The sequence below is a fragment of the Gorilla gorilla genome, chromosome 8, assembly GCF_029281585.2.
Source record: "Gorilla gorilla gorilla isolate KB3781 chromosome 8, NHGRI_mGorGor1-v2.1_pri, whole genome shotgun sequence".
NCBI lineage: Eukaryota > Metazoa > Chordata > Mammalia > Primates > Hominidae > Gorilla > Gorilla gorilla.
This window is the reverse complement of record NC_073232.2, coordinates 87824535-87935262: the sequence shown is the minus strand read 5'-3', so window position 1 is coordinate 87935262 and position 110728 is coordinate 87824535. Positions and strand designations below refer to the sequence as shown.

General features: G+C 39.4%; 1 long non-coding RNA gene across 1 annotated transcript; it reads left to right on the top strand.

Moving 5' to 3' along the window:
• The first annotated feature begins 25573 nt into the window (after positions 1 to 25573).
• LOC109028511 (uncharacterized) lies at positions 25574 to 99359 on the top strand. Its single transcript, XR_002007521.1, has 3 exons — positions 25574 to 25891; positions 97797 to 97850; positions 98802 to 99359. It is a non-coding gene; the product is annotated as an uncharacterized lncRNA (long non-coding RNA).
• Positions 99360 to 110728: the final 11369 nt, after the last annotated feature.

The following is a 110728-nucleotide window of genomic DNA, read 5'->3' as shown; positions in this document are numbered from 1 at the left end:
CCTGTCACACTTTGTTTTCTTGTAGTCAGAGTTTACTTCTTTTCATATTGGGTGGCCATTGACAAAATTTTATGATTCTGGTTATTCTTTTTTTTCTTTTTCTTTTCTTTTCTTTTTTGAGACAGTGTTTCACTCTGTCGCCAGGCTGGAGTGCAGTGGCATGATCTCAGCTCACTGCAGACTCTGACTCCCTGGTTTAAGCGATTCTCCTGCCTCAGCCTCCCGAGTAGCTGAGAATACAGGCACGCGCCACCATGCCCAGCTAATTTTTTATTTATTTATTTAAAAAAAAATTTTTTTTTTTTAGTAGAGATGGGGTTTCACCATGTTAGCCAGGATGGTCTTGATCTCCTGACCTCATGATCCGCCCACCTCAGCCTCCCAAAGTGCTGGAATTACAGGCATGAGCCACTGTGACCAGTCGATTCTGGTTATTCTTAATATATTTCTTAACTTTTATATTAGGGTTAAAGGAAATTTACACATTGCTATTACAGTATTACATTATTCTATATTTGACTCTATATTTACCTTCATTTATAAGATTTATGCTTTCATATGCTTTTACACTGCTGTTTAGCATAATTTCTTTTCAACAAATAACTCCCTTAAGTATTTCTTCTAAGGTAGGTCCAGTGATTATGAACTTCCTCAGTTTTTGTTTGTCTAGGGAAGTGTATTAATCAGAGTTCTCTTACAGGGACAGAACTAATAGGATACATATATTATATATATATCTATAATAGGATATATATTATATATATCTATAATAGGATATATATTATATATATCTATAATAGGATATATATTATATATATCTATAATAGGATATATATTATATATATCTATAATAGGATATATATTATATATCTATAATAGGATATATATTATATATATCTATAATAGGATATATATTATATATATCTATAATAGGATATATATTATATATATCTATAATAGGATATATATTATATATATCTATAATAGGATATATATTATATATATCTATAATAGGATATATATTATATATATCTATAATAGGATATATATTATATATATCTATAATAGGATATATATTATATATATCTATAATAGGATATATATTATATATATCTATAATAGGATATATATTATATATATCTATAATAGGATATATATTATATATATCTATAATAGGATATATATTATATATATCTATAATAGGATATATATTATATATATCTATAATAGGATATATATTATATATATATCTATAATAGGATATATATTATATATATCTATAATAGGATATATATATTATATATATCTATAATAGGATATATATATTATATATATCTATAATAGGATATATATTATATATATCTATAATAGGATATATATATTATATATATCTATAATAGGATATATATTATATATATCTATAATAGGATATATATATTATATATATCTATAATAGGATATATATATATTATATATATCTATAATAGGATATATATATTATATATCTATAATAGGATATATAATATATATATCTATAATAGGATATATAATATATATATCTATAATAGGATATATATTATATATATAATAGGATATATAATATATAATTTATAATATATATTTATAATAGGAGATATATATATATATATATAAAGGGGAGTTTAAATATTAGCTTACGCGATCACAAGGTCCCACAATAGGCTGTCTACAAGCTGATGAGCAAAGAGAGCCAGTCCAAGTCCCAAAACTGAAGAACTTGGAGTCCGATGTTTGAGGGCAGATAGCATCCAGCATGGGAGAAAGATGGAGGCTGGGAAGCTAGGCCCGTCTCACCTCTTCATGTTTTTCTGCCTGCTTTATATTCGCTGGAAGCTGATTGTGCCCACCAGATTAAGGTGGATCTGCCTTCCCAAACCCACTGACTCAAATGTTAATCTCTTTTGGCAACATCCACACAGACACACCCAGGATCAATACTTTGTATTCTTCAATCCAATCAAATTGACACTCAGTATTAACCATCACAGGAAGAATTTATCTTTCCTTCATTCACAGAAGATAATTTTACCAGGTGTAGAATTCTTGGCTGACAGTTTTTTTTTTTTCTTTCAGAAGTTTAACTATATCATCCCACTCTCACCTGGCTTGAAAAGTTTCTGGTTAGGAATCTACTGGTAGCTTTATTGAGGTTCTCTTACATGAGATAAGCCACTTTTCTGTTGCTGCTTGCAAAATTCTCCCCTTGTCCTTGGCTTTGATAATTTGATTGTAATATGTTTCATTATATGATGCACTTATAATTGTATATCTTAAAATGAGGTCCTCTTTTGGTTTATCCTATTTGGGAACTTTTGAGCTTTATGAATCTGGATGTTGATTTCCCTCTCAAGATTTTGGAAGTTTTCAGCCATTATTTCTTTATGTAAGCTTTTTGCCTCTTTTCTCTCTCCTCTTCTGAAAATTCTGTGACTATATTGGTTCTCATGGTGGTGTCCCTTAAATTCCATAAGATTTGTTCATTCTTTTCTCCTCTGTCTGCACAATTTCAAATGATGTGTGCTCCAGTCCACTTATTCTTTCTTTTCCTTGACTACATCTACTGATGGAACTCTATTTTTCATTTCATTGTATTCTTTAGCATCAGAATTTCTGGCTCTTTTTTGATTTCTATCTTTTTGTTGAAATTTTCACTTTGTTCATGCATTATTTTCTGATTTAGTTGAGTTGTTTAGAGATCTGTGTTTAGAGATATGAGCTTCGTTAAACCAATTATTTTGAATTCTTTGTCTGGCAATACATAGATCTCTCTTTGGGATTGGTTACTGGAAAGTTATTGTGTTCTTTTGGTGGTGTCATGTTTCCCTCTTTGTGTGTGTGTGTTTCTTATAGCTTTTGTGTTGTTGTCTTTGCATTTAAAGAGGCAGTCACCCATTCCAAACTTGAGGGACTGGCCTAGGTAGAGAAAGAGCTCCTTCTATGGGAAGGCACAAGGGCACCAACTGGGTAAGATGTGCAGTAGCTTCTGATCTGGGTCTATGTCTGGGTATGCTGGTTCCAGGAGTGCACCCAGGGCTTGAGTGTGTTGGACACATGGGCATACACTCAGATACCCGGTCCATTAGATGTGGTGTGCATGCACTGTGGCAACAGTGAGCACGTAGGAGCCCAGGCTAATGTGCAGTGGGTACAGCTTCAGGGGCACCTGGTCCCAAGGTTGCGAGTGTGCAGCTGAAGTGGGTGCCTGTTCTCATGTACATATGGATGCATATTCAGTGGCACCAGCAGGCACTGGGATTGCTGTGCAGCCATGTGCTTTGCAGCTGCTGCTGGTTCCCAGGCATGGGCACACATGGACTTACCAGGGTTAGGGTTGGGGATGAGTGGCAGTTCTGACTCTGTCAAGGGAGGAGCAGCACATGGTGGCTCCAGCTCCAGGAGGTAAAGTGGCTCTGGCTCCAGGCAGTGCCGGCAGCTGGAATCTGCATCAAAAATGATCACTGGAGTCCTCTGTAACTAGGGCTGTTGGGATCCTCAGTGGCAAAATTGTTGAGATTCCCTACTCTCACTCTCCTCCCATAAGGGGAACTCATGGGCAAAAGGATTCTTTCTGGCCCTGTGCCAGCCTGGAGGATGGAGTGATGCAGGCAGAATGTTTTCTACCCGTTTCTATGCATCCATCCACTGTCTCTGAACTCCCCTGCATCACTTTAGGATTCTAGGATTCACACCCTAAATACACTTTGGGATTCTCCCCATCCTATCTTCATCCATACAAAGTTGACTTTATTATTGTTTTTGTGTGCAGGTGAGGTCTGGGATCTCCTATTCTGCCATCTTGCTGACATTACTACCCAAATTTATATGTTGAGTCCCTAACCCCAAGTGTGATGGTATCAGAAAGCAGGGCCATTGGGAGGTAATTAGGTCATGAGGGTGGTGCCCTCAGGAGTGGGATTTGTGCCCTTTTAAAACGGCACCCGAGAAAGCATTCTCACTCTCTATCATGTGAAGATAAAATGAGAATTCAGCAGTCTGCAACTTGGAAGAGGACCTTCACTAGAACCTGACCATGCTAGCACCCTGATCTCAGACTTCCAGCCTCTATAAATTTCTCTTGTTTATAAGTCCCCGCACTCCAGCTCCCTGCAATGTGCGATACTTTGTTATAGCAGTCTGAACTGACTAAGACAGTAGTATTCACAGATTCCAGAGATTGGGACCCAGATATCTTTGGGGGCCATTTAGCCTCCCACAGGAGCTAATTCACATGGGAGTGGAATGCTGCTGTGAGGGGAACAGGCTATGGAAGCAGGAGACATTGGTGGCTGGTTAAATGTGGAGTGAAGGGATGAGGGAGGAAGAAAATTATTGAAAGGTTTCACGGTACAGGGCAATGTTCTCAGAATTAGGACTCTGAGTGCCAGAGAAGCCCAGAAAAAAACATGGGTTTGCATAAAGGTGACTCATTGGCGACAAAACATGATGTAGACAGGCAGATCCAGATTTTGTAAGGACTGTAGCTTAGATTACCTTGAGAATGTTGTTAAGAACAGTAGTTGCAAAGTTAATATACAAAATTGAGTAGGAATGTCAATTTTTTTAAAGAACAGAAAATCACAATATATCAAAAATTGTGCTGCCGGGGCAACTTGGCAAAATGCTGCCTCCACAAAAAAATATAAATACAAAAAATTAGCTGGGCGTGGTGGCACATCCTGTAGTTCCAGCTACTCAGGAGGCTGAGGTGGGAGGATTGCTTGATCCAGGAAGGTGGAGGTTGCAGTGAACCAAGATTGTACGACTGCACTCCAGCCGGGGTGACAGAGTGAGATCCCATCTAAAAAAAAAAAAAAGAAAAGAAATCATAAATTGTGAAAAGCTGACAGATACCACAAACATATATGCTCTAAAAAAACCATTATTTTATTAACTGCCTGATGTCACTTTACGACGCTGTCATTCTAATTTCATGTCTGTATACTTTTTGAACACCTCTTTGTAAAACAATTTTATAGTATTTTCTACAGCATGAAGAGATGGCTAATTCAGACATGTCCTCTAGCATGATGGATGAAAATGTGGTTTCCTAATTGATAGTTTAGAGAGGTTTCTTTCATCTACGCAACTACTATTGGCAACATAGGCAATAATGCTATGTACATTTTTAGGATAGGTGTCAAATTTGACAAAAATCCTCTTTCAAGTCTCTTTCATATATGGACTATGAAAACTGTATTTTCTCCCTACTTACAGCACCATGATACTAAAACTAAAACTAGCCCTGAAACTACAGGAATTTTGATCATTTCTATTTTGTGCAATTCTCATTAAAAAAGAACAAAATGCATGATGCACTTATCATTGTATATGCTTCATTATCAAGCATAAATCCTGACAGGAGAGACTTTCCATTTGGGTTTGGCAATTAGGAAAAGCAAATTTTTCACTGACAGTTTTATATATCTGATGTTTGAAATAATTTACCCGCGCATGGCTCAGAACATTTCAAACCTTATTTATCCTGCTAGATAGTGTGGGACTCAGTTATATCTCCTTCATGTCATGATGTTGGTGAGTTTCTACATTGGGTGGTAGAAGTATTCCCTGCAGTACTCTCATATGGGGATGACTAGTAGTAACTTAGCTATACTCAAAAGACCACAATCTACATATATAAGCCCCTAAACCAAAATGAAATGTATCCCCAGTTCAACTTCCCCTTAACCAGATGGCCAAAATGTCCATGAGCTCTTTAAAGCCATCCAAAACAAGGGGAAGCATGATAGTAGAAAGAGGCAGTTGCCTTGACAGATTTTAGTTACAATATCTTACTTTTGAAAAAAAAGTATGACCACAGTGTGCGGGTCCTTCTCAGGGCCTTGGAAGGAGCCAGGGTAAGTGAGGAGGAGCCAGGGTAAGTGAGGAGGAGCCAGGGTAAGCTCAAGGTTCATTAGCTTCTTGGTCAATTCACCCCTGAATCTAGGAGTCACTCAGATGTGAACCCTTTAATGAGACTGCTCAGGAGAGAGAGCTGAGGGAAAAGAGAGACATGCTCTGGGCTAATGAGGTTTCCAGATCCAGAGCAAACTCTTATCACTCAGTCCTTGCTATTGCATGGCAAAAGCCCTCTTTCACATTTTTAATTTCACCTGTTTTTTTAAAAAAATCTTAACAGTTTGGCCAAGCACGTTGGCTCATGCCTGTAATCCCAGCACTTTTGGAGGCCAAGGCAGGTGGATCACCTGCGGTCGGGAGTTCAAGACCAGCCTGGCCAACATGGTGAAATCCCGTCTCTACTAAAAAAATACAAAAAATTAAGCAGACGTGGTGGCGAATGCCTCTAGTCCCAGCTACTAGGGAGGCTGAGGCAGGAGAATGGCTTGAACTCAGGAGGCGGAGGTTGCAGAGAGCCGAGATCATGCCACTGTACTCCAGCCTGGGCAAAAAGAGCAAAACTCTGTCTCAAAAAAAAAAAAAAAAAAGGAAGAAAGAAAAGAAAAAAAAATCCTGCAGGTTTGCAATGGGAAACAGTTTGGTAGTTTCTCAAAAAGCTAAACAGAGAATTACTGTATGGTCTGGCAATTTCACTCTTAGGTATATATACCCAAAAGAATTCAGAGCAGAGACTCAACAGATACTTGTAAGTCAATATTCATAGCTGTGTTATTCAGCATAGCCAAAAGGTAAAAACAACCCACATGTCCATCAACAGAGGAATATATGAGCAAACTCTGGTATATGCATGCCAAGGAATATTATTCAGCCATAAACAGAAAAGAGTTCTAAAACATGATACGATATGGGTGAACATTAAAAATATTACACTAAGTAAAATAAGCCAAATAGAAGAGGACAAATAGTTTATGATTCTACTCACGTGAAATATCCGTAATAGGCAAATTTATAGAGATAAAAAGTAGATTAGAGGTTACCAGGAGCTGGGGAAAGGGAGGGGGGATGAGGAATTATTGCTTAATGATATTCAAGTTTCTATCTGGGATGATGAAACAGCTTTGGACATAAATACTGGTAATGGTTGTACAACATTGTGAATATAATTCATGCCACTGAATTGTACACTTAAAAATTGTTAAAATGGTAAGTTTATGTTCTGTATATTTTACCACAATCAAATAATAGAAAAAAAGAGCAAGGTAAGATTTGAGCATCAGAAATGAATTTGTCCAGATCAGGTTATTCATGCATAAAAATTTCTGACAGAAATTTTTACATGAAAATATTTACTAAAATGATCATAACAGCTGAGGGGTAGTGGCACGTGCCTGCAATCTCAGCTACTCAGGAGGCTGAGATGGGAGGACTGCTTAAGTCCAGGAGTTCAAGATCAGCCTGGGCAACACAGTGAGAACCTATCTCTAAATTTAAAAACAGATATAAAATGATCACAATCTCTTGAATAAGAATTCTATAGATCTTACTTCACACCAACCACATGTATATCCAAAAAAATCTCGCAGATTACTGAGCCAATGAAAATGAGAATTAGGCCGGGCACAGTGGCTCATGCCTGTAATCCCAGCACTTTGGGAGGCCGAGATGGGTGAATCACCTGAGGTCAGGAGTTCGAGACCAGCCTGACGAACACGGAGAAACCCCGTCTCTACTTAAAAAAAAAACAAAATTAGCTGGGCTTGGTGGTGCATGCCTGTAATCCCAGCTACTTTGGAGGCTGAGGCAGGAGAATCCCTTGAACCTGGGAGGCAGAGGTTGCAGTGAGCCAAGATCGTGTCATTGCACTCCAGCCCGGACAACAAGAGCAAAACTCTGTCTCCAAAAAAAAAAAAAAAAAGAAAAGAAAAGAAAAAAGAAAAAAGAAAGAAAGAAAATGAGTATTCATCTGGCGTACATTCACCAAACCTCCCTACACTTGTCAACAATCTATTACGGGTGGATTACATGGCAGTGAACATGTAGTTTGGAGAGATGGTGTGGGTTGTATTTACCACTGTTTGCTTTCTAAAAAAGAACAAACTTACTTGATGGTGATTCAGCTGGCCTGATTTCCTTCAGACCCTGAGGTGCCTAAGGTCTGTTTAATGTGCCTCAATGTCTGTCTGTTTAGACACCGACAGCCAGCTGGAAAAGCAGGGAGGCCCCCAGCCCCTCATACCGAGGCCCAGGCAAGCTTGCAGTTTCACCCTGAGCATGAAAGCACTGATGATGAGAATCCTTAAGTGGATGGGAGATACGTGTGCTGCTATGACATTTTGAGTCATCTCTCTAAATGTATATTCATTTGCCATTCCTGCCTCCCATTCCTCCTTTCCCCCAGATCCCAGCTACCTCTCAGTTCCTTTATCTAAGACTCAGCAGTGTCCAAGGAAGAGAATATAGTCATGAGTTCTATATTAGTCCATTTTCACACTGCTATAAAGACATACCCAAGACTGGGTAATTTATAAAGAAAAGAGGTTTAATTGACTCACTGTTTCACATGGCTGGGGAGGCCTCAGGAAACTTATAATCATGGCAGAAGGGGGAACAAAGACCTTCCTCACATGGTGGCAGGAAAGAGAGAGCTAGCAGGAGCAGGGAAAACTGCCTTATAACATCAGCAGATCTTGTGAGAACTCACTCACTGTCACGAGAACAGCATGGGGGAAACCATCCCCTTACTCCAATGCTTCCCACCAGGTCACTCCCTAAGCACCTGCAGATTACAATTCAAGATGAGATTTGGGTTGGGACACAAAGCCTAACCATATCAGGTTCTTAGTTTCTGTTTCTGGTTGGGTCAGTAAAGCCCCTTCCTCGTCCCTCTTTTCCACTCATCACTAGAGACAGAAACTAAAACCATGGATTCAGGCTGCTAAAAGCCTAAAACAAAACAGAACAGAACAACAACAACAAAATGAGGTGAGATGGACAAGCTTAATAGAGACTATATTGGGTAGGGTGAGTTAAGTAATGTTTGATTCTGAAACAAATTCCAGAATGGCTTAGCACAATAAAAGTTTTATTTTCATTCAAGTGAAATCTGATGTGCTTGTTCCTCTTAGGCAGGTGGCTTTCCATGTAGTCACTCAGGCATCCGCACTCCTTCAATCTTGTGGCTCCACCATCTTGTAGGGCTTTCAGGTTCTCTGTTAGATTCAGTGTACATGACCAGTAGGCAGGAGAGACAGATGGTGGAAAATGGCTGAGGTTGTTTCCTGGAGCCAGGCCTGGAAGGGATGCACATCACTTTTGCCTACATCTCATTGGCTGAGACCCAGTCACATGACCCCCACCTAGCTGCAAAGGAGTCTGGGAAATAGGTTCTGGTGAGTGCATAACAATGTCTCTGCACAGGGACTTTAAAAGTCACATAACCAAATGCCTTTTCCCACCTTCTGTGCTATTTTATCCTCACTCCACCATCATAAGACAGGAATAGTCCTCCCTTACAAGAGGAGGAAATGGAATCACAGAAACCTCGAATGCAGGACTGAAGCCTGGATAAGGAAGCCTGGGATGTCTTGACTCTGTGTGCCCCTCCACCTTTCTGGCTGGGTGCCTGTGGTGTCTTCTTTCGTGCTCTGAGTTTCAGGGCAGGCTAGGACAACCTCTTCCCAGAGGGAGATCAGCTTGGAACATCTGGGAGCCATATGCTCCTGGCTTCCTTAATAGCTCTGAATGCAATGCAAGGTATTGGTCTTAAGCCCTGAAATCCTGCCTGGTCTGCTTTTTGTCTCTGAGAGATCTTCTCTCCCCTTTTGCACTATTTGAAGGTGGATTTCAATGGACACTGCCTTCTATAACAGCTGCAGAGAATTCTCAGTGGAGGCCAGTTGATTTTGGAGCAATTCCTGCTGTCAGTCCTGCAAAGCCCAAGTTTCCTGACCTATGGGGCATAATGACAAACCCGTCTGCTTTTGCAGTTAGTCATTTGAGGGGCTTAATTGTAAAACGTTTGTCTAACATTAAGCTGAGATGGTGCACAGAAAAGGATACATTTATTTGACCAATCATCCCACTCCCTGCCCTCTTGTGAGTCTGCTCCAGGACCAAGCAATGCAGGTTGCCAGGATATCCAAGACACGTTTAGCAATAAACGCCTTTTGCCCTCTCCCTGTGTAGATCTCCATCCAGCCATCTGTCTTGGTATTTTATTTTTCATGAAAGTGATCTTAGAGATGAAGTTGGCCTCCACCATGTGATCATAATTCATAAAGTGAAGAGCCATATTAAGAGTTGGGGAGATTAATAAATGGTCAATTCATAGTGGATTTCTATGGGAAACCAAAGTGTATGGCGTGCAACTTTAACTTTCTGAGGTTGCAACCAAGAACTGCATGCCTCTGAATGTTCTTCCCAAGGTATCCTTTAGTCGCACATAGTCCTGACGTAGACGGATTGTGTGCTGACTCCCAGAAAGATTCTTTATGTTTTTACATGTTCTATTGCTAAAGTTGCCTTACAAATAACTGTGAGAAAGTAAATGTTACATCAACACAGTGTATAAAAGCAACAAAGCTAAAACATACAATTGCTTTAAGGTTAGGGAATGTAGATTTCAAATGTTCTACGAAGGGGATAAGATCTGTATTCCTGTTTTCTATTTCACTATTTCTGAACATATGTGCATTCAGATTTGCTTTCTCTGTACCACAATGAAGAAGGAAGGGAGGTGCTTTGGGGGGGATGCTTTCAAATGTGCACATCTGACCAAAAATGGGGTTTATCTCCTCACATAGCCAGACATCCTGGAGGTAAGGTGGTGCCAAGGTTAGTTCGTTCAGTGGTGCAAAGGCATGATTTTTTTACTTGACAGTCCTCAGGCATTCCCCCCTCATAGCCACAAGATAGCTGCTGCAGCTCCAGACATCACATCTTCACACAACTATTGCTAAAAGCTGCAATGTCGTTTCTCCTCTTATCAGAGAGAAAGATCTTTGTCAGAATCTCCCAGTAGACTTCCACTTGTATCTCATTGGCCTGAACAAGATCAATTCTTATCCTAACAAAATCATTGACTAGGGGGGAATGAAATTATCATAACTGGTTTAGACGAGTGATTTTCAAACTTCAGCACGAATTGGAATATACTTGTGGGGTAGCTTGCTAAAATATAGACTGCAATGCTCCACCACCAGGGTTTCTGAGTCAGTAGATTCTAGTAAGTTGTCCAGCAATTCTGCTGTGGCTAGTCTGGGAATTATACTTTGGGAACCACTGGTTTAGATTGATTTGATTCATTTTCTAGTGCTGGGGAAAAGTCACCTTTACTGAAATCTGCTCTGAAAGCAGAGTCAAGGTTGGGGGAACTAGGAAAAAGCATTAGGATAAATGAGTTAGTGAGAGAAAGCTTATTAGGCAGGCACCCAGCTTCATCTACAATATATATGTTTAAATTTTTTCCTCCATTTTTTTGCCTTCTCTTCAAGACCACTGCAGATTAGAGGGTTTTCATGAAATATTTTCATTAATTTGATTCCTACAGCAAGTCCTTTTCCTTTGGGACTAACATAAATCCTAAATCCATCACTGTGTACTGCACACACTAAATTATGTAGAGCTTAAATTATTTCTCTCAATATCTATTACCTTTTGCCCTTCTCTGTAAAATGTTATCAGTCTTAGTGTTTGTTCAGTCAGCCAGCTTTATTAGATCCATCTTAGGTTTCTCACCATCCTCCTTAGCTCTCCCCAACCTAAACACTTCTGTGTCATCAGCAAATTTTTCCACACGGCCATTCACTGCATCCTCTAAGTCATTAGCAAGTATATTGTGCTAAATCACCGGAACTGCTAACTTGAACTTCGTGTATTAGCAGCATCTGAAACAACTGTACCAAGACTGGCAGCACGCTTAGATCAGTGATTCAGTTTCTTGGGTGAAAAATAAAAAATATATAGCTCATATTTGATTCCATTCTTTCCTGTGCAGAGTTTGCAGTAGATTTATATATTGTGTTTGTGTTATTGTGATTGTAGTGTTATATGTAAGAAATCTTTGCCTAACCCAAGGCCAGAACGATTTTCTCTTCTTTTAGAAGAGAAATTTTCTTTTAGAAATTTTCTAGTTTTTGTTTTTATATTTAGATCTCTGATCCATTTTGATTTAATTTTTGTATACGGTGCAAGGATTGAACCAGAATTAATTCTTTTGCCTCTGGATATCTTATTTTTCTATCTCCACTAGTTCAAAACATTATACTTTCTTCCTTGAATGGTCCTCATACTTGCATGGGTTTATTTCTGGATTCTCTCCTTTTTCCTCTGTTGATCTTGTTGTCTGTCTTGACACCAGTATTGTACTTATTTCAATTACTCTGTTCTTAATTACTCTACTCTGTTCTGTTAATCTATTTATCTCTCTTGATGCAATACTATGGTATCTTAATTACTGTAGCTTTATAATAAATATTAAAGTAAGATAATGTAAAATATTTCTTCCCATTTTTTTCCAAGTTGTTTTGGTTTTCCTAGTTCCTTTACATTTTCAAATGAATTTTAGAATCAGCTTGTCAACTTCAACAAAAAAATTTCTACAAAATGGATTTTGATTGTGAATTTATGTTTCTGTAGATTAATTTGGGGGAAATTGGACATGTCAGCTAGACTGGGCATCTGACACATCAAACTGGTAAATCTGTTTATTTAGATGTTTCACTTCTCTCAGCATTGTTTTGTGTTTTTAAGTGTACAGGTCTTCTACGTATTTTGTCAGATTTATCTCTAAGTATTTCACATTTTTATTCTATTGTAAATTAAATGTTTAAAAATTTAATTGGTAGTATACAGAAATAACTGATTTTTGTATATTCATTTTATATCCTGTGATATTTCTAAAGCTGCTCATTAGTTTGAGTAACTTTTTATAGCCTCCATGAGAGGTTTTACATAGTGTCATCAGGAAATAAAGACAGATTTACTTCTTTTTCTATCTGAATGCCCTTATTTCTTTTTCTTGCTTCATTTATCTGGTTAGAACCTCCAATAAAATACTGAAGAGAAGTGGTGAGAGTGAACATCCTTGTCTTGTTCCTGATCTTCAAGGGAAAGTATTCATTCCTTCACCATAAATGTTAGCTATAGGCTTTTCATTGATAACCTCTTTCAGTTGAGGGCATTCTCTCTGATTCCCAGTTTGCTGAGACTAGGGACTACAATTATACATATATTAGGCCACTTAAAGATGCACTACAACTCATGGATGCTGGTGGAAGGGTTGTATTTTGGTTTTTGTTTGTTTTTTAGTGTTATTCCTCTCTATTTACTTTTGTTTTGTTCCTATTGCTGTGTCCTTACTAATCTTTTCCTGCATAATGTCTCATCTGTTTTAATCCCATTCAGTGCATTTTAAAAAATCTCAGATGTTGTAATCTTCATAGAATTTCACTTTTTGTGTTCTGTTTTCCATGTCTTTACTTATCACACATGATCTTTCCTCCGATTTCTTCAACATAGCAAAACAGATGATGGTTTAAATGCCTTTGTCTACTAATTCTGTTATCAGTGTCATTTGTGGGTCACTTTCACTTGGTTGATTTCTTCTTCTGATTGTGGGTCATATTTTCCTGTTTCTTTGCGTGCCTAGTAATACTGATTGGATGCCAGACATTGTGAATTCTACCTTTTTGGGTGCTATATATTTTTGTATGACTGGAACTACTCTTAAACTTTATTCTGAAGCACAGTGACATTACCTGGAAACAGTTTGAGCCTTTCAGGTTTGCTTCTAAGGTTTGTTAGGCAGAACCAGAGCAATGTAGTCTGGGTCTAATTTTTCCATACCACTGAGGCAAAATACTTCTGAGTGTTCTACCTAGCACTTCATGAATTATGACATGTTTTGTTCTAGCTGGTGGGAACAGGAACTGTTTCTGGTCCTGTGTGATCTCTGGAAAGTGTTCATTTTAATCCTTTTGGGTAGTTCTTTCACTGAACTTGGACATTTCCTCACATCCACGTGCTGATCAGTTGTCAGCTGAAGCCTCATGGGAGACCCTCCACATGTTTCCGGAATTCTCTCTCCATATAGATCCCTTCTTTTCTGCCAAGTTAATCACCTTGGCCTCCCCAGACTCTCATCTCTGGCTCTTCAACTTGGAGAGAATACTAGGATCTGCCTAGGTACCCCGATTATAATGCTCAGTTGTTTGGGCAAACATTAGTCTAGATGTTGCTACAAAGGTATTTCAGAAATATGAATAACATTTATAATCAGTTGACCTGAAAGAGATTACATTTGGTATTATAGGTGGGTCTCATCCAATCAGTTGAGGCCTTTACACAAAAACAGGTTTCTCAGAGAAGGAATTCTGCCTCAAGACTGTAACTTGGAAATTCTGTCTGAGTTTCCATCCTGCCAGCCGGTCCTATGAATTTTGGACTTGCCAACCTGTCAACCCCCATAATCATTTGAATCAATTCCTGAAATGTATCTCCATGTGGATAAATCTAGATGTATCTTATAGATAAATAATTCTTACAAATATGTTGGCAGTTCATCCTACTATAAACTTGTAAGTTCTCCAAGGAAAAAGACTATGCCCGTTCTACTCACTCCTCTAACTCCAGCATCTAAGCAGAGCTGGATGCGTAGTAGGGGGTCAATAAATAATTTTAAAATATCCAGACATGGACAAGTTAAATGTGTGACAGCAGATTCCCTGCACTAAGCAGGACAATTGCTATTAACAGTTCTTTTGTTCTCTCTCAATTACTTTCCTATACTCCCTACCATGTATTTAGTTTACAAATAAGTGTTGCAAACTATGTATGTATGTATGATTTCATTTAATTGCTTCCAGAAAGTTATCATTCATAAGCTGCAATGTACAAGTCCATCTTTTAAAATGAAACACATCTTCTAAAGTATGTCGGTGTTTATATTAAACAAATACGTGCATGCAGCTTCAACAGTGGAGACCATATGGACAAGTGACAGATATTATTTTCTCACTCACTTCAAGTTTGCATACTTCCTTTCTAAATAGGACTGCCCCTAAACCTTCTTCCCCTCCACCTTCTCCCTTCACTGAAGCAGACATTGGGCCTGGTGAAAAATTTAGGCGTCTGGGCCGGGAAAGCAAAGTTGGGAGACCAAAGCAAGGGTGGCATGAGGTTGGACTGATAATGAAGGAAAAATAAAGTCCCAATTTTTGGAGGTGGTTTTTGCTGGGTCTTTTTAGAGACAAGGTCTCACTTTGTCACCCAGGCTGGAATGCAGTCATGTGATCATAGCTTACTGCAGCCTCAATCTCCTGGGCTCAAGCTATCCTCCTGCCTCAGCCTCTCCTGAGTACCTGGGACCACAAGCGTGTGCCACCATTCCTGGCTAATCTTATTTTTTAAATGTTTTGTACAGATGAGTTCTTGCTGTATTGTTCAGGCTGGTCTCAAACTCCTGGCCTCAAGCAGTTCTCCTGGCTCGGCCTCAAAAAGAGCTGAGATTACAGGCATGAGCCACTGCACTCAGTCACAGATTTTTTAGACTGAAAATCCAGGGCAGTCTATACCCACCAGCCTGATTTACACTTCGCAAAGTGGGATTTAATAGCTATGCCTTTTCACTCCAGGGCCTAGAAAATTAAGAGAGTAAGAAAGGAATCTTTTCAACAAGGAGAATAATCTTTTGCTAAAAAATATTTGAGTTTTTCTTTCTTACAGTACTATTTACACTATCACCATTAACAAACCCTGGTATTTGTGGCAATGTGTTTTCACTATTAAGCATCTAAACAGAAATTATGAAGTGGGACTTTAAGCAGAAAATCTGTGTTCACCTTCATTCTACCAACCTATTTGCTTGGGTAGATGTATGTATTAATTCAGTTAGAGAAATAGTAACTTAAATAATGGATGAGCTCTTATCACTTTCTGTAGACAAAGAGATTTAAGCAACAGGAGAAAAGGCAATTGTATTCATTCTAGTAAACATGTATAATTTATAGTGAAGAGAAAGAAATTGAGAATAACAATAGGAAAATATTAGATATTTTAATTTATCCACTGTTCTGTTTCTTTTCATAGTGGATTTAGGAAATTGAAATGTGTAAGCCAAAGCAGCTGAAATTTTAAGTCCTCAGGTATTCTGACATATGATTATTTCAGTCACATAAAAATTTAAATTTCCTGCTTTGGAAAGAGGCAAGATAATGGGAATAAGAAAAAAGATACTCTTATAATCCAAGGATGAATTTTAATATGGTGCTTGATTTACTCACCTAACCATCATGATTTGATTCATGCTATGAAACTGGCACAAATAAACACTAAATGAGGCATTTTAGAATAAATTTAAGATTGAAAGCTTTGGTACAGAGGGAACTATACTGTGTATCATTTGGTAAATCTCATTTCCCTGAAACTTTTTACTTTCTTTACAGTTTTATTGGCTTTTTCTGGCCAGTTTTTATTCTCCATAGTTGAATCATTATGACTGTTAAAAAGAAAGCCAAAATTCATGAAAAAACATATAAAAGAAGACTAGATTAATTTTGAAATTATGGACACTCCAGAAAGCAGTAAAGTTAGCACACCTGGTATAAAACATACTTGGACTATTTTCATATTTAATGAAAAATATGTTCCACTGAGTATTAACACTAAACAACACTACCTAGAAATCCATTAATAGTTTTCCAGTTTATTGGAAGATTGAGGTTTTACTATTCCCAGTATTCAGAGCATTATATAAAAATGCCTTTAAATTTCAACAACTAACCCTGAAGTCATGCCAAATTACTTCTTGCCCCCAATTAGTGGAGTGTACCATTAAATGAAAATATGAGAATTTCAAGAATATCCACAGAGACACTACAAATTACATAGATATTCAATCATCTAATGTAAGATGGATCTATGACCAGAACAGGAAGATTCTCTAAAGAAAGTGAAATATTTATTTAAAGGGCCAGTGGATCATGGGACACATGATGAGTTTGTAATGTTCAGTGAAATGTTGTGTTCTCACTTCAGGGAGTGTGAACTGTCCAATTTCCTCTAAATAGAATTGTCATTGTTCGACAAAACCAACTATTACACTATACCAAGAAATAACAACCTAATAAATAGCGATAAAGATGGATTTTCCCTCCTCCCTGTGAAACTTCGCTGGAATTTCCTGCTTCTCTTTTATGTAAGGGATTTCTTTTTTCCACCGTTCTTCTTCTTACTCTGATCGGTTTGTATCATTTTTGAACATGCATTTTTTAAAGAAATATCAGATTAAAAAATTCTCAGCCATACATTGTCTCATAAAGATTGCACTATGATGAAAACCAGACCCAGATTGTAGGTCTGCTTTCTTTTTTTTTTTTTTTCCTGAAACACAAACAAGAACAATTTCAATAAAAACATTCCACTTCCCACCAGGGACACTGACGATGGTAATTCAGGTATTACCCTATCTGCAAATATGCATCTAACACACGGGGACTGCATGGAAGTATTTTAAAAGCTTAACCTAAGATTTTCATATTAAGAATGGAATGTCGTATCTTTTGATTCCATAAAACCCTAATTTTGAAGAAAGGCACCTTTTAAAATGGTCTGGGTAATGACCTGGGACTGCTAACAGGTATCCTATTGAATAATAAGCTCGCTTGTTCCCTGTTTAGCAGTAGGGAGATGGTACTCAAAGATAAATGGAAAAGGCTGATCACGGCAGCATTGCTTATAATAGCCACCAACTGCATGCAGCTTAACTGTCCATTGGGGGGAAACTGATGAAATAAGTTGCAGGATGAGGGGAGGCTGGTGGAGGGGTTAAGAGCACAGAGGGTGGAAACCAGCTGCCTCGTGATGGATCCTGGTCCCACCACTTACAAGTCACACCTTAGGCAAGTTACTTGAACATCAGTTTTCTCATCTGTAAAATAGGGATAACAATAGTGGCAAACTTGGCCAGGTGTGATGGCTCACGCCTGTTATCCCAGCACTTTGGGAGGCCAAGGTGGGTGGATCATGATGTCAGGAGTTCAAGACCAGCCTGACCAATGTGGTGACACCCTGTCACCTACTAAAATACAAAAATTAGCTGGGCATGGTGGCATGAGCCTGTAGTCACAGCTATTTGGGGGGCTGAGGCAGGAGAATTGCTTGAACCTGGGAGGTGGAGGTTGTAGTGAGCCAAGATCACGCCACTGCACTCCAGCCTGGGCAACAGAGCGAGACTCTGTCTCAAAAAAAAAAAAAATAGTGGCAAAGTCTTAACGTTGAAGTGAAGTGTGAGATACAGTTCTAGCGTCACTAGTGTTCAGAACAGTGCCTGGCATATAATAGATACACAATAGATATGTGGAACAGGTGCAGTGGCTCACGCCTGTAATCCCAGCACTTTGGGAGGCTGAGGCGGGCGGATCACGAGGTCAAGAGATCGAGACTATCCTGGCCAACATGGTTAAACCCCATCTCTACTAAAAATACAAAAATTAGCTGGGCATGGCGGCAGATACCTGTAGTCCCAGCTACTCAGGAGGCTGAGGCAGGAGAATCACTTGAACCCGGGAGGCGGAGGTTGCAATGAGCAGAGATTGTACCACTGCATTCCAGCCTGGCAACAGAATGAGACTCTGTCTCAGAAAAAAAACAAAACAAAACAAAACAAAAGATATGTGTTGAATAAATGTAAAGAGCTGGCTAGTGTGTCCAGCCAATAGATGTCATGCAGATGGTAGCTATTATTATGGTACATCCATGCAAAATGGAATATTAGACAGTAATTGTAAAACTTTATGTATCACTATGTAAAAATAGGTTAAAATGAAAAATAAGATAGAAAAAAGCATGTATAAGGTGCTACAAACTTTATACGAAAATGGCCAAAATGGGTATAAAATGTACAAATATTTTAATATACATGTATACACACACACACACACACACACACACACAGCCTGGAAGCATCCATAGGTGCTGGTATGCCTATTTTCCTTTGCACACTCTTTTTACTGTTTGAATTTTGACCACTCGAATATGTGGGAGGATCGTTTTCTAGGAAGCAGATTCTGAGTTGAGACTAGTGTGTCAGAAAATTATTTGCTCTTGAAATCAAAACCTGTAGAGGGGAAGAAAAGGAAGCAGGATTGGGCAGATGGAGAAGCTGATCTACTATGGATTCCCAGCCAAGGCCTCAGGGAGGTCTGAAGCTGGGATAGCCCCTCGGAGTTGTCCCAAGATGGGACAAGGGGCCAAGCCCTCCTACCTCCAATTGATCAGTCACTGGCTGCAAGCTGTCCCTGGAAGGGGGCAAATCCTGAGAGAGATTTTCTTCAGTTAAGGCAATGCCCAAAGAGGGTTGACTGTCCAGAGCCTGTTCCAGCCACACCCCCAGGAAGTAGCAGGTAAACTCTTCCTTCCTAAAGGGAGACCATGTGGCACATTACAGAATCTACTACATCATTCATTCTTTCAATAAATGAACAACATAGCTGTCAATTTATTTATTTATTTATTTATTTATTTATTTTATTTTTTTGACACAGAGTCTCGCTCTGTCGCCAGGCTGGAGTGCAGTGGCATGATCTTGGCTCACTGCAACCTCTGCTTCCCAGGTTCAAATGATTCTCCCGCCTCAGCCTCCTGAGTAGCTGGGATTACAGGCATGTGCCACAACACCCAGCTAATTTTTGTATTTTTAATAGAGACAGGGTTTCACCATGTTGGCCAGGCTGGTCTCGAACTCCTGACCTCAGGTGATCCACCTGCCTCGACTTCCCAAAGTGCTAAGATTACAGGTATGAGCCTCCACTCCCGGCGCTATCAAATATTTGATTTTCAGTGTCAATGGTGAAAACACAGAGCTAGCCCAATTATGGGGAGCAGGTAGCCTCTGTGATGTGATTTAAGGGGTGCCATTGGGCTATCTGCCCTTCCCCCAAGTTTTTTCTGCACTACCCTGCCAAAAGCACATGAAGTTTTAACAGTTTGTTAAGGGATGATTTAAGGCAGTGCTTCCTGGAGAAATTTATTTGTGTTCATTAACTGCCTTAATAGGTTACTCAATAATTGTTTCTTATCTATCAATAATTCAGAAAAACACGGACTTGGCTAGTAGAGAACAAAACATTGAAATTGTCCAGTTTTTCCAGCTTAGACATTACTACTATTAGTAAGAGTTTAGGGTCGATTCTCTGGACAACCAAAGGAGCATGAATAGAATACAGAGAAATGTTCTACAAAATGGGTTGTGTGCACTTGATGGGGCGCAAAAGACATCCGCTGGCCCTTTCTTCCCTTTCTTGGTAGTATAGACGTTTGCAATGGAAAAGAAATTTGAGACCCTCTACACATCACATTTTTGCCTTTAAAAAAAGAAAAGCAAGGAAGAAATAGATTTTCTAGTATCATATTTAATAAACATATGGAGGCTCCCTTATTTGGTCTGTAAGCCAGACAGTCTTATTTCAAGGACAGTACAGGAGAGCTGCAGTGAAAAGCCCTAATACCACAACAGAGATAGAGGGGACAAAGACAGCTTCACTTTTAGCTTCTTGTAGTATTTTGCCCTTCACTCATTCCTGGAGAACTACATTGCCAAAATTATTTAGTTTTTTAGATTTTAGATTTTTTTTTTTTGAGACAGAGTCTTGCTCTGTTGCCCAGGCTGGAGTACAGTGCTGCCATTTCAGTTCACTGCAACCTCCACTTCTCGGGTTCAAGCGATCCTCATGACTCAGCCACCCTAGTAGCTGGGATTACAGGTGCCCGCCACCACACCCAGCCAGTTTTTGTATTTTTAGTAGAGACGGGGTTTCACCATGTTGGCCAGGCTGGTCTCAAACTCCTGACCTCAGGTGATCTGCCCATCTTAGCCTCCCAAAGTGCTGGGATTACAGGTGTGAGCCACTGCGCCTGCCCCCTAATTTTTTTTTTTTTTTTTGAGATGAAATCTCACTCTGTCACACAGGCTGGAGTGCAGTGGCGCGATTTTGGCTCACTGCAGTCTCTGCCTCCTGGGTTCAAGTGATTCTCCTGCCTCAGTCTCCCGAGTAGCCGGGGCTACAGGTTTAGTCCCACCACGCCCGGCTAATTTTTTGTATTTTTAGTAGAGACAGGGTTTCTCCATGTTAGCCAGGATGGTCTCGATCTCTGGACCTCAGATGATCTGCCCGAATTAGCCTTCCAAAGTGCTGGGATTACAGGCGTGAGCCACCTCACCTGGCCTATTTAGTTTTAGCTAGACAAAATTATTGTGTGGCATCGACTATTTAGTGACATGGTGTCTTGGATTGGATCCTGGAACAGAAAAAATGTATTGATGGAAGAACTGGAGAGATACAAATTAAATCTGTGGTTTAGTTAATAGTACTGTACTGGTGTCAATTTCTTAGTTTTGATAAATATACTATGGTTATGTAAGATGTTAGTATTCGAGGAAGCTGGGTGAAGGGTGTATGGGAATTCTGTTCTATCTTTGCAATCCTCTGGTAAACCTAAAATTCTTTTGAATTAAAGTTTCTTTTAAAAGTATATTTGAAATATAGCTTTTTAACATGCATTATTGTTACCAACAAACATTGAGCCATGGATAGTGTTGCTTTGCAATATTATAAACTAATTTGAAATGAAGAACCCACAATATTAAAATGAGCCTCTGGTTTTGTTTCAAGTGTAAAGTCGTGTGAGTCTCAGGCCGGTATTTTAAAACTTCTTATGAAATATTTATACATATTTAGCAACCACTTTTGAGATTTCTTATCTAATAGCAAAGCTAGTGCTGAAGAAACTGCTGCAGTATAAACCAGTGAAATCATTTACATAAAAGGATAGTAAAAAATTAAAGTTCCCTCTTTAGTTAGAAAAATCTTTTGGAAGACACAAAGCACAAAATGTTAGTAAAAATGATAAACCACAGGGTGGTTGCTGAATGGGTTGTTGCTGAATGAATAAAAGTTGAGATGCTTCCAACATGATTCCATAATTGAGCTGCTAGATTCTGTTTGAATAATGAAGTACACGAAGAAATGCTTTTATATGGCTTGCCACAGAAAAGATGTACCAGAAAAAGATATTCTCAACAGTAAATGACTTCTTTAATTTAAAAAATGGGGAAATGGGGAGTGGGGGTTTACTCATGTGAGTCTAACCACTCAGGGAGTAGCTGCTTTGATGAAATTACAAAAGAAGAGACATCAGCTGGGCGTGGTGGCTCACGCCTGTAATCCCAGCACTTTGGGAGGCCCAGGCGGGCAGATCATGAGGTCAGGAGATCGAGACCATCTTGGCTAACATGGTGAAACCCCATCTCTACTAAAAATACAAAAAATTAGCCAGGCGTGGTGGAGGGCGCCTGTAGTCCCAGCTACTTGGGAGGCTAAGGCAGGAGAATGGTGTGAACCCGGGAGGCAGAGCTTGCAGTGAGCTGAGATCCTGCCACTGCACTCCAGCCTGGGCGACAGAGCAAGACTCCGTCTCAAAAAAAAAAAAAAAAAAAGAAGAGACATCAAGGGGAAATCCACAGGCATGGCCCCTCCTGAAACATCTGTTCGCTGCATCATCAGCCATATGGATATCATTGCTGTAAAAAGTTGAACCAGAAATCCACAAAATGTTACAGGGTGTCATCGGTGTGGTTACTTGATTGAAAAATAGAAGTAGAATCTTAATGAGATGGGGAATAATGGTGAAAATCTTTTGTGCCCTTGGAGGGTTAAAAGTTATTTCATGGCAAAGCACTTAAAAGTATTGTTAAACTTAAGACAGATACGCGTTATTCTTTTATAAATACAAAGGCTCCAATTTGGCTGACTCTTTCTGAGGCCAATACACTATTCATCAGATATTTCCAAAACTATGTTTGATCTGTCCATTTGAGATAAAGGCGAGGAGAAAATAGTGTTACAATGAGGGAGAAAGTAATAATTGTTGAAAGAAATTCATGCTATGGAAAGAGCTCTTTGGAAATGGATGCTTGGAAATATTCTCAAATATATGTGGGTTTTGTTGCCAAAAACAATATAAAAACTCATATCTGTACACATTAAAAACCCTGGAAATATAATTTTCTAACCTGCCCCAGTTTTTTTTCCATGTGAAGAATTTTATCATGTTTTGAAAATGTTTGTTGGAAATATTAAAAATGCCAAATCTTCCAATTAGTTTGCAACAACCACTATTTGATATCTAGAAAAGCAGAAATGTACCAGCTCATAAGACACTTTGGCATAATTAGTGGATGGAATTTAGAAATCAGTATTATAAGTTAGTAAGGAGAGTCTTCTAAAAAGATACTTCTTGTACGTGAATCTACATACAGTATTTTTGTGAAGCATATTTGAATCTATTATAACTATTAAAATATACTGAACTTGGCCAGATGCCTCATGCCTGAAATCCCAGCACTTTGGGAGGCCGAGGTGGGCAGATGACTTGTGCCCAGGAATTTGAGATCAGCCTGGGCAACATGGTGAGACCCAGTCTCTACAAAAAATACAAAAATTAGCCAGGCGCCGGGGCGTGCGCTTGTGGTCCCAGCTACTTGGGAAGTGGAGACGGGAGGAGGCAGAGGTTGCAGTGAGCCAAGATCCTTCCACTGTACTCCAGCTTGGGTGACAGAGTGAGACCCTGTACCCCCCCAAAAAAAAAGAAAGAAAAAAATATATATAGAGAGAGATAACTCAAAATCAATATCACAAATTGTGTTTGATCTTGCTGTGCCACAAAGTACTACACCAAGATTTTCACTAATCAAAATTTTTAAATCTTATTTCAACTTTTTCTTTAAAAATATTTATTTTTTACATTTTATAATCTTCATAATATGTTAATATTTAATATTTAACATAAAATAGTAGGTATTAAAGCCTGGTGACATAGGTAAATAAATATAGATGTTAGATAAGAAATATTTTAAAAGTAAATATATTAGAAACACATGCTCAAAAGTTTTTTCTGATGGGGCATGGGATATGTAGTCTTTTATAGAGAATAGCCAATCAGAAACAGCAAAGAAAATGGGTTAGTTTAGTTCTTTATAAAATCTATCAGAGAAAATACACATAACATACCAACCCTAAAGTATGCATTGATCCTCTATTGCCAAGCAAGCCAAACTGGGAAGCTAATTACATAAACGTTTTTAGAACTGTTCAACAAAGTCGTCCATTTACCTTTGGTTAAAAGTCAAATTGTTGGAGCACAGCCCTAGAGACGCTGATTCAGCAAGATGAGTATAGACCCAAAAATCTGGATTTTTCACAGCACTGAAATAACTCCTCATTCTGAAGATGAGGAGAGTAAGATCTACAGAGTTAACATGACTTGGCCAATGGTATGTGGGGAGTTCACCAACCAGAGCCAGGGCTAGAGCCACCCCAGCCCTGTTATTTCCCTGTGCAGCGCCCCCCTTTGGCACATCCTGCTCCTCAAATGAAACTCTGGTGCCTGCCTACTTAGATATTAGCAGATTGGAGGAAAGCAATCAAGGGGCTCCAATTTCAGTGCTTCAGCTAGAAACCACTCGTCACTTGCAAAATTATCCTTTGAATTTTCTGGTGAGACTAATGGCCACAGCACTTTATAGAGCTAAAAACAAAAAGCTATTGTTAGGTTTGTTATTGTTGCCATGTTGCTAGGAGAGCCTCTGCGATGGAATGTGCCATTCAATACAAGCTTTGCTTCTCTGGTACAACCCTACCATGTTCAAGGGACATGGCCCAGGTGCAAGGGGAGTGAGACCATACATTGCAAGGCCAAGGCCAGAACAGCAAGAGAAAGGGGAGATTTCCTCTCGGGCTTTGTGGGAGAAGAATCAAAGACTAGCACACAAGTCCTGAAATAACAACAGAGTTCTTCAAATTTAAGAAATAAGCATACATGAAAATTCCAAATGTTATGCTGCTTTGCTTTTGTGGTCCCTAAACCTGCCCATTGCTCATTTGGTTATAGCAAACAGCAGTAAAATGGTCCTGAAATGTATAAGACTGTATTTTGTTGGAAATAGGCCATGCCCTGGCCCCAAGTTTGATTCACTGCTCTTGGAAATACTCCAAGCATGGTGGTGGTATGAGAGTGGGATATTCACCCAAACACCTAGTTGATCAGATCAGCAAATACAGGCAAGGAGGGTGGCAGATGAACAGAACTGGATACACGTGTGTAAGACAAGTGACAATGTCCTCAATTATATGCTGGAATGAAAAGCACATGTCCACCTCTTCAAGCACCTGAATTCCAAATGCCATCACTTTCCTTTGTTATTTGCATCCTAGAAAATACACCTCCAAGGATAATGTGTGCATATATATACATATATTTCCAGGGTGAGAGAAAGCATGAAGAATAAAGGGAGAATTGACGTACCATTTAACATTTTTGAAATGTTTGAAAACTGCCATTGGGAAAATGGTATACCTCTTGCTTAAAAAATGACACATTTTATTTAAAAATATTCCTGCATTTTTTATTTCAGGGGAAGGGGAGATAAGGGCTGTTGTTTTGTAAAACCTCCCAAGGCTGAGCATGGCTGTCATTTCTGGAGTCTTTCTGCTGAGGCCATTTCTCCTGTGACCATGGGCTAAAGGGCACAGCCACGTGCCCCCACAGCTGCTTCTGAATTCTGAGCACAGGCCAGAGGAGGGGAAGGGCAGGATGTTTGCAGAAGCAGAGCCGACCCTTGGGTAAAAATGGGAAAACAAAAAGTGGTCAGGATAGATTCCAGAGTAGTTGGAGTTATAGGGAAATCTTCACTGCCAATGTTCTCTAGATCCTCAGCACTACGCCCTGGCCAGCCCCGAAGTCGTGGAGCCCCCTCTCCTGCCCTGGGCTGGCCACCTCTCTCACTGGATGAGTGATGTGCTCTGGCTCAAAGGCTGAGGGGGCAGGTGGAGGATGCCTGCCGTGGAACGTGGGTGCTCCCTCCATCAGAATCTTCTCACTGGGAGAGGATCTGCGGCTGTCACCTGCAGCCCCGGTCCTGGCAGAGCTTTTGGAGAAAATGGTAATGTTTTCATGGTCACTGGGACCACAACTCAAGGGTGGAGGGGACTGGAACGGGATGGGCTGAGGGGTTCCAGGTTCCACTCAGCTGCCCAAGGGCTGGAGGGATCTATGGCCCTATCCCTAAGGGAGGAAAGAAAGCCTTTGCCCTCCATGAAAGGATTCAAGGGGTCTTAGGGCCTTCTTAGTGGCCCTGAGGTCATGATGCTAGTTTGTGCTGTGCTGTGTAGGCTGCCATTGTATTTTGCTATTGTGGGAAAACAGAGGCAGTGCAAGGACTGAGGAAGAAGAATGTAATTCTGTTGGGGGCTTGGAAATCCCCAGCAGGGGCCACCCATGGAAGAGGACACCCCAAGTGCCTGCCCTGGGCCAGGGGAGAAGAAAACAGAGTGCCCAAGGCCTCAGCTTCTCCACTAAGCACCTGTTCCCTCTGCAAGGGGAGAGGGCCACCAGCTGAACCAGTGTCACCTTGCTCAGATCCCAGAACTTGGGCTCCAGAAGCAGCAGTCAGAAGCTTCTGGAGCAGCTCATAGACCCTTGGCCCAGGCCTCCTGCACTCTCTGGTGGTCCTGTAGCAGCCTCCCACTGAAAATGTCCTCTCACTGCTTCTGTAGAATTATGCCACAAGGGAGAAGCAGCTGGCAATACATGTGATTGGATTTTTCTTTTGTTTTGTTATTATGAGAAAGAGAAGGAATACTCATGGGCCAATTTGTAGACAGAGAGAGAACATATGAAATATGCTATAAGGAAGGTGGTCTCTCATTTCACTGCACATTGTTTGGCAAAGATGATGTCATTTCATTCACGTGTCGCAAGTAATTGGTCCCTTACCAACCACCTATGAAATTAAGAGCATTTCACATAGATAGCTGGAAGATTCAGGGAGCATGGTTTTCATTTATGATTATTTTCAAAGTGAAATGTTTGCCAGACTAAACAACAAAGTTCTTTGCTTGTTTCAAGAGTCCTTTGAGTATGAATCATGCCTTGATCGACTATGTTTTTTCATTTGTAGTCTTTACTGAGTCTCCGAATGATGGTGCACCTAATTAGTCATCACCAGCACGTTATTACTGGAGATAGACAACCCAAATCCAAAGACTTCATGCAGAGTTTTCTGATGGAGTTCCTCAGACGCTCTTTATTTTTCCAGTTCAGCTCACAGTCTTGGGCATCAGATGCTTTTTCCCACCCTCTAACTTTGTCCCCATCTTTTCTAACAAAAACACAATTACTTTTTGCTCTCAATTCGAGATTCCGGGACTAGTAAGATGATACCAGGGTTGGGTATCCACTGAACAGGAATAGCCAGAAAGATCCAGGAACTGAAATTGGGTTAGCAGATTACAGCTTCGGTGACCCTGAGAAGTTGAGCCCCCAAGCCATGGCTGTACCCTAGGAGAGGCAGAGCCAAGGGGTTTGGCATCAGCCAGATATTGCAAACCCGAGAAGGCAATACCCACAATCCAGGAGCTCAGAAATCAGAGATGCAGCTAGGTAGCAAACACAGGTTGTGGGAGCCAGGAATAAGCCAGGAAGAGGATGGGGAAAGGCCCCATGGCTGTCACATGCCTCCCGCCAGGGCCAACTGGAATTCTACCTGTGGAGGCTGGGCCCATTGGGGACCCCAAGCAGCACCCACAGCCTGGAGTGTAAAAGTGGGTGGAAGCAGCAGGCACCTGACAGCAATTGCAAGGGAGCAACTATTCCATGTTTTTTGATGCATGCAGCAGTTCCGAGGTGATGCGCGTAAGCATTCTCAGCCTCATTGGGTTCTTCTGTACATCAACTGTAGTGATGCCTGCATTTCACAAAATGTGAAACTCAACGGTGGCTGTGTACAAACATGAAGAAGAAGGGATGCAATATTCAGCTCATGTAGACGAAGTATCGTTTCATGTGGTGACAGGGTAGCTGGCAGTGGTAAAGAGTGGTGAACTTTCGGAGAGGCATGACAAAAACTTATTGTACATAGAGCAGAAAGTCAGAAAGCAAAATGCAAAGGTCCCAGGAGCTATTTTAGAGCAATGCTTCCCAGCCTTTTGCTAACCCATGGCATTCAGAGAAATTATCATTTTTCTTTTTTTCTTTGACATTTATTTTAAATTCCAGGGTACATGTGCAGGATGTGCAGGTTTGTTATATAGGTAACTGTGTGCCAAGGTGGTTTGCTGCACAGATCATCCCATCACCTAGGTATTAAGCCCAGCACCCATTAACTGTTCTTCCTGATGCTCTCTGTCCTCTCGTCCCCACTCACAGGCCCCAGTGTGTGTCCCCACCATATGTCAGTGTGTTCACATCATTCAGCTCCTCCTTATAAGTGAGAACATGCCATGTTTGGCTTTCTGTTCCTGGGTTAGTTTGCTGAGGACAAAATGTGGCATGAGGATAACATGTAACAGGAGCATAACATGAGGCTTCTTGCTTCATCCATGTCTCTGCAAAGGACATGATCTTATTCCTTTTTATGGCTGCATAGTATTCCATGATGTATGTGTACCACATTTTCTTTATCCAGTCTATCATTGATAAACTTGGCATTTGGGTTGATTCCATGGAGAAATGATCATTTTTCTAAAGCCCTCTTGGATAAAGATTTGCTTGCAGCCAAAGGCAAGAGGTTCTGGGTTTCAGCCCTTGGGTGCCTGGATGCCCTAAGGGTTAAGTTGGGGGCTAAGGGTAGTCACTCTCTCCTCACACTTGGAATTCATTCAAGGCTCTAAGTTGAAGAGCTCAATTTTAGAAGACTGGGAAGGAATAAACAGAAATGAAGCATGTCACAGCGGACTTTGGATCAATCTGCAAAAACCCATACCTGCTGTGGGCCAAACTACGCTTACACTAGGTGTAAGTTCCTGCTCTCAAGGAGCTCCCAGAAGAGGGAAAGAATGGAGACAGAAAAGCACTTGTTATGATGAACTAACCATGACCCACGGGGTGCGATGAGAAGGCGAGTTTATTCTTACCTCCACCTCCTTTCAGAGTTATTTGCTAAGGCCCACCCTTTTGCAGTCCTGGGGGAAAACTCAGGGGCCCATAGCTTTCCTGGTCACCTTTAGACATTAAAAGTGTCCCAGTTGCTTAAATCTCAAAACATCAGCTCTTTCCAGTAATTAATACATTGAATCAAGTGTAATAATCAAAAGCGTCATGCTTCATTTAAGGGTAAAACTTCTCCTGGCCCCCACCCCCATTGCATTGAGGCTGGAGTGCAGTGGTACAGTCATGGCTCACTGCAACCTCAAAATCCCAGGCTCAAGAGATTCTCCTGCCTCAGCCTCCACAGGGCTAATGGCTGCCGCAGCCAGGTGCTCACTCCAGCTGGTTTCTGAGTTCCCCAGCATCAGATCGGGGAGGAGAGAAGGAGGATGAGCAAAGGCCTGGAGGCCAGGGTCGCAGCAGCTAGAGGCCAGGGTTGCAGCAGCCCTTCTCTTATGCGGTGCCTTCACAGGTTCTTCTGAGACCCTCCAACTCTCCATTCCCTACTGGGCCACGATCCTGGGGCTGTCTCCCCTGGAGCCCCTTGGGGCCCTGAATGCATCTCTTCTGGCTGCTTGCTTATGGCTCTTCCTCAGCCCCGGGGAATCTGAAGTCACTTCCTACTGGGGCTGCCTCACTTTCTATTTGGCCCCTCTTACTCCCTCCTTCCCCCGAACGGCCCTCACCATTCATGGGAAGCATGACGAGTCCTTTGTACCCAATTCTGAGTGCAAGCTGACCCCAACACCACAGAGCAACCAACAAGCCAGGCTCCCCACTTCTCCGCCAGATACCAGCCCACTGTGTCCCCCGAGCGTCAGGAGGCACCCCTACACCTTGGCTTGAGGTAGGGCAAGTGACCTCATTCTTTCTTCCAGGTGAGGCCCACAGCAGAGCTTTCCTCCAAAAATTCCCTACTGTAAATTTCAATTCTTTTCTTGGCTTCCCTCTCATCTTTTATAGTCTGGAGGTGGGTGGTTGGCTGAGACTACAAAACTGGTTTCCATAAGCACTTTTTGCAAATCTTGCATCTCACTTTGGAATGTTCTAGCTATTTCTTTGGGGCCTCACTTGAAACTGAGACTAAAATAATTCCAGTTTAACACCTAGTACAGATAGAGCATCCCCCTTTTTTGTTTCAGGACATAGCACATATAGAAAATGATGATATTTGTGTGGTGCTCTTGGGTAAATGGATGTGCTGTTCATGGTGAGAGCTAACTGGCCAGGAGCTCCACCTGCTCCAGTTGCCCAACGTGGGCAACTCAAGGCCTAGGGGTGCAAGCACAACCTATTTGCAACATGCCAAGTGCAGGGTCTTCACAGGTTCTTTTGAGACCTTCCTATTCCCCCTCCCCACTGGGCTATAATCTGGACCCACGGCTGTGTTGCTTGTTGTTGGTTGGGAAGCTGTGTGGCTAGGCTGTGGACGAGGCTGGAAGTGATGCAGAAGAATAAACGATTCATTCGAGCTGTAGCATCAGGCTGCCTGGAGGTGGTGATGCCTGAGCTGGGTCTGGGTTTTGAAGTATGAATAGGAGTTCTCTAAGCAGCTGCCTTAGTCTGTTTTTTCTGTTACTTAAAACAGAATACCTGAAGCTGGGTAATTTATAAAGTAGAGAAATTCCTTTCTTCCTTCCTTCCTTCCTTCCTTCTTTCCTTCCTTCCTTCTTTCCCTCCTTCCTTCCTTCCTTCTTTCCTTCCTTCCTTCTTTCCCTCCTTCCTTCCTTCCTTTTCTTTTTTCGAGATAGGGTCTCACCCTGTTGCCCAGGCCAGAGTGCAGTGGTGCAATCATGGCTCACTGCAACCTCAAACTTGCAGGCTTAAGCAATCCTCCTGCCTCAGCCTCACAAGTAGCTAGGACTACAGGTGTGTGCTACAATGCCAAGCTAATTTTTAATTTTTTGGCAGAGATGGGGTCTGCCTCTATTATCCAGGCTAGCCTTGAACTCAAAGCCTCAAGCAATCCTCCTGTCATGGCCTCCCAAAGTGCTGGGATTACAAGTGTGAGCCACCATACCCGGGCAGAAATATATTTCTTACAGTTACGGAAGCTGAGAAGTCCAAGGTTGAGGGGCCGCCCCTGGCGAGAGTCTTCTTGACGCTAGGGTCTCTGCAGAGTCCTGAGGTGGCACGGGACATCATGGCATGCTAGCTCAGGTCTCTTCCTCAGGGACCAAGGTCCCACATGAGTTTCGGAGGGCACAAACATTCAAACCATAGCAGCAGCCACCCAGAGCAAGGACATTCTAGGGAACACAGTGTTTGGTGCAGGGTGAGCACTCAAGCATGTGATGGGAAGGAGGGAAGTGGCTGGATGGGAGGCTGGAGGCTCCATCCTGGGCAGCCCTTTCTTTCAAGACCTCCTCACAGCTGTGCCCTGCAGCAATTTCACCTCAGCCTCATTCACAATTCTTTCTTATTCTTCTCACATCTAATTAATTACCAGGTTCTTGTTTTCGTCTTTTAACTATTTTCCCATCATCCCATTCCTTCCAGTCCCACACTCACTGCCATGGTCTTCATTGTCTTACTACTGTGAAGGCAAACATCACACACATGATCCACCTTGCCCCTGTTCCCCTCCGCCAATCCAATTTCTATGCTGCAGCAGCAGTGATGTTAAAATATCAGGCCAGGATTAACCACCCCCTCCAATCATTTTACTTCTCACTCAGTGAACTCTTCTTCCTTCCCGTAACCTGCCCAGGCCCACGCACTTTCCCCAATGACTTCATCGGATCTCCACTCCAATAGCACTCTATCAGAGACCCTCCTATAAATGACAGCACCCTAACTCCAAGACCCCATTTCCTTACCTGGCAGCATTGATTGTCACTTGACATGTTGCATGTTTATTTCATCGTTTGCCCCAGCAGAATGTGAGCTCCTGCTGGAGGGAGCAGGGATTTGATCTTGTCACTTGATGCCTCTCCCATGCCTAGTTGGTAGGAGGACCTCAGTGATAGTTGTTAAATAAATGGGTGCGTAATCCCAGCAGTGAGGCTGAGGCAGGAGGATTGCTTGAGGTCAGAAGTTCAAAACCTGCCTGGGCAACATGGCAAGACTCCCGGCTCTACAAATGATTTTTAAATTAGCCAAGCATGGTGGCTCACACCTGTAGTCTCAAGTACTTGGGAGGCTGAGGCAGGAGAATCACTTGAGCCCAGGAGATTGAGGCTGCAGTGAACCATGATCACGCCACTGCACTCCAGCCTGGGTGACAGATTGAGACCCTGAGTCTATAAACAAACAAATAAATAAGTGAATAGAGTGAGGTGTGAGGAGACAATCAAACTCTGGCTCACTTTATACTTAGTTTCTTCGTGACATATAAAGCCATCCTTTTTTTTTTTTTTGAGATGGAGTAAAGCCATCATTTTTAACAGCAACCATTCATTGAAGATTCACTCTATGAGCAGTGCAGTGCTAGCTATTTTACGTGTATTATCTCAGTCTCCACAATAACCTATGAAATAGGTACTATTTCTAGCACCCTTTTTCATGCAATGTGGGTCCTTATAGTAAATGAAAATATGTAATAATACATTAAAACATCAGTAATGTACACTTTACATTGCACACACTCTGGCAACTTGTTTATTTTTTCAGAACTTTTGCCGTGTACACATACACATACATATAGTTGACCTGGAGTTTGTGTATGTTTTTATTTGCTTCTTTCTTGTTTTTGCTATTTTACAAAAATGAGGTCTCATGATATATATTGTTCCACAAGGTGATGTGTCTCAGAGATTTTTTTTTCATGAAATTTACTAAGATGGACCTCACTGTTTTTCTTGACTTGCATATGCAGGATACATCATGGTGCATTTAATCTCTTCCTACTGATTGACATTCACATTGGTTTTTTGGTTTTGTTTTGGCTGTACTGTGTTACAAACAATTTTGCAATCAATCTATCTTTCTATATTGTTGATTGGGGCCCAGGTATGTAAGGACGTCAGGAGGGAGATTCCTAAATGTGAAATTGCTAGGTCAGCAAACATGCACGTTCTATTTATTTATTATAATCTGATACTAGGGTTGTGGTCTCTGTAGCAGACATGCCTTGCAGCCAACCCACATCCCCTCCCAGCTCCCATCTCCTGCGTCTGTCCCAGCTCTTTGCCTGAGGCTTTCTCTGGCCGCAGAGTTTGTTCTGTCTGTGTCTGAGCCATGGAGTTAAGGCCCCCCGAGCAGCCTTCAGTCAATGACCCACAGGAATTGATGGCTAAATACCTCCTTGGCTGGGTGGGTTAATGGGTTAACTCAGGTGCATGTTTTATGCTGGATCACAGTTTCCAGTTGCCCACAGTGGTAACTTGATTGACAGCACGCTCTTCATTCACTCCCTCCCCTGCCCGGTCTCCCTTCCTTAATACCCCACCGATATTTCTTAGGATGACCCCTCAAACAAACGCTTGCACTTAAATCCTTGTTTCAAGGTCTGTTTCTGGGGAACCAAAACTAAGAAACTCTTATTTATGAAAAAAAGTAAATTTTGTTCTTTACATAAAATTGATGCATATACTTTGTTTTTTTAAGTTTATACTTAAAAAAGTCTTCTTTTTATAAAGAAAGAAAATTAAAAGTAAACATCATCTTCTAACCCAAAGGTAATAACAGTTAACAGTGTCCTTCATTTCTTCCCAGAAAGAGACATGATTATACAAATATATATACACACATCCTTTTACATTTACATAAATGGAATAATGCTAAACACGATGCAGCTGGGCGAGGTGGCTTACGCCTGTAATCCCAGCACTTTGGGAGGCCGAGGCAGGCGGATCATGAGGTCAAGAGATCAAGACCATCCTAGCCAACATGGTGAAACCCCTGTCTCTACTAAAAATACAAAAATTAGCTGGGTGTGGTGGCGCTTGCCTGTAATCTCAGCTACTTGGGAGGCTGAGGCAGGAGAATCGCTTGAACCCAGGAGGCCGAGGTTTCAGTGAGCCAAGATCCAGCTACTGCACTGCAGCCTGGCAACAGAGCGAGACTCCATCCCAACAACAACAACAACAACAAAAACATACACGATGTTTAGCACCTTTACCCACTTAATGATTCATCTTGGAGAACATTGATACTTACATAGAGCTTTTAGTGGCCTTGCATTTTAGGGGCACACCACGCGTTTTTTAATCAGTCCCCTATTAGAGAACATTCAGTTGTTTCTAATATTATGCAGTTACCACCATGCTGTGACAAATATTTTTGCACATATATTTTAGGTCATTTAAAAAAATTTTAAATCATAACAGAATTGCTGGGTCAAGGTGTATGTGCATTTTATTTTTGTCTTTTAGACACTACTGTCTTTTCCTCTTCAAATAGGCTGCACTGACTTATACTTCTACCAACAGTGTCTGAATGCCTGGTTCCCCATACCTCCTCAACAATGGATTTACCAAACATCTTAATATTTACTAATCTGTTAGGTGAAATAAATGTTTAATTATTTTATTGTGTGTTTCTTTGAGCATCTATTCATAGAGTTATAGTCATTTATGGTTCATCCATGAATTACCTGTTTCTATCCTGGACCAATTTTTCTACGGGATTTTTTGGTCTTCTTCCTTTTGGTTTCCAAGAGCTTTTATATAGGGTATGGCTATTAACCTGTTAGGTGTGGTTCTTATATGTCCTCCCATTCTGTGACTTTTCTTTAACTTTGTTTACTAATAATGAAATATTCTCTTATACAAGTGTTTTACATTATTAAATCAAGTGTATTCATTTATTTTCTTGGTTTCTGAATTTTATGTGATGCTTGGGAAGTCTATTTTCCAATTTTATAAAAATATCCATCTGTATTTCTCTTAGTTCTTTCATTTTTACATTTATATCATTAATTCATTTGGAGTTTATTGGTGTTTGTTGTGTTTGAAGAAACTACAAAGAAATGAGAGTGAAGAAAAGAAGACAAGCCTGGCTTAAAAGTGCTGAACACCAGTCAGTGGCTTATGCCTGTAATCCCAGTGTTTTGGGAGGCCAAGTCAGGAGGATCATTTGAGGCCGAATCCAAGACCAGCCTGGACAATAAACCAAGACCTCATTTCTTCAAAAAATTACAAAATTAGCTGGGTGTGGCTGAGGTGAGAGGATCCCTTAAGCCCAGGAGATTGAGGCTGCAGATTGAGGCTGCAGTGAGCTGTGATTGCGCCACTGCACTACAGCCTGGGCAACACAGAGAGACCATGTCTCTTAAAAGAAAAAAAAATGTGCTGAATGCTTGGGTAGTGATATTGGGGAGTTTCCATTGATCAGGACCTACTAAGGGGTTTTCTTTCATGGGGAAGGTGGTCCAGGGTCATTTTCCAGGGCTATTATCAGTGTGTGCCAGAGCTAGCATGTACTGGCTCATGAGTGCCAATTTATTATGTGTTATATGTTATACAGCCTCCTTATAAGTTAAATCCCATTACATTATAATTAAATAAATAATATTTTCCAAAAAGGTAAAAACATTTAAAATCTACCACTTCCAAATCATTTTACTATGTTGTCTTCTTATATATGCCTCTGAGGTTATTTACTGCCATCGTATCTATGCAGTGGAAATAGTACATAATGTTGATATAACATTAGTTGCTTGAATTGGCCACGGTGGGAGTATTTACACCTCGGATCTTGGCAAATGCTACCAGTCAGGGTCCTTTTCTTTCTTTGGAGATTAGCTGATAAGCATTTACCAGCACACCCCTGACTTTGCCTGTCTCCAGATATGCTTATTCAGGGAAGAGGCAGGTGTGCTGGAGAGGAAACTCCAGCATCCGTTAGAGAGTCAGACTTGAGAACTGTTAGGTTCTGCCCAGTCCTACCACTCTACGATTCCAGGATACTCCTGATTATTCTGCATGTCTACATTGCCAAGGGGAATATAGCTCAGAAAAACCTGCTTTAGGGGATTTCTCCAGGGTCTCCAAATTCTTAACCTGGATCTCATTTTGGTGTAATTCAGCCCTCCGATGAGTCGTGCACAGGATTTTCCCTGCAATGTCTCAGATTTAGATTCCAACATGGCAACTCAGACCTATAGATAGAATTATTTATCATCATTCATCTCTTTTCCATTTAATATTAAGTGTTCTTAAAACATTTGACTCTCTCTAAATGCTGTCCAAGTAGCTGCAATGTATTGACATTTTTACTTACTCTCTTCCACATGGCAGCTTACATTTTGTAGACAGAAAAAGAAGGTTGAGAAAAACAGGGTTTGGGATCTCACACCCGCTCTTGAAATAAGGGAAGCATTATTTATCCCAGTTATAAAGAAGAGCCTTTGTTTTATCTTCGTAAGTCAGTTTTTTTAAAGAGCTAAAAACATGTAAAATACATAAAAATCACAGGAAAAAATGTATGGTTCAAGTACCTGTTATATAATTGTATGAGAACCTTCTGACTGAGAATATGAGAAAGTTACTTTTTCTGCTTCAGTATTTTATTTTAAAGATAGAGAGACCTTGTAAGTGTTAGCACAAATTTAGAAATTCCTGCTAAATCAATTATAATAATAATTTTATGCCTTGCTCATTCTGAAACAGACCCATGTACCATATTAATAATGGTTTGAGGGACACATTTCATCAAGCGCTTTAATTATTTTTTACAAATATACCTTGGAAGTCATTTTTGCCCACATTTCACAGATGGTTAAATTGGTCTATTCACTGGCTCTGAAACATTCCAACCTAATTTCCAGCTTCTCTCCATCTTCCTACCTTAAATGCCATTCCTCCTCTTTTCCATGGAATCATCTCCTGTCTTCAAGATTCTACAGTTTTTCCATAATTATTCCCAAGTTGAGTGATGCATTGCTTTTCTGGACTTATAACAATTTTCCATATCACCCATTTGGCACCTGATTATACTTTCTCTTGTAACTTACACTGTTAGGCAATTTCTGCTGTCTTTACAGTTGACCCTTGAACAACATGGGTTTTAACTGCATGGATCCTATTATATGTAGATTTTCTTACATCTCTGGCACCCCTGAGACAGAAAGACCAACGCTTCCTCTTTCTCCTCCTTCTCAGCCTGCTCAACGTGAAGACCAAGAAGATACAGACCTTCATGATAATCCACTTCCACTTCATGAATAGTAAACATATTATCTTCTCCTTATGATTTTCTTAATAACAATTTATTTTCTCTGGCTTCTATTATTGTAAGAATATAGTCTAGAATACATATAACCTATAAAATATGTGTTAACTGACTGTTTATGTTATCAGTAAGCCTTCCTGTCAACAGTAGGCTATTAGTGATTAAGTTTTTGAAGAGTCAAAAGTTATACATGGATTTTTTATTGCAGCGGGACTCAGTGCCCCTAACCCCAGTGTTATTCAAGGGTCAACTGTAGTTTTACCTCAACATTCAGACAAGAGGTTCTGATTCTGAGATGTGTAGACTCCCTTGGGACTTTAGGGAAATTGGTGATATCATAAAATTATATGTAAAATTTTGTGTATGCGCCAATGTGCCTTTTTAGGGGCAAAATTCATTACTGTTATCAGATTCTCAAAGGGATTTTTGACCCAAGAGTCTAGTCTCCTGGAGGAATGTAATTATATGATATGTTTCATTATATTCTTCACAATATCTTCAATAACTCAGCTGAGTAATTAAATGGGCACAGGACAGATCTAATGTTTTCACTTATTTGCCATCAATTAACATCTTATTTTCCAAACCATGGAAGAGGGACAAAAACTTTTCTATTTCCATCTCACAGGTGTAATGAACATATATGAAGATAATAGATGTGTCAAAGTTTTGAAAAGTTAAAAACAATACCTTATGGATATGATAGCCCATGTTGAGAGATGCGATAAGGAAATTCTGCACTTCCAGAATTCCCCATCATTTTTATTACCTTTTCTGAATCTTCTTCTAGAGCAGCAGAACTTGGAAAACGTCTTCTCCCTTGACTGACTTCAGCAGCACTGATCTCCAATGCCACCTCTCACCCAATAGCTTGTTAATAAAAATGTCTTTATCCTCTGTTCATTACTCTCCATTCTTTGACAACTTTAAGTCCTGATTAATTACCATTGTCCCCAGTACTCTTCCTATTAAAATTCTTGGCAGCTGCAATATTCTTGCAGCTGCTGCTTCTAATATCCCGGCTCCTTATTCCTGGACCTTCACTTTTCCAGTGATCTTGTCCTCCACTCCACTTTAGCCACCACCTCCCATGGTCAAACTTAGACCTTGTCTTTACCAATAACTACAATCCTTCTGTTGCAGGCAGAATAACGGACCCCCCCCAGCCCAACCCTCACCAAAGATGTCTACTTTCTAATCCCCAGAATCTGTGAAAATGTTACGTTACATGGCAAAGGGAAATTGAGGTTGCAGGTGGAATTAAGGTTGCTAATCAGCTGACCTTAAGTAAGGAGACTATGCTGGATTATTCAGGTGGCCCCAGTGTAATCACAAAGGTCCTTAAATATGGAAGGCAGAAATGGAGGAGGTCAGAAGGCTGTTCTGGATAACTCTACCCGCTATCACTGGATTTGCAGATGGAGGAAGAAAGAATGTGGTTGGCTTCTATGTCCTGGAAAGGACCAGGAAATGGATTCTCCCTAGAATATCTAGAAAGGAACAAAGCCATGTCAACACCTTCATTACAGCCCAGTGAAATCCATTTCAGAATTCTGATCTCTAGAACTACAAATCACACATTTGTGTTGTTTTAAGCCAATAAATTATGATAATCCATTACAGCAGCAGGAGGAAACACATACACCTTCCTTTCATTAGCAGATGAGGCCAAGGTTGCCTTCATGCAACCCACTCTATTTTTGCAATTTACTTCCTCTAGGACCCAACTCTGATAACATTTTGATCCCGCTAAATCCTGCAATCCATTGATCCTATAACCTTTTTACTGCCTCTCATTCAACTCCCCTCTGTTTTTCCTACTTGAGCAGCTCAGATTCGATGACCAAGTGCTGGAATCAGTCACCTGCAGCTCTCAACTGCAGAGTAATTCAGTTAAATCCAACCCTCTTCCTATCTTGTACTTGAATCTGCTAGTTGAATATGGTTGGAAAACAACACACAGCCAATCTGATTGGTCTCACTTTCAGTCCATGACTCTAATATCACTTGGGACCTTAGTGTGCCGGGAAGTTCTTGCTGGGATTTCATGATCCTTCCCTCTCTAACTTTCCTAGAAGACTATTTCACAAATTGTCTTCTCTCTGGAAATATCCAAATTCTTTTTCTCTATCTTCACTCTCTGCTGATTTTGTGTGTATGTAACCTTATTTCTTATTCCATTGAGAAAATAGATCATCAGAAGAAGACTTCCTTAAATCCCCACCACCCTACACACCCGCTCATCCACCTACACGTCTTCCCTCCCATAGCTGTGAACCACTGGTGAGGGCATCTATGGAAGCTCCGCCCCCCTCCCCCCGTTGCAGGGAAGACTCACCAGTCACATCTCCTGCTTCTGTCTCCTTTGGTCCCATGAAATCGCTTTTCTCACTCTCCACTGGATCACTCTCATTGGCATACAGACATCCTGCTATTTCTCCTGTCTTAGAAGAACCCTCTCTGGGCCCCACATCCCCCTCTGTCCCTGCCCTACTCCTCTGCCCCCCGAGAGATGTCTGCACCCCTCTCCTCCTCCCATGTTCTCTTGAACTCACTCCAGTACGGTTTTTGTCCTCTCCTCTCCCCTGAAACTGCTGTTTTCCAAGTCACCAAGGCTCCCCCAAGGCTAAATCCAGTCATCAGTTTCCAGCCCTCATCTTACCTGACCTGTCGGTAGCACCAGATACCATCTTTGGTCTGGATTTTTGCAAAACATCTCTAACTGGGTTCCCATCTCCTGCCTTTGGGAACGTGCAGTCTATTTTCTACTGGGCAGTGGAGGATTTCTATTTCATTTTGGTTTTAGTGAGTCAGATTAAGTTGCTCCTCAGCTAATCACACTCTAATCACCTCTCAGCTCACTCAGGTAAAAGCCAGACTTCTCTCAGGGGCCTTCAAGTGCTGTATAAAATGGCCTGAGGCCCCTGCCCTCGTCTGCAGACATGCCCTGGGCTCACTCTGCTCTAGCCTCGGACCTCCTGGCAGCTTCTTAAACTCACCAAGCACCTTTCTCCTTCAGAGCCTCTGTCCACTGACTGTGCCCTCTGCCTAGAACAGTCTTCCCCAGAGGCTGGTGTGGCTTGTTCCCTTCTCCTTCCAGATTTCTGATCAAGGTGGTGTTCCTGAAACCCTCCAACATGAAGAAAAAGCACCTCCTGCTCTGCCCCACCCCTGCTTCTTCGCTTTACCTTGTATTTTTTCCATGGCATGTATCATTATCTGAGTTTTATATATATAATATTATTCAGTTACATATAATACATTATATACTAGTACAGTCCTATGCCCCATAATGACATTCTGGTCAAGGACGGACACATATAGGACATTAGTTCCATAAGATTCTTATATCATTATTTTCCTGTACCTTGTCTATGTTTAGATATGCCTAGATACACAAATATTTACCATCGTGTTCCAGTTGCCTAATGGCGTTTAGGACAGCTACATGCTGTACAGGTGTGCAGCCTGGAAGCTATGGGCTACACCACACAGCCTAGATGTGTAGTAAGCTAGACCATCTAGGTTTGTGTGCACTCTGTGATGTTCGCACAATGACAAAATGGCCTAATGATGCATTTCTCAGAACATATCTTCATCATTAAGTGAGCCGTGGCTGTATATATTGATGTAATATATAATAATTATGTAATATATTATATATGTATATTAAATGTATGCATGGATACATACAGTATATATATATGCATGTGTGTATTTATATGCGTGTCTGTCTACATATGCATGCATAATTATTTCCCTCACCAACTAAAATATAAATGCCATTGAGGCAGGGAGTTTTTTTGTTGCTGGTTATACCTCCAGCACCTAGGAAAGTGCCCTGTGTAGCATTTAATAAGTTTGTTGAATCAATAAAAGAAAGAATAAATGAATGAATGAATTTAAGTAAAGTTGAACACACACTCAAATGGATCATAGCTTGACTGTAGATCTTTGCTGTCATTGTTTTGCAGCCAGGAAGGCAAGATGAGCTTCTCTAACTTTGTGTGTGTCAGCTTCAGCACTTATCAAATATTGATAAGTTTGATCTTGGGAGTTAGTCTACCTAACTAATGTGTTTCAAACCTCAAGAGGCATCTTCTCTAGGGAAGTCCTAGAGTCCTGTGATGTCACCACTACCTAGATTTCTTTTCTGTCTTTTGACAATCTTCCCTTAAATGCACCCTTCTCAGGGGATAAAAATAAGGAATAGAAGTTAATTATTGATGTTGTCAGTGAATGTTTTCTTGGATATATGTGAAAATCATTGCCTTTTTTCAGGAGAAGCTTACCAGGGTAAAGAAGCACTATGTTCTCCACAGTGAAAGCGAGAATCTCAATTCTAAAACACCATTTGAAAATCATGTCTGTCCAATAAACAGTGTATAATGATTGGGATACCCTAATACCATTCTTATATTTACTAATGGATGTGCGGAAATACATACTCCTAGAAAAATTAATCCAGTTAAATTTTTCTCTTTCATTTTTAACTTCTTTAAGCCTCAAAAACCCAAGAGTGTAGGATACATTTATAGCTGGGTTATTATAGCTATTTTCAGTTTTAACTATTCCATGTTTCCATCCTCTCACAAGGAAATGTTAGCAATTCATGGTTAATCTGGGCCATGAGCAGAAAGAATTTTTTCCCTTTCTCTTATTTTGAGGTAAAGGAAAAATTTCTGTAGAAACATATGTTTTTGGAAACACTGGACTTAGAGAACACTTTGTGGTGCAGAACTATGGAATCTTGAACAGACCAAACACTGCACTACTTATATCCATCCCCCAGAATGAAAGAGTAGATACAGCACACGTAATAGTGGGAAACTGAGGTTTGCCAGGGCTTAGACAATGTGTTTATGACCAATTCAAGGGATCTTAAATGGTGGATAAGTTATTTTCAATGTTTCTGTAACTCTAAAGTGCAGGAATGATGCTGCATGATAGTTGACCAACAATGGCGGGTGTTAAGAATTCCATTCATTGGGTATTAATAGCATCAGGATTATAACTGTCTTACACCCTTGCTTATTTCATAATCTATTTCTGGAACTGGAGATTTGGAGGTTCGCCAGGTCTGCAATCCTGTCAGCTCTGACTTGATCAGTGGGAGCCAAGCTCATTAACCCAAAAGATTCAACTGAGAGGCGGGGGTGGAAAAGGAAAACTTTAAGTCTAAGTTTGTTGGAACCCTGCACAAAAGGAATTGTACAGTCTAGATAACTATCCGGGAGAGTTGCTAACAACTGGAGAATAGCTGAATGGCCTGATATGGGAATTCAGAGAAGTTTATGGCAAAGTGAGTGTTAACTAAAAAATATATCATTCATTCATTTATTCATTCACTAACAAAGCTATAATTAAGCACCTACCTTGTGTTTGGCAAATGGCAGAGAGCAGGTGTGTATGCCAAAATTATTTTGGGGGATAGAGATTTAAGAAGGCCACAAGTGTGATGAAAATGTTATCCAAAAGGGCCTGGTTCCACTTCTTAGCTGCTTGACCTTGGATAAGTTGCTTAACTTTTCTGAGTTTATAGAATGGGAATAATAACTCCCAGGTTAAAAGACTTCTGAGGATTTAGTGAGACAATTCTGTGAACAGTAAGACAATGACTTGGAGAGCATCTCACATGGTTCATGGTCCATGAAAGGCATTCAACAATGTAGGTTTCTGTCCTCTTCTCCCAGGAAAGGTGTGTTAGTCTGTTCTGCATTGCTATAAAGGAATATTTGAGACTGGGTAGTTTATTTTTAAAAAGAGGTTTATTTGGCTCACAGTTCTGCAGACTGTACAAGAAGCATGGTGCCGGCATCTACTTCTGATGAGGGCCTCAGGAAGCTTCCAATTATGGCAGAAGGTGAAGGGGGAGCAGGTACATCACCTGGTAAGAGAAGGAGCAAGAGAGATGCTATGTGCTTTTAAACAACTAGCTCCTGCATGAACTAACTCATTACCATGGGGAGGGCACCAAGCCATTCATGAGGGATCCGCCCCCCATAACCCAAATACCTCCCACTAGGCCTCATCTCCAAAACTGGAGGTCATATTTCAACATGGGATTTGGGGGCAGGACAAAACATCCAAACTGTATGAAAAGGAAATGGCTCTGAGCGATTCCCGAGGGAGGTAGGAAGGAGTCCTGGGAAGCAGGTCTGGCTCTGAGAGATGGCACTCCTGGATTCTGTGTAGTCTATGTAGAGAAACACCCCATGCTCCCCATGAAATGCATGACTCAGTGTTTGAGTTGAGTTCCTCGGACCTTATAGGTTGGCAGTGGTGCCCAAATGCTTCCCTTTGCTCACAGCTGAAGAGGAAAAATTTGAATTATGACTGAAGAAAATGTCAACTGTAAATGCAGCCTTTAAAATTGAGTCATATGAAAGAAGTCATTATTTGAAAAAGATACTTGCACACGTGTGTTTATAGCAGCACAATTCACAATAGCAAAATCGTGGAACCAACCCAAATGCCCATCAGTCAATGAGTGGATAAAGATTATATATATATATATATATGATGGAATACTACTCAGCTATAAAAAGGAATGGATTAACAGCATTTGCAATGACCTGGATGAGATTAGAGACTATTATCCTAAGTGAAGTAACTCAGGAATGGAAAACCAAGCATCATATGCTTGTTATGCATCGTATGATATATGGCAGCTAAGCCATGAGGATGCAAAAGCTAAGCTACGAGGACGCAAAAGCGTAAGAATGATACAATGGACTTTGGGGACTTGGGGGAAGAGTGGGAGGGGGGTGAGAGATAAAAGATAACAAATATGGTCCAGTGTATACTGCTCACATGATAGGTGCACCAGGTTCTCACAAATCTCCACTAAAGAACTTACTCATGTAACTAAATACCACTTGTACCCCCAATAACTTATGGAAAAATAAAATTTAAAAAAATTGTGTCGTATGTAAAGTGACATGCTGGAGAAGGATGTGCTTTGGTCATTTCTGAAAGTCTCCACCAACTGCAGGTTCAGGAAACATTTTTTATTGGCATCAGGCAACTCCCGGTCTCAATAGGATGACATTACCAAAGCTGGAGTCTCTGTTTGGTCCTGCAGTATAGCACAAAAGGCGCTAGGAACAGCAGGCGGGGCCGCCAGCAGCACTATCAGCAAAGCAGGTGTCTATACTGCCCTCTTGCCCAGTTCCATAAGCAGCTTCCCAGTGGCTTCTGGGGCTGGATCAAGTAGATTCTCTTTCAAGTCCCTGCCAGAAAGAACCAGGGCCTCAAAAAATAACCAAAAAATAAAAAAATAAAAATAAATCCAAATAGCGTCTTGTTTCTAAACTGCTATGTATTTTTTTTTCTCTTTTTGGAGACAGGGTCTTGCTCTGTTGCCCAGGCTGGAGTGCAGTGGCACAATCATAGCTCACTGCAGCCTCAAATCCCTGGGCTCAATCCATCCTCCTACCTCAGCCTCTCAAGTAGCTAGGCCTACAGGTGCACACCATCACATTTGGCTAATTTAAAAATTTTTCTTTTAGCTGCAGAGTCTTGCTATGTTTCCCAGACTGATCTTGGACCCCTGATCTCAAGTGATCCTCCCACCTTGGCCTTCCAAAGTGCTGGTATTATAGGCATGAGCCACTACGCTTGGACCCAAACAGGTATCTGTTAAACTGGCTTTACCTTCATTCACCTTTTGAGCCTGAGAGTGAAAGGAGAACTGTTACCTGCCAAGTCTGCAGCAGAAGGAGTGAGTGTGGTAGCTGGATCACCAGCTCTGGGCTCCAGCCCACCCTTGTGGCTGGTACACTGGGGCAGGTTACACAGACTCTGCAGGTAACGAGGCTGAACCCGAGGCTGAGGCTGAGCCCGAGGCTGTCTGCCTATATGATGGGGGAGAAATGATAATCGCTCATGGTTCATTGAGCTGTTGAGGGCTAAATGAGCTAATATGTGAAAGGGATCAGGACAGTCCTCAGCGCCTCATTGGACTTCCTAAGTTAACTCTCACTGCTCCATTGGCTGAGGACTTCACTTATCACAGCCTGAGAAGAGGTGGCTGCCTGTGTGGAGCAAGTTAGATGCCCAAGGCCCTTTATGCCATGAATGGGACACAGCAAAGAGTGGGGTGAGAAGTGCCCTGGTGAGGTTGGCCACATTTTGGCTTTGGGACCTTGGGCTTGGTAATTAACCAGGTCTTAGCTTTTGTATCTGTGAATGGGGATGATGATATTACTTAAATCATAAGATTGTTGAAAGGCTTTGAAAAAGTGCTTACAACTTGCTTATCTTTGTAACTTGGCACATGCTCAGTGAGTATGCACTCTTTGCACTCTTCATCATCTTATCATCATCATCACCATCTTTCCCATCTGGAAATCACTCCGCACATTAGAACCACTTTGGATAAGACAACCTACATAGGGACAAGTGAGGGGAAACACCCTTCCTTTTCCTATTGATATGTGATGATGGGTTTGTACTTTAAGATAGTTGTTTCTCAGACGACCCCATGAAAAACTGGGCAAAGGATATAAACAGACACTTCCCAAAAGAAAAAATACAAGTGGTCAATAAACACATGAAAAAATGCTCAACATCACTAGTCATCACAGAAATGCAAATTAAAACCACAACCAGATATCCTCTTACACCAGTCAGAATGGCTATTATCAAAAAGTCAAAAAGCAACAGAGGCTGGCATGGATGTAAAGAAAAGGGAACGTTTACACACTGTTGATAGGAATGCAAAGTAGTTCAATCTCTTTGGAAAACAGTATGGAGATTTCTCATGGAATTTAAAAAACAGAGCTACCATTTGACCCAGCAATCCCACTGCTGGGTATCTACCCACAGGAAAATAAATCATTATATAAAAAAGACGCCTGTACTCATGTGTTCATTACAGCACTATTCATAATAGCAAAGTCATGATGCCAACCTAAGTGTCTATCAATGGATGGCTGGATGAAGAAAATGTGGTCTATATACACATGGGATACGATACAGCAGTAAAAAAAAAAATGAAATATGGACTGGGCACGGTGGCTCATGCCTGTAATCCCAGCACTTTGGGAGGCCAAGGGGAGTGGATCATGAGGTCAAGAGATCGAGACCATTCCGGCCAACACGGTGAAACACCGTCTCTACTAAAAATACAAAAATTAGCTGGGCATGGTGGCACGTGCCTGTGGTACTCAGGAGGCTGAGGCAGGAGAATGGCTTGGACCCGGGAGGCAGAGGTTGCAGTGAGCCGAGATTGCACCACTGCACTCCAGCTTGGTTACAGAGTGAGACTCCATCTCAAAAAAGAAAGAAAGAAAGAAAAGAAAGAAAGAAAGAAAGAAAGAAAGAAAGAAAGAAAGAAAGAAAGGAAGAAAGAAAAAAGAGAAATCTTGTCCTTTGGAACAACATGGATGGCACTGGAGGCCATTGTCCTAAGAGAACTAACTCTGAAACAGAAAATTAAATACCACATGTGCTTACTTATAAGTGGGAGCTAAACGTTGGGTAAACATGGACATAAAAATAAAATAATGGAGAGTGGGAACTCCAAAGCCAGGGAGAGTAGGAGGAAGGCGACGGTTGAAAAATTAACTATCATGTACAGTGTTCACTGTTTGGGTGATGGGTGCACCAGAAGCCCAATCCCCACCACTATGCAATATATCCATGTAACAAACACACACACGTACTTACTGAATCTAAAATTAAATTAATTTTAGAAATATAAACAGACACAAAAATAAACATAGAAATACAGTGGTTTCTGTGGAAGACCTGGAGCAGGGTGCTAGAGTGAAATGGGAAGAGCCCTAGGTTTGGAGACAAAAGCCCTGACCTCGAATCTTGGCCTTGCCCCTCCCCGCCCGCCTTCCCCTGAACAGCTCACAGCCTGTCACCAGCGAGATGTCTGAATGCACGGGAAAGGAGAAGGAGCAGGCAAGCTTCCACGATGGGGCAATAACAAGGCCCAAGACATCAGCAGAGGTGGGAAAGCCCATCCCAGGCCAAGAGGTGCCCTGGGTGTGGCTGCCTGGAGGGAAAGTGCCTCCGGAACGCCCTGAACCCCGGCCTAGGAAGGGGTGCTGAGGCGACTGTCCTCAGCAGTGGCATCCCTTTGCCATTCTTTTTGGGGAAACCCCATTTTGTTCCAGCATCAGCTGTGGAAGGAGTGGAGTGGCTTCTGGGTAGCTCCAGATACAGGACTCTGCAGACAGGAGGGCAATTCCCGGGCAGAGCCTCACAGAGGGTCCAAGAGAAAGACAAAAAATGTTGCTCTTCCTTTCTCCCTCTCTGCTGCCAGATTAAGTAAATGGTCCTAATTATCAACTCATTCACTGAATTCCTAAACAAGGACCACAGAGAATCCCTTTACACACCACTCTCTTGAAAGGTTAGAGGGGCAAAACTAAACTCTATGGTAACAGCCCCAAGACAATTAAAATGTGCTGCCCGCCCCGCCCCCGCCCCCGCCCCCGCCCCAGCAGCTGTTGAAATGCCTCAGCCTCCCACTTCCCCAGCCTGGCTGGCTTCCCCTGCCCCGCATTCCTGGCAGGTCTAGGAGTTGAGAGAAAAATCCACCAGAACAAGAAGTGCCTGGGTGTTCTCCAGTTCCTAGCAGGTGGAAGGTGGGGCTGTTCGGATGAAAATGGTTTTTACAGACGTGCAGAATTCAAGGGTGTTTCCCACTCAGCAGGCAGGGCTCTGCCAGGCAGTTCCTCAGAAACCCTGTGTTATGTTCTTGTGGGGACGTGTTTCCCTTTTTTTATGAAGTCCTCAGTCTTTTCACCTGTGTTGGCCTCTGCCAATACCCTTGGCCGCCATGATGGAAGAAAGCCTTGTGTGTAGCCCTCTCTTTTAATTTGCTCTGGAATGATTCCATAGAGAAGCCCTGAGTCAAGGGCATTTCTCTCCCCATGTAATGCTATTCGAGGCCTTGGGAGCTTACTTACGTCGTCTCCAAAATGTATTGTGAGGCACGAGGCACATGGCTTTTGCTTCACATTTTTACCCAGAAATTATGGCAACGAATTTAGATACTAAATGACAAGTGTCATTTACCCTTGTAAATGAATTGGGCCATGGCTTATGCTTTGCTTTTTCGCCCCGCATTCAGTCTCCATGGGGGAGAAAATTTTTTAAAGGCTTGATGGTACTGATACTGAGTTGTAGAGTCTTTCGCAGGAACGATTGGTAAGTGACTCAACTACAATGGCGGCGATCAGCGGCTTCCATGAGTCCACTTTACTAGATGTGACAACTGTCTTCATGTCTTTACAAAGTATTACAAGAATTAGGAAGTAGGTTTTGTAGGAATTCTAAATTGGGCAAAGCATTGTGGTGGTGCAAAAAGAGTTCTTACTCCCCTCTATTAAAAAAAAAAAAATCATGCTTATGGTTTCCACAGCTTAACCTTTCTACTTGCTATAAAATGCATGAACTGCAGGGTGCCGATGCTTTGGTGCTGGCCTTCAGCCTCTAGATGCTTGCTGTTCCTAATCACACCTGAGGTCCCTCCTTGTCACCTGCAGCTGTCGGTCCCATGGCTGTCTCTTGGGCCCTGCACGGGGCAGGCTAGAGATAAGAGGGAGCTGATGCCCCATAGCTCAGCAGCTCTTTGCAAATGATAATGGAGTTCAGGGAGACAACTCTGAGGTTGTTCCACGCCATTTCCTGCAGGCCCCTGCCAGACTAGCCCAGTGCCTGCAGTGTTTTCCCCCTCATTTATGCACCAATGTCAGCTTTCTCCCCTTCCCTGTCTCATTTCCCACCCCCTGCTGCTCCCAGGGATGATCCCAATGTGTCATCAGCCTCAAATCCTTGGTCTCAGGTGTGCTCCCTGGGGATGCAAACTAAGACATGAAGCTCCGCCTAGGACAAGTAGGGGAGGCCCTTGAGAGCCAGCAAACCCTCCACTGCTTGACCCACCCATGCTTTGAGACCCTGCTCCAGAGCTCCCCAGGGCCTCCCTCAACTGTCTCTGGAGGAAGCACTCTCGGCACTGGCTCCTTCTGTCTCCCCACTGCCCAACCAAGCCAGCCCCCTCTCCTCCTCCAGAATGCCCTCCCAGACTACTACTGGGAACACTTCCTTTCTGGAACTTACATTGCATTTACAGAAGGTACCAAGAATTTAGCACCCGATGCTACGGTAATCCCCTCTATGTTGGTTCTACTTCCCTAACTAAACTGTCAGGTTCTGAAGGGCTGGGGATCATGGCAAATACTTTTTAATTCCGTTTAGTTTTGGGGCTTGTATTATCCCATTCCATGCCTAGCATAGTTCTCATGACAGAATAGGTACTTAATTAGTATATAGATTCACTCAACATTCAGCAAATATGTATTGAGTACCTGCTATGTGCTAGAGGCTAGGGATATATTTCTCCCAGATTAACTGCTAGTTGGAATACAGACAATTAGCAAAAATAAATGACTAATCACATGGTATGTTACGAAGTGTTAGCAAATACCAAGAAAATACAGTAGGAAGACTAAAGAGATCCTCGGCTTGGAGGCATAGGGACGTTGTGATTTTATTTTTATGTATGTATCTATTAACAAAAATTGTTTATATTTCAGGTGTACAATTTGGTATGTCTATACATAGCGAAATAATTACTACAATCATGTAAATTAACATATTCATGTCCTCACAGTTTCCTTTTTGTGTGTAGGCAAGAATGCCTAAAATCTCTCTTTGCAAATTTCCAGTATATGATATAGTATAATTAACTATCATCATCACAATGAACATTAGGTCTTTAGACTTATTCATCCTATATAACTGCAACTTTGTACCCTTTAAACAACTTCTCCCCATTTTCCCCACTCCACCACCTCTGATTGCCACCATTCTACTCGTTGTTTCTCTTTGTTTCTATGTATTAGACTTTTAAAGATTCCACATATAACTGAGATCACGCAGTATTTTTTTTTCCTGTGTCTGGTGTATTTCACTTAGCATAATATCCTTCCTGTTCATCCATGTTGTCAAAAATGGCTGAATCTCCTTTTTAAAGGTGTAACAACATTCCATTATGCGTGTTTATATATATAATCACAATTCTGTTATAATATAAAGGATAACAAGTGTTGGCGAGAACGTGGAGAAAAGGGGAGTCTTGTGTACTGTTGGTGGGAATGTAAATTGGTACAGCTATTACGGAAAACATTATGGATGTTCCTCAAAAAATTAAAAATAGAACGACCATATGATCCAGCAATCCCACTTCTCGGTATATATCCAAAGGAAATGAAATCAGTATGTGGGAGAGATATCTGCATTCCCATGTTTATTACAGCATTCACAATAGCCAAGATATGGAAACGACTGAAGTTGTGATTTTAAACAGTTTCTGCAGAAAGCTGCATTGAAGAGATTACCTCTGAACAAAGACTCAAAGGAGAAGAGAGAACCAGCTCTACAAATATCTGGAGGGGCCAGGCAGCATGAACGGCAAGTACCAAGACCCTGAGATGCGAGCATGTCAGATACATTAAGGGGACAGCAAGGAGGGCAATGTAGAGTCCAAAAGGGCCACAGTAATGGGAGGCTGGAGATGCAGGAGCCAGACCCTGAGGGCCTGAGACCATTGCAAGGACTTGGGCTTTGCCTCTCGGTGAGATGGGGCAGAAGCAGGTTTTGCTGAGAAGTGACACCACCTGACTCACATATTAACAAGATCTCTCTGGCTGCTGTGCTGACAATAGATTCTAGATCCACAAGGGGAAGCAGGGACACCCTTGACGGGGGTGAACTGCGACCTCTTCTTGAGACGTGAGGGCAGTTTGGCTGGATATGTTTTGAAGATGGAGCCTACAGCATTTTCTATCGAATTGACGTGGAGTGCGTTAACTTAAATGCCTTGGTTTTAGGTGGTATCTGTCAGGTTTTTCCATGGTAAATGATTGCTTTTCCTTCTGTAATTAATAAGTAATTTGGGGGGAGGCATGTTTAGATGATATAGATATCCTTTTCCTCATCAAACTTTTACTTGCTATCCTAAGCATACATGGAAACTTTTGCTTGAATCAATTATTACTATGATAGTTGTAAAACGGGGATTTTACGAACCCTGTCACTCATTCCACATTCATTAATTGGTACTCCATTGTAAGGAAGCTTTTTCTTCTCCCTTGAGATTTATTTATATGAATGTGGACTCATGTGTTCCTGTTTTGCTCACCAGGCTATCATCTGTTAATGTCATTGTATATTTTGAAGCTCAAAAATGTCCCAGATTTTTGGTCAGTGGGACCCATTTCAAGCCGGCTCCTGTGTCCTTTTTGACATACCTCCATCATTCTTTAAACACAATACTATGTTCCAGGCTCATGATGGGCTCTTTTTGTCCTATACCTGGAATCAACTGTTTCTCCAAGGAGCCCTAGTTCCTTTTAGTGGGGAATGGTGTTTAGAAACCAAGATCTGGGCATATTATGTATTTTTAAATTATGGAGTCTTTTTAGTCCTCCTTGCTACTGCCAAAATAAGAATTCTTATATCTTCATTTTAACAGTTAAACTTTACCTGAGCCCAAAAGAAGAAACATGAAATGTTAGAAGCTGTCAGCTTTAAGATGTGCTTCATATTGAGACACAAAGTGAGGACCATTGTAAAATCCGAAGTGAAGCGTCTTGCCACACCTGAACACATTTTGTGATATTTAACTATGGCAAGACACCGTGGTGTTAACACTCTGTACTTATCCTAGGGTCATTCACTATCTAGAAATAATAGAATATGTTTAAAATCTTCTCCACAAAGGGGATCTAACTGTTCTTGGTTTTATTTTCTCTTTGCATACATTACCTTTTATACTTCCACTGGTGTGCAAAAATGGAAGAAAGAGGCCTGAACAACTCCATTTTTGCTCCATGATACCCTTTTTCATCACAATGATTACTTAACTTCATTTGTTCTTTTCTCTCTCTGTTTATAGGTACTAAGAAATACATAAACATTATAATAATAGCATGATGCAATCCACGAATGACTTTGACTTACGCTATCTCAGCTGACCTCATGACAAAACCTTTTAAAATAGGCAAGGTCATTGTTCTTATTCAATTTACCAATGGAGAAAGTAACAGAAAGCCTCATTGACTTTCCTAAAGTTGCATACATGGCAAATATGATCTGGACCACTTTTTCCGACTAACACCCAGCTTGCTTTCCTCTGTGTCTCCAACCCTGACGGCATATTCGAATTAAAAGACTGGGGCCCAGTCCCCACCTTGAGAGGTTCTGTGTCAACGTGTGGGGTGGCAGGCCAGCCTCGGCAGTTTTCACAAGCTTGCCGCCGTGCCCATGGGCAGCCGGAGGTAAGTAGAGGTGAACTGTGTGGTGCACAGGTCCCCCACTGGGTCACAGAACAGGCAAGTCCAAAACCTCACACGTGTGACAGGTCGAACAAAGGGAGTGACTGTGACAGGGCCAAGGCTGGGCAGGTCTCAGAAAGAAAAGGCTCCAAGCCTGGAGAGGCATAAAAAGGGTTCTGGGAACCTGGTTGTGGCCCAGGCCCATGTGCTAGGGGCCTTCTCACCTGCTTCACTCATCCTCAGACACCACCCAGGTGCCTGGTTAGAGCAGAGCGTGGAGGTGGGTGCCACACTGCAACTCTTGTGCTCCCGGAAAAAGGAGCCATTGCTGAGTGGGGGCTTGCTATGTCCTTTCCTATTTTAGGCCTCATCCTGCTTGACGATGTGGGATTCTATTTCTCCACACTAGATGTGGAGAATATCCTCCTAAGTGTAAAGAGGGAAGTAAAACAGGAATGGGCACTTCCATCTGTATCTGCTTTCTGTATCTTCTGTTACTCTTACTCCTAGCCACAAGCAAAGAATCTGTTCGTTATTTTTCTTGCTGTTACGGCTTTAAATGCCTTTGTCATACCTTTGGGATCTTTGCAGGTCTGAATTCAGACCGAACCTTTGCCCTTCTTTGACTTTTGTAGGTTTAGGCCACTCTGTCATATTCATTCTTGGTCAGGTTCCCTTGCTTCCCTCCTTTTCGCCTGCCCACTGAAACTATGAACTTGTAGATGAGCTACGTCTCTAATCACATGGTTTCTTTAGATCTCTTCCCTCTTTTGTCCTTTACAGGTTCATTTGTGGTTATATTGTTGGCTAAGTCCTTCCACTTCTCCTTTTAGAACTTCTAATCTTGGCATGGAGCATCTTTGTATTCAATCTTTGAACTTTCTTTTCCTAAATCTTGGGCCCAGTGGAAACTAGGCATTGTGAACTGTGGCCCACAGCCCCAGTCTGGGCCCAGCTTACACACATTTGATTTGGCGGATGTGTTATTTACAAAAGTTTGAATCTGAGCTCCCTGTTTGCTCCCACCTCTTCCTACCATCGCATACATCTGCATGCTTCACGCATTTTCTGTACCTGCCTGGCCGTTGTAGACATTTGAGTTTCTGATCTCTGCCTTAGGTAGTGACTGGTGTTCTTCCCTCTGTAATGATGTGCCTGATTTTCTGACCCTACTGAAGGCCCACTTCAGCAGCGAAGGTTGCAGAGGTCACACTGAGCCTTTGCAACAATGGCAGGGAGCATTTCAGACAACAGCACAACATGGCACAAGCCTCTACCCCAAGGCAGGCCTGACTCTTCACTGTCCTGGAAACCGACTATAGTATTTATGATCACTCGTTCATCTGCTCCCACTGGGCACCTTCTTAGGAATGTACTCACTCCCTGGCACTTCGTATCAAGCTGGTTGACCCCGGCAGTGCCCCTTCCACCAACCGTACTCCTTTCCCAGGGTTGCCTCATGCCTGCATCTGTGTCCCAAAACCTGACCAAGTGTCTCTGCTCCTGTCCTCCCCTCTCCTGTCCGGGAGGCTGCAGCCTCCAGGGTCTGGAGCCTGGCTCTTAGATGGGCCCCACTAAACATCCAAATTTCCACGTTTCTCCTTGTAGGATGGCCCTGGGGCCCTGACTGCTCTTCCACTTCTTCCACAGCCTTTCCCTGGGAGCCCCCTGGCATTCCTGCTCCCCTCCTGTTGTGCAGCTTCCAGGCTCTGACTTCCCATCCCACTCTCTGGAATGGCTTGTTCCTTTGCAAACTGCTTCCTGTTCTTGCTATTATGAAATCTAAGATGACTAGATGACTGACTGCTTTTCTCCAAGATTCCCAAAATGTCTCCCTCATCAAATGATAGTTTCTTGATGACCTCACTAAGTTCTGAACAGTCATGTACCTTCTTGCATTGGCTGACTCCCCACCTATTCTCATGTGCAATGACAGCTGCTTTTCACAGCAAGCTCCTCAAACACTCCCTGATTTTATCCACAAATGGTTGCATGGTTTTTGACACAATTTTGCTATGTCTGGAACCCCGATTCTTTGAAAATTGGTTCAAACGACGTTGCCAAACATTTTCCGGAATGCTCAGTTGACTAAACCATGTCTATCAGCTTTTCCCAAACCATTGCTTGTTGCCAAATCCTTGTGTTATTATCTTCAGCAAATAATTTACAAATTAGGGTATCCCAAAGAAAAACTCTGGCACCTTTTCCTAAATGGAAGGTAAAGCTATCATCAAGGGACACCATCGTGTGCAGACAGAACTTAATTAATAAACCTGGGATAATGATACTGGCAAATGGAAAGAGAACATTCTATGGAACTCCTAGCCTTAGCACATCTCAGCAGCAGAGCTTTGCTCAGTGGTGAGAGAAGCTTTCTAGAGGTACAACTTCCAGTTTACATTTCAGAGAGAACCCACGCACCATGCCAAAAGCAGTAAACTTGACATATTCAAAATGTTACATCCTTTAAGGTAAACCAGTTCTAAGTGGAGATCTTGGCCTCCTGGCTCCTGGTTGCTACAGGAAATCTTATTCACAGTGGAAAATGATGATACCTAAAGGACTAATAAAAAGAGGAATGAAAGTGGAGAGTTTTTTCATGCCTTTAATCAAGGTTATTTTCATTTTCTTCTTCATGATTATTGCCTTTCAGTAAATCTGCTCAGTGCCCAAGCCCTCAAAATGACACAGCATATCTGAGAGCACCTGGGTGACAGCGCCTGAGAAAAATCAAACACAGAGAGGACTGCAGCTCCCTGCAGGGTGCTCACGGGCCGCTATGCAGCTTCTGTGCAGGATCCACTGCATTTCAGGGGCTGCTTCACTCCCCATGGACCCCAACCAGGGGGAAGGGTGAACAATGAGGTGGCCAGGGCCAGCCCCTCTTGGCCAGGTGGTTATTAATTCTTGGCCAGGTGGTCAGGCTGAGAGGAGGCAGGGAAAGGGCTCAGGCAATCAGTGCTTCAGAAAATGTTGCAGTGAATCAGTGCCAATTCCAGACTGATTGCTGTTACCCAAAACTTTTCTTCCCTGCCCAATCATTATGTCCTCCCTGGGGGTGAGCTCATAAGGCTCAGAGTTCTTTCAGTGCCTGGTTGAATGGAGCTTAAAACAAATAAACAAACAAGCAACAATATTTGGTCCATGACACCAAATTTTCATCTTTGGAGGGGTGGATGAGGGTGGGTGGGACGTAGGGAGTCAGGAAATTGGGGCTTCATCCTGTCCTCAGGGGCCCCTGAGCCTGCCCGCTGGTGTATTAAGACACCCACTGCCCAAAGCAGCACCCAGCTGGGATGCCATCACTTGCCCCCATGATATTCCTACACCTGTCAAAGCTCCTCGTCTCTAAAGGTTTTCAGGCTGAGTCCAAAGGCTTGTCAGGGAGATTGTAAAATGACTTCCTTCAATGGGAATGGGGATCCCTTCCACATTTTCTTTTTTTGGAGACAGGGTCTCTCTCTGTTGCCCAGGCTGCAGTGCAGTGGTGCAATCACAGTTCACTGCACCCTCAAACTCCTGGGCTCAAGAAATCCTCCCACCTCAGCCTCCTGAGTAGCTGGGACTACAGACACATGCCACCAAGCCCGACTAATTCTTAGTATGTTTTGTAGAGACAGGGTCTTGTTATGTTGCCCAGGCTGGTCTCAAACTCATGTCCTTGAGTGATCCGATCTGCCAGCCTCGGCCTCCCAAAGTGCTGGGATTACAGGTGTGAGCCACCATGCCCCGCCCCCGCCCTCCAACCTTAAGATTACAAACTGAACAACCTGAACCTCTCTGGCCTCAGCTCCTCCTTTGTAAGATAAGGATAATAGCAGCTGCCTTTTCTGGTTGTTGCGAATAGAAAGAGGGAACACTTAGGAAGAGAGGTAAATGCTCAGCAAGTGTCGATCATTAGTATGATTCTCACTCAGCAGAGAGCCAGGCATTGCTATTTACTTCTAAACTGTTAGGAAATCAAGCCAAATGTGGAAAATTCACTGATACCCAGGATCCCTAAAGGGCATTGTCTTTTAGTTGCAAGAGTGGATATTCAAATGGCAAACGCTAAGAGGCCATTTCTCCTACAGAATAACTTTGTGATCATTTCCAAAGGAAAAAGAAATTCTAAGATTCCTCGTCTTCCAGGCCCAGAATTTAGGTCATAAGTTTATCTCATTGAAGTGTGGGAAGGCACATTTTCAACAGGGAGGAAGAAGTCCGATCCCAGAGACTTCACGAAGCTTGTCTGTGGGAGTGCAACAATAAAGGTGCTTATGTGAGACTTTTCATCATCAGTTGGAGAATTTTCAGCAGCCAAACACTGAAGCCATACTCAGAGTATTAGGCTGAATTTATTGAAGATTATTTGTTTTCTTTTTTGATGTTGCCCATGCAGCATTGCAAATAATAGAATCTCATTGTTAAACACAGCTCATTATTTTCTTCAATGAGCTAGAATCCAAGTTATGAGTAATGGGTTAGTAGTGAGTTCACAGGCATGCAGAATAATAAAAAAGAAAAAAGGATCTAAAAGAATACTATTAGCATTAATTATGTCTGTGCATTTCCCATTTGCAGAGACTTACTATAAAATATTTCTTTTTTTCATTTTTCCTAATCGGATTGCCTACTAGATTTATAATCATAGAAGAGCTGTTTAGAAACCAATTCCTTATACAAGAGAAAATTCTAATTCTGAAAAATAACTATCTGGGATGTGTTATTTTATCTTTCTTGACTTATGAATGTGGTTATTGATCTCTAAATGGAATTTCCAAATCAGTGACTTTTATAAAAATATGATATACTGTGGAAAGAGGTAGAAATAAGAAGCAGGAGGGAGGGAAAGGAAAGACAATTTGCAGAATAAACTCGAACGATAACTTTAATGGTCTTCATCCATCCCTATAAATCAACAAATCATTTTCCCACAGGTCAGACTGTTACAGTAGAATTTGGACTCATTCTGCTCATTTTGGAGATGGTTACAAGTGCTCGGACTGGTGCCATGTTATGCATTTGGAAGAATGATTGCATTATAAAACCCATTCCAAGCTTCCCACTGTTTCAGCAATGGAAATAGTGAAGAATGTTTGGACTGATTTAAAATGTGAAATCTAATTCCAGTATTGTAGAAGCTTTCTGCCACTCAAACATTCCCCCAAATAAGTCTCAGTTGTGTGCCTAATTAAATTCTGATGTTAGGTAAAAAAAAAAAAAAAGGAATCATTTTTTCTAATTTTAAGTAGCAACTTGCATATAGCTCATAGAACTAGTCAATATTTAAATTACACCATTATTAAAATGCTAGGCTTAGCACCTAGCAGAAACTAACCAACTTCTATGGAATAGATTTGGGGACTCCATTTCCAGAAGTGTGGCTGATTAGATACCCTAAGTGACCCTCATGACTAAAAATAAAAAAAAAAACAGATTAAATGTTGAAAGAACATTAATTTAAATGCATTACTGAGCTGGCACCAAATTAAGAAATGTGCAGAGCCCCAAAGGGAATGAACACATGAATCTTGGAAGGTAGGCTAGTGTAAGAGTCCACTTATGTCCCCAAAGTGTGGCTGAACCCTGGAGATGCTAAGTGTCTTCTTTGATAACTACATAGAGTTCAGAGGACAAAAGATTAACCTTAGGGTCTGCCCAAAGGGGGATCTCATAGTAGACCCCATAATTATCTGGACTGCTAAAGGCCATAGTCCTAAAGCAAGGATGAACGAGCAGTAAACCCTGATATTCAGAAGGAGGCAGAAAGAAAACTTGCTTGTCTCTACGCTGAACTGGAGGTGGGGAAAAATAAATCCCTTTCCTCCTTCTGAGAATTCGAAAGCACAAGCCAGCAGTCTAAATTCACGCTTCCTGAGTGGCACAGAAAAACTCAACCTGGAAGGCTCACACCTGTAATCCCAGCACTTTGGGAGGTGAAGGCAGGAGGATCGCTTGAGACCAGGAGTTTGAGACCAGCCTGGACAAGATAGCAAAACTCGTCTCTACAAAAATAAAAAGTAAAATAAAATAAAATGGTTCCAGGTTGGTGACTGCGAAGGAGGGGCAGATACTCTCTAGAAGAACACCACTTCAACTTAGGCCTCAACGAATACCCACATAGAAAATCTTCCAGAACAATCAGGCAAAATTCACTAACATTCAAGGAAAGCAGACATCACTGATGAAATTCATCAGGAAAAAAAACAGGAAACAAACTCACAAATACCTTATATATTGGACATATCAGGCACAGAATAACTTGTTTAATATGTTTAAAGTTGATATAATAATTGAAATTGAAAATTCAGTGGACTTTCTTTATAACAGATAAGACATGACTGATAAGAAAAAAGGTAATGGGAGATAAATCCAAAGGAATGAATAAAATCTGGAGAATAAAGGATGGGAAACATGAAAGAGAGGCTAAGGTGCAAGAGGGATAAAGTTAGAAGGTTCAGGCCAGGCGCGGTGGCTCACGCCTGTAATCCTAGCACTTTGGGAGGCCAAGGCCAGTGGATCACTTGAGGTCAGGAGTTTGAGACCAGCCTGGCCAACACGGTGAAACCCTGCCTCTACTAAAAATATAAAAAATTAGCCAGGTGTGGTGGCAAGCACCTGTAATCCCACCTACTTGGGAGGCTGAGGCAAGAGAATTGTTTGAACCCCGGAAGCAGAGGTTGCAGTGAGCAGAGATCGCGCCATTGCACTCCAACCTGGGCAACAAGAGCGAAACCCTGTCTCAAAAAAAAAAAAAAAGTTAGAAGGTTTACTATAAACCTAATTTCAGTTCCAGAGTGAGAGAATACAGAGAATGTGAACTCTTCAAGGATAGACTTTTTTGGGTTGTTGAAAGACAACCCAATGAAGCCCAATGAATTCCAACTAGGGTACATTTTTGTAAAATCACACTAAAACCAAAGAAAAACAGAAGATCCTAATGGCAGCCAGAGAAAAAGACAGATCACTTACAAAGAAGTGCAATTACATTAGCTGATGATTTCTAAACAGTGATAGCTGGAGGAAAGGTGGAAGTCCATGACTTTCATCAGTATAAATTGTTTTTGCCTGTGATTGAACTCCATGTAAATGAGATCACACACTATGTAATTTTTTCTGTTTATTTCTCTCAACATTGTGTCTGTGAAATTCATCCCTGTGGTTACATCTAACAGTAGTTGGTATTTTCTTTTCTTTCTATGGAGTATCCCATTTCATGAATATACTATAATTTATGTATTTTTATCATACTGCTGATGGTATTTGAGTTACTTCCAGAATTTTGCCATTATGAATACTATTATTCTATGACTCTGTTTTTTTTCTTTTTTTTTTTAAAGTGTGTCTTACACATCCTGCAATGTCGTGAACTTTTTCCCCATAGAAAACTAATAAAGAGGGCAGCCGAGGCAGTCAGATCACCTGAGGTCAGGAGTTCGAGACCAGCCTGACCAACACGGAGAAACCCCGTCTCTACTAAAAATACAAAATTATCCCAGCATGGTGGCACATGCTTGTAATCCCAGCTACTCGGGAGGCTGAGGCAGGAGAATCGCTTGAACCCGGGAGGCAGAGGTTGCGGTGAGCCGAGATTGCACTATTGTACTCCAGCCTGGGCAACAAGAGTGAAACTCCGTCAGAAAGAAAAGAGAAAAGAAAAAAGAAAAGAAAAGATTAGATTTAAATGTTAACAAAACACCATTCTTATTACATTGACTTGATTTCACATCCAGGAAGTTCAAACCCTTAATAACATACCTCACTGCATTCTTGCTGTGGTTTAATGATTACTTTTTTCAACTCTTATTCCCTTGAAATTTTTTAGCAAAAGCTAATGTAGGGTTTTGTGTGTGATTCCCGCTCCAGTTTACTAGAGTGCGTGAAAAACCACACCTTGTCCACATTAAGAAAGTAAAAGGCAGTCAACTTTAGACCCTAATCGAAGCAAACTTAAAAGCATACAACAATGCATGGAAAGCAAGTAGTGAGTACCTGCTGATTAAGAGAAGACAAAGAAGAAAAAACATGTGCACAATACCTCTACGTTTAGGTCTTTTCTCAATAGCCACAGTTTTGTACAATCCCTATGTATGTTTTGCTACATTTGCAAATCCCTTCTGGCTGCATGACGCGTTTTCCCATCATGATCTCAAAACCAGCATTATCGTTCTTGCCTGCCCTTTCCATAGCCTTCAGTGCTGGGCTGTGCTTGACCTGCTTGCAGCTGGAGTGTTTCATACTGTCCTATCACCTTTCTTCAGTTGTTGTCTGCATGTGTACTAACTCCCTAACTAGAGTGTAAATGTAATGATTATCCCTATGGACTCTTGAGTCCCTCCCAAAGTACCTATCGTTTCTCACAATAACCAGATAACCTCCATGTGATAAGGTAAAAGGTAAAGGAACGTTGATCAGAGTCAAGAATTTCCAGGCTGAGACATAATCCACATCATTAAGTTCTCATGATAAGCAAAAGTCTCAAGGAACTAGCTGAGGTAGAGAGGAGAGTGATTCTACTTCATATATGTTATATATACAAGCAATCTCAAGGCAATAGTCTAACTAATCATTGAAATTTAGGAAAGGCCCCCACCTATGGCATGTTTAATGGCAAGTTTCTGCCAAGCATGTGATTTTATGGTTGCTTAATAGAGCATTAAAAATTGAGGTTTATGTATCAAGTCTGACATAGTATTGTCTACACTATAGAAAGAATAGCACCATAAGTAAAAGTAGCCTGGAAAATGGCAGTGATATACCCATGCCATTAAAGATCAGCATACCTCCTGGCTTTTATTTAGGAGGCTAAAGCTGGAGATTTTTAGCATTAATAAAGACAGTGTAGTAACCATAGAAACATAGCATTTATTAATTTCCATAGTAAAGAAAGCAATTCCTTCCATGGAATGATTTGAGGTGCTCTAGCAAGTACTTCTGCCTAAAGAGCTCTCCTATAGGTCTGAACTATTTAAAGCAAAGGGAATTCTCTAAAATAATACACAACCCATTTAATAAGAAGCATGGCAATTTTGATTGAAAGTTAAATATACCTACTATAAATAAATGTAGAAATATGATGGCAATGGGCTAAACAATCCACAGTAAAAAGGGAAAACAGCAAAGGACAAAATCAATCTTCAGATTGCAAGGAAAAGGAAAACTGACATTTATTGAAAGTCTACTCTTTGTCAGACACTTGTTATACTTCATTTCATTTAATCCTCATGACCATCCTTTAAGTATATATACATTTATTTCCATCCTTTTCTAATTGCTAAAGTAATACATGCACATGGTGGAAAAATTGGAAAATACTAAAGAAGTACCAGCAATAAACACTACACATCTTAGCATGTAAAGTGACACTGGTAACAGTTTGATGTATTTCTCTTCTCTTTGTGAAAGAGTATTCTTTCACATAATTGAGATTGTAACAGATTCCTGTTTAGCTTATTGTTAAATATTCTTAGCACGTAAGCTGAATAAAGGCATAATTTTTTGTTTTTGCTCATTGTTTAATCATCATTGCTTCACACATAGTAAAACTCAATAAATACTTGTTGAATGTGTAAATGTGATGGTTATGTCATACTAACCATCCCTCTCTTATTCTAAACATTTTGATTTTTTTTTTAAAAAGTATAAATCTTTATCAGAATTTCTGATTTTTTCCTTAAGACTGACTTTCAGACATGAAATTCATAGGTTAAAAATTATAGATCTTCTTGAGTTCAAAACACATATTGACAATTTGCTTTCTTAAAAGTTTCTAGCTGAGCTTACCAACATTATATGAAAGTCTCTATTTTATTCAATCCTCATAGGCACTGCATAGTTTCTATTTTAAATATTCTCTTAAATTTTACAGACAAAGTAATTTCTTTATATATTTTTATTATTAATACACATTAGTATATTATCAAGGTAGTAAACTTTTTCCTTATTATTGCAACTGTTTCTGCACAATTACTTATTTCCTTTAATCCAATTTAGGCTTATTTTTCCAATAGCAAGGCTTTCAAACTGTATGTCATCAATTATTTCCCTTGAATTATTTTTCATTGCTTCTATGCTTGGAAATTCCTTCTCCAAGAAGGAGAAAATAATCACTTTGTTTTCATCTAGCTTTTCATGGTTTCATTGTCACCTTTGTTTCATTAATCACCTGAAATTGTTTGGGATCATGGTGTGAACTGAGCATATTCAGTTGATAAAAATTGTTCCAGCCTCATTTACTTAAAAACTCCTTCTCTTCTTCTTTGTGATTTTTCTTCATATACTAGATTTTGACATAAACTAGGGTTATTTTAGTGTACTTATCCATTTATTCTCATGCAAGTCTAGCTGTGTTTTTTAATTAAAAACACTTTTTTGTAATATAGGTGCACATTTTTAAAAATCAAACAGTAGAGACTATGTTTATAATAAAAATTGATTCCCCTCTCCCTCCAATATTTCCTTTCCTACCCATAGTCCTGTTCACTGGAAACAATTTTAACCATTTCTGTTTTTATTTTTTTCTGATATTAACTCTATGTAGTTAAATAATAAGACATGGCCTTAGTCATTATCTATTGAATTCCTGCCAATGAATTCAATAGATAAATTCAATTTATGACTAGTAAAGACTTAGCACATTTGTACTATTTTATCTCCTTTTCTTCATCCCTCAATATTTGATAGTTTTATTGCTGTTTTTGTTCCTCTTTTGGTTATCTTTGTGATTTAAAACACTATACAGTATCTGAACTTCCTTTTCCTGTTCCATCAGTTTTTAACTGTATCTTGATGCCCTATTTTGCAATATGAGAATATTACTGCCACTACCCTTTGCTATGAATATTAACCTTCTACCTTTTATAGATCTTATTTCATATTGTCAAAACATGTTATGTACATTTTGCCTCTATGCACAGTTAAGTATTTCAAGGCTTGCCTATAGATTGATTCTAATATAGGAAGTCAGTGAACAATGTTAGTATTATCATGGCTATATAATTCTTCTTCATTCTAGGGTTAAATTTCTTCTCTCTTGTACCAAAAACACAATACCATTTTCCTTAAAAGAGAATGTGCTAGGACCAAGTAAGATCAAGTGGATTCTTTCTTAATCTATTAATTGTTCAAAATAATAATAAATCCTTGATTGAATATAGTGTTGATGCCATATGGACATGGTTTTGTTTATGAGAAAAATTTAAATTACTGTTTCAATATCTTTAGAAACTACAAGACTATTCTAATTTTCTGTTTCTTCTCAGGTGAGTTTTTGAAAAGTTGTGGTTTTCTAGAAATCTTTTTTTTTTTTTTTTTTTTGAGACAGAGCCTTGCTCTGTTGCCCGGGCTGGAGTGCAATGGTGCGATCTCAGCTCACTGCAACCTCCTCCTCCTGGGTTCAAGCAATTCTCCCTTCTCAGCCTCCCGAGTAGCTGGGATTACAGGCATGTGCCACCACGCCCAGCTAATTTTTGTATTTTTAGTACAGACGGGGTTTCACCATGTTGGCCGGGCTGGTCTCGAACCCCTGACCTCAGGTGATCTGCCTGCCTCGGCCTCCCAAAGTGCTGAGATATCTCTATTATCAAAATTTTGGGGACAAGTTTTTTCACAATGAAATACTAATTTTAATGTCTGGAATATCTGTAGCGATGTCTCCTTTTTCATATGGCAATGGCTAATGTCTAATTTTTTAAATCAATCTTGCTGGATATTTATCAATTTAATTAATCTTTTCAAGAGGTAAAATGCTGGTGGATATATAATGGTATCTTATGATTTAAATTTGCATTTACCTGATAACTAATAATTTGGGGCATCTGTTCACATATTTACTTGACATTTGGATCTCTTTTTTGAAGCCTGTGTTTACATATTTTGTCCATTTCTTTATTGGTTATGTCTCTTTTATTGTGCGAGTTCTTTACACATTTTAGTTATGTGTCCATGATAGGTTATAGTATTACAAAAATTATCTTCTGCCTTCTTGGCTTGCCTTTTCATTCTCTTCATGTTGTCATTAGATAAAATTTCTTAATTTTTTATAGTCTTATTTATTGATGATGATTTGTTTGTATGTTTGTTTGCTTGCTTGTGCTCTATTTATCACTACATTTAGAGCTTTTAAAGTCTTTACATATCCCAAAAACATGAGGGCTTTTCTTCTGTTTTATTCCAGAAGTTTATTGGTTTTGCCTTTTATGTTTAGATATATAATCTGCCTGTAATTCATTTTGAGTATAATTTCTTTTTACAATATGGATATTCAATTGATCCAGTACCACTAAATGAAAAGATCTTTTCCTCATTGCACTTCAGTGTCATCTTTGTCATAAATCAAATTACGGTATGTTTGTTTGGGTCTGTTTCTGGACTTTCTATTATGCTTCATTGATCAGTATGTCTCTCCTTGTGCAAATAGCACACCAACTTCATTAGTATAGTCTTATAATTAGTCTTGACATATGGTAGTGTAAATATTTCAAATGAGCTTTTCTTCAAGATCATCTTGAGCATTTCTGGAATTTTATATCCCATAAAAATTTTAGAATCAGCTTATTGATTTTCACATCCTCCCCAAAAAATGTTTGTTGAGATCTTAATTGAGATGCATTTACTCTATAGATCAACTTGTGGAGATGTCACATCTTAATAATATTAGTCTTTCAATCTAGAGTGTGGCAAACTTTATTTAGTTCTCTTTAATTTGCTTCCATAGTATTTTTAAATTTTCTCCATAGAAGTCTTGCATATTTTTTGTTAGATGTATTCCTTGATATTTGATTTTTTTGATGCCATTATAAGCAGTATACTTAAATTTTTATTTTAAGATTCTTTGTCACCAGTATATAGAAATACAAAAAAATTCATATTGATTTTTTAATCTAATGTCCTTACTATGTTCACAACAAATAACAGTGTGTAGATTATTTTGAATATTCTAAGTCTAATGGCAGTTTTATTTCTTCCATTCTAGTCATTCTATCTTTTTGCTTTATTGTGCTAGCTAAGACCCCCATTACAATGTTAAATAAAAGTAGAAATATTAAGTATCTTTGTCTCATTTTTGATCTGAAAAGGAAAACTTTTGATATGCCAAACTTAGGTATAATGCTTGCTCTAAGTTTTTTGTACATGCTTGTACATCCAACTAAGGAACTTCCCTTCTATATCTACTTTGCTAAATTATTTCCCTTTTTAACCATTATTGAGGTTTAAATTTTATCCAATGCTTTTACTGCATCTATTGAGATGATAGTAATTTTTCTCTTATATTCAATTACAATGATGAATTGCATTTTACTGATTTTTATAATGTTAAATCAACCTTGCATTTCTAGAATAAATCCAACTTTTACTATAATGTAACATGCAGGGGTGGAATGGGGTTGGGGGATGGGTGGGTAAATGTTTATCCTACTTAAAGCTTTTAGTATTTCTTAAATTTGTGGCTTGTTTTGTTGGCTTTGGAAACATGTTTATTTCAATACTGCATTTATCTCATTTCCCCGCCCCCTGTCATTCTGGAAGGACCTTCTGAACATGCCCCATATGGTTTTTACACTGCATTTCTACTCTTCTTGTTCTCTGTGCTCAAATCTGGTTATTTTCTGCTAATACGACTTCCAATTTACTAATTCCTTCTTCAGTTGTATTTATGATAAAGTACATCTAGTTACAGCTTATCACATTTTTTAGTTTTTGAATTTTTATTTGATTTTCTTTAGATTTAATAGTCCAATAAATTTTTCCATATTGATTTTAATTTGTTTTTTTTTGAGAAGGAGTCTGGCTTTTGTCACCCAGGCTGGAGTGCCGTGGTGCGATCTCGGCTCACTGCAACCTCCGCCTCTCTTGTTCAAGTGATTCTCCTGCCTCAGCCTCCCAAGTAGCTGGGATTACAGGCACCCACCACCATGCCTGGCTAATTTTTGTATTTTTAGCACAGACACGGTTTCACCATGTTGCCCAGGCTGGTCTGGAACTCCTGACCTCAGGCGATCTGCCCGCCTTGGCCTCCCAAAGTGCTGGGATTACAGGTGTGAGCCACCATGCCTGGCCAATTTCATAATACATTATTTTAAAGTACATGTCTGATAACCCTGATATCTAAGTCATGAATGTGTCCTATTTTTTGGTATGCCTGGTATTATTATTATTATCTTTATTTTTAGCTATTCCTTTTTTACTTATTCTTATTTCATTTTATTTTAAATTCTGGCATACATGTGCAGAATATGCAGCTTTGTTACATAGGTATACATGTGCCTTGGTGGTTTGCTGCATCTATTGACCCATCCTCTAAGTTACCTCCCCTCACCCCCCTACCCCACAATGGGCCCTGGTGTGTGATGTTCCCTTCCCTGTGTCCCTATGTTCTCATTGTTCGACTACCACCTATGAGTAAGAACATGCAGTGTTTGGTTTTCTGTTTCTGTGTTAGTTTGCTGAGGATGATGGCCTCTAGCTACATCCATGTCCCTTCAAAGGACATGATCTCATTCCTTTTCATGGCTGCATAGTATTCCATGGTGTATATTTACCACATTTTCTTTATCCAGTCTGTCATTGATGGGCATTTAGGTTGGTTCCATGTCTTTGCTATTGTAAATAGTGCCACAATAAACATACGTGTTCATGTGTCTTTATAGTAGAATGATTTATATTCCTTTGGGTATATACCCAGTAATAGGATTGTTGGGAGAAATGGTGTTTCTGTTTCTAGATCCTTAAGGAATCACCATACTATCTTCCACAACAGTTGAACTAATTTACATTCCCACCAACGGTGTAAAAGCATTCCTGTTTCTCTACAGACTTGCCAGCATCTATTGTTTCTTGACTTTTTAATAATTGCCATTCTGTATGGCATGGTATTCTCATGGTATCTCATGGCATCTCATTCTGATGGTATCTCATGGTGGTTTTGATCTGCATTTCTCTAATGATCAGTGATGTTGAGCATTTTTTCATATATTTGTTGGCCATGTGAATGTCTTCTTTTGAGGAATGTCTATTCATATACTTTGCCCACTTTTTGATGAGGTTGTTTATTTTTTTCTGGTAAATTTGTTTAAGTTCCTTGTAGATTCTGGATATTAGACCTTTGTCAGATGGGTAGATTGCAAAAGTTTTCTCCCATTCTGTAGGTTACCTGATCACTCTGATGATAGTTTCTTTTGCTGTGCAGAAGCTCTTTAGTTTAATTAGATCCCATTTGTCAATTTTGGCTTTTGTTGCAATTGCTTTTGGTGTTTTCGTGAGGTCTTTGCCCATGCCTATGTCCTGAATAGTATTGCCTAGGTTTTCTTCTGGAGTTTTTATGGTTTTGGGTTTTACATTTAAGACTTTAATCCATCTTGAGTTAATTTTTGTATAAGGTATAAGGAAGGGGTCCAGTTTCAGTTTTCTGCATATGGCTAACCAGTTTTCCCAGCACCACTTATTGAATAGGAGATCCTTTCCCCATTGCTTGTTTTTGTCAGGTTTGTCAAGGATCAGATGGTTGTAGATGTGTGGTGCTATTTCTGTGGTCTCTGTTCTGTTCCATTGGTCTGTATGTCTGTTTTGGTATCAGTACTATGCTGTTTTGGTTACTGTAGCCTTGTAGTATAGTTTGAAGTCAGGTAGCATGATGTCTCCAACTTTGTTCTTTTTGCTTAGGATTGTCTTGGCTATACGGGGTCGTCTTTGATTCCACATGAAATTTCAAGTATTTTTTTCTAATTCTGTCGAGAATGTCAATGGCAGTTTGGTGAGAATAGCATTGAATCTATAAACTACTTTGGGCAGTATGGCCATTTTTATGATATTGAGTCCTCCTATCCATGAGGATAGAATGTTTTTTCATTTGTTTGTGTCCTCTCTTATTTCCTTTAGCAGTGGTTTGTAGTTCTCCTTGAAGAGGTCCTTCACATCTTTTGTTAGCTGAATTCCTAGGTATTTTATTCTCTTTGTAGCAATTGCGAATGGGAGTTCATGCATAATTTGGCTCTCTGCTTGTTTATTGTTTGTGTAAAGGAATGCTTGTGATTTTTGCACATTGATTTTGTATCCTGAGACTTTGCTGAAGTTGCTTCCCAGCTTAAGGAGTTTCTGGGCTGAAAGGATGGGGTTTTCTAAATATAGAATCATGTCATCTGCAAACAGAGACAATTTTACTTCCTCTCTTCCTATTTGAATACTTTTTATTTCTTTCTCTTGCCTGATTGCCCTGGCCAGAACTTCCAATACTATGTTGAATAGGAGTGGTGAGAGAGAGCATCCTTGTCTTGTACTGGTTTTCAAAGGGAATGCTTCCAGAAATCAAGAAGTTCTTTGAAGCAATGAGAACAAAGAGACAATGTACCAGAATCTCTGGGACACAGTGAAAGCAGCGTTAAGAGGGAAATTTATTGCACTAAATGCCCACATAAAGCTAGAAAGATTTCAAACTGATGCCCTAACATCACAATTAAACGAGCCAGAGAAGCAAGAGCAAACTAATCCAAAAGCTAACAGAAGGCGAGAAACAACTAAGATCAGAGCAGAATTGAAGCAGATAGAGACATGAAAAACCCTCAAAAAATGAATGAATCCACGAGCTGGTTTTTTGAAAAAATTAACAAAATAGATAGACTTCTAGCTAGACTAATAAAGAAGAAAAGAGAGAAGAGTCAAATAGACACAATAAAAAATGATAAAGGGGATATTACCTCTGACCCCAAAGAAATATAAACTACCATCAGAGAACACTTTAAACACGTCTACGCAAATAAACTAGAAAATCTAGAAGAAACAGATAAATTCCTAGACACATACACCCTCCCGAGACTAAACCAGGAAGAAATCAAATCCCTCAATAGACCAATAACAAGTTCTGAAATTGAGGCAGTAATTAATAGCCTACTAATAAAAACTGCCCAGGACCAAATGGATTCACAGCCAAATTCTACCAGAGATACAAAGAAGAGCTGGTACCATTCCTTCTGAAACTATTCCAAACAATTGGAAAGAAGGGACTCCTTCCTAACTCATTTTATGAAGCCAGCATCATCCTGATACCAAAACCCAGCAGAAACACAACAAAAAAGAAAACTTCAGGCCAATATCCCTGATGAACATAGATATGAAAATCCTCAATAAATTACTGGCAAACTGAATCCAGCAGCACATCAAAAAACTTATCCACCATGATCAAGTCAGATTCATCCATGGGGTGCAGGTCTGGTTCAACATATGCAAATCAATAAGTATAATCCATCGCTTAAACAAAACCACATGATTATCTCAATAAATGCTGAAAAGGCCTTTGACAAAATTCAATGTCCCTTCATGTTAAAACACTCAATAAACTAGGTATTGATTGAATATATCTCAAAATAATAAGAGCTATTTATGACAAACCCACAGCCAATATCATATTGAATGGACAAAAGCTGGAAGCATTCCTGTTGAAAAATGGCATTATTTTTTAATGAGGACATCTTGATGTTAAAAACTGATGGCTTTGGATGCTGTCATTATTCTCTAGTGAGAATTTATTGATCTTCTGTGAGGCATCTAGAATGGAGTCGGATTGGTTGGAGCCAATAACAAATTCAGTTAACTTAAAGTAGAGTTGTAATCTTTTTGTAAATTGACATATAGTAACTGTGCATATTTATGGGGTACAGTGTGATGTTTTGGTACACGTATACACTGGTAATAATCAAGTCATGGTAATTAGCATATCCATAAAAAAGGACAAAATCTTGCTATTTGTCACAACATGGTGAGCGTGGAGGACATTATGTTAAGTGAAATAAGCCAGGCAGAGAAAGACAAATATCACATGATCTCACTCATACACGGAATCTTAAAAAATTGATCTCACAGAAGTAGAGAGTAGAACAGTAGTTACCAGGGTCATAATGTTTATAAAGATTAGTTTGTCTCCATGGTGATGTAGCCTCCAGGGTGTTATAGCCTCCAGGGATCTCAACTGACAGCTTGGGTATTCACTACCTCCCCTGACTCCTTTGAGGGTTTCTGAAACCCAACTTTTGTCCCCCAAGGACCAAGAGACTGCTGAAAATTCCACTCTGCATTTCAGTTGCCTCTGCTTAGTTTCCTAAATTTGCTCTGTATTCCTTAAGATTCATTAAATGACTTACAGGAAGCAGATAACCACATGTTGAATAGAATATATAAGGATGAACACTGGAATTCAGAAGAGAAATAAGAGAGACCCTCTGAGGCACAGAAACTCAAGATGGCAGCACAGAGAGGGAAGTGAAGCTGGCTAGGATCAGCTTGGAGCATCAGAGCATGGACAGATTCCCCATTGTGGGGAAACAATAAGCCAGAGATCCCCCACAGTCCACATTCCCACCACAGATACCTGCAATCCTAGCTACAGGAGAGCCCCTAGGCCCTCACAGGCCCTAAGCCTAGTATGGCGAGTTTCCTGGAGTTCACACAACTACAATTTCCCAGAGAGGGAATTGATGCTGGGTCCCACCCACCCACTAGGATTCAAGCTGCTGCTGCACAGCATCATTTTGATAATAGAGCCAACATCATACTGCATCTCATCCTGATGCAAAAATCCCTACACTTCCACATCCCTGGGATCCCACTGACATCACCCTACAATCACTCAGAGGGCTGCAGTGTCATAAAGCTAGCTAGAACCAGTGATGCGGCCATACCCCCAGTACCCAAGCACATGCAGTACTCCATACATGGAGGAACAGGCAGTTCAGCACATAAGGCAGCCTGTCCCCAGGACATAGAGAACTGAAGCATGCACTCTCTGGAGCCTGAGAGTCACTGTCCCTGGACTGCCACCAGTGACAGTGACCCCTCCCTTTCCAGTAACAGGGCCACTATATGCCTGCATGTGCTACCCAGGAAGTCAAAATTTAATTTGCTCAGGCTATGACCACTAACGCAGGTGCCTCCAACCACTTGGGGCCCCAAGTATTAGCCCTACTAGCTCAGCGAGCCTGCTGCCAATACCAACACATGCCACCCAGGGACTTATGGATTGGCCACCCAGACTGCGGAGGCTGTTGTTGCCACCAGCAGTGCTGGTGTGTACCATCCAAAGTCCCAAGGATCATCCTTCACAGACAGCCATCACCATAGATGAAGCCCATGTACCCTACACAGGAAAAAGAGGACTGGCTGATGCAGGGCACACTGCCGCCACCACTGAGGTCCATGTGAGCCACTTAGGGCCCAGAGGACTGGTCCACCTAGCATCCCAGTCCCTGGTAAAGCTACACTGCAGCCTGCACAAAATACTGCAGCCTAAGCCACTGAGAAACTTGCAGACACTACTGATGTTGATTATAGCTGAAGAAATCACATGCATGGAGGTTACACTACAGTGCCACTCAAAACCAGAGATGGTACCCTACCCAGCCAACACTATAGATACATCTATGGGAAATTCTTTATGAAAGCTGCTCTATAAAATTCAGTCAATCAATTGTTATACCAGATGCACAGATATCAACATAAGGACACAAGAAACATGAAAAAGGAGAGAAACACAACACCTCCAAATAAACACAATAATTCTCCAGTAACAGATCCCAAAGTAAAGGAAATCTACGTGGTATGTGAAAAGGAATTCAAAATGATGATTTTAATGAAATTCAGTGAGATACAAAGAATGTACGTAGACAATACAAACAAATAAAGAAGCCAATTCCTGATCTGAATGAGAAATTCAACAAAGCAATAGATATCATAAAAAAGAACCAAACAGAAATGTGGCAACTAAAGGATTTAATGAATGAAGTAAAAACTACAATTGAGAGCTTTAGCAATAGACTTGATCAAGCACAAGAAAGAATTTCTGAAGTTGAAGACATATCTTTTGAAATAACCCAATCAGAAAGACACAAAAAGAAAAAAGAATAAAAAAGAATGGAAAAAGTCTATGTGACATATGGGACACCATAAGTGAATACATACTCAAATTTGGGGAGTTCCAGAAGAAAAAGAGATGGAAAAAGTCACAGAAACCCCATTTAACAAAATAATAGCTGAAAACTTGCCAAGTCTTGGAAAAAATATGGATATCCAGATGCAGGAAGCCCAAAGATCCCCAAATAGATTCAACTCCCAAAACGTCATCTCTGAGGGACGTTGCATTCCAATTATCAAGAGTCAAAAACAAAGACAGAATTTTAAGAACAGCTGAAGAAAAGTGTCATGTCACACATAAGGGAATCTCCATCAGACTAACAACAGACTTCTCAGCAGAAACCTTAGAGGCCAGGAGAGATTAGAATGATACACTCAGAGTGCTGAAAGAAAAAAAACCTGCCAGCCAAGAATGCTACAACCAACAAAACTATCCTTCAGAAATAAAAGAAATATAGTCTTTACCAGACAAACAAAAACTGATGAGTTACATCATCACTAGACCAACCCTACAAGAAATGCTCAAGGGATTTCTACATCTAGAAGCAAAAGAATAATATCTACCATTGTGAAAATACTCAAAAGTGTAAAACTCACAGATAGAGCAGACACACAAATGGGAAAAGAGAAAAGAATCAAATTTCATCACTACAGAAAACCACCAAATTGCAAAGATAAACAATAAAAGAGGAAGAAAAGAAACACAAAACAATCACAAACCAATTGACAAAATGACAGGAGTGAGTTCTCATCTATCAATAAAAATCTTGAATGTAAATAATTTAAATTCTTCAATTAAAATATATAGACTGGTTGAATGGCTGAAGAACAAGGCCCAACTATATTCCGCCTAAAGAAACCATTTAACCAGTAAGAACACAAATAGATTGAAAGTAAAGAGATAGAAAAGGAAAATCCACACAAATAAAAACTATGAAAGAGCAGCCGTACTTATATCAGCCAAAATAAACTTTAAGTCAGTAAGCATAAAAAGAGGTAAAGATTATTATAATTATAAATTATTATAAAAGGATCAATTTAGCAAGAGGATATAACAATTTTAAATATGTATGCACCCAACACCAGAGCACATAGATATATAAAGCAAATGTTTTAGAGCTAAAGAGAGAGATCGATCCCAATACAATAATAGTTGGGGACTTTAGTACCACACTTTCAGTATTAAACAGAATCATCTAGACAGAAAATCAACAAAGAAGCATCAAACTTAAACTGCATTATAGACCTAACAGACATTTGCAGAACATTTTATTAAACAGCTGCAGAATGCACATTGAAACTATAGTCTTCTTTTTTCTTGTCAGCTCATGGAACATTCTCCATGACAGACCATATATTGGGCCACAAAAGAAATATCGGCAAATATTTAAAAATTGAAATCATATCCAGTATCTTCTCAGACCACAATGGAATGAAACTAGATTTCAATAACAAAAGAAACATTTAGAAACTTTACAAATACAAAAAAAATTGAATAACATGCTCCTGAATGATCACTGAGTCAGTGGATAAATTAAAAAGGAAATATAAAAAGTCTTAAAACAAGTGAAAATGGAAACGCAACAAACAAAAACCTGTGAACAGCAAAAACAGTACCAAGAGGGAAGTTTATAGCCATAAATGTCTATATCAAAAAAAGAAAATATTATTTTTAAAAACAACCTAATGATATAACTCAAGGAACTAGAAAAGCAAGAACAAAACAAATCCAAAATTAGTAGATGAAAATAAATGATAAAGATCAGAGCAGAGCTAAATGAAATAGAGACTAAAAAATATAAAACATCAATGAAAATTTGGTTTCTTGAAAAGATGAACAAAATTGACAAACCATTAGCTAGACTAAGAAAAAGAGAGAAGATTTAAATAAATAAAATCAGCAATGAAAAAAGGAGATATTACAATGGACACCACAGAAATACAAAGAATCATTAGAGACTATTATGACTACCTATGCACCAACAAATTAGAAAACCTAGAGGAAATGGATTAATTCCTGAACACATATAACCTACCAAGATTGAACCCTGAAGAAACAGAAAACCTGAACAGACCAATAGTAAGGAATGAGATTAAATCAGCAATAAAAATTTCCCAACCGAAAAAAAAAAGCCCAAGAGCAGATGGCTTTACTGTCAAATTCTACCAAACATTTAAAGAATAAACTCCAATTATTTTTAAACTATTCCCAAAAATTGAAGAGAAAAGAATTTTTTCTAACTCATTCTATGAGGCCAGCCTTATACAAAAAAAGGACAAGGACAAAACAAAAAAAGAAAACTGTAGGTCAGTATCTCTTTTGAACATAGATGCAAATATTGTCAACAAAATAATAGCAAACTAAATCCAACAACACATCAATGAGAAATACATGATAATAAAGTGAGATGTACTTCAGAAATGTAAGGATGATTCAAAATATGCAAATCAATAAAGGAGATACATCATATCAACGAATAGACACAGAAAAAAACATTTGATAAAATTCAACATCTCTTTATGATAAAAACTCTCAACAAGTTAGGTATAGAAAGAAAATATCTGAACATAATAAAGGCCGTATATGACAAACTCACAGCTAACATCATACTGAATGGAGGAAAGCTGAAAGTCTTTCTTCTAAGAACTGGAATATGACAAGAATACCCATTTTCACCAGTCTTATTTTCAACATAGTAATGGGAGTTTTTACCAGAGCAATGAAGGACATCCAGTTTGGAAAAGAATAAGTCAAGTTCTCCCTCTTTGCAAATGGCATGATCTTGTAGATAGAAAAACCTAAAGACTGCACAAAAGAAAAAAAAAACCTCTTAGAACTAATAAGTGAATTCAGTAAATTTGCAGGATACAAAATCGATATGCAAAAATGGGTAGTGTCTCTATATAACAATAACAAACTAGCTGAAAAAGAAATCAAGAAAACAATCCCATTTACATTATCTATAAAAATGAAACAAGGCCAGGCGCAGTGGCTCACACCTGTAATCCCAGCACTTTGGGAGGTCAAGGAGGGTGGATCACAAGGTCAAGAGATCAAGAGCATCCTGGCCAACACAGTGAAACCCTGTCTCTACTAAAAATACAAAAATTAGCTGGGTGTGGTGGCACATGCCTGTAGTCCCAGCTACTCGGGAGGCTGAGGCAGGAGAATCGCTTGAACCCGGGAGGCAGAGGTTGCAGTGAGCCGAGATCGTGCCACTGCACTCCAGCCTGGCAACAGAGAGAGACTCCATCTCAAAAATAAAAATAAAATAAAATAAAATACTTAAAAATAAATTTAACCAAAAAGATGTAAGATCACTACAATGAAAACTACAAAACAACTGATGAAAAAATTGAAGAGGACAAATAAAATGGAAAGACATTCCATGTACATGAATTGGAAGAATTAGTATTGTTAAAATGACCATACTACTCAAAGAAATCTACAAATTCAATACAATTTCTATCAAAATACCAATGATATTCTTCATAGAAATAGGAAAAACAATTCTAAATTCTTCATTAAACCAGAAAAGTCTCCAAATAGCCAAAGCCATACTGAGCAAAAAGAATAAAGCCAAAAGCATTACACCACCTGATTTCAAAATACACTACAAAGCTCTAGTAACCCAAACAACATGGTATTGGAATAAAACACAGGCCAACGGAACAGAAGAGAGAACCAGAAATAAGTTCATGTATTTATAGCCAACTGATTGTTGACAAAGGTGCCAAGAATATACACTGGGGAAAGGACACCCTCATCAATAAATGGTGTTGAGAAAACTGGATATTCATATGATGTAGAATGAAACTTGACCTCTATCTCTCACCATATACAAAAATCAACTCAAGATGGATTGAAGACTTAAATGTAAGACCTGAAACTACAAAACTATTAAAAGAAAACCTAGCCAAAACACTTCAGAATGTAGGTCTAGGCAAAGATGTTATGGGTAAGACTTAAAGGCACAGGTAAGAAAAACAAAAATAGAATATACCAAACTAAAAAGGTGCAGAGCAAAGTAAGCAATCAACAGAATAAAGAAATAACCTGTGGAATTGGAGAAGATATTTGCATAGTATTCATCCAATAAGGGAGTAATATCCAGAATGTAAAAGAAACTCTAAAAACTCAACAGCAAAAAAACCAAATATTTCAATTAATAAATAAGCAAAGGATCTGAATAGACATTTTTCAAAAGAATGTATATAAATGGCCAATAAATGTATGAGAAAATGATCAACATCACTAATCATAAGGGGAATGCAAATCAAAACCACAATAAGATAACACCCCATCCTAGTCAGAATGGCTATCATCAAAAAGACACACACACACACAAAAACAAATATTGATGAAGATGTAGAGAAAAGGGAACTCTTATACACTCTTGTTTGGAATATAAATTAGTACAGCCATTATGGAAAACAGCATGGAGATTTCTCAAGAAACTAAAAACAGAACTACTGTTCCTGCAATCTCGCTACTGGGTATTTATCCAAAGAAAAGAAAATCGGTATATCAAAGTGATACCTACACCTCATATTTATTGCAGCTGTATTAACAATAGTCAAGGTATGGAATCAACTTAAATGTCCATCAACATATGAATACATAATGAAAATGTGGTCTATACACAATAGAATACTATTCAGCAATAAAAATGAAATCCTGTCATTCACAGCAACACAGATGAGCCTGGAGGACATTCTATTAAGTGAAATAAGTCAGACGCAGAAAGATAAATACTGAATATTCCCACTCATATGTTTGAATTTTTAAAAATCCTGAGCTCATAGAAGTGAGGAATAGAATTGTGGTTATTAGAGGCTGGGAAGGGTAGGGGTAGGAGAGTATAGGGAGAGGTTGGTTAATAGACACAAAATTATAGCTAGATTGGAGGAATGAGTTCTAGTGTTCTGTAACACTGAAAGGTGAATTTGATTGATAATAGTTTACTGTACATTTTTCAGAAAGCTAGAACAGAAGACTGATTATTCACAACACAAAGAAATGATAAATATTTGAGGTAGAGGATGTGCTGATTACCCTGATTTGATTGCTACATGTTGTATACATGTATTGAAATATCACTCTGAATCCCATAAATACGTACCATTACTGCACATCAACTAAATGAAAATAAGTAAAGTCAATCAGAGGTTGTGACTCTCCACCTAAAGAGTTGATGGTATTTGTTAAAAATTGGTGTATGTATATATAAGATTCATATTTTTAAAAAACCAACACATTCTGAAACGTAGATCAGCAGGGAGAAAATACACATAAGAATCCAAGCTAGGATTTTTTTAAACCTTCAAGGTATGAATTTTAAAGTTTATACAAAGCCCCTTTTAAAAAGGTAAGATTTCATCAACACTCTCTTTTAGTAAATTTCAATGTATTATTTATCAATTGATAAGTCATGGGCTATTTTGTTCTTCTGTGTCCTATCATATAAGATTGTTTTAGAAGGATATTTGATAAAAATAAAATGTGGCTGGGCAACAAATGAATTCATTATATTGAAGGTGAATACATGTCTATATTTTAGAATAGATGATTTAAACCAAACATGACAGTATGGAAATTAACATTTGTTTTTTTTTCTCACTACAGAGAATACTGTACAGTGGTATTCTCAAGTCTTATTTCCCAGCTACAATAACATGAATAGATATTGATATAGCCTATTATCTCAGCAATAATGCATATTACAACAAGCGATTACTTATTAGCAGGAAAATGTTTCTCCAGGGCTTAATTTAGAATGCCTGAAATGAAATAACAAAATCTCAGTCTTGGAAGTATCCTCTGTATAGTTATTGTTTAGGGAAACTTTTATTGCTTCACAACAGTTTAAGATCCTTAATTGGCCAGGTCTTTGAAATGAAAGCATGTGGTGAAGTACCAAGGTCTTGGACAGCTAATGTGAATGAACATATGCAATACTGTAAACGAGGCTTCTTGGAATTATTGGCAGGTTTTGATTCAGATGTAGAAGAAGATGTAGCTATCTCTTTCATGCTCAGTGATTGCCCTAAGACTTCTGGATAGCCTGCTGCCTTAGCAACTTTCACCCATGCCTCAGGATTCTATGTGCAGATAGAATTTGGACATGGATGGGTTAATCCACTAAACTCTACTCTTGCATGATCAGGATGCAGTCAAACATCAATTTAGGCAGACTGAGTTGAGGCTGGGTTGAGATGCAAAACCTGGCTGATTCAATGCCTGAGAGCAAGTTGTCCTAGAAAATTTCAGTACTGGGGGAGCTAAATCTACTTTACATATTTGACAAGCACCAGAGGAGTGTGATTCTACAAGTTCTTGTGATACAAAGGTAAGCTTCCAATTTTGAAAATACAGAGGCAAGGAGGAGTTCAGGTGTTCAGGAGTAAGATAAGGATGCAGGTCTGGAACTTCTGAGTCCCAAGGGAAAACCTGATCAAAAAGCATAAGGTAAGAATACATTTACCAGATACAGGCATGCTAGGTCAGAGTAGGTGCTAGCACAGGGATGACTTGATGCTAAGCCCCCAAACTGATACCTAAAGGTTTTCTATATTTTCCCTGACCAGAAATGCAATTGATCATGGAGTCTGGGACGGAGCTGAATCTCCAGATAGTCACTATATGGTTCCAGCTGTGGGACAGGAGAGCTTTAGGAGCAGGGAATTTCCAGGTCATTATACCCTTCTATACTTTAGGGCCTTTTTCGTGGACTTATTTATCCTTTTCCAAGCAGCTTAATTTTTATAAATTGATCATAATCTGGAGGCAGTTTTTGCCTTGATTACCAGGTATCTTTTTTGTGATCACTAATGGATGCCCAGAGCTGGAGCGGAGACCTAGGTATCCTCTTCCTGGAACGGCTGCAGCTGTGCTTAGGTCTTACAGATGGCCCAGGGCCCTGGGTTTTTCCTTCTGAGCTTCCTTTAAATCTGCTGACTGAGGACTGAGTAATGGCTGGATATGTCCATGACTGAACTAAAATCTCCACCCTTCCAAAACACGAAAATAAATTTCCTTAATGGAACTGCTGGCTAGAGGAAAAGCATCTATAGACTTTTGACTTGTACTTCTCTCCAAAGCTTTTTTCTATGATTCCAAACTCCAGGCTCTCAGTAAATTGCTTAATTATTTGGAAAGGTGCTGAGCCAGCAGCAGGTAGCCTTACTCAGCCCAGATCTAACCACACTGCAGTAGTATGTTGCCCCCATTCCCTAAGCAAGTCTACTGAAATGTAGACCACTCACTCAGATAAACACATCTCTTGTGTTCAGCCTCCTTAGTGCAGAATATCAGGATTTTGCTTAGAAAGTAAAGGTACAGGCAAGTGAGGAGAGCCTGGAACTCAATGACTAGACACATGAAACACAAAAAGCATGATCTTGTGGGCAGGTGAGGATAAGCATCTTCCACTGCAGGTGAAGAGAAGTCCAGCAAAAGAGTGGATCTGATGTTCAGTTGATAGACGCAAACAGCAGGAAGTCAAGAGTAGCACAGTGTAGGGGGAAAAGAGTGATCTTTAGGTTTTTACAAACTCTAAATAAAATTTTAATACTTCCATTGATTATCCATTCATTCATCTATCATATATATATGTGTATGTGTGTGTGTATATATATATACGTATATATATACACACACACATACACATATATATGTATATACACATACCACCATGCCCAACTAATTTCATTCATCCAATATTTATTACAACCTACCATGTGTTCCAGTGCTGTCCCAGACATATACCAAGTTCAAGGTCTGTCAGAAGAGCCTGGTTTTCTAGGCAGAGGTCAGAAAAGGATGAAATAAAGAAACTGCCATTTGTTAAGTATCTCTTATGTGCTAGGCACTTTCATATTGATGATTTAATTTAACCATCAAAACAATCCTGTGGATATTATTATCTCCAGTTCCGAAGAATGACAAGGAAAACATGTTTCATGAATGCAGAATAAAGAGGAATCAAACCAGAGAAAAGACAGGCATTCATGTGACCTACACAAGGAACAACTTCTCAGTCTCTGTTTACTTATCTGTGAAACCTGTCTGGAGGATTAGTTGTAAAGAGGAGATTGCATTAACGAGCAAATATGCCAGTCTTTCCATGGGCTTTCACACCTGGGGAGGGTTGCTAAGTGTGTGTATTCCAAATGCCCATCAGAAATCTTACAGGAGGATGCCTAGGGAGGTTGGCAGAGGGCCCGAATGACAGCCTTGGCAGGATGACAAACAGCAATCCTGGCTGGGAAGTGCTGATACTGGACACCCTAGCCATAGGTAACATGGCTTAAGAAATCTAGAGCTCAGCCCCCATTCCGGAGGGACCTGGAAAACCAAGGCCGGAGTGAATGGAAACTGGGAGATTAGTCATAAGCACAAAGCAGAAGCCGGTCACTCTATCTGAGGTTAGGGAAGAACTGGTCAGATGACAAGAGCACTGCTGCATTTCAGCAGGGCCTGTAGCATCAGCCCCCTGCATGGAGAAAGTCATTGTCAGAAGTCATTGCTCCCCCATTCCCATCTCTAGGAGTTATGACTCTCAGTTCTTCCTTCCATGACTCAGCAACTACTCAGTTCTTTCCACCTGTCTCAGACTTGCTTCTCAGATCCCAAGGGCTGACCCTCTGTGTCCCTGATGCTGTCTTCTCCCAGCTGATGTCAGCTTGGTTCATAGTAAGCTCACTGGGTGCTGAGTCATCCAATGTCAAGGGCCCTTTGATCTGCCCACCAGACCTGGGGAAGGCTGAGTCACCAGACCTGGGGAAGGCTGAGTCTGCCAGTGGACTAAGTGGTCCCAGATGGGGAAGGAAATGACTGCAGACACAGAGCACCAGGCACTTCCTTCGGGGATCTCCACCCTTCACAGAACATGGTCAATCCCTGTTGCTGTCGTCTCTCTCTCTCTCTCTCTCACACACACACACACACACACACACACACGCACACAGATACCATTCTCTCTTTCCAAATAAGTTATGGATATGGTATAAAGGTACCTTGACAATATTGCTCCATAGGAGAAACCATGCTTGGCTTCTGAATATTATGACTGTTTCCTTCTCATGAGTGAATGAAGGTGAGCGCAGCATAGAACTTAAAAATAGGACTTTCTCCGACTCTTGCTCACCAATTATACGATAATTGAAGAGCAGAGAAGAAAGTTTGTTTTGTTGCCACATAATTCATGTAATAGGGTCTGGATTACATGACAGAATTGTTACATTTCTCCTGGTTTGAACCCCTACCCAGAATCCATCCTGGGAAATTCTCTTCCTTGAACACGCAGCAGGTTTGCACTAATTTGTTGCTTGAACCCATGGCCACAAAACTTCAGCAGAAAAGGTTTTTATCTATGAGAACAGAAAGAAATATGCATGTAGAGATGAGAATGTGTCAATAATAGAGTATCTGAGTGCGTAGATTTGGGGATAGAAATTATTAAAATGTTATGAAGAATTCCATTTTTCATTGAGAGCATCATTTGCCATATCTCTGAATTCAAGTTCTTCCACTCAATCATAACTTAGATAAACCTTTCCCTGATCATCTCTGTAACTAATAATTTCTTCCTTCTCAGAACTCCCAAAAGCTCTCTTACATTTCTCTTGTATCATAGTCATTACCTCGTACTGGGGTAAATCCAAGTTATGTGGGGCTTGAAGCTTAAACAATTTGGGGGGACCTCTTTAGGGAAAATAATTGGAAGTGATTAATACAAAATTAGGCATGAAAATGAATATTTATTTAGAATTGGAAAAGTATCTGTAGTTCTAGCTTGTAAGGAGGTTGGGGTGGGAGGATCACTTGAGCCCAGGAGTTCAAGGCTGAAGTGAGTTGTGATTGCACCACTGCAGTTTAGCCTGGGCGACAGAGCGAGACTCTGCTTCTGAACAACAACAACAACAACAACAACAACAACAACAACAACAACGAAGAAATTACAATGAAGTTTTGAAAAAGTTAACAGATACAACAGACATTCCACAATCTAGACAAATAACATTTGTATTAGTCAACTACCTACCACAGTTACTTAACTAATATTTTCTGTACAGGACATGGAAAGATAGTTCAGTCTTCCATAATGGTCATAATTTTTTACCGTCGATAATTGGAATGAATAAAAGATACAACTTCACATACAGATGCACTTATTCTTTGAAATACTGCTACAGGTTTGTGCCCTAGAAATCCACACATTCTATTATTTTGTGTAATTACCAACAAAAAGAAAACAAACGGATAGTGCATGTACAATTGGAACTGCTTATGCTGTGTTATTGAAAGTATTCCTGAAGTCAGAGAATTCTGGGGTTTTTTCAGAGAATTGTTTTGACCAGGCACTGATGGGAACGAAATCCACTGTTCAGTTTTATATATCTGATTAGCAGCATTGTTCCACAGACTAGCTCCTGGCTCCATGCACTTCAAACCTTGTGTCTCCTCCAGCACTCACCTACTTCCTGTGCTGGGTGCAATAACTTTTTAGTTGACAGCAAAATATCTGTGAGCCCCAGACATGTATTTCAATAAACTCAACTGAATGTGTCTTCAATACTTTGCCTTTTTTGGACCTCAAAAATGTCCTTGGCCATTCTAACAGTAGGGAAAGTCAGAGGAAAAAGAGACAGCAGTTTAATTGAAGATTTTTTTAAAAAATTACACTTTTGCAAATTTTACCAGAATGCATGACCACATAAGTATATGTATAGGGTCTCTCCCAGAGTGTTGGAAGGGGCCCATGTAAGTGAGGGGCACCGATGCTCGAGTTTCATTTGCTTCATGGAAAATCTGCCTCTGCATTTACTTTCTATTATAATAATTTATGTACTCATATAATTATGCCTACTATATTTGAGAGCATTTTTACATTTCCAGTTCCAGATAGAGTTCTTTTTACGTGGAAGCTGCTCAGTAAATTTTGTTGCGTTAACTAAGAAATTCATATACATTAAGGGGCAAGTGCAGTTACACGATCTCTCTCCCCACATGACTAAGTGTGCAGAGGAATTCCATGCTGTCCACCTCAAGGAAAATTACAGTTGTGTTTCTCCTTAGAAAGGGCACCAGTCAGTAGCTTTGGTCTTGAGTTTTTCTGGAATCCCAGGAGTTTTTCCCCACCAGTCTCAATATGGTCAGAGACTTCTTGGTGAGGATTTCTGAAAGGATCATAAATTTATTAGTTGAAATAAAACTAACAGTATTTTGTCACTATGATTTAAAATAATAATTATAGGAAGAGATTGGTTAAATTGTTACATCTATAAAATGGAATACATTATTAAAATGCATGCAGTGGAATATTTCTTTTGAAATGGAAAAGCATTCGTAGTATCCCATCAAGTGGATAATAATGCTCCACTTCAAAACCCTCACCGGTTCAAACCTCTACAATCAGTTTTTTGTGGTTGTTGTTCCAGCGTGCCTGCTCAAGAACCCCATGGCACTCTCTTCTGCAATTTCAGTGGTACTTCCACTCATCTCCCCGCTTTCTACTTCCCTCCTATCCAGGTTGGATTCCATGGTCCATTACCCCAACTACTCTCGGATTCCGTGGTCCATTACTCCAACTACTCTCTTGCAAATACTCTAAACTCCCTTGGCCCCTCCGTGTACCTTTCCTCTTTTGAAAATATTTACTTTAGGCCGGGCGCGGTGGCTCACGCCTGTAATTCCAGCGCTTTGGAAGGCCGAGGCAGGAGGATCTGGAGGTCAGGAGATTGAGACCATCCTGGCAAACACAGTGAAACCCCGTCTTTACTAAAAATACAAAAAAATTAGCCAGGCTTGGTGGTGAGCGCCTGTAGTCCCGGATACTGAGGAGGCTGAGGCAGGAGAATGGTGTGAACCCAGGAGGCGGAGCTTGCAGTGAGCCGAAATCGCGCCACCACACTCCAGCCTGGACAACAGAACGAGACTCCGCCTCAAAAAAAAAAAAAGAAAGAAGAAGAAGAAGGAGAGAGAGAGAGAGAGAGAGAAGGAAAAATATTTATTTTATTGCGGTAAAATACACATATAAAATTTGCCATCATAACCATTTTCTAGTGCACAGTTTAGTGGTATGAAGTACATCCATGTTGTACTTGGTGGCAATCATCACTACCATCTACCTCCCGACTCTTTGCATCTTGCAAAACTGAAACTCTATACCTATTATTTATTTAAAATTTCAATTTGTATTTTAGATTCAGGGAGTACACGTGCAGGATTGTTACAAGGGTATATTTCATAATGATGAGGTTTGGTGTAGGACTAAACCCATCACCCAGGTAATGAGCACAGTACCCAATAAGTAGTTTGGCCTCCCTTGCCTCCCTCCTTCCTCCTCTCTCCTGTAGTGACCAATATCTATCGTTCCCACCTTTATGTCCATGTGCACCCAATGCAGTGTTCAGCTCCCACTTATAAGTGAGAACATGTGGTATTTGGTTTTCTGTTTGCGTTTTAATTTGCTTAGGATAATGGCCTCTGGCTGCACCCACGTTGCTGGAAAGGATATGATTTCATTCTTTTTTATGGCTGTGTAGTATCCCATGATGTATATGTAACTTTATGTAAATATGTCAACTTATGTAAATTTGTAAATTTTCTTTATTGAAGTCACCATTGATGGGCACCTAGGTTGATTTCATGCCTTTGCTATTGTGAATATGCCTCAATAAACATAGGAGTGCATTTGCCTTTTTGGTAGAACAATTTATTTTCCTTTGGGTATATACCCAGTAATGGGATTGCTGGTGTGAAATGGTATCTTATTGTAGTTTTGATTTGCATATTTCTGATGATTAGTGATGTTGATCATTTTTTTGTGTTTGTTGGCTGCTTGTGTGTCTTTTGAGAAGTGTCTGTTCATGTGCTTTGCCCAGTTTTTAATGGGGTTTTATTTTTTGCTTAATTGTTTAAGTTCCTTATCATTTCTGGATATTAGACCTTTGTTGGATGTGTAGTTTGCAAATATTTTCTTCCTTTCTGTAGGTTGTCTGTTTACTCTGTTGATAGTTTATTTTGCTGTTCAGAAGCTCTTTAGTTTAATTTGGTCCCATTTGTCAAATTTTGTTTTTATTGCAATTTTTTTTTGAGGACTTAATCATTAATTCTTGCAAAGGCTGATGCCCAGAAGGATATTTCCTAGGTTTTCTTCTAGTATTTTATAGTTTTAGGTCTTAAATTTAAGTCTCTAATCCATCTTGAGTTAATTTTTGCATATAGTGATAGGTAGGAGTCCAGTGAAACTCTGTACCTGTTACACAATAACTCCTCATTCCTTTCTCCTGCTAGCCCCTGACAACCACTATTCTTCTTTCTGTGTTTATAATTTTGACTACTGTAGGTACCTCATATAAGTAGAATCATGCAGTATTTGTCTTTTTTGTGACTGCCTTATTTCACATAGTATAATAACCTCAAAATGTACCTGTGCTGTAGAATGTGTCAGAGCTTTCTAACTTTTTAAGGTTCTGTGATATTCCACTGTAAGTACATATATACCACATTTTGCTTATTCATTCATTCATTGTTGGACATGTGGTTTGTTTCCATGTTTTAGCCATTGCAAATAATGCTGCAATGAAAATGGATATACAAATATCTCTTTGAGACCCTGGTTTCTTTTTTAAAAAATCTTTTAAGTTCAGGGGTACATATGCAGGTTTGTTATATAGGTAAACTTGTTTCATGGGGGTTTGTTGTACAGATTATTTCATCACCAGGGTATTAAGCCTAGTACCCATTAGCTATTTATACAGATCCTCTCCTTCCTCCCTCCATTCTCAGATAGGTCCTACTGCTGTTGTTTCTCTGTATGTGTCCATGTGTTCTCATCATTTAACTCCCACTTGTAAGTGAAAACATGCAGTATTTGCTTTTATGTTACTGTATTAGTTTGCTAAGGATAATAGCCTCCAGCTCCATCCATGTTCCTGCAAAGGACATGATCTCATTCTTTTTTATGTCTGCATAGTATTCCATGGTGTATATATACCACATTTTATTTATCCATTCTACAATTGATGGGCATTTAGGTTTATTCTATGTCTCTGCTATTGTGAATAGTGCTGCAATGAACATACACACACATGTGTCTTTATGATAGAATGACTTATATTCCTTTGTGTATATACCCAGTAATGGGATTGCTGGGTCAAACGGTATTTCTTTTTTCAGGTCTTTGAGGAATCACCACACTGTTTTCAACAATGGCTGAACTAATTTGCACTCCCACCAACAGTGTGTAAGCATTCTTTTTTCTCCACAACCTCACCAGCATCTGTTATTTTTTTGCCTTTTTAGTAATAGCCATTCCGACAGGTGTGAGATGATATATCGTTGTGGTTTTGATTTGCATTTCTCTAATGATCAATGATGTTGAGCTTTTTTTCTTATGGGTGTTGACCACATGTATGTCATCTTTTGAAAAGTGTCTGTTCATGCCCTTTGCCCACTTTTTAATGGAGACCTTGCCTTCAGTTCTTTGGGGTATATACTAACAGGTGGAATTTCTGAATCATATGGTAACTCTTTTCATTTTTTTAGAAACAATCTTTTTTTTACAGTGACTATAGTATTTTGCATTCTCATCAACAGTGCACAGGGTTCCAATTTCTCCAAATCCTTACCAACACTTGATATCTTTGGGGTTTTTATACTTTTAAGTTCAGGGATACGAGTGCAGGTTTATTACACAGGTAAACTTGTGTCACGGGGATTTGTTGTGCAGATTATTTAATCATCAAGGCATTAAGCCTATTTTTAATAGATGTCATCCAAATGAGTGTGAGGTGGCACCTCATTGTGGTTTTGATTTGCATTTCCCTAATGATGAGTATGTTGAGCATCTTTTCATGTGCTTATTGATCACTTGTATATCTTCATGGGAGTAATGTCTATTTAAGTCTTTTGCCCTTTTGGAATCAGGTTATTTTTTAGATTGCGTTTCAGAAGTTCTTTGTATGTTCTGAATATTAATCCTTTATCAGATATATGATTTGAAAATATTTTCTCCAATTGCCTGTGTTGCCTTGTCGCTCTGTTGATAGTGTCCTTTGATGCACAAAAGTTTTTAGTTTTTATGAAGTCCAATTGGTTTTCATTTTATTGCCTTGCCTTTGATGTCATATGCAAGAAATTCTTGCCAAATCCAAGATTGTGGAGCTTTTACCCAATGTTTTCTTCTAAGAGTTTCACAGATTTATCTCTTAGCTTTAAGTCTTTGATCCATTTTGATTTAATTTTTGTATAAGGTAGATAAGGGTCTAACTTCATTCTTTTGCATATGCATATTCAGTTTTCAAAAATTTGTTGAAAAAATTCTTCTTTCTCTGTTGAATGCTCTTGACAACCTTATTGAAATCATTTGACCATATAAGCAAGAGGTTATTTCTGGGCTCTCTGTTATGTTTAATTGGTCTATGTGTCTGTTTTCAGGCCAGTATCATGCTATTTTGATTGCTATAGCTTTGTACTAAGTTTTGAAATCAGGAAGTGTGAATCCTTCAGGGTTTTTTTCCTTTTTTAAGATTGTTTTGGCTATTTTGGGTCCCTTGAGATTCCATATGAATTTTAGGATGGATTTTCTATTGCAGACAAAATGATCATTGGAATTTTTACAAGGATTGCATGAATCTTTAGATGACTTTGGATAATATTGACATTTTAATAAAATTTTCTTCTTATCCATGAACATGGAATGTGTTCCATTTATTTATGTCTTTTTAAACTTCTTTTGGCAATATTTTGCAGTCTTCATCATACAAGTCTTTCATTTCCTTTGTTAAGTTAATCTCTAAGTATTTTATTGTTTTTCATGCTATTATAAACGGAATTGTTTCCTGACTTTTTAATAATTGCCATTCTAACTGGTGTGAGATGGTATCTCATTGTGGTTTGGATTTGCATTTCTCTGATGGCCAGTGATGATGAGCATTTTTTCACGTGTCTTTTGGCTACATAAATGTCTTCTTTTGAGAAGTGTCTGTTCATATCCTTTGCCCACTTGTTGATGGGGTTGTTTTTTTCTTGTAAATTTGTTGGAGTTCATTGTAGATTCTGGATATTAGCCCTTTGTCAGATGAGTAGATTGCAAAAATTCTCTCCCATTCTGTAGGTTGCCTGTTCACTCTGATGGTAGTTTCTTTGGCTGCGCAGAAGCTCTTTAGTTTAATTAGATCCCATTTGTCAATTTTGGCTCTTGTTGCCATTGCTTTTGGTGTTTTAGACATGAAGTCCTTGTCAATGCCTATGTCCTGAATGGTATTGCCTAGGTTTTCTTCTAGGGTTTTTACGGTTTTAGGTCTAACAAACATTTAAGTCTTTAATCCATCTTGAATTAATTTTTGTATAAGGTGTAAGGAAGGGATCCAGTTTCAGCTTTGTACATATGGCTAGCCAGTTTTCCCAGCACCATTTATTAAATAGGGAATCTTTTCCCCATTTCTTGTTTTTGTCAGGTTTGTCAAAGATCAGATGGTTGTAGTTATGCGGCATTATTTCTGAGGGCTCTATTCTGTTCCATTGATCTATATCTCTGTTTTGGTACCAGTACCATGCTGTTTTGGTTACTGTAGCCTTGTAGTATAGTTTGAAGTCAGGTAGCATGATGCCTCCAGCTTTGTTCTTTTGGCTTAGGATTGACTTGGTGATGTGGGCTCTTTTCTGGTTCCATATGAACTTTAAAGTAGTTTTTTCCAATTCTAGGAACACTTTTACACGGTTGATGGGACTGTAAACTAGTTCAACCATTGTGGAAGTCAATGTGGCGATTCCTCAGGGATCTAGAACTAGAATTACCATTTGACCCAGCCATCCCATTACTGGGTATATACCCAAAGGATTATAAATCATGCTGCTGTAAAGACGCATGCACATGTATGTTTATTGCGGCACTATTCACAATAGCAAAGACTTGGAACCAACCCAAATGTCCAACAATGATAGACTGGATTAAGAAAATGTGGCACATATACACCATGGAATACTATGCAGCCATAAAAATGATGAGTTCATGTCCTTTGTAGGGACATGGATGAAGCTGGAAACCATCATTCTCAGCAAACTATCGCAAGGACAAAAAACCAAACACCACATGTTCTCACTCATAGGTGGGAATTGAACAATGAGAACACATGGACACAGGAAGGGGAACATCACACACTGGGGCCTGTTATGGGGTGGGGGGAGGGGGGAGGGATAGCATTTGGAGATATACCTAATGTTCAATGAGGAGTTACTAGGTGCAGCACACCAACATGGCACATGTATACATATGTAACTAAACTGCCTGTTGTGCACATGTACCCTAAAACTTAAAGTATAATAAAAAAAAGATAAACAAAAAATTTTATTCGGATTTAAAAAAATAAATAAATAAATGGAATTGTTTTCAAAATTTCCCTTTCAGATTGTTCATTTTTAGTGTATAAAGATGAAATTTATGTTTGTATGGTGACTTTGTATCCTACTTTGTATTATGCTACTTTGCAGAATTCCTTTATTAGTCCTAACAGTTTTTTTTTTGTGGTGTGGAATCTTTAGAGTTTTCTACATATAAGAGCATATTACCTGCAAACAGAGGTAATTTTACTTCTTCCTTCCCAATTTAGATGCTTTTGATATTTTTTCCTGCCTAATTGTTTTGGCTGTGGCTCCCAGTACTATATTGAATTATTGAATAAAAGTGGTGAAAGTGGGCATCCTTGTCTTGTCTTTGATCTTAGAGAAACAGCTTTCAGTCTTTCACCATTGAGTATGATGTTTTCAGTGGGGTTTTCATATATGGTCTTTGTTAGGCTGAGGTAGTTTTCTTCTATTTTTTGTTTCTTGGGTGTTTTCATCATATAATTGTGTATAATCTTGTCAAATGCTTATTCTGTTTTAATTAAAATATCCATGTTTTCCCCCTTCGTTTTGTTAATATGGTATATTACAATGATTGATTTTTATATGTAGAGACATCCTAGCATTCCAGGAATAAATCCCACATAGTTATGATATATAATCCTTTTAATATGCTGCCAAATTCAATTTGCTAATATCTTGTTGAGGATTTTTGCATCAATGTTCATAAGGGGTATTGTTCTGTAGTTTTGTTTTCTTGTAGTGCCTTTTTCTGTCATTGGTGTCAGAGTAATGCTGGTGCCAGAATGAGTTATGAAGTGTTTTCTCCTCTTCAATTTTCTGGAAGAGTTTGAGAAGGATTGGTATTAGTTCTTTAAATGTTTGGTAGAATTCACCAGTGAAGCCATCATGTCAAGAACATTTCTTTGTTGAGAGATTTGGATTACTGATTCAATTTCCTTAATAACCATAAGTGTTTTTTGATTGTCTAACTCTCTGTGATACAGTCTTGGTAAGTTTTGTGTTTCTAGGCTTTTTTATATAGGTTTTTATCTAGGAATTTTATCTAGGTTGTCTAATTTGTTGGCATGTATTGCTCATAGAATTCTCTTATAATCTTTTTTATTTTCACAGAATCAGTAATAATCTTCCTATTTTCTTTCTGATTTGAGCAAACTGAGTCTTCTCTCTCTTTTTTTCTTAGACTGGCTAAAGGTTTGTCAATTTTGTTGATCTTCTTAAACATTTTTTGGTTTCACTGATTTTCTCTATTATTTTTCTATTTACTTATTATTACTATTTTCTATTCATTTATCTCTGCTCTAATCTTTATTATTTTATTCCTTCTGATAGCTCTGAATTTAATTTGTTCTTTTTTTGCTAGTTACTTAAGTTGCAAAGTTAGGTTGTTTATTTGGGATCATTCTTGCTTTTTAATGTAAGCATTTATAGTTATAAATTTCTCCCATAGCACTGCCTTCCCTGTATCCCATATGTTTTGGAATGTTGTGTTTTGTTTTCATTTGTCTCTAAGTATTTTCTTGTTTTTCTTGTGATTTCTTCTTTGATCCATTGATTGTTTAATAGTGTATTAATTTTTACAAATTGGTGAACTTTCCAGTTTTCTTTCTCTAATTGATTTCTATCTTCATCCTGTTTTGGTCAGAAAAAATACTTTGTATGATATCATCTTTTAAACATCTGTTAATACTTAATTTGTGACCTAACTAACCTATGGTCTGTCCTGGAGAATGTCCCGTGTGCACTTGAGAAGAATGTGTATTCTGTGATTATTGAGTAGAGTGTTCTGTATATGTCTGTCATAACCCTTTGCTTTATTGTGTTGTTCAAATTCTCTATTTCTTTACTTCATCTTCTATCTGATTCTATCCATTATTGATGATGCTAAAGTCTCTTTATTGTGGAACTGATGTATTTCCTTGTGTCCACTTGTCTTTCTTTTATTCTTTTTTCCCTTTTCAAAAAGTGTGAAGTTTTAAAAATACCCACTAGAATATAAACTCCATGTAGCTGAAGATTTTTGTCTATTGTTCAGTGCTCTATTTGTAGTTCAGTGCTCTATCTTTGGTTCTAGTAGTTTGGGATATACTAGATACTCATTTTGAATGAATGGACATGGGAAAGTACAAAATTAATATAGAAAACACATTGTACCCCCATGCTTTATCAGAATTTGAGATATTACCATATTTGCCCCAGATTTGTCTTTTAAGAAATTAAATATTACAGATAAAGTTGAAGCCCCCTAGATACCTTTCCTGGATCTTATTCACCTCTCTCCATCCCCAGTGATAGTTGCTGTCAGTAATTTGGTGTTTATCTTTATCATGTAAATTTTTTTACTTTGCTACATATTTAGAAATCTCCATAATAATGTATAGCATTGTTTTGATGGATTATAAACTTTATATAAATAAATGACATATTTTACATATTATGATTTTCTATATTATGTTTTATGAAATTTTTCCTTCTATATTTATGAAATTAATCCATGTTGATACATGTGGCTCCAGTTCATTCATTTAAATGGTATTTGTTTTTTGGGGTTTTTTACTTGCTTGTATCAAAATTTGTTTATCTATTCTCCTACTGATGGACATTTAAGTGGTTTCCTGATTTTTGCCATTTCTAGCACTGCTACAATGAACATTCACATAAAAGTGTCCTTGCACAGCAATCTTCAAATGTTCCTCTGTGAAGGATCTTTGTTTAGGGCTGGAAAGCTGGTCACAGGGTATACGGAGTTTCATCTCTAGTAGATATTGTCAAATTATTCTCCAAATACTTTGTGCAAATTAACATTCCCAACAGAAATATTTGAGAGTTCACCTTGCTTCACATCCAAGCCACCATTTGGTATCATCAGGCTTTACGTAATTTTTTTCATCTTATGATGTGAAGTGGCAACTTACTTTTATTTTGCATTTCTCTGTTTACTAGAAAAAGTTTAACAATGTTTTATAAGTTCACTGGTCATTAGGTAATCCTCTTCTATAGACTGCTATCTTATGTAACTGTCTATTTTTTATTGAGCGATTTCTCTCTCTCTCTCTCTTTTTAATTTGCAGGCAATCATTATACATGCTGGCAACTAATCCTTTGTCAGCCATATGCATTGTAAATACCTCCTTTTGGTCTATGTTTTATCTTAACATTATTTATAGTATCTTTTTTATAAAGAAGTTTTATATTTTAATGGAGCTAAATTTATCAGTTTTTTTTCTTAATTGCTTAGTATATTGTTCAAGAACTCTCTTTCCACCCTCAGGTCTTAAAGATATTCTTGTATGCTACTATCTAAATTTTTAAAATGCTGCTCTACACATTTAGTTTTTAATTCGGTCTGGGGAATGAGGTAAGAATTAAATTTTATCTTTTTCCATATGGACAATTAATTGCTCCACCACCATTTTATTACCCCACTGATCTGTAATGCAGCTCCTGACATATTACATTTCCCTGTATGCATGGGACTGAGCTCTGTATTCTATTCCACTTGTCATCTTGTCTGTCTCTGTGCCAGAATCACATTGTAGTAATCACTATAATTTTACAAAAATTATTCATCTCTTTCTCACCTTGTTCGTCTTCAATTTTTTTTTTTTTTGGCTATTGTTGTCCTTTTCTCTACCATTTAAATATTAGGGACACTTGTCAAGTTAAATATAAAACTCTGATGGAATTGCATTGGATTTATAAATAAATTTGGAGAGAACTGCCATCTTTATTATAGTGAATCTTCCTATCCAAAAACATGGTTTTTACTCGGGACTTCTCCATTTATTTAGGACTTCCTTTACTTCAATAATGCTAAATATTTTTTCATTATCTTGTACATCTTTATTATATTGCTTCTTAGGTAAATTATAGTCTTTGTTGTCGTTGTGAAAAGTATGTTTTTGTGTTGCTTTTCTGGTTACTAGAGTGTTATTGATTATGCTATGCTTTGTATCCAAAAATCTAGATCAACTCTCTACTTTTAGAATCGTATATTGGTTAATCATTAGAAATAATACCTCTTAGATTGTATGAAAGAAATATGCTTCATATTTCTTTCCAATTCTATACCCTTATGTTTTTATTTGTCTTACTGGATCGACTATAACCTTTAGTACATTACTGAATAGAAGTGGTGACATAAAATATCTTTATCTTGTCCCTGACTTTAATGGTAATGCTTCTAAAGTCTCATCAATATGCAGGATTATGTAGATTTTGAATATTAGGTAAATAAAATTCACTTCTATTCCTAGTTTAATTTTTTTTAATTATGATGAATATTAATTTTTCATCAAATGCTTTTTCTGGAGTTACTGAGATAATCATAAGGCTTTTCTTAACGTCTAAATATGGTATACCATATCAAAAGATTTTGGAATCTCTTCTTGAAACCACCCTTCCATTCCTGATATGAACCCAACTGGAACATAAACACTGCTGATTTTGGTTTGCTACCATTTGAATTAGAATGTTTCATCTCTCTGCTGATAAATGAAATGAATCTACAGTTTTCTTCTCTTAAATTTTTTTCTGATCTCAAGATTACACTAGGTTTGAAAATGAGCTCTGTGGCTTTTCCTCCTTTCCAGCTCCCTGAAATAATGTACGTAAGTTAGAGACTATCCATACCTCCAAGATCTAACACCTAGCTGTAAAATCATCAGTACCCGGTGGCTTTTTGGTGGGGAAGAGTTTTGGTTGCTGACTTCACTTCTTTAACAGCGATTAGACTATTCATATTGTCAAATTTTTCATTCAATTAATTTTTGTAATTTATTTTTAAAGAAATTATTTCATCTAAAATTTTAAATTTGTTACTAGTAGTATTTTGTGGTTTAAAAAAAATCTCTATCTGGAAAAACAGTGGTTCCCATGGTGGGGTGGGGAGAGGAAGTGAGAGATGTAGGTCAAAGGATATAAAATAGCAAATATGTAGGATGGACAAGTCTAGAGATTTAATGTGCAACATGAGCACTAGAGTTAATAAAATTGTACTGTATTAGGAATTTTTGTTAAGTAGATTTTAGTAGCTATGTAAGATGACAAGTATGTTAATCTGCTTCACTATAGTAACCACTTGACTATATGTTTCCTATAATATCCTGTCGCAAATCTCAAATATACACAATAAAATGTATTTTTAAAAAACACATATATCTATAGGAAAGTCCCCTATTTAGATGCTAGTATTATACATTTGTGCCTTTTGTATTTTTTCTTGATTGTTCTCTTGTTTTTTTCAAATAAAAAGCTTTTGGTTTTATTTATCCTCTCTATTGCTCCTTTGTTTAATTAATTTCTATTCTTTATTATTTCTTTTCTTCTACATTTCTTGTGTTTATTTTGCTTTTCTTTTCCTAACTTTTTAATCCAATCGCTAATTTATTTTAACATGTCTTCTTTCCTTCCCTCCCACCGAGACGGAGTCTTGCTCTGTCGCCCAGGCTGGAATGCAGTGGTGCGATCTGGGCTCACTGCAATCTCCACACTCCCGGGTTCAGGCGAGTCTCCTGCCTCAGCCTCCGGAGTAGCTGGGATTACAAGCGCGTGCCACCGTGCCTGGCTAATTGTGTTTTTAGTAGAGATGAGGTTTCACCATGATGGCCAGGATGGTCTCGAACTCCTTGACCTCGTGATGTGCCCGCCTCAGCCTCCCGAAGTGCTGAGACTACAGGCGTGATCCACTGCCCCCGGCCAATATATCTTATTTCTTAAAGATGTCATTTTGTGTTATAAATTCACCTCTGACTACCATAACTTTAGCCATTTGCTATGTAGTACATTCATTACTGTTTAATGCTAAATGTAATTTCTACTGTGATTTCCCTCTTTAACCTGTGTTATTCAAGTTTCCAGGCATATTTTTTCCTGCTGGATCAAATGGCGGTTCTACTTTTAGTTCTTAGGGAATCTCCACACTGTTTTCCATAATGTTTGTACTAGTTACATTCCCACCAGCAATGCAGAAGTGTTACCTTTTCACTGCATCCTCGCCAACATCTATTTTTTTATTATTATTATAGCCTTTCTTGCCGGAGTAAGGTGTTATTGCATTGTGGTTTTGATTTGCATTTCCCTGATCATCAGTGATGTTGAACATTTCTTCATATGTTTGTTGGCCATTTGTACATCTTCTTTTGAGAACTGTCTATTAATGTCCTTACCCACTTTTTGATGGGATTGTTATTCTCTTACTAATTTGTTTGAGTTCCTTGTAGATTCTGGGTGTTAGTTCTTTGTTGGATGTATAGATTGTGAAGATTTTCCCCCACTCTGTGGGTTGTATGTTTACTCTGCTGACTGTTCCTTTTGCCATGCAAAAGCTCTTTACATTCATTTTTAAAAGAATATCCTGTAATGATAGTTTATGATTGGTTACTTGTCTAAGTCTTTGTGATTATAAAAATGTCCTAATTTTATGCATTTTAATAGTTTTGCTTGGTATAAAATTCTCAATTGAAAGTTAATTTCTCTCAGCCCAGGAAGATAATCACTGTCTTCTTACATCTTAAGTCCACTGTCCATCTATTGAGTGTTCCTTTGCATGGAATCTGTTCTTTATTTCTGATAGCTTTTAATATTTGCCTCTTCTTTGTTGATGTTCTTCAATTTTACTATGTTGTACATTTATTTTTATTTATCCTGCTTGCTACTAGTGTGCTTTTAATCAGAGTACTCCTGCCATCTTAAAATTCTGGAAATTCTCAGCTCTTATTTTATCATATATTGCTCCTCCATCCCCCTTTGCTGTCACTCCTATTAGGCACATATTATAGAACTTACATCACTCTATCAAAATCCCTACTCTTGCCCACAAGGTTGTACCAATAATGTTTTGCCATCATTCTAAATGGAAAATTAAAAGAAAATGTAAAGAAATGTTTATATTTTCCTAATGAAAAATGCTAATTCAGAAATACAATGTGTCACATTTGTATTTCAAACCAAGGAAAGACTATAAGACTACTGCAAAATCCTGTGTACTATATTACACTACAAGGCTAAAAATATAATTACACATTGAATTTGATAAATAAAAAATCAGAAAGATTCTTGAGACCTGAAATTTATAAGTGACAATAACATCACTTATCTCTAACTTCAAACTAGTTATATGACATTTTTAATTGTTGAAACCTGAAGTCATTAAAAATTTGTTGGTACATATTTATAGAAGCATGTATTAATTCTATTTGTGTTTGTCTATGGGTATACGTATATATATTTGTGTGTACATATATATATATATAAATCTTATATAAAATAACACCCTCCAGCAGTCCTAACTTAAGTTTTCTTTATAACCATAATTATTTCATACCAATTTTTAAATACCAATGATTATTAAAAAACAATATATTGCCACCTGATATATTGTTTGTCTATTTTCTTCCTCTAAAATGTCAACTCCATGAGGGTAGAAACTTAATCTTTTTTGGTCATTACTGTATTGCCTGGAACACTTCCTAACATGTAGTACTAATTCCTTAAATATTTGTTGAGTGAATGGTAACATTTTTATATGTTCCAGACCTGAATTTGAGTTAAAATTGAGCAAGAGAGAGACTTCCATGAAATATGTGAACTAGAAGGGTTACAGGTAAACTGTGGGTCCAGATGGATCATAAAGTTGAGGAGTGTGGAGTTGTGTGGCTGAGAGAGGTGGAACAAATTAGGCAATGCCACAATTCAGAAGACTCAAAGAGTGTGTAGTTCTGGCCATGACTGAGGTCAACTGAGGAAAGTTAGGAGAGGAAAGCTGGCCAAATTTTGGGGGTGTACAAACTTGTTCAAGATTAAGCCCGCAAGCTTAGATGCAAGCATATAAAGAATCTGATGGATGGCTGCTCCAATAAACACCCTACATGGGGTCTGCAGCCATACCACCCTGAACGCAGCGAGTCTCATCTGATCTGGGAGGCTTAGCAGGGTCAGGCCTCAGTAGTACCTGGAAGGAAAATGAAGCACATAGGATGTGTCCTTCAATAGGTCCCATTGACATTCAGACTCCTTAGTGTGGCACACAAGGTCCTTCACATTCTGGTCTCCCTGTCCAGCCTCCTCTATCATCACTCTATTATTGATCTAAAGTCAGCTCCACCCATTTTGGACTAATCACATGTCCCTGAACTGCACATTCACGTTTTTCACAGGCTTTGGCTTCTTCCTTCCTCCTGCACAGAATATTATACCTGGTCTCTTTACCTTCGTTTTCCCCTTTAGTCCCCTGCCTATCCTCTCTTTTCTTTCAGGTCTTCGCTGAAACATGGGACTCGTGGGAAGTGCTTTCTGTTCCCCAGGCTCAGGTATGGTGCCTTTCTGATGTGTCTCCCTAAAACCACTCACTCCTATGTAACGTTCGTCATGCAGTTCGGAAATGCCACTCTTGAGGTCTGTCTTTCCAGCCAGTCAATATGCTCCTCAAAGACAGGGATTGGGTTATGTTCCGGCACCTGACACAACAATTTTTTTTTTTTTTTTTTGAGATGGAGTTTCACTCTTGTTGCCTAGGCTGGAGTGCAATGGCGCGATCTCGGCTCACTGCAACCTCCGCCTCCCAGGTTCAAGCGATTCTCCTGCCTCAGCCTCCCGAGTAGCTGGGATTAAAGGAACCCACCACCATACCCAGCTAATTTTTTTTTTTTTTTTTAGTATTTTTAGTAGAGATGGGATTTTGCCATGTTGGCCAGGCTAGTCTTGAACTCTTGGCCTCAGGTGATCTGCCTTGGCCTCCCAAAGTGCTGGGATTACAGGCGTGAACCACCATGCCTGGCCTGGCACAACAATTGACACATAGAGGGCACTCGGTCAATAGTATTGAATAAATTATGAGTGAAACAGCACAAATGAATGAACGTGGACAGGTCCAATAAGGCTGTTGGATCATAGGCAGTGTAAAGAGGCATGGTTATTTAGTTGGTTAAGTCTCAAGCCCACCGAAGAAGAGTATGTGTTTGTTGCAGGAGTCAAGGGAGCTTTAGGGAAGACTGGGTGGCCTTGGTATCCCAGCGGAGTTGCTTTGAGCAAGGTTTAGTCAAAGGTAGGTTAAGGATATGGCAGGGCAAAAACATCAGGCAGCCAGAGTTTGTCTTTGGAAATTCCAGCCTTTCTTTTCGGGTGATTTCCCCAACCCCTGCTGCAGCAGTCTCTTATTTACTTCGACTCAAACACCAAATTCCCTCCTACTACTCCTTCTCCTTTCTACAACACCAGCTCTCTAGATATCTTTGTTCCTATTTTTTTTTTTTTTTTTGTAGAGACAGGTCTCCCTATGGTGTTGCCCAGGCTGGTGTTGAACTCCTAGCCTCAAGTGATCCTCCTGCTTCAGCCTGCCAAAGTGCTGGATTACAGGTGTAAGCCACCTCTGGACATCGTATCTGTGAAATTGTAGGCATTGATCAGTGCAGAAAGAGCCATGAACTGCAGGATGTTCTCAGAGACTCTGACATTATGGCCCACAGGTAGCTGCCCACTCAGCTTCTAGTCAGTTAGGTGTGGACTTCATCAATCACAGAATGAAGACTCAGACAGCCTCCCAGGAGGACACAAAGTCAGCCTCAGAGAGGCATGGAGGTGTTAAAGGGGGAAGTGCCTGCTAGAATTTCAGTGGGTTGGATATGCTCTTTAACGATGCACAAATCATAGGTATACATTTTCTGACAATTGGAATCTATTATTACTCTTGAACCAGCTGTTCTCCAGGCTGTTTCCTGTAATGGAAGGGATACTTTGAGTTTATATCTTTTCAATCCTACATCCTCAGAAATCTACACTGATACTAATAAAGGGACTCATTTCTCCTATAAGAACCCCTATGCGAGAAAAGTATGTTTGGGTATTGCCTAATGCACTCATAATAAATATACACAGCCATAAAACAGAGCAAAAGTCCTGGTAAGCCTGTTATTTGCAGTAATTGTAGATTGTGAGTGGACATTTTAAAGAGAAGCTTACAAGTTAGTTGTACTTTCTGGTAGTAATTACCTCCCACAACATGACTCACTTCGGCAGTTTAAATGCAAGAGTTGGGTGTCCCAAAATCAACAGTTTTATAAATAAATCTCTGAATCATGAACTGAATGCATAAATGTTTAAATATTTCTCCTCCTTAATCTGAAAGATAGCTTTAGATTTAAGATATTGCACATATTTTAAATACCTTAGGGAAAAAATAAAAACAAAAAAAGCAAAAACGGCAATGGATGTCTCTGTACACTGTAGAAAGGCTTTAACTTGGAAGTTGATATCCTCTTTGCAGGAATGAACCTCCAGCAACCAGAGTGTTAAGTGGATGTTTTCTTCAATCCAAGAGGGGAGGCTGCTATCAATCTGTTCTAATGCGGCCCATTTGTTTGTTTTTTAAGTAATACTCGCAGGGCAGACTTTTATGGTAATGTAGCAACATTAATGCTTTTAGGTGGGACTCTCCTGCAGTCTCATGGGTAATAGAACATATAACAGAAGAAATGTGGCTGTGTCAGCTTGGAATGCTGCAGAAAGAACAATTCATGCCAGAAGGAGACATTCGGTTTTTTGGAATGCTCACTGAAAGACATTGTGTATCTCAATGAACTTCAGCCTTACAATCAGTGAAGCTTTTTTTTTTTAAACCTGAAAAAAATCACACTCTAAAATTATTAACAGAAACATCATCCACCCCACTAGACTCATTTTTTTGTGAAGTTCTAAAGTTTTATTTATGTCTGGTTAAAAAGGGAACTCTATTAGAAGTCTGTTCTATTCTTGTAACCATGTTTTTCAGAATTTACGATTAATCACCCACATGGATCTAAGAGTAAAATCTGGAGTCAGAATTCTATATCTGTGTTTAAAATATAAAATCACATGTCGATCTACCTATGTTTTTCCCTCTGTTTAAAATAGCAATGTGACAGCCAACTTAGCACTGAATCCTATAGAATGTTCAGTGTCGAAAAAGAACTGCTTCTGCTGGTTTTTTTTTTTTTTCAGTCCTTTTCTGAATTTGATGTATATTTTGTTCCCAGTTATTTTCATATCCTCAGCTGCTGCTATTACATTCCCATCTCTTGGAAGGAGTCGGAGCCAGAGAAATACAGGGTTCCTCTGTGGCCAAGGGAAAAATGCCTGCCAAGAATGCTGAACTTCTGGTGAAGGTCACTAAATACTACAAAACGGACTAAGTACAGTAAATAATAATGTTGGTGCACACAAATGAATAGCCAATTGCATTGGCATTTTGTGGGGAAATCTGATATTGTATAATAACACTAGTACATCTAGACATAGAGAAGCTAGTAAAATACCTCCAAAGGGCATGCAGCAATTCTGTGGTTGGACAAGGACCAACCCAAAGCTCAGCGTGTCCCAGAATAATCATGCTGACAAATAACTGGTATCTTTGGTTGCACATATTAGACCCCTTAGTATCGTAGGCCAGAAACTTTTCACCTGGATCTCATTAAAAGTTTTTTGTACAGGACAGAAAAACCAGGCTCATAGAGACCATTCTCTTGAGTGCAAAACGATCACCTGTAACTGACTTTCAGACTCCTAGCATGTCAAAAGATGGGGCAAGTTCCTTCCATATAGCTCACTGGAGGTATTTACAGTGCCCAGGATCTTATTTATGGTCTAGGAAGAGTTTGAGTTCTTGGTGGCAGGCAGGGGAGTATAGTTTGAGGGAGATCCATCACATGTCTTTTTCGACACTGAACATTCTATAGGATTCAGTGCTAAGTTGGCTATCACGTGGTTCTCAAGCCACGTTTTGAACAAGAGTAATTTACTGCTAAGTACAAAGCTGTAGGGTACCTTAATAAGCATCTGGGGAGAATACAAGTTGCCTTGATGATGATCAGAAGTGGCTCGAGAGAGGCAGGAGAATGCTAACTGATTCTCTAATCCCCAGGCTCCTATGCCAGGGAATGAGTGAAGTCTTTCCCCCAAAGGCAATAGCAAATCCCTCTGACTTTCAAAACAGTATCATACTGTCTGCATTTTCTCTTTAACTAAGTTAGGTTACCTCACAGGGACTGGTGGTTACATCAGGAGATGGCATTTCTTCATTAATTTAAGGGGTCCCACCTTCTCCCTTTTATAACACAGCTTTTTGTTGATTTGATCCTAATGGAAGCAAATCCAAGAGAACATAAGGAACATGCCTTTAGGAGTAAATGGAAGAACTTCCTTTTCAAATGGTATTGCTAAGTTCTAGAATGGGAAAACTTATTCCATATTTACATTCTCTCGGCATCCCTTCCATTGCTCTGCCAACTGTCCTGCGCTGGCTCTGCCAGGGATCTGACCAGGACCCCGTCTGACACCTGGGCATGACACACCATGGAACACTAGGCTCTGAGTCATGTTCAACCCTGAGGTATGTGGAGTGAACTCCCTATGGGGTGAAACTTAAATATAATGAGATATAAGGGCCAGTGAGTGAAACTTAAACCAATGAGTTATGAGGGCCCCCTCTTCCTTGTGGATTGACTGGCTTGAGACGCTGTTCAAATTCTCAGAGGATAGCCCTGTAGAAAGAAACAATCAGGTGCACAGAGAAGCAGCCAGTGAGCTAGCACCTTCTTGTATAGGCTCTACTTTCCCTGCTTCATTCTCTGGGACCCTCTTGGGTGTCTCCTGGGGTTGCACTTCCTAATAACATTAAGCCTTTCATCTTGGCCTCTACTTTCTGGAGAAGCCAGGCTGACACACTTTCAGAAGGGGAAAAAAATTGCATAGTAGTTCACCTGGAAGAAAAAGCCATCTCAAAAAGTGTTTATTTTATTAAAAGAAGACTGGATAATGTTGTGTCAACGTAGGTTCAGAGAGGTAACAGATGCATCATTCTGGTGGGAGATGTTGGGGAGATGTTGGCAGTAGGAGAGGCTGGGTATATATGGGGATGGGGGATATGGGAAATCTCTGTGCCTACCACTCAAATTTTCTTTCAACCTAAAACTGCTCTGAAAAAATAAGGTACATTAAAACAAACAAATGAACAAACAAAAAAGAAAACTGGTAAAAGACTAGCCCGATCAAATATTGAAGTATATTATAAAACCACAGTGATTAAATCAGTCTGCTCCTCATGCAAGGAGAATCAGGCAGGAAATTCGATGTGCCTGCTGTGTGTTAGGCCCTCTATTATGCACTCTACATGAATAATCTCATTTCGTTCGCATAACAGCCCTGCTTGGTAGGTATCATTTATGCCATCATTTTAGAAATAAAAACAAACCAACCAACCTGAGGCCTAGACACTTTCCCAAATTCAATCAACTATTATGTTGCAAAGACAGGATTTGAACTTTTTAATGATACATGTAGCCACAAGGCAATATATTCACTAACCATTTCCCTCTCACCCTGGACACATAAGAAGACTACATTTCCAGGTGCACCTCTAGGTGTGGTCATGCGACCCACTCAGGCCATTCAAATATGGTAGAGGTATGTGTGCTGCTTCTAGGCCTGACCCCTAAATCTCATGAGACCCTCTGTTCCCCCCGTCTCCTCACTGGCTGCAGAAGATCTAGCAGATGATTCCAAGATCCCAGACAACTCTAAAGTCCCAGAAGGCAGTGGATCCCCTAGATGGAAGAAGCTAGAACCCTAACTGCTGTGGAAGGACAGCAACCCAACCCACCACCCAGAGAGGCTGTGACAGATGTGAGAAATATATCTTTTATTCTGTTTATTTCTCAGTTAATCTACTGAGCTTTGGAGTTGTTTGTGTAACAGTCATTGTAAATTATCTTAATTGAAACATATACTTGCCAAGTTTTAAAAAAATAAAAAGGACTCTAAATAAAATAAAGCTATGTTAGATTTTTTGGGGGGGGTTCAAGAATTCCAAATTTAATCAGTGATTTTTTTTAACCCCCTTGAAATTCTGTGAACCCCACTCAGGACAATAATAACAACAGCAGCCACAATGATAATAACTAACTCACTGTAAGTGTTAAGTTCAATGAGTTTTGATAATTGTATGGTCACGTAACCACAATCAAGATCTCCAACATTTCCATCACCCCAAAAAGAGCTTCCTCGTGCTCCTCAAGACCTAGGTCTCAGGCAATCATGTTCCTGCTACACTGGAGTTTTGCCTTGCCTTGAGTTTCATACATACGGAATCACACAGGATTAAGGTTTTTTAAGGTTTTTAAAAACTTCAAAAAGCAATACTTATTATATAGGTACCATTTTTACAAATCATTCCATTTTCTGCACTTTTTACATTACTAAGGGCTTTAATTTTAAGCATATTATGGTATGTCAACACCAAACCAAGTAGGACCTCTTATCTTCGATGCTATTTAAAAAATAAAAGTTCTATGGGATTCTAAGTTTTAAAATATTTCTCTCACAGCTAACATTACACATATATGGAATTTGTTCATTAATTTATTTGCTATTCATCCCAATAAACAGCCACTGAAAGTGGCTGACTTTCAACCTCTTGTGACTGACTTCTGCTTAGCATCATGTTTTTGAGATTCTTCCATGTTGCTACATCTGTTAATAATTCAATCTCTTTGATTGCTGTGTTCTTCTTCTTTTTGGTAATGAAATCCCTAAATTCTAGTTGGGTACCTGGCTACCCAGTTAGAGATTACATTCCCAGGAAAGCTGTGGTACAAAACTCATTCCAATGAGATGTGGGCAGAAATGATATACCCAATTTCCAGGTCACTTTCTTATTGGCAAGTTGCTGGCCCTAGGGATTGCTATAATGAGAAGAGACATGTATCTATTAGGTCGGTGCAAAAGTAATTGCCATTTAAAAGTAAGGGCAAAAACCGCAATTACTTTTGCACCAACCTATTATCTTATTTAAGCCATTGTATTTTGAATCTCTGCAAAGTAGTTAGCTCAATGAGTGCACTCCCCATGGAGCAGGGCTATATTTTATTCATCTTTGTAACCTCATCACGACTTAGCTCAGTGTTTTATAACGAATAAGCTTTCAGTGGCTGTTTATTGGGATGAATATCAAATAAATTAATGAACAAATCCTATATACGTGTAATGTTAGCCCTGAGAGGAATATTTTAAAACTTAGAATCCCATAGAACTTTTATTTTTTAAATAGCATCGAACAAAACAGGTCCTACTTGGTTTGGTGTTGACATACCATAATATGCCTAAAATTAAAGTTGGTAATGTAAAAAGTGCAGAAAATGGAATGATTTGTAAAAATGGTACCTACATAATAAGTAATGCTTTTTTAAGTTTTTAAGCTGTATAGAATCGTAAAATAATCAAGGATGAATTATAGATTAACTAAACTAATTTGACATTCAAATTTATACTTTTATTCTTTCAAAAAGAAAACTTATCAACTTCCAAATTAGCTAAAACATACCTATAACAATTAACTGGAAATATGTGTTTCATAAAAAGTAAGCAATATGAAACAAAGAGTACAGCTTGATCCTCCATTGAAAGAAGCTCAATTTATCACTGACAAACCTGGTCAAAACAATTTGTAAATCTATCCTGCATCCCTTGGAAAAATTAGCTGTGTGAAAAAATATAATTACTTTAAAAATGTTATTTAACTCATCATCTGGTTGCTGCAATTAACTTAAAGACCTAGGTCAATCTTTTTACAGCAGAAAAATCAACAGAATTTCATGCCGTCTCACAAATATGATTTTTAAGAAGTTGTGTGGCTGCTCATGGCTAGCCTACTTCTACTTTGATGTCATTCTTTCTGCTATCAAAGCTTCAGTGAAAAGTCTTCTGTTTTGAAAGTCCAAAGAAATACAGAGTCTAGATGTCAGTAGATAAACTTTGAGTTTCAGGGCTTACACTGTGATACAGCATCATTATCTTTGCTTGTTTGTTTGTTTAACAGAGGCAGGGACTTGCTTTGTCACACAGGCTAGAGTGCAGTGGTGCAATCACAGGTTACGGCAGCTTCAATCTCCTGGGCTCAAGCCATCCTCCTGCCTCAGCCTCCGAAGTAGCTGGGACTGCAGGCCCATGCAACTACACTGGAATAATTTTTTAAAATTTATTTTGTAGAGATAGGCGTCTCGTTATGTTGTCCAGCCTGGTTTTGAACTCCTGGCCTCAAGCGATCCTCCCTCCTTGGCCTCCCAAAGTGCTGAAACTACAGGTGTGAGCCACCGGGCCTGGCCCATTGTCTTGTGTATACCAATGGAGTTAAACAATTGCCAGCCCATCTATAGGGAACTCCTACAAAGAGTTCTCAGCAGGTCCCACTCCACTCAGCAATAAGGGTACAGTTATTTCCTGAAGTCAAATTCGATCAACTATAATTGTGTATTCTTACCACTAATTTACTTACATTCTAACTCTAAAAAATAATTTTTTATCTCAGCAAATCAATTTTCTTCCCCAGTGGGTATTGTTTTCAATATAATAACTAATTAGCAACCTTTTAGTTTAATAAAGTATGAATGGGATGCCCGCATTGCACTTACATTGATATTTCAAACTACTTACCACTTAGGATAATGAAAAATCACTCCGGCCATTTACATAGCTGGCATGTAAATTTAAAGTAGCTATCCATCACAAAAATATTATATGAAATTATGAAAATGGCATTTCATTGTACTTAAAATAGTTGGTCTTGTGTAAATTTTGGGTACAGTGAGTTAAATACATTCCCCAAACAATTTCTCCTAAAAAGCCTTTACATACTGTTATTTGCAGAAGAATTTCAACAAATAACAATTATTTGCCCTACAATAAAAACTACAATGGCCATTTGACATTTAGAATTGAAAATGGAAAGTTTTTTTTATCCCCCCTTGCCTACCTTTGGGATTGCATTTTTCTTAGTATTTTATTTTCCTGTGAGAGACTCAGCCAGTTTTCCTGACTTTGGGTCACAGGGACTTGGAAAACAATTGTGTAATTTAATAAATCACAGTAGGAAAGGATTTGCCAGAGAATCTGTCTTGATTTGCCTTTGATTCTACTGCCCCTTGGATGGGGAAGAGGAAGAGGAGTAAAGGTTGGAAAGAATAGGAATAAAGAAGATATGCCGGGAAGGGAGGTGTGAGGTCAAGGTGAAAACATCCATCTTCCCTGTCCTCCAAGCCAGGGCTGCTCTGGAGCGGGCTGAGAGGGACAGATCGTCTCAGGGGGAGGACACACCACCTGGAACTGACAAAAGGGATTCAGAGCAATGATAGGTGGCTCTTGGCTCTCAGACTCTTGCCTGTATATCTTTGTAGAACCAGATGATTTCTTGGATTGGCCAGATTAATTCCAGGCCAAAGGATTTTGTAAAAGAATCCTAAAACAGAGACAGAGGCTGTGAGAAGCGAAAGGCACTGTGGATGTTGCTGCCCTAGCGTTTGGAAGCCCGAACATTCACATGACTTGCTTCAATCTCATAGAGAGCCAGCAGCTGAGCTGTGGGTCCAAGTGTCAGGACACCTCGCCCATATCTCTGTGTGCGAAAGGATGTGCATGATGTGGTCCCAATCCTCAGGCCCAGTGCTACTTCTCTATTCATGCCGAGAGCAGCAGGCCAGGGAGGTGAGAAGGACACATAATCACGGCATTTTTTGCTCCCTGGCTCTGGCCTTCTTAGGAAGATTGTTGTGGACTTTGTTTTGTTTTGCTTTTATTGAGATGGACTCTCACTCTGTTGCCCAGGCTGGAGTGTAATGGCGCAATCTCAGCTCACTGCAACCTCTGCCTCCCGGGTTCAAGCAATTCTCCTGCCTCAGCCTCCCAAGTAGCTGGGATTACAGGCAGGCGCCACCACGCCTGGCTAATTTTTGTATTTTTGGTAGAGATGGGGTTTCACCATGTTGGCCAGGCTGGTCTCAAACTCCTGACCTCAAGTGATCCACCTGCCTCAGCCTCCCAAAGTGCTGGGTTTACAAGAGTGAGCCACCGTGCCCGGCCATTCTGGACCTTTGAGCATTCATCTCCCCTTCCCCAAGTCTCCTACCTCCTTCCCTCTTTATAGTCCCTCCCCTAGGCCAGAAAGCAGGTGGGACAGAGAAATCTTCAGGCCCATGAAAAGATGATGTGTAAAGATTACAGCCACCAAATGGCTTCAGAATTATTCACTGAGGTGTGTTATAATCAATATTATAATGAAATAAATCAATCAAGCCAGGGGGATTTTGTTCAAAATGTTCTTGCAGTTGGGAGGGTAAAACCTCAGCACCACTACAGCAGGTCCTCATAAATGGGGCACTCCAGGGGCCCTTTATTTATTTCTTGTTTTCACAGTTCCCACTGTAGTAGTGCTGCCTTGCTGAGACCTGCCCACATTTATCAGCTTGCAAATTCTTTGAAATGGGTATCTTTTCTTATGAACAAACATACATAGTAACAAGTCATATTAAAAATGAGATTATTGGCTGGGTACAGTGGCTCCCACCTCTAATCTCAGTGTTTTGGGAGGCCGAGGTGAGAGTATCACTGGAGACTGGGAGTTCAAGATCAGGCTGGGCAACAAAGCATGACCTCCTGTCTCTACAAAAAGTTAGAAAAAAATTAGCCAGGCATGGTGGCACACACCTATAATACCAGTTACTTGGGAGGCTGAGGCAAGGAGGACTGTTTGAGCCCAGGAGTTTGAAACTGCAGTGAGCTATGATTACACCACTGCACTCCAGCCTGGGCTACAGAATGAGACCCATCTCAATATCTATCTATCTAATCTATATTTATACTTCCATATATATATATATATGGAAGTGTATACATATATACAAAATACATATGGAAGTATATTTAAATATATGTGGAAGTATATATATTTATATATATTATATATGGAAGTAATATATATGGAAATATAAATATAGATATATATGGAAGCATAACTATAGATATATATAACACACACGTGTGCACACACACACACACATATATATATATGGAACCTAGTTCCTTATGACTGCTTATGTATCCTTATTCTAGGTTTTCAATGAGAAAGGGATGATGTAGAATAAGGAAACAAATTGACCAGCATGTAAAATTTCATTGTATATTTTCGTTTTGTCTATTTCCATAGCCTCAAAAATCTTACAATGTTTGTTCTGGGTTGTTTCCTTTCTATGACATATGCTCGGGGCCACAAGAATAACACAGCCCACCACCTCCTCCAGTGCTGGTTCTTATTTTCAATTTATCAAAAATTGTAGTTGATGTTGGATGATGAGAAAGGCAATGGTCTTTTTCTACTCAAGCCAATTTCTGTCATTATTCCTAGTTCAACATTGTCTAGTGCAATAGACCTGTCGAAAAGGGTGTCCACATTTGTCAAAAAGGAACACTTTCCAGTTCCAAAATTAGAGGTGAAACCTGTTGTACCCAGCTCTGCCGAACATTCCACACTCCTCAGTGGAGGAAGGAGTTGGCTCCATCTAGGCGAGGTCTGAGGATCTGGAAGGTGTTCAGCTCCCATAGCTTTTGGCACAGTGTGGGGATATTTCAAGAGTGCCGCAAATGACTGAACTTTGTGTGACTGACTGGGAAAATGTTCTGCCTGCACAATCACACATGAAACCTTTCCTTTTGGGAAAGTGTCATAAATAATACAGACAGCAAATCTGTTAACCTCTTCTGGACAGGACAACATGTCTTGCTTATTTTAACATATGCTGCATGTATCAGTTAGCAAAGCTCTTATTTCACCACTAACTGAACATCACCGCAGCCTTAATTTGAACCAACCCTAGACTTTCCATGATGTCATGGAATATCACATGTGGAAAATGCATTGTTCCAGTTCCTGCCTTCACACAGGAGGATTTAACTTACTCAGGGCAGAGTAATTTTTATGCATGACTTGAGTATCTTCAAGGAAGTCCATGATCTCCAGTGTTTGTGATCTGACGTTGACCTTGCACACTATTGTGATTTATATTGTGCTAGAGTGAGTTGTGTCCATGGGTGGAAAAAAAGACATGGAAAGAAAGACAGCAATGCCTTTTCTATTAGTCTGTTTTTATGCTGCTGATAAAGACATACCTGAGACAGGGTAATTTATAAAGAAAAAGAGGTTTAGTGGACTCACAGTTCCACCTAGCTGGGGAGGCCTCACTACCATGGTGGAAGGCGAAAGGCACATCTTACATGGTGGCAGGCAAGAGACAATGAAAGCCAAGTGAAAGGGACACCTCTTATAAAACCATCAAATCTCGTTAGACTTATTCACTACCATGAGAACAGTATTGGGGAAACCCACGATTTTATTAATTCCCATTGGGTCCCTCCCACAACACATGGGAATAATGGGAGCTACTATTCAAGATGAGACTTGGGTGACGACACAGCCAAACCATATCACCTTCTCTGGCAGTGTGGCAGAACAGAAAGACCATGGACTGAAAGCCAGGCAAAGCAGGTTCCAGCCCTGCCCCTTACTTGCTGGCTGTGTCACCTTGTCTAAGTAATGTAACCTCTTTGACCTCAGTTTCCTCATCTGTAAAATGAGGATAATACTAGCCTGTTTAATTGGATCATGAATAGTGATACAACTAGCTATTATTTATTGAGCACTTACTATGTAGAGTATTTGGCCCCAGCGCTTTATGTGTTATAACTCACTTAATATTCTCAAACACACTAAGAGATAGGTTCTATTGTGATTCTGAAGAACCTGCGGCACAGTAATAGCCATAAAGGGAACCTAGTTCCTTATGACTGCTTATGTATCCTTATTCTAGGTGTTCAATGAGAAAGGGATGATGTAGAATAAGGAAACAAATTGACCAGCATGTAAAATTTCATTGTATATTTTCGTTTTGTCTATTTCCATAGCCTCAAAAATCTTACAATGTTTGTTCTGGGTGGTTTCCTTTCTATGACATATGCTCGGGGCCACAAGAATAACACAGCCCACCACCTCCTCCAGTGCTGGTTCTTATTTTCAATTTATCAAAAATTGTAGTTGATGTTGGATGATGAGAAAGGCAATGGTCTTTTTCTACTCAAGCCAATTTCTGTCATTATGATCAATTATCATGATGGTGCTAATATTGTTGTGACAGCATTGACAGCTAACAATGAAAGGAAGTAAAACAGGAATTTCTTCACTTAAAAATATTATAAAAGCAAGATTTATATGAAAAAATACTGAGTAGGGGAAAGACACATCATTCTTTAGATTTACACTTGAATTTTAACCCCCTGTGTCTTTCTCCAGATTGAAAGGGACTAGCACACCAAACAAGAAAAGACCCATCCCAAGTCA